This window comes from Argopecten irradians, chromosome 9 (assembly GCF_041381155.1).
Source record: "Argopecten irradians isolate NY chromosome 9, Ai_NY, whole genome shotgun sequence".
Taxonomy (NCBI): domain Eukaryota; kingdom Metazoa; phylum Mollusca; class Bivalvia; order Pectinida; family Pectinidae; genus Argopecten; species Argopecten irradians.
In genome coordinates, this window is record NC_091142.1 from 7,196,220 (window position 1) to 7,340,398 (window position 144,179).

The 144,179-nt window shown below is 36.5% G+C and overlaps 4 protein-coding genes across 11 annotated transcripts; 1 reads left to right on the forward strand and 3 right to left on the reverse strand.

Moving 5' to 3' along the window:
* Positions 1-21,729: 21,729 nt before the first annotated feature.
* On the forward strand, positions 21,730-55,960 carry LOC138331274 (ficolin-2-like). Of its 3 annotated transcripts, none has more exons than XM_069278791.1 (5): positions 21,730-22,005; positions 31,458-32,175; positions 48,702-48,821; positions 49,059-49,196; positions 52,727-55,960. In XM_069278791.1, exons 2-5 carry the CDS (start codon positions 31,605-31,607, stop codon positions 53,164-53,166), a joined length of 1,269 nt encoding a protein of 422 aa, XP_069134892.1. In that variant the 5' UTR covers positions 21,730-22,005; positions 31,458-31,604; the 3' UTR covers positions 53,167-55,960. The 3 variants fall into 3 exon arrangements, with proteins under 3 accessions (XP_069134892.1, XP_069134890.1, XP_069134893.1); XM_069278789.1 differs by lacking the exon at positions 21,730-22,005 and adding an exon at positions 23,127-23,460; XM_069278792.1 differs by lacking the exon at positions 21,730-22,005 and adding an exon at positions 28,524-28,650.
* Positions 49,395-66,212, reverse strand: LOC138331275 (uncharacterized). 5 transcript variants are annotated; one of them, XM_069278797.1, is made up of 3 exons: positions 66,085-66,212; positions 51,152-51,829; positions 49,395-50,772 (listed from the first exon to the last, which is right to left on the reverse strand). In XM_069278797.1, the coding sequence occupies exons 2-3, from the start codon at positions 51,801-51,803 to the stop codon at positions 50,687-50,689; spliced, it is 738 nt and encodes a 245-aa protein (XP_069134898.1). In that variant the 5' UTR covers positions 51,804-51,829; positions 66,085-66,212; the 3' UTR covers positions 49,395-50,686. The 5 variants fall into 5 exon arrangements, with proteins under 5 accessions (XP_069134898.1, XP_069134897.1, XP_069134895.1 ...); XM_069278796.1 differs by lacking the exon at positions 66,085-66,212 and adding an exon at positions 64,747-64,991; XM_069278794.1 differs by lacking the exon at positions 66,085-66,212 and adding an exon at positions 64,751-64,990.
* A 10,486-nt stretch (positions 66,213-76,698) lies between these two features.
* On the reverse strand, positions 76,699-82,951 carry LOC138331276 (C-signal-like). The gene is made up of 5 exons (XM_069278798.1): positions 82,775-82,951; positions 81,775-81,826; positions 80,755-80,942; positions 80,227-80,376; positions 76,699-79,223 (listed from the first exon to the last, which is right to left on the reverse strand). The coding sequence occupies exons 1-5, from the start codon at positions 82,910-82,912 to the stop codon at positions 78,999-79,001; spliced, it is 753 nt and encodes a 250-aa protein (XP_069134899.1). The 5' UTR covers positions 82,913-82,951; the 3' UTR covers positions 76,699-78,998.
* Positions 82,952-85,020: 2,069 nt separating this feature from the next.
* LOC138331277 (C-signal-like) lies at positions 85,021-94,193 on the reverse strand. Of its 2 annotated transcripts, none has more exons than XM_069278799.1 (5): positions 93,991-94,193; positions 93,543-93,594; positions 87,579-87,769; positions 86,112-86,261; positions 85,021-85,734 (listed from the first exon to the last, which is right to left on the reverse strand). In XM_069278799.1, the coding sequence occupies exons 1-5, from the start codon at positions 94,126-94,128 to the stop codon at positions 85,510-85,512; spliced, it is 756 nt and encodes a 251-aa protein (XP_069134900.1). In that variant the 5' UTR covers positions 94,129-94,193; the 3' UTR covers positions 85,021-85,509. The 2 variants fall into 2 exon arrangements, with proteins under 2 accessions (XP_069134900.1, XP_069134901.1); XM_069278800.1 differs by lacking the exon at positions 87,579-87,769 and adding an exon at positions 89,225-89,412.
* Positions 94,194-144,179: the final 49,986 nt, after the last annotated feature.

Genomic DNA, 144,179 nt, shown 5'->3' on the forward strand with positions numbered 1-144,179 from the left:
ACAGACAGACAAACGGAAAGAAACGTCATTGTTCTCTACTGTTCCACTGACAGAGGACTCATGAATATAATTAAGTAACTTTTTTGAAAAGTACATCCTTGATCTTTTATTAGGTTTAATTGAAATGTTCATATCCTCCTGTTAAGCATTGTAATTATATGGGATAAAGTCTTTAATCGATATTGACAAATATTACGTGAAAATGCAAATGAAATTAAATTTTTATCTCATAGTAGTACAGTTCACCAAATTTTCATAACATCTTACCTTTCTCTTATTTTTGGCATTTCTTTTGATGAAAATATCATATTTGCCATTTATTTTCTATATAACATGATTTCATATTTCATTCATATTCTGTGTTAACGTAATAGAACTAATTATCTTTAAGATAGTTAATATAAACATTTCATTTACAAATTAACCAACTTAGAAAAATCCTGATTGTTAAATTACTATAGGGACCCAATATAATTATGAATAATGCATGTAAATAGTTTTCTTCATGAACTTATCCAAAATTCTACTCTGTATTTCAAACTCGAATATCACTGCACTATTACGTGCTAATGAACAACAGATGCAACGCTTTATCTACGTATACACCGTTAACTGCAAGGAAGTTGGTCTGGGCCTATGATAGAGACGTTCTAAACTTTTGATAAAATACTTCAAGCTCTTCCAAACTTTGAATCAAAATCTTTGAAGACGCATTACTCTTTTTGATGATTTCATTGGTAAATAAATGTCGGAATAAATTACATCGCTGAAATTTTCTTTAGTCAGCACTTCTTTAGGAATTTGATTTGACTCGTCTTGAGAACCAACTGGTGCAGCTTCCTGGTATTCTTCACGTATTTTTAGATGTTTGTTTCATTTCGTTTTAAAAGACAAACGGTAAGCGTGGAACCTCATAGTCGTTCAATTTTGTGTATGCGAATTTTCAAGATGTTTTGTTTGGAACTCATTCGCGGAAATTTGGTTTTTGCAAATTATCTTTGTAACCTTTAAAAGTGTCATCCATAGGCATACCGCAATATGTAAAACTTTGATTTTCATGAGGTTTCAAACGCGAATTCGGATGAATCCTCGAATTTAGCGAAATTAAAACCACGCGAATATTAGCAACAATACAGTATTTGGCGAAATCAAATTTTAGTGTAAAATAATTTGAACAGGTCAAGGGGCATTTATGTGTAGTCCACTAACAATAATCAAAATGATGTTATTGACTCATTCATCCCTTAAAACACATTTAGGCTCTTCTAAATCAAAGACTAGACCAGTCCATTTTAATAACTCCATTTTAATAACTCCGGGGTGAATGAGTTGAAACCATACAAAATTTGTAACTTGCGCAGTCGCAGTTTAGATCAAGCTTTCTACAAAGAAAAAATACAATTTCCTTTAAATAATTTACATATGATTAAGTATCTTTTTACAGTTAAATCAAAACAGCTCGAGATTTTGCGCATATTTGAACGTCTCTAAACAAACAGATTAATTATCATTTGTGTCAGTTTTCACATATCGAATGATTGACAATTACTGTACTTTACAACCAACTTTCTTTCGCGACTGCTTAATTCCACGGTTTCTGTTTCAAAACATTTTGGCAGATTTGATTCGATTAGAAATATCTTTGAGTGTAATTGTACAAGAATGGTGGAAGATATCAACTCACTGAGATAAACTTTCGCAAAACTTTGAAAACGGAATTCGCCAAAAAGAAATCACACGCGAAATAAAAGTTATTCACAGTATATAAAAGACATGTCAATCAATGTATTACATGTTGAGAGCAATATCCGATCGGTTTCTCTGTAATAGCGAATGACCTTGACATCTTGGGACCTTGAATGGCCAAATCACGATGTGACTTGAAACTTAGAGTCATTAGTGAAAACTGTCGGACCACAGAGGCTGACACATTAGAATGAAACCTGATTATGGTGTTGAACCCTGTAAATAGCGATGACAACCAGGCCGACTGAATTCACATGTTTTTCTTGTTTATTTCTAAGTATTTCTAATCAGTGAGTGTTTACGACCATGCTGGATCTCAAGAGGTGTTTTGGGCAGTGACCTTATCATTCTCGACCACGTGACTTCCTTCTATTATACCTATAATATGACGATGTATTTTTGGTCCAAACTGCCAGAAATACAACACTGATAATTACCACTTGGTATTTCGGCAATGTTTTCTTACATTTCCTCATCTTAGTGAAATCGAACATCTGTTACTTTAAAAAAAACGTGTTTATATGAATATTTTGCTCTGTCGCTTCATACCTGCATTTAACCGATTTGGTCTGATTTCAGTTGAGAGTCACCATACAATTTGACTTATTTCATTTTTTAAATAACACTTAAAATAACCACTTAATTTTCGCGTTAACAACATTTCGCGTCATCAATTTTTCCAAATATTCGCAAATATTTCAATTCTTTATAGTGTATTAACATTTTTCTATTATCAAAGTCAGCTACCATCTTTCATCCATCAACTTTCCACAACCTCCTGCGTGCTTGACGTGCCTGTGGCCTATAAACCCCAGTTGATTAGGTAATACAATGGTAATTAAGACATGGCAGTGATATGGTAGTCAGCTGGAAACATCACCAAGGCCTACAATAACCAATCCAGGGGCAAGACTATCAGTTCCACCAAATAAACCTTCACCCGACTAAAGTTACAAAATTTATTTCTAAACAAGAAGAAAATTGTAGGTCCAAGTAGAAATTATTGAATCATGAAGGACTTTTTCCGATGACCCCCTACTCAACAGAAAATTAGAGAATCCAGCTGTTTATTCAAAGGTAGATTCCACTGCAGCCCATGAACTATTATGTATATGACAACTTTGTACATTTGAATAAATGCAATATGTGTATTTACAAACTCTATTGACTTGCAAAATCCTTCAAAGATCGATCTGTAAATATGTTCGAACAATATTCAAATGTAGCTTTGAGATATTAAGGTTTCATTTTCGGACAGAAAATCTTCCTAAAATATATACATCTGTAATATGTGTATAACGCACTGTGTTTATAACGAAGTGATTTTATTGGTCTCCAGAGGATCGTTATAATCTTGTGTTTTCGCGAGTTTTGCGATCTAGGTAAATTTGCGAAAGTTTATCTCCGCTAATTGATATCTTCCACAATTCATGCACAATTAAAATCTCAAATGTATTTTCATTTAAATCTCATGAATTTTGATCTCCGCGAAAATGTTTGAAATGGAAATCGCGAAACGTAGTATATTAAAAAATTAAAAAACAATTATGTACAAGTGACAAAAAATAGAATATACATATTGTATTTGCAATATAAGAATTTATTTTCAAAATAAACAGAACAATTGTCACACCCTAACACTCTGTATTACGTGATGCTTATTTTTTTCTTTCAGCCGGAATCAATACTGACATTTCAAGTGCTTCAAACTTTGGCATACCATGTGTCGAGTGTCTAATAGTGCAGCCAGTTCAATCTGTCAGTCAAACATTTCCAGGTAAACAAGTTTTACGGGATTTCCGGATCGATGTTGAATCATAGTGAAAATAGACGTAGCAGAAAATCAGGATTAATTCTTATTTTAACTATGAGTAAAAATCGTTTACTAGTTTTATTCTTACTAAAACTGACACAATTGTTCCAAAGTGAACATAATTCGTGTAATATAAAAAGTCCATATTCCAAATTTTCGTCTACATTGCCTTTGTCATGGAAACACTCTGAAGTTTACTCATTTTAGTTATATGTCATTAACTAGACACAGCTTGATTTCCATAGAATTTGAAAGAGAATTTTTTATTCCGGTATAGCCGGTAATTTTTGCGCAGATAATAATTTCGCAGTTTTTCGTTACACCGCGAAGCAATAAGTACTGGATAAGCTGGATTTGCTTTCGTAACCATATCGCGATATTTTAAGCTAAAACTTTTTTGTCGTTTTGAGTAAAATCGCGATTTTAGTAAAAGGCAAAAGTAAAATTGCATTACGGCAAACATTATTGTCCATTTCTGTTTTCGCGATGGCGTTAGGGGCATCAACATTTAGCACACCAGTACCACAAGGCCTAGTGACCTCATTATTTTTTTTTTTTTTTTTTTTTTTTTTGCTTAAACGAGTCACGCTTACACGCTAGATATGCCGTTAATACCATAAAATGTTATATTCATAACACAAAATAATGTAAAAAGCTCTTTGTAACCATGTTTCATAATCAAAGATTGTGGTAATCTTAGACGCGCATGCTGACGAATTCAGATAGATCATTAATTCATATCAACTATTACGTAAAGAAATTGATGCATCATCACGAATAGTTATGAAGTCATTAAAGTAATCTATTCCTCTTAATATTGATATACAGAACTATCAAAGTGACTTCCTTCGAGCGAATAAGCTATATATAACTACCTTATACGCATTCCAAGATATCAATTTATTGTATACAAAACTTTTTAGATGAAAATTACGACACCAGGGTATAAAAAACAAAGATATATTTCGACAGCAGCAGGTTAAATATTGTGTAGTTTAAAGTTTATTTCTGACAGATATAACATGTTTGTGGCCGACAAATCGCATAAAAAGTAAGCTGAATTTACGTCACTTAAAACATATAGGCTATATTATCCTACGATTGCGATTAGATATATTATAAAACATATTTTGGTTTCCGTGCGATTTTCACAAATGCAGAACGATCCCATAAAAACCGTTACAAAACGAGGTCATATGAAAGTAAAGAGAATCTTGTTTGTATTTTTGGTATTCCATCATGCCAAAAATCATTTTTCTTAATTTGCTTTCTCTTCTAAAACTGTTTTTATTGCATAACATGAAATCAGCATGGGTATATATGAGAAAATTATCTAGAATACTAGATTTATCATTTAATGCTTTTTGCGCTACCGGCAGAACTTATAGAAAGTAGTACGACGACCTTGATGATGGATCACCAATATATCTCTTCTGTATAGGAATATAATGTTTAAACTCATCTAGAACACGTTGTTGTCTATTGAAATAAATGTCTTCTGTAAGTGGTTCTCCATACTCTTTTATTTTATCGCGAATCTGATTACTTAGGACGAATATTGAATTAATGCAGAAACAAATCAACATTTTTCATATCTAAGGACTCCTCCGAAAAGTGTTTTTGTATTTCTGTATAACATGGTCAGGTGGGGTGTGTTGTTCAATCTCTTTGGCGGCATGCTTGACAGCAGTATAAAAGGGAAAGAGTCATGCAATTATAAAGACACACAACACAAATATATACTGTAGCCTCCCGAAACATACAGGAAATCATACATATGTACATGCAGGAAATTCTATACAGAGGAGGCCACCTTTTTGTTTCTTTTTTTAAATTAATTATTTTAGGTTCAAATCAAAATATTTTATTAAAAAAAGTCAAAATATTACATAACATTAAGTGTCCTCACACAGGAAGAGATTCATTCAACAAACAATAACATATATTACTTTTTTCACATTACTTTTTTAATATATCTTTACATATACAATCAATCAATCAATATTCTATTTTAGTGTCACGCATCGTTAAAATATACAGCCAGTAAATTTTGATGCCCAGCCGATATCGGCTTATGAGACACTTATGAAAATGTACATGGAGTTAAAAATCCTCATTGTTATACATATTAAAACCATGTTAAAAATCACATGTGAAGCACAAAAGTAAAATTTCATCATGGTATCATTAAAAATAATTCTTTATATTCTTAAAAATTTAGCCTTCTCCGTTTCATCATTTGATAGATTGTTTTAGATAATAGAAATTGAAACATTGTCAAAGAGTAAATTGAAGTGAGCTCATTGAAATAACTGTAACAGTTCGCTGCCTTTTCGAACAGATAGAGTCTAATATCGCTATAAACAGGGCAGTCACAGAGAAAATACAGATTATTCTTGTATATATCTATAGACACCTACAGGAGGATTCTTGACAAAATATATGGCTGATGGGATGTACCCCACCTAACCTATTGCTTCCGTCCTCCCTTAGAAGAGGTAACCAGATTTCAAGAGAAAAAACAATGATTTCATTACAATACAATTGTATTATATGCCCGATAGTTCTTAATAAATTACCTTCGTTGTTTTAAATAGGTCGTTAAACCTAATAATGCATCCGAAACCTAACCAATCAATTATCCATTATTTTGATCTCCGGGAATAATATTTAACAGGTAGTCGATTGTGAAATCAAATTTGTCGAACATTTCAGTAAACAAACTTGCCAGGTAAGAATCTATATAGCAATATTAGTATACGTTGGTAATGGTGTACTTGTTTAGCAGACGTCATGTCGACAGGTTTCTGGTGATGTGTTTACACAAGCGATCGGTGACGTGTTGGTAAATTTTATTAATTACTGAACTAGGGTTAATGGCAGCACGTGTCACATCTGTGACGTCATACTGGTTGACCGATTGATTAAGTTGTTACGGACCATCTAATGAACAGAATCAAAGCCAAGTAGCTAGGTTTACCTCACAGCTTCACATCAACACATGTTGCAATGACCGATTTTTATTACTTTCGATCTCTCTCGACTAGTTTCTATCACGTGTCTATTACGTATGTGTTTTACTGCTTCATTTGTTTATAGATCATTGAGGCTGAGAATTGGTTCAAGTATCAAGTACAACTGCACTGTAAGTCTGTCATTAGGCTTCATCATTGAACTTCTTTTTATTTTCTGGTGGTAGCAGGAATTTGTGTTTGTTTTGACTGTCTGATCATTTCAAAAATCGAAAGTCAAGACTATTGGAAAGGTTACTAATATTTTTTTAAGATTACTAGCATATTTAACTTTTTTCTTATTGTAATTTTTCAATAAAATTTGAAAAGAACACCTTAACTGTCACATTAGGTTTTTCATTTATTTTAATTGAATATGTTTTGCTCTTGGTGTTTTTCTTATTTAAATTGCATTGTAAGTCGTCATAATGTTGATAGAAACTAAAGTTACTTTGAAAATCGATTAATTTAGAAGTGATCGTTTGCATTGTGAAAATATAATTCATTAGTATGAATTGTGCATTAGAACAATGGAAAATAAGAGGGAAAAAAACACGAACCAACATACTAAGTTTATATTTGATACCTTCATTTTGACACCTACACAGCTGTCCTTGTGAAATAGGAGAACAAAAATAGGTCTAATGTTACCCTTGGAAAAGCACTCATTTTACTCGAAACTCTACCTCGCGGTGTGTCATTTAAGATATTAAGATATTTACATAATGAAATGGACACCCACATATTTTAGGTCAAATTGCATCTTTTGTTACAGACACTACAATAAAACGAGGTCAATTCCTTTCAGTAAGGAAAAGAAAAAAGATGACACTTGGTCCCACTCATCTTCCCAGTTCAACTGGTGCAAAATGAGGAATATTTCTTGAGGAAGTGATGAATTAAAATTTCATAAAATTAACAAGCTTTAAAGCCGTTTTAATTCATTACCAATAACACACTGCTCTTATGTGTGTATGAATGAAACATTTCAATTCATGTTTATGATATCTGACTTCATCTCTTCTTTTCATTTTTAATTAATGCATTCTTAAATATGCCAGTGTAATCATGTTTTCGATCAGAATTTTATCCTAACTAAAGAGTGTCCTATGAAGGGAATGTTGATTTTGTTTATGGCGTTATTAGAAAGTGTCTGATAAAATCGTTTACACATAATATATAGGTGTTTTAATGGAAATTTATGACGATTTTTGAGATAGGAATTCTTCGGCGCAGCACTGCATTTATCGGTACCTTTCATTTCGTGTGCGAGTTATGTGATGTTTGATATTCTGGCACTGCGAAAGCAATCGTTAAAATTTTAAAAATTTAAACTATTTTGTTAATTAATAGTCCACATCATGATCGTATTGGCTTCGCACTGTGTAGTCTAATTAGCATTTTTTTTTCTTTTATCAATTTAAGAATATGTAAAATACTTCCATGCTGAACGTAGCTAAGGGACAATGTTTTGTATGGCTCACTGTGAATACAAAAGTTGAAATTATGATACTGAAATCATATTAATTAATGGTTCGTAGTAGAATGTTTGCATCTTGATTTTGTTGGAAAATATAGGAAGTCAAATTAGCAACATTTCTGTTTTTCTCGCTTATTTATTTACTTATTTATTTATTTATTCTAAGATTTGGTAAAAGGCTTGCATTTTGAAAGTAGCAAAAGGGTTAATGCACCGCATTAAAAAAATGACATCCTGAAATGAAATTCTGAAACTGAAATAAGTGCAGATAGAAAGTTAGTGATATGTGTTGGTGAGAGTGTATCCTTATATTATCAGCAACAAAATCATCACAGATTTTTTTTTTTCATGTCGACATCATGGATGCGAGGTTTTAAACTTATATTTAATGTATAATAGCTTTCGGTTTCTTTTGAGAGTTTACGCTAAATTCATACTTTTTTTGGTTTGTAGTGGACGTTTCTCATTTAGTTTTATTTTGACGCTAAATTGTTTGAAAAATTGCAGCGTCCCTTTTAATTTGAGGTTCGTTATCACTATATATGCAGTTAATTTTGGATTTACAACCACGTGAATCTGCATTGAAGTTTTCATACGTATGTATTCATCAAAGTCAAATTTGGTTTTAAAATTTAATTACATTTTTTAGAAATTACTCCTGGTCTTTGAGTTTAGTGCTCGCCCACCTATGGAATGCTCTGAGTTCTGTATTTTAGTCGAGACCTAACATAGTCTATAAAAGAGGTAGTCTCTGCACCTGCTTCTCGCTCAGTACAATAGGTGTGGGACGACTGGTTTGCCAGTTGCCAGTATAATGTGACCTGGTGGAGTGTGTTTGGTGTCTTTGGCAGCATGATTTAGCACTACAAAAAGGGCAAGAACACCGGTATCACTGCTACCAGAAGACACAACACGAATATACCGCAGTCTCCCAAAACACACCCACAACACGAAACGCATCGCATTCATTTTCATGGTATCCATAAATGACCTTAGCTGTTAATAGCACATGAATGTAACCAATAGCTAAAATTGGAACACATATTATGTCTATGGGAGCATTATTACTTGTCGGCTACAATAGTGACGTCACAGAAATCGTGTAAAATCGGGGTCATTGAGATCACCGGGTCTGAAAACCTTGAATTTGTTGCTGATCATTTGGTAATTACAATGTATCTATAGATACGTTTCTTCCTTTTTCCAACCCCGCCCCGAGGATAAACATGCACCTAGTTTAACCTCCAAAATCTGACACTTGATCATACTAACGCGTTATCAATGATTCTAACTCATAAACTTATACGTAACCAATCCGGGTTAGTTGTATGACACAAATGTGTCGTATTCGTAAGCAATATCGGTAGTCATTCAAATCCATAATGTAACAAATACGGGTAGCCATCCTAACATTGGTGTAACCAATACGCCGGGTAGCCATTCTTGACAATCTAGCATCTCAGTTACGCAAGCATCGACCCGGCGTAGCACCGCCCTGTTGAGATTGTTTTTACCTCAAAGCAGGATTTTTAAGTTTCCGGATCAGTGATTCCGTTTGTCCTACTCTGAATTTAGATTTTTTTCTGCTAATATCTCGTTACTAAAGTACACTGCTTTTATATGGTTCTGGTGTGTTAACACATCGTAAAGAAGTCATTAGCCGAGGTTACACACCATCTTAACTTCTGTACATCATGGATATCACAATCTATTAAATGTAGACCCAGGCTTACCGCAGCTCTTCCAGGTCAGTATAACCCAATAGTAACCGACGTAAAGGACTATGATTCATTAATGAACGCACGCCTCTTTGGGTCATCAAATTTAGATAAAGTGAATATATTTCTACGAAAAAAAATATTTTATTATTCTCCTTGGTAAATCGGTGTTACGTTTTTCTATATAATTTAATACATTTTTTAAGTACAAGTTATCAATTAGATCACATATAATGTTTCCGGTAATGGCATTGTTATGAAGACCTCGACTACGCCCACATGGTCTGCTCGATCATTTTACATTTTTGATATTGATTATGAAATTAAAAACTACCAATACCTAGATACGAATTTAAAGGACTTGAAACAGATACACTGCAGAAATGGGTGCAACGCCAGATATGCATTAACCTCACAACCCAACACGCGTTGGCAACGCTGAAATGGTCGCGTGTCGCGAGAAAAGTGGAGGGTTCGAATGAGGTACTTTTTGGGAGTTGTCATTAACATTCCAAAGAATTGAATGTCAAAATTATTTTTCGTGAAATTCTATCGATTTTCCGCCCGAAACCAACCCGACATCTGTGAACATATAAGTACTTCAGCGACTTTACACGACAAAAATACAAGACAATGGAAAATTAAACACACCCGGGAGTAAACAGGTCAATCTGCAAGACGCATGAATTATTTTCTCGAAACCTTTAATTTGCATGTATACGACGATGTTATTATCAGGTGCAACAAGTAACCCTATCAACTATAGCCCTAGGCCATAGCCTGCGAAGCATAACTAAAATTCACCTCGTAAAAGAGCCAGTCTCGAATGCATAAAGTATCACTTTACTAACCGGCAGCCAGATCTAGAGGGCGCGAGTATCGACAGCGATAATCCCGTCAAGTTAAGCACCATTTGACTGACATTTACGGCCTCAGTTTACTGATCTCTCTTTTCGATTGTACTCAAAAATGTATTTATTGAATAGATATGTCAATCAACGTGTCGAAACTATCTCCAAGAACGAAAGCATAAAATAATTTTAAACAAACCTATTTGCATTTTACGATATGCTCAAGTCTCACTCGCGTGCGCGAGTGTTTGCGGCTTTTGTGTTTTCATTCAGTGTAATTTGCACGCTTTGACTTTTGCCCCGCATGCTAAGCGCTCATTAGACGTTGAAGAGGCGACAGACAGAGCGGAGGTTGGTTGAGGTCCCATTTCAAGGTGTGCTTTTTATTGGCGTCAAGCCTTTGACTGAACACAAATAAGATCAGACAACATTTAAAATAATTGTTTATGAAGTGATATCAAAGCCATTACAAGGGAAGGATTTAATTCCAATTATCAAAGAGATGAGTATGGTCGAGTCACCGTGTCTCAGGGGAAGTAACTCTATCGCCTATGACTGAGTCCCTCCTTGTCGTTATGAATGAGATGACTCTACGACGGACTTCAAACAAAAGGTGGCGCTGCGGTACTATGTCGTGATTACCGAGATTCGTCACACTTGGTGTTCATGCTTTGTGTTGGATTAGGAAGTTGTGGTATAATTCAGAGTGCGAGTCTACATTTAGTCATCAATATAAGTAATTGGAGTCTATCATGGTCACGGTCGATAATATCATCAGTAGATTGAACACTGAATCAGCACATGAATAAAAATCTATTTATATTAAATGTTTAATTATCAGAAAAGTGCTTCCACTACAATCTAATCAAAAGATGAAACGGGGAAAAAACAATGTGTTATTATGACGTCACTATTTACCGGGTGACGTCAGTGACCGCAAAAAGTCCTAGTTGAGAGTAAAATCTAGGTCATCAATACTGTAAGAGAAGTGTGGATGGGGGGTTATATTGTTACGTCTATAGCGTGAAAAGACAGCGATTGGTATTTTTTATGAGTCGTAACATCCTAGTACTTGTCATCCGAAGGTCGAAGAGTGGGCTCCGTAAACTCCAAATTGATCTTGCTTGGTTCGCGTCCTATGGATTATCACAATTGTAAAACTCAATAGCTCAACACTATTAAATATATGTCTTCACATATTTACTTGCCTTCAGCCCTTCACCTTAAACCCTTCCACCCCCCGCCAACCAACCCCTCAACCTTTGTGTGACGTCACAAACTTGGTAATATCTAACAGCGTAAACAAAATTGTCATTATTATTTCATAAAATGTCTATACAACATGCCTGGGAACTTCGAGTTGGAATGCTTTAAAGTACAGCATTGTACTGATTAACTTGGCATTATAACAAGATATCTTTTGTTAGGGGACACTTAATACCTATGTATATATATTTACGTACAGTGTATTAAGGTTTAACTGTATCGGTTATTATCAAGTACAGTTATGCAGTTACACTAATTTTGATATGTCCAGATTAAAATTGTACTCAGTGGCCGAAATTGACCGAACACCTGACCATTCATAAAATTATTCTGGTCACTCAACTGACAATCGCGTCTGCTCTATAGATATTGTATACTTTTCATATAGCTTAATTTTGACAAATGTATTCTTTTTACGGACACGCGCCAAACGAAAATGCGAAAAAGTTAAATTGTTATGTTGAACAGTTTTACTGTTGAGTTTTGAATACATGTTTTGTAAATATAATTTTTACTTTACTCGTATGAATTTTAAATGATGTATTCAAGATGACCCTACTGACTGGTGTACATGTATATATATCTACATATGTGGTCGCATTAATCTTATACATATTATAGTACTTTGTGGTTCGCCGAAGCGCTAGACCACTGTATTAATCATACTTAGGTGCTCTAACGAGGTCTTGACCACATTTTGACCAGTCCCTGTTATTTAGCTGACCACACCGAATTGACCTTTACATCAACAATTATCTTTTCATTAAAAAATACAAACCGCTTTATCATCGAAAGGTGAAGCATGCCGATCCTTCCCAAAACCTATCATACCAAACTATCTTACTCAGGAAATGTCAAATGAACATTGTACCACGAGGATACGAATTCTGAAAAAGAAATCGTGAGATTTATTTTCAGCTTTCTACTTCTAACTCTTTGCAACTGCTGTATAGTCTATCCATTAGAAAGTTGTCAGGTACTGTCAATAGGTCGATGTTTTATCTCCGAGAGCTTTGGCTTCCTCTAAAACAACCGGGGACTTAGTTTCGTCCAGGGGTTCGGTTACACCCCTTGGATATGTCATTGCAAAATTGAACGACAAATTAGCGATAGTGAAAGTAACCCCAAGGAACAATGATAATTAATTGTACCAGTGACTATATATGACATTTAGATAATATGAGAAAATTGCAAAAAATACTAATGTAATCAGAAAATGTCGATGAAAGTATTACGTATTTATAATAATGTTCTTCTGTGTATGAAAATCTTGGCGAAGAAAACTGCCTTCAATTTTCTGGATCAAATGTATCAGATAAAATTGAAAAGCTTATGGCAATAGGTTCATGTTGAAACAGTCAGCCACGAAATTAAAGTGAACGGACGCTTGAAACGATAGAATTTTAAGTGGTATGCACCGTCTGTTGTTTCAACTTCAAAGTTGGATCGCTTAAAGGAATGGATTTGCAATATAAACTTCCGCAATTGTTTGGAACGGTCCTGTTACATAATGATCAGCGCAAAGAGCTTCAGTGACCCTGATGATAGTCTATGTCATCAACACGCTTTAAAATAGCGAGAGATGATTCTTCTGTTTTCTTGCGAAATGGTCTAAACTTTTGGCTGGTTTCTAGACAAAATACCTTTACCTGGAAAGATGTGATTTTCAAATGGATAGAAGAGATTTTGGTAGTTAATGTCAGAATTCTGCCATGCGCACACGACAGGATCAAGACACAATGACCTTTGACTTTTGACGAATATTACTGTTGTTTTGTTTACTTTATCAATTATTGCAGCCGATTTTTCGGGGGTAATAGAGCCACGGCGTTACTTTGTCATGAGTTAATGCGACAATGCACGGAACGACAGTGCGACAATGCAGTGGAGCGACAATGCAACAAAAACACCCCACAAATGTGACAGAGCGACAGAATTGTTTTGTCACATTATCACTTTGGAGCGTTTTTTGACGCTTTGCAAACTATCGTTCCTCGCATTGTCGCTCCTCGCTAATGTGACAATGTCAGTTTTTATCAAGTTCAGATGGATAGATAGATATCAATCGTGTTGATGATATTAGTTCATTTAGATATCTTTTTCTTTTCGAAAAACTTCCGGAACCCAGAGTTATCGTTCTTTGTCAGAGTTGTCTTCCCTCGTGTAACGAACGACAACTCCAGGTAGAAAAAGTTCGAGATATTTTATTGGTATTAACCCTCTGTAATTAAAGCCGCGTGGACTACTTGACAAGTTGTAGCTCCTGATTTTCAAAAGAATTCTAAAAATCACAAAAACGCACATTTTATGTCTGGCTTGCTAAATTGTAAATATACATAAAAATGATAGACCCATTTACTGTATATTGATTTTCTCAAGAGCATTCGTGATGTAATTTTATAACTTATGAAGTATATCTTGGATTCAATGCAGATTTCAAATCGCGAAATGAATGTGCACGCACTTTCACAAGCCTGCACTAAATGCCATGAATACAGTTTTGGGGCGGATGTGTACTTGTATTGAAATGGAAAATCAATGATGGATTTCGGCGAACGCCTGTCACGTTCTATACCAACTCAGCACGAATCCATGACAGGTAGGAATTTACATACAAATATAATGTCGGAAAGTTAGACACGTGAAAAGCAAGACCATAACATCACTCCCAACACGGAACCGTCCAATTTTTAGCCATAGTCAAAGGTTTCGAGCATTTCAATACATGCGAATTGTTAAAGTTGTGTCAGTTTCAATGTTCGGTTTTAATTTTCATTTTTATTCTAATAAACGCCTTGACTATATGAAGGCCTATTTAAGAGCGTGGCAGATTTTTTATGACGGAATGAAAGCTGAAGTCCCCGTAGAAAAATCAACGACCAACGATCTTGTGTGACCAGGAACAATTATGATGACACTTTCTCTGCTTCCTGTTTTAATCAAAATGTTTTTCTGTGACAAGAATTTTGAAAAAAAAATCTTTGATTCTTAAAAGAAAACAAACAATTGCAAATGTTAAACTGAAATAATATTGTGGTATTGGTGTTTTTATGGTGAAGCTTTTGTAGTTGATTTCTGCCATGTCGCCTTTTCGCGTTGTTTCTGACCGCCATTCGGCATTTAGTCGTCTTAAAGTGTCTACTCGAAAACAGGGAAAGGTGCTCGAGAAACAAACCACGAAAAGGTGCCAATTTAGACTGATTAAAATATATATTCTCACGTACCTAATTAAAGGTGGATAGAACGTAAGTGCTAGTAACCCCTGGAACATTGAAGATACGGAAATCGATATATATCTTCTTATGCAATTATCGTTTTAAAGTAACTTTTATTTTTGCTTAGGAAATGTATTGGGTCTTAATGTGTTATTCAATAATTTGTTTCTTATGGAATATAATTAGAAATAGGAAATATGAAAACATAGAATTACAAGAATCTACACGTGCTAGTAATGTTGTTCACACCGCTGTAAACTGTGTCTAACAGTTTTCACATTCACTGAAATGTATCTGAGCCGACAGTCCCATAACAATCGTATGTTGTAAAGAAAACGACACAGGGTGTAGATTTCTGCGATGATTTCCGTGAAACCGGACACGATCGTTTAGTAAACACATTTGTAATAGGTTACCCGTGTAAATAGCGTGTGTACCCATCATCAATTTCCACGTATGACCCGCCATCACAATCGCTAGCCCCTGAAAGGTGATCACTGCCGAACACCCTAAAAGCTCCCAGTAATGACTGGGGTATCGGGTACCAGCCCGGGTGGTCGGGTGGTCCATTCCAGACCCTAGAACGTGAGCACGTGCCATTGTATTTTATTTATGATTTTGTCCCCAAGGGTTTCAGACTTATAAACTGGAACGGTCCACATTTCTATATATATATAAATATATACATGTATATATAAAAAAAAACCCGTCCTCATTCGAAAGTGGGTTTGAATGGGAGAAAGTCCAGTTGCGATGGTAATATTTTGTGACATATAAAGAAAATTCACAATTTAAAAGATTTTAAACTTTATTTGAATATTGATATTATGTATTCAAATATCATTTTCCAGTCGAGTCAAATGTAATTTTCCTTGACAAAGTTTGTCTGTTTGTTGAATTTTCAGAAAACTATTTTACAGTTTCATTGACATCTCGATCAGAAGTGTGAAATACTCAAAAGGTAAAAACTAACTGTAGTGACATGTACAAACAAGATTTGTGTATAACAGAAACATGGCCCTGATCGTAGTGTGAGACAACGTCTTCAGCGTACGGGAGGATTCGACTATTTCATTATTTTACATTGATAAAGAAGATAAAACTGAATTGGGATACCTGTTGATGAAGAGAAAAGGTAAGAAAATTCCTAGGATCAAACGTTAGGCTTCATGACCATCCTAGATATTTAAGGGGTTACTATCACTGACGTTATATCCACCCTTGGGTATTTCATAGCAATACTTAAAGATACTCCACCGCAGACAAATAGTATTTTGTATAGTATTAGTGCTGTACATCAAAAGAATGGAATAACGGTACACTGTAACTTTAACTATAAAGACAATGATAGTAACCCCTGGAACATCGAGGATGATTCCTCGTTTATTAGTGTTTGTTCGTGTTGTTGTTGTTGGTTGTTTTTTTTTTTTTTTTTTTTTTTTTTTTTTTTTTTTTTAGTGTTTTTCTTTAAAAAAAACTTTTCTGGAGTTTTCATCCGGATTAATGAGGGATTTGTGTAAATGTTAGAATACCGGCGTATTCGTATACATTGAAAGTGGCAATTCTTCTTGTGTGCAAATAACTAATTTAAGGAATCATTTGATTTTGAAAACATTCATTTCAAAGTTGACGTTAAGAATTAAAGCTTGCTTGTCTTTTATATATGTTGTCGTAATTTAGTGTTGATTTGTAATAAACACGTTATTAAACCAAAATGGACAAAACATTGTAATTGTATCCTTCTATATTTAAAGCTAACTAGAAAACGCACAACAAATACTGGATTTCGTAACATACAGAATTAGACTTAAATTAAGTGAATTATTTAAATGTTTCGGCAGTCGAATGGAACGAATAGATTCGTATCTTTCTCTCTGGCTGGTTTTCCAGAGTAATGGTGGTCAACATTTCGCGGCTACGGAATATTTGTGGTCAGTTTTGTATAAATTGAGCCAATTTCTTACCTCATCAGCGACGTTTAACTATATTTAGCTCCCTTTTTATCAGATTAATTCATGCAAATTACCGAAGTGCGTTGTTCATATATGCAAGCTTTGAACTATAATTCAAAAGCTGTACAAGAACAATTCAACTTACGATTGGTCATGAGTAAACTCCGCCATTTAACAAGAATATCAAACCAAAATTGTCGTGTTTAGTTTTCTAAATAACTATCTGATTTTAAATAAATTACAAGATGGCGAATATCTTCGCTATAGACACAAAAAGAACATACCGTAGTCTCCCAAAAACACGCACATGCACTAAACCACGCAACAAGTTGCATACCAAATAAGACACAGGGATAGTTTTGTATGAAAAACAATTATGGATTGTTTGAGGATTTTTGTCATTTTAAGAGGCTGTTAACAAAAAAATTATAAGAATTAATGTTGAGGCTTTTAATGATATTTTTAAAAAAGAAAAATGTCGTTCAGAGGGTCAATTAGCTCCAAACGATCCATGAGGATGTGAGACAACCAATCTTTTAAGTATATGATGGCATCCTCGATATCCCAGGGGTTAGTATCACTGTCGTTTTATCCATCCCTGGAATATGTCATAACAACGGAGGACAGCTTCGCCTCGCCCGATACAAGTTTATTTTAGACCCAACATTTTTCTGTATTAGGTCACTAACAAACTGTGTAACTAATAATATTACGGCAGTGATAGCAACCCATGAAGTATCGAAGATGATATGATGGAGAACATTAGGGGAAACTCCTCGGAGAAAATTCTGAATATATTTGATTAATGTCTTTTTATCATCTCATTTTATACACAAAAAATGTCTTTATTTTGAATTTCCCTTGTCACTATTCTCATTTTCCTCTCTCTATAGATATCTGGGGAGTAATTCCTTCCCGTCGTTATACAGTAAAGTGTCCTGCGGTGGTATATTATGACAGGGACAGGTGTTAGTATTTAGTGGTATCTACTCCACAGTAGTTAACAATAGGCCAATCTGACACAGTGAAAAAAATAGCAAATCACGTCAATTTTCCGGTGATTAACTCGGCGAGTGAGTAATTTGTATCTAAATTAAGCCGGCAGTGTACGAGGAGTGTCTGGTTATACCGATTCAGATTAAGTCATCTCAATATAGACGTATAAATACTATTTGTAATTCCGTCTTTGTGTAATCTAGAGTTATCTGCCCTTGATTTTGTACATGATTGTGAAAGGAAATAGCGACGTTTTCATAAAAAATATATAATGGCGTAGCGCTTTTGCTACTTGTAATTCCGTCTTTGTATAATCTAGAGTTATCCGCCCTTGTCGTTAGGTACTTGGTTTTGGATGACAATAGCGAAGTTTTAATGAAAATATTTATGATGTATCACTCTCAAATTCATAACTTTTAAAAGATATTATTACCTATTTACAAGGGCAGATAACTCAGCGAAACCTGCCTTAGAGACCACAACTATATAAAGACCGCCTACTTATTAAAGTCGTATTTTAGGATCCCAAATGGATATTTATAGGCCCTATGGAAATGTGACCTAGATCTGATTTACAGTGCACTTCGATATTTCGTTGTTTTTTCGCCTGATACTCTGGCTTTCCTCCTTCTTAACCGCTTCTGTTCAAGGCCATAATCCAGTATCTACATGCCAATCACACGTGAACAAGCATATAGCTGTCCATACTAAATTTAAAACTGATGTAAGCTTAGTTTGTATGAACTAGTTCCAATTAAAATGTCAGTGTAATCATGATTAGTATTAAGGTGCAAAATACTGACATCGATAAAGTCAATACCATTATATTTGACAGCCCCGTGCGGTAAGTTTAATTGATTCCACAAAAGGCCGTTTGAGATTGGAATGCCGAACACAATGGTCTGTATGAGAATTGTCTAATTTACAATCTTTTGAATTTGACCCAATGCTTTTATATCAGTCGAAGAAAATATGTAGGAATGAAGAAAAAAACAAAATGTTTTGCCATATACTTCGACGTTATCTGTCCGTTATCTTTCTGTCTCGATGAATGCCACCCAATTTTTGTCACCACGGTTTGAAGATTGACAATGGAATGGCGTGCCGTATTCTTTAAAGCGGTTCCCACCGCGGTTTTGTCTTGTCTGTGTTGACATGAGACATCGAAATAGTTTAAGGAATCACACTCGGTTTAATTATTCAGTAACAATGATATAACATGTCGAAACATTTAATCAACTATGACAACCCCAATTTGCATCTTATCTCTTCATCATATCGTCAATAAACTCTCAATATATTACTTTCTTTATTAGATTTGATCCTATCTCGCATATTGCTTTAAAACACCCTTCATCGTAAATGCGTGTTATCGTGGTCTTAGTCCGTATTTATTTCAGGGAATGGTATACATGTAGTAATCATTTATTTTGAACGTGTTAACGCAATGACGAATTTGCGCATACGCTACATTTTTTTAATAATATTTAACGATTTAGAAAACAAACAAAAAATAAATAAACACAATCATATTTTTTAAACCCTTTAAAACATCAGTCCATATAATTCTCCTTTTTTAAATTTCTACCCACAGATATTGCTTAAAAGTCTTCATGAATGCTAAGGTCATTAGTGCATTCTGATATCAGAGTTAAAAATCCCCTTCTTTTCACTCCGTCAGTACTGGCGGTGTGAAACGAAGGGAAATAACTCTGATAGGTCAGAATGGCGATGCGTTTGTGGGGTGGTCTGTGGTATCTTCGTGTTGTGTCTCCTTGTGATAGTGGAACTCTTTCCCATTTTATAGTGCTATCTCGCTGAAACATACTGCCAAAGAACCAAACAGCACACTCCACCTAGTCACAACGAGCTACCAATCATTCTTCTCCATCGATATAAAAATTTCATCTCGCAATTTGTTTGTCCCTTACAATGCTCCTAAGAAAGTCTTGCAATATTTCTCTCTCTATGAAAAACTATAGGCTCATTAAATACTTCTTCATATTCCCTTTCAATGTATATTTCTTTAATTCGAATATCATCTCGCTTTTTCTATTACCATCTATGAAATTCCATCCCGGATATATATCTTAAAATCCCACTCTATATTTCCTATCCTGTTCCTATAAAGTACACCTTTCATAAGATCTGTTGTAATTTTACCCAAAAGTACACATTGCATCGGTGCTGAAATATAATCCTATTACAAAATATAATGCTTTTGCTGTTATCATACAAATAACATGTATAGAGTAACATTTTTCATTTTTGAAATTTTGGACATTAATCCCAGTCCGAGCTTCCTTAATATGACAAAGATCGGTGTAATCGAACACGCCGCTAGATCTTATCTCCCCTGACTGATTACTGCATACCCGTAATTAATATACATTCCTCACATAACGTGCTGTTGTCAAATTAAATGTTCCTCCCCGAGGACAGCTGAAGTCACACAACTTGTAATAAGTATATCTTTGTTTATTCTTTATGAATTAAGTCAATGCTGGTCTTTACCCTTAAAAACTCTCTACGTTTCTGATACAAAAAAAAATAAATAAAAGTTTGTTAAAAAAAATAATTACACGAGAAAATTAATATCGCTAGCGTCAGATGAGGTTACAAAAATGAACAATTGGAAGATTCTCTGCGTAATATATGTTAACAAAGAAGATTCATTTCGCTGTGTTTTTGTCTGTCGCAATGATAGTCAACTAACGCGCGGAGGACGACGGCGGGAAACATAAGACGAATTATTTCTTACTATTCTTTTGCTTTTTAGCACAAAAACTCTGGAGTTTCAGATGCTATTGCCAACGTACCCAGAGAACTGACAGAAACTTGACCCCTGACCCTTACCCCAACTTGTATTTTTGTGAAATTACTCTTTCTCATTCGACACCAGAACTGAAGTTTATGTTGTAATATGTTGGTGTTGCTTTTATAACTACAGTAACCATATTTGGGCGATATATATGAACTACAACGAAAGGCGATACACAAGCTAATTAGAAAATATTCTTATTTAATTACACTTTTATATCTTAATTACGAAAAGATTAATGAGAGTTGCGGCGACACTTATATGGTCACCGATTTACATATTTAATAACTGATAAAAAAATCTCTTTGCCCCAAATTGTTTTAACTATAAACAAATACATTATTATGTAGTACATTTAAACTTCTAATAAAGATGTCTTATTATCAATATCACTCTTATTATCAATATCACTTTATCTAATTATCATAACCGAGGATAATCACTCTATCTAATTATCATTAACGTGAATTATCACTGATATAACACTTATATGACGATAATCCGTACTATTAATCCCTTAGTAATCACCTGACAGGCTACACTCATCGGACTTAACGAGAAATAATTATCTCATGATTATTTTCCCTAATTCCCTAAAGATCTCACGAGATAAACCGGTGTGACAAACATAGTGTTATAAATCGTTTATATATTTCTATACGTTTATAACGGCGACAACGGCCCCTTGGTTGGTTCTAGGGGCCCCGTCAACTCCCTAATAAATCCGGGTGTCAATCACCGCCGAACAATAGAACCGATAACACGAAACGATAAGACCAACGATCTGGCATTTAAACTTGTACCGGGGCGTATATTGGGGGTGGGATGTTCTCGTAAATAAAGCTTGTAGAAATTCTACTAGATCTTAAGTTTACAAACTGGCCGTCGGAGAGTACAAACGCGTTCATTCACAACTCTGTGGTTGTTTTATATAGACTAATTTTACGTAATTGATCCACAAGTGTACAAGTAAATGTGGCAGGTACCCGTATATGTGTTTATATATGTGTAAATATATATGTGTACGATACCCGGCGTGATACAGACACGCGTTGAGGTGTAGACTGCATGGTTTTACTATAAGGTGTGTAGTGTTCTGAGTGGAATTTAATGGACGTCTCTGAAATTTTGATAAGGTGAGTACAAAATTTAATGTTTCTTAATTGATTATTCTTAATTAATTAGATGGTTAATGATCTATTAATAATATTGATGTATCAGAGAAAACATGTTCATAGTCTTATATAAAAGGGATTTTCTGTATGCAGCTATGAATACACAGTTAGAATTTCCCAAAGACAACATGGTATTTTTCATTTAATAAAACAACGTTTAACTACAAATGTATGTGTATTATGTTTATGACTAAATATTTCTAAATATTTCCATTCTTTATAAATGTTTGAACATTCAAAGTACTCGAAGAAATATGAAAGTTTTGAGGCAATATTTGTTCACTTATATTTCCAAAACTTTGACTAACTACCGTAGCTTTTGAAAAGAAATAATCCTTATTATTTTGATATACATCTAAATAAATGCATACAGATGTAGATTTTGCAGCCATTTCCTCAGTCTAATCTAAATGCCGAATAATTTGTAAATAAGGAAAAAACAAGTCACATGTGAAACAAAACAAACTGTATGTAGCATTTTTAGTGATATACCGATACTGTTTAATGGTAAAAGCATGCCATTTCTTTCATTTACAACTGTCGATACCAAATCAGTCTACTGCATGTTTATTTCACATAAAGCAAGTAACATTTGTAATATATTCAATCTTCTATATCTCTAACACTCCATTCAAAACAGTAAATTAGTTCAATTTCGGATAAAAGTACAAATTAAAAACACTGTGATTGCTTGGAAATGATACAAATAATAATTATGATGTTGATTGAAGTTTACATTAATGGAATGCACTTAAATATAGAACCAGTTTAATAGTATATACAAATACAAATGATCGGCCGTGGTTTTTAAAAGAAGAATAATGATTTATGTAGGCGCATTTACTGTTCCGAAATGTTTTCAATTTAAAGCAAAATTTCATAATTGTCATAAAAAATTGCGTTAAAGTCTTCCTCGATTAAAAAAATATGCTGGCTTTGAGACGTATTAGTGTGAAGGGGGAGCTAGAGGAGGGGGTCGTAATCTTAACTCTGACGGAGGGGATAACGGAGGGGGTATATAGGGGGGAGGTAGTAGGTTCTGCCAATGGTCTGTCAGCCCATGATAGACACGGCACAGCTTTGTTCCCCTCACAAGTTACAGTGCACAGCGGTGGGATAGCTACTCCATATCGAACGCGCCTTACTGATACTCGCATACACTAGTAGTTACTTATACTCCTATCAAGTTGTCGGGAACGTTACATCGGGGAAATAACAGGATATTTGCTTGGGAGTCGTTTCCGTGTGATGTTGTGGTCTACTTAAAAGTGGACAAAGTTTCTCCAGGATAAGGGATATTAAGATTTTCTCACATTTGTGCATCAGTTCAAACTTACTTCATAGTTGTACACTAGCTATACTTAATGTTTTGGTTCTTAACTATGGACTATCGATGTGAGCTGTTTCAAGTCATAAGTAAGTACGATCAAAAACAAAGTTTTGATACTTTCCATTATTAATATTTTGTAAGCATGTATAATAATTTACAAGGAAACATATCTTAGCGTGATACATTTCAATGCGAAGATATTTCGTGATGTGTTTCTTTTCAATGAAACAAAAAAGCGTGCTTGGTTTCTTATAAGTTGGTTCAACACGCAATCTTTTCTTTGTGTTACGCATGTAATTGACATGGTTTTAAACCCTGAAATTGATTTTTTATTTGAAGCTACCCAAACGAGATAAGAAGATATGTTTAAGACACTAGATATATTTGTTTTTACTTGCGAACTTTTCTAAATGTTATGCACTAAAATATAATTTTCTTTGCGAAACTTTTAATTAATGCTACGTAAAGTCAAAGAAATGAAATCAATTTGATTAAATTCTGGATTAAGATTCTGGTGCGTCAAGGTGCAACCGTGCGACATAGCGACTCGGGAAGGTGTCGAAGTAGATTATCATAAATATTTCAGTGGATTATCGTAGATTAATCCCCAATGAACATTCCTAGGCCATTGGGGATAATCTCGCAAATGTGTTGTTTGTTTACATCATATTAGCCTGAATGCATTCCTAAGTTGTTAAAGGGGTTTAACTAAGGAATTTTAGCACGTGAACTTTGTACGTTTATATGTATAATAGTACTTATAACAGATTCGTTGTGGCCAACTATAGATCTGATTTATTATAGGAAATTATAGTGTTAATTCCCACTTATGATATACAATAATTGTATTATGTGAACTTATATCGATATATATGGTGTAAAATATGACAAAGGTTAAAACCTCACGAATAAGAATTCTATGAAAAGACGAATTTAGAAAAGAAAAAAAGAACCTCATTAATATAAGTAATGGTTTATTAGATGGTGTTAAAATCCTTCTTTTATATTTGTGTGATAAAAACACATCATGAAACGTAATATTTCTTTTAATAAGATCTTATTTTGGATTTGTAAAAACATTTTTACAATATGAAATAATTTTATTTTTATCTATTAAATTTATGAAAAATACACACTAATTCTTGTAAATTGAAAAGGGGATAGCTAAACTTTCACAAAAGAAATTTTAATATTAGCATTTATGTCGTGAATTTGTTTACCTGATGGTTAATTATGCATATGTACTTACTTACATCCTAATAAAATTTTCTTTTAATTTCAAGTTTTGTTAATTAGGGAACTTAGTACATGTAAGTTAATTATACAGTTCTGCGATTATAGATGTATTTTAATTTTCGTGAACATTCCCAATTAAGTGCTATTGATAAACAATTTTAAATGTAAATCGCGTAAAGTTTAGACTGTAAATAAAATTGTATTCAACTTCACAACAAAAGTCTCAACAAACGTATGTTCCTTTAATGTATACTTGTCACGCAATCTAAACAATTCAGGAGTTTATTGAATAACGATCTGAGATTTCAGTTAGAGGAAAATCGCTCTTTATAAACGATAACTTTACGTTTCAATGTAAATATCTTTTAAAATGAGACTTTCGTGTGCATGTACGAAATTCGATAAAGATATGAGTGTCGAGATTTTCAAATTCAAAATGAGCTTCTTTTATTACTTCACATTGAATGTGAGTCAACAGGTGTTTAATATCTTAAACACAGACTAAATCGTCTGATAAACATCATCTGCAATATAAGTTTCAAACATTTTTTCATTTGACTAATCTCTTAAAAGCATATCGTTATAATTGAAACAGACATGCACTCTAATAATAGAAACACGTGAAGTCATTTTCTGTGTTAAATGTTATACGTTGCCCTATCTGGCTTACGTCACAGTATTGCTAACATCTTTTTGTACGTTCATAATTGTTTGTTTATTGCTTAGAAATACTTTAAGATGTAGATTTATAGGTGATTTTGGTGGCAAAACTAGTTCATAAACAATACTTTTTAAAATTAACAAGTTTCGAGTTTTATAGAAACTAACAGAAACTAATATCGATCGTTAGCACAGGGGTCTGATATAAAACCATGACACATCTAAATATTGCCTATATGGGCACTCTGGTAGGTTCAAATATTGAAATACATGTATATATATTTCTCAGACCCCTGTGATCATGAATACAAATTTTAAAGTGTTTTTTCAGAAATCCCAGAGCGAGCGTCTTAATTCCGGAAAAATACGTCGTTGAAAGTAGTTAACGCGGGAAATGCTCATTATATGTTATGCTAACATTTAATGAGCTATGAACTTGGTTTGGTGGCCGAGTCTAAAAAGTTAGAACGGACCTGATATTTAGAGAGTTCAGAAAAACTAGTACCACCACATTAAATGTGCATGGGTGAGAATTTCTATAATCAAATACACGTTTTATTTTATGAATTGATAACGCAGCGAAAAAGAATGCTGAATAGACTTAGACATGTTAACAGTCATGGAAATATGAAATAATAGTTTTACATGTTACTTTATTAAGACAAATACAGTCATTTTTGAAAAAAAAATATGGAAAGTGCAATGCATGTGCACATAATTACAAATATTATACAGCATCATAATATTTGCTCGAAAGATTATTTTACGTTTCCTCTAGATTTATCGAAATTTATTTCAGTCGCTACGCAGCTGACGTTTCTTAAAATATTGCATTATCTTGCAAATTTCTTTCTGAAGTTCGCTTGAGTTCGAACACGTGCACGTGCAGTCTGTATACTCAACCAGTAATAATCCGCTTCTTGTTTACGTTTCACATCTGACGTAACAGCCCTTTGAACTTACAGAGCCTTAGGGAACTGGAATTATGACACTCTTATCAACTTGGCAACGCACCTCCCGGTCCCTCCGTGCATTCGCTTGCCCGTTATACACTAATACAATGAAACGTAGACGTTCAAGAATTCCGGACCGATAACTATGACCTTCATATGTATGTAAATCTCAGATACGTATCGGCGACGGAACGTGTCATATTTGTGTAATCACGGCGGTGAGGTAAAACAGAGGCCATGATGCAAATCTGAAGTTAGATTTCCCAGATAAATAATTCATAAAACGTTTATACTGGTTTAACTAGACCTAATCATATTAGAGAGTTGTAGACTCTGTCTGTAAGATTCTGAAATTATAAATAAAATTGCGTTTTGCAAATTTGGTATTCACGATACGCACGTGCTTGAATTTTACATACTGTTGTAGAAGGAGGAACCAATCCTAAAATCGAATTTAGTTGAGGAAATTTCTTATCACCGTCTACGGATAATTTGTCGACAGGTGGATATTTTGATAAAGTTTTATTTAAATATGTCCAATTAAATTTTGTTTATTATGTGTAATTTAGTACTAAACCTTGTGAAAATTCATTTGTATTGGTGGACTGTTTTCTGTTACAAATTATTATGATACTCATGAACAACTGACGAAAATATGAATACTCTTTGAAAATTAATCAAAACAACGTGAAATTTTCGTCTCGTATTTATTGATAATGATCAATATTCTGATTTGTCAGAGTTACGTCCCTTCGTGACGGAGTGAAACGAAGGGGAGTAACTCTGTCAGTAAGGGAAATAACTCTGATATATCAATATGGTTTATATAAGATGTTAGATGCAAACTGAAGCGAGTCACCAAGTGCAAGGTTGATGTGACTTTTACTTCTGATTACACCAAGATCCGAAGGCCACATTTAAATATTCAGCGTTTCTATAGCTAGGGTTGCTTTTAATTGTCTATATGTCGGAGAGATCGATGCCGTCGACTCGACAGACTTTAACCTTTTATGTGTCGGGGGATTTCTACTTTGTCTGCTGTCATGCATAATAAATACGACCGTCTGATATTTGATGACAGTTTTTGGAGATTTTGGACGAATTTATCTTGAAAATTTGATACTTAAAAAGCATAAAGTTCAAGAATCAAGCATTCTGTAATACATGTTAAACTACCTGAACCCAAATGTGTTTAAAATCATCCTCTTTTGGTTCATATAACCAGTTTTGAACAATATGCGCTCTGTAATGCATGTACTATAAAGATAATAGAATGCGTCTTGTATTTGCAATATGAAGATGTTCATAAAAGATTTTCTGTCACCAAAATAATAGCCAGAAGAATATCGACGATATTTCCAATAGACATAGATTTATTATATTTCAAATAGACATAGATTTATTAGCGTAAAAATTTCCCAATGATGAAGCAAAACGTACGAAATGTGTAAAACTAACAACAGTGAATAGAGCCTTGTGTTATATATTGCGAAAAGTGCATACCGTAGCGATACGATACTGTGTCAGGTTTTTGGCTTCACGCTAATAATTGCTATATGAGATAATTGAAGTCTACACGACGGTGCCAATACATCACAACAATTTGTGGCGATGTAATAGGTGTTAGTTACGGCGTATGATGGTCTCCCAGACATCAAACAATAGTCATAAATCGCGACCTCCACTCGACACGTCAGGCGTCAGGACGCACTCTTCCTGTGACACGTGTAATGACACGGTAGCGTGTCGGATTCACAGGTCCACCATCCGCCTCCGGAGTTAAGAATATACCCTTGATGGGCGATGTAAGAAAAACATGTATTATTCCTAAATAGAAGATAATTAAACATTAATGCAATTTAAGATGCAAAATATCTAAACGGGTTATGCTTCACTAGGAGACCAATTTTAACTTTTAAACAAGCGCCAAAATAACCGAGACAGTTTCAAACGCTCGCGTCACCCGGAGTGTCAGAGTTCGCGCGGCGGTTTGTAGACTCATTATTGATTAATTTCAAATCAAATCCCAATAGACCTATATATTATCGCTAACGAATTGGGTTTTAATTTTCTCCGATTGGTTTAGTCATCACATTTGTTTATAGGCAGTGTCTGTTTTGATCTACAGCGTGAATCACGCCAAACATATCTACTATACACGATGGTATACTCATTTGTATAGGAGCGAAACACGTTATGGAGACTGAGGGGGAAGGCGGTGGTTCATCATTCAATTGTATGCATGATTCATACACAACACTTTAAATAATATGCACGTTGATGGGATAAACATACGGATAGACGGAACACAAGCAATATCGTTTAAGAATCCCGGTCCGATGGATTGTACCGGCGAAAAGTAGGCACGCTATCGAATCTATTACAAATGGTCCTTGACAGGAGACGGATAGCAATGCCAAATTAAAGGTAGGCAATTTTTTTCACCGAATTTGTAGACGGATTCTGGCGAAATATAATGATTGACAGTTTGGCACCTATGCGATAATTTCTACATGTCTATTTGCCGTATTGCGTCTGAATTTTAATTTTTGTACAAGGTTGTTTCCCTTCTAAAACTTTTTCGACCGACTAAAACTTTTTACTATATCACAACCAAATGTAAGGTTATAAACATATGTAAATGTATGTGTACAAAAATGTTTGTTTTCTTTTGCCACTCTTCGATGAGTGAGAATTATTTTGACGATTGTTTTGAAATGGAACAAAGGTTTAATTGCCATTATAAAGCTCACGAAAGTTTTTGATGTCTACTTGAAGACATACTTTATGTTGCTGTTAATTTATGTATTGCAAATATGTCCTGAGTCATGCATATCGCAATGTTGCCACTATATGTCCGTAAGTCGTAGGCGTTTCTGCGAAATTGCATGCATGTTTCAGTTCCCCATCTCGGCCCCAGGCCCCAGTAATGGCGGACATATAACCTATAATGTCCCTGACGTCTGGACTGCGTGCAGCGCTCGTGATGTCTTGACCAGTTGGTCTGTACATGTCCCAAGTAATGTACATGTGTGTGGTCAGGCGCTAATGAGGTACGGACCATTTGGCACGTGCTGGGCAGTGATGGCTGTCTTGGCACGTGTCGTGCTTCGATGGCCGACCACATTTTGACAAGAACGAGGCCTGGTGAACTTTGACATGTATACACGTACAAAAAAAAACTGATCATGTATCAGAGGCGGGGGGAGGCTGAAGTTGGTTTCGAGTTGCAAGGAACTGGGAACTCGCAACTAACTAACGGAAACTTCAGCCCTCCAGTATCTTAACCGTCAATTCATCAGGCAGCTGTTTTACATAGAAAGTACATACAATAATCATCATCATTTTATTAATACCCCCCCTCCCCAATTACCACCACAAAATGATATAACAAGTGGTTTTATGACATATTCTTGTGCAATATAGAAACGACTGTTGTGGGTTTCTCACCGGTAAATCAAGCTTTGACGGCTAATGACAGAAAGAACCCGAAACGAAACCCAACACTTTTGGTGGCATGCAGGGGTGTTCGATTTGTACAAAGTGCGCCGTATAAGACCCAAGGACTACACGCATAACTTTAGCGTACGGTTTATAATTGATACTATTTCCACTTAGTGTCTAATTAGACAATTAGCTGTAACTCTTAACCCACCGTCTGCGCATCGTGTCTGCTTCTATATGTCACAAGTACATGTCATGGGACCCGAAACCTGCCCTTGTTGGACTCATGTCGCGCGCTTACACAAGTAGTACTAGGGTCGGTTTCGCATGCTGTAAAGCCTTAGGTTGTCATCCTCTATACTCGAGGGGTTACTTTCACTGTTGTGTATATCATTTTGACTGATAGTTTCTACCTGAAATATATGTGTTCACTATTCAGTAACACCTCTTTAGAAAGACCACCCATGAAACAAGGGAAAAATATGCTCTATAACCAAGTGGTCATTATGAGCAGGTCACATTATGTCTATCCACGATACTCCAGGGGTTACTAACACTGACGTTATATCCACACCAGTGATAGTATCCCCTGGAGTATCGAGGATGTATTATGTCATTGATAGTCTTTTGGGATCCTTCGAAAATGGTGTTAATAAGCAGGTGATCTTTATACAGAGGTGTTCGCTTAGCCAGGTTTCACTGTATACTGTATCAACTGCCTTCAGATTCCCACGTGTCAACGTGTGTAGTCTTCTCATTGCTTTAATTAGTCATGTCCCTAGGTGGTGTGTCTAAACCTGCCTCTGATTAAATATGTAGTGCTTGTATGTTGTAGCATTTAAACAGGGTAATTAGCAGGTAGGCAAACTCCAGGTGAGCCGACATTGTTGTTAAATTGCTCACCGAAAATAATGGCAGTCATTCATGTCTTCTGTGCTTTATAGTACATTTCTTTACTCATTCAGAAAAATGATCCGATTCATCAAAAGTCATTGATTTGGAAAGACAACACCATCCCGAACGTTTAAATGTCAAATGTTTCATTTTTGACGAATTAAGTATTAATCATCAAATACTTTTAGGTCACCTCTTGGGCAGGTGTGACGTAACTTCAGTCACCATATACACGTATGAGTATAAATACCGGAACGTACACTCGAAGTCTTTGTGATTTTTAACGCTAACTACGAGAGGTAAATATTCTTTCTAACGGCTGCCACACTTCATAGTGATAATCTCTAGTTACGTCACGCTGTTTTCAACGTGTACCCACGTATACCTACTCGAACTCGCCCTACGTGATCTGTCTGCCCGAAACTATAAACCCCGGAACAAAAGGCGGACATAATGACCGGAACATTCGAAAATCACTCGACGCCACTCATGTTGATTTAGGGCTAAGTAATAACAATAAGGTGTGATGATAACGTCGACTTACTCAGGTATACAAGGATCAACCGTATCCCGGGTCGCTATCAGGGCGGGTGCGTTCGATTGTTACTTTTAATACTCCTCTCCGGTCCCATAACAAGATGATCAGTGTGGTTCCTGACATCAAAGGTCTCTATTACAATGGCGTTCAGTAGGATATGTATAACATATTTAATAGTTTTGTTTACATACATTATACGAACTGGTTCAGTTATTTTCTTGTGACGTCACACTGAGTCACGTCACTCGACCCGGCCTACGGACAGTTCACTGTTTTCCCTTGTGTCTATCTCGCCCACGGGCAGGTGCGTTCGGTTACAACAGCTATCTAATTTCACTAATGTTTATATATTTTTCAGATAAACAGAACTAATCATGAGGTGGGCAATCAGTAGGATCAAGTATTGCGAAGAGGCGAACTGTGTCATATAGTGAGAGGAAAATATACATATAATTCCGAAAAAAGATTTTTAACCAAGAAGAGGATATATACTAGTATATTCACAATGGATTTACGACGAGTGTTACAAGGGATGTTGTGTCTATCCGTCTTTGTGACAATGTATTCCACAGTGCCAGTTTTACGGAACCGAAAGCGGAAAAGTAGGCCGTGTCGGTGGAAAAAGTTATTTAAAGATATTAATGAAGTTATTGATTCCAAATTTAAAACATTAGAGGATAAATTCTTAGAACGTTTACCAAACTCTAATGACTTAAGTGTTAACGGTACCTTTAGTTTACAAGAAATGAACACAAAAATGAACAGATTATTTCGGAATGTTCAGGAGACAGAGGAAGTGTTACGGCGCGAAAGTCTCGCACTGAGACAGGTGAAAGAACATATGCAAACACAAAGTAACTCGATGGGAGACATGAGAGAGGGTCTTAGTGCTGTTGAATCAATTGTAAGAAACTTAACGAAAGTTGTGGAAAATTTGCGAGTTATTTCTTCAAGTTCTATAAGTAACGCCATTGTTGAGCTGACGACAACAACAACAACGGAAGCTCCGACCACGCATGCGCCTCCTCGACCGGAGGTTCCACAAAATGACCCAGCGCCGCTTTCGTATCCAAGACGTAAGTTTTATTTTATCATTTCCATTTATATGTTTGATTGTTGCTTTTCTTCACTAAACGTTTGTAGCTGTTACATATGTGATCGCCCCAGCTGAATGACAACACTGTTAAAAGATTCTCACGGCGATATCGAACGCGGATGCTGGCAGCACGTGCTGAAGTTACATAACTGGTGCATTGATTGACCTGTACGCCACCCACCGAAACACGAGGCTCGTGTTTCCTGTAACCAATTAACCCTCTAATTATTATATATTAGTTTTTCTAATTATTCCTCGTGGATTTCCATCGTTACTGATGAACTGGTGTCAAAGCGATGCCAGCCCCACCAGACTGCCTTCTAATCCCACAGGAACAGTTAATTCGCGCGAGGGATTAGGGTACACGGATAAAAATCGCTTTATTGCGGTCAGTGTTTGGATTACGAGCGCCCTGGGAAGTGTTGGGTTTTGCTGACACCACGGGGGATGCTGATAACAGAGTTCTGGAGTTTGTTCCACTTACCAATATAGAAGATGCTCCCATCTTGATTTGTTCTGATCGGCCTCGTTCAGTGACTCCAATTATATATACATATACACAACTTGATGGTTGTGTAATTATCCCATTGTAAATTTTAGTCGAGCTAGCCAAGGACGTAAAATGAAGCATCAATCTTTGAGCTAACTATAATTTCCTTTTTGGAAAATTTTGTCGCAAATTACTCTGTTTTAGTTAACTTTATGTAAAATGTTTTATACATGTATGTACATCTAAAGAGGTTAATTATATGTACTATCATCTTGATGTACTTCCGTATCAGTTGGTATCGGCACGTGTTCTAGAGTATGTTGGTTAGGTCTAGAGTATGTATGTTTCAAAATATCTACATCAAATATTACATTTCCCGAGCAGTTTATGTTTAACTGTCGAAATCTGCTTACTTCGCCAAAATATATTATCACTGTTGACTATTCGCCTTTGACCGAGATGCGCGTGTTGTGCACTGTAATGCACGTGCGGGTATTTTAAAGTCTACCGAAACTTGTAAACAAAGGATTGTTTGACCGCCGGTCAGCACGCCTCGACACTTTTCATGAACCCCTTTTGTAATTCTATACGCACACTTTCTCTAGCTCCGTTTTTATGGCGAATAACACAGATCGTTTCATTTGCGTCTGTCTTGTCTCTACGTTCTAAAAGCACTAATAGCATTTCTCCGGCAATTACCTAAACAGTCAATGGCACATGCTCTACGTCTGCTGACACGTATGAAACAGTTGTCCGTCCCGCATGACCTTTGCCTTCACGTGCTGCGTAGATCTGTAATTTGATTGGATACAGCCGCCTTTGAAAGTGGTTCTGGTTGGTTTGATAGCATCATAGACCTACATGTCTTTTTTTATAAGGACGGATTATAGCATTGAGCATCACCTGTACTTTAGTGCACAAAATTGTTGATGTGTTCTATCATCGAGTCTGAAAAAAACTGTATGTGAGTAGAATCGAAATGTTTATAATATTTCTACATCCCGAAAATATGATGCTAAATATATCCCTGAGTGTTTATGAGTGTTTGGAACGTTACATAATAGTACATGTATGAATAGCATGGCGGATGAGTCACCCAAACCTGACAACTTCCGGTTTATTTTTTCCCGTGTCAGATATAAAATAGAAAACGACAACGGAAAGAATTCCCGTCATGCTCCTTACTGAATGACTTGGTACCACTGGTCTGAGTAATATATGTAGTTAGTCCGCTATTGGCTAGATAAATGGACTAGATTAAACATATATAAACAATTTCCCATGATTTCTCTTTAGAACTGCTACGGGTTTAGGTACCATTTACGTTTCAACTTTAAACTTACATTTTTTCCCCTCGACAATGTGGCTTTTGCCTCGAATGTTAACGCTGGAAATCAACCATTTATCAATGTGTCGCACTTTTCCTAAAATAAAAACAGATACGGATATATAGGAAATGTTTTAGTGTAAACATTTGAATTTTAAATTGGATCTATATAACAGTGCCAATTCTGGCATTCTCAATGCCGGAAACGGATGATTACTACGGACGGGAGTCAATTATTCCGGAAACATATCTTAAGGGGATCACTATGTGTGCTGTTTTGACTATATGGGTTTCTGCCAGATGAGATAGGGACGGGGCCGAGGTTAGGGCTAAACTTCGGTCTTGTACTGGCTGTCTTATCCTCCTCGATTCAAGCCTATCGTGTTGCCATCAAGGTTTACTGTAATAGTTTTAATTGACATAGTTGAAATACCCAAAGGTGTTAGGAGATAACGCCATAAATGCTCGTGTTTGATCTATGTGGTGACAACTAAGATACAAAGTGGGGCTGGTCCGGAACGATTTAAACTTCTTTATGCATTTTATCTCTTCGCGATTTCCGACATTTTGTTATGAATCAAAATCAGAAATGGCGTACCGAGGCACGCTAACTTATCGAAATGTCAACATATCGCAAAAATTGAATTTATAATCCGGCATAGGTATGGCCTAGTTGATGGCTTATTCGTGACGTTACGAAGTAAAGCCCATGACAATTAGAGGAAACTCAAATCAATCTAAATATATATAGCTATTTCTCAAGGTTTTGTTAAGTATAGATTTTGCTTAATAACCAGTCAAAGGCGTTAGAGATAATGAAATTTAGATCACAAGCTTTGGTCTACAATATTATATGATACAATACCATTCAACTTAATGGTTTTCATAGATATTAGCTCTGAAAACATTTGAGGTGACAAATATAATAGAAAATGCAGTTATGATGTAATATCAACAAAACCTCTAAACGTAGAATGCTATTTCTATTATTTCGTGATATTTCTTACCCGCTATAGTTAACCAATTCACCCCTTGATACACGCTTAGACTCTTCTAAATCAAGTAATAGACCAGTCCATTATGAAATTCCAGGGGTGTATAAGTTGATAGCCATACGTAACTAAAAATTAATTAGCGGGACGTATAAAAGTCACGTTCCCTATATGTAACTCAAATCTCATCTGGTTGTGGTATAATCAGCTGTCGTTAGCCGGTAAACAATTCGATAAACAATCTATATTTTTAGACTGATAAGTTTATAGTGTTTGTCGTGCAACTCCGTTAAAAGAGAAATTAATGTTATCGCTAGCATCTTGTTTAAATATAGATGTATTATTGTTAAACGCACCGAGCTAGGCTTTCGTTTACACAGGCTACCGCGAGATAATGAAACTTTCCTAAATTACAAGATAACAAAACTGATGTTAATTCGAATGTTATCACGACAGATGTTATCAAGTGGCCAAGTTTGGGGGATCAAAAGGATATCTGAACTCCCCTTTCATTTTGCAATTTCTACGCCAACGGAGGGATGAGTGCAACACGTTATTCCTGAATGAAACAAACAAAGCAAATGAAAACATATTGGTTTATGTTTAGATAAAGCCGGTTTTTTATCAACATTTTCAGAGAAGAATAAAGTTTATTACAATAACAGCATATATTTCTGTTACCCCCTTCATTTCTCGCCCCAGTTGCACACAAATTGAAGGCTGATGTTGCTTAAGGCGTATCAATTTGCTTAGCGTGACAAACATGATCGGGACAAATCACCGCTCTGTATAGTCATATCAATCCGCGATCTTATCTAGTACCACATCTTAGCGTGTAATCAGGAGGTTTAATGAAGCTTGCTGATTATTTGACGAGAAGAGTAACTTTTTCTGATCCTCACGAAACTTGCAGTTGTAGATGTGTTTGTTGTCCCTTCATGAAACGACCTATTTTGCAAGCCATCCATTCTCAGTCTCAACATCACCATAGAACATAAACGGCATTCTTGTATTATTGCAAATGTAGATAGCGCTACGTTGAAACTTAAAGGGCCACTACCTTTCCGAAACGGCTTTTAATTTTTAAAATAGGAATGTAAAACAAGATCTATAATATTGTAGAGTCGCAGAAGTTATTAACTATACGTTTACTAGCACACTTATCATCACCTTCAGAACTGTTTAATTAGAATAAATAAAATGTTAATTTTCATAACGCGGGTCGTTTTATGTTTCCCGCCGTCGTCCTAAATGCCGCGCGGTAGTTGACTATCACTGCGCCAGACGGCAAAACAGCGAAATGAATCTCCACTTTTATCGTACATTAGACAGGAAATCTTGCATATGTTTGGTGTTGTAACCTCATCTTAAGCCATCGATATATATTTTCTTTTGTTATTAATGTTTTTAAGAAACCTTTAAATTTTGCTCCGAAAGGTAGTGGGCCTTTAATACATGAACAATTATATAAATTTGATGAGTTAAACTATGTATAAAACCTTTCTTTGCAACACACACAAAAATTGAAACTCTTTATATATATATATATATATATATATATCTTTTCACGTATGTCGTTATTTTGTTGAGTTTCAGTCTATTCAACCTGTTAACCGTTTTAAATGTTTGCTTTGAATTTTACTACGTTATGTAAATGTAAGGAAATCATGAGTCAGATATCAGTTAAAAAAAATCCGTTCGATAAGCTCAAGTTTATGATTTTGATATTCTAGAGAAAATAGACCCCCTACTTTTGCAGCTTAAAAGTGCATTCGACTTTACAAACACCCGGTAAACGACACAATACACGTGTTAACAGTTGTTTGTATAGTTTTGATTTTATAGTTTTTGTAACTTGACACAATAGCCTACAAACGCTAACAGTGCACAACTGATACACTTACATGATGCATGTTCTAATGAATCAGACATATTAGCCTCGGTCTGATTCTGACCTTGATACACTTTAATGTATCCCCCGACAGCGCACAAACGTCAGAACGAGGCTAGGGCATTCACTAAAGCTGTACACCTTCTTTAAAGAGATAAACATTTTTTAATGAATGACAAAATCTCCGATTAGTCTGAGAAGGAGAACTGTTGATAAAATTAAAACTTTTCGTTGATAGACGTTCATATATGTATTTAGTAAAAATAGTTTCACGGAGAAGACCTTGAATTTGATAATATAGTGCAAGATTACGATATATTAACGGAATGAAAATATTTTTCACACTATTTTTAAACATGAACTGATTTTTTTTCACTATTATGTTTAAAAACGCCAAGAAAAAAAATAGAATATAATGATTAATATGCAAAAACCATTGAAATCGAAACCCAATAAAATATATTACCGGCAAATTGCTCAATAAAATACAGCCGAAGTGTGAAAAAATGCATGCATCTATATTATAAACACTTCACTACAAAACGACCTGGGGAGGAGGTGGGACGGGAGGGGGTATCCTGTCGGAACCTGTTGAAAGACTACGTAAATCGCAACACCTGTTCGGGTTAGGTAAGATCCCTGTCGGAATCAAACGCACCGTGATTATGTTTGAGCCGGAATAAAAACTCTATATCAAACGCGCCGCGATCATGTTCCGCATCCGAATAAAAAAAATCGCTGTGCTGTTTTAGGTTTGTTTCATCAATATGTTCCCAAAAATACCGACTTGTATACAGAGTCGAGTGAACATGATACCAACGCGGCAGGTCAATCTTGTGAAATTTGTTTGGATTTCTGCAATCTGATTCCTAAAATACTGCTTGGTTTACATGCGGAAATAAGGTCTGCCGACATTTTGTGAGGTACTGTCTAAGATTTGAAGATCATGTTTGACTGTTGTAAGGAGATTTTTTTAAGTTGTGACTGGGAAAAAAAGAACTGTATTACAAGAGAAGCATCATTGCTGTTCTCCAATGCCTTTCGATGTTTACCATTCTGCAAAACATACACACTACGCAATGTAAATCGTTTTCGCTGCACTTAATTTCGCGGGTTTTTTTCTGCATAACGACATTTTCACGAAAATTAAAAACCAAAATTTTAATTTTCGTGATTCGTGATTTAGATCTACAGGTTAAAAATTTCCACTGAATTTGTAGTTAAATCGTCCTTTTTTGCGATGATTTATTTTGGCGATTCTTTTTGTCCGCGAAATGCGCAAAATTGAATCCCACGCGAAAATAAATTGACTTACAGTATATACATGATACGACGACGCACCTGTGTATCAAAACATGATCATGTGACATGCATTATTCTGATGGAATGGAAACAAAGTAACTCTGATACAACAGTATATCAGAATGTCCATAATGTAAAATGGCCATGATAGTTTGAATCTCTTGTGTTTTGCTTAATTGGATAAAAATCGATATCCAATAAAAATTATTCTGTAGCTTGATTGATGGCTGGGAGCTTATTAGAATTGATGTCCCGATACAAATATTGAATGAACTTTATAATTAATACTAATGTCGCTACTCCCTACATAAATGAATTACATCACTGGATGACAAATTGATAGGTATGAAACATTGACACATCGGATGACTTCATAATCACCAATTAATATCGTAAACGTATCTATGACACATCATAATGCCATCGGTTGACAAATTAATTCAAATTGACATTGCGTGTTTTAAAGTGTCTCAAAGGGGAAAAACTGTTACATGTACAAACATTTGATGACAAATGTTTGTGTAGTTTCATTATTTTCGTACTTTATCAGATAATTTCTGGTTTATGTAGCCTGGTTTTGGCATGGAAATGATTCATAGAATCCATCATGGCGACCTACGTGAGCGATTACCATCTCAATGTGCTTACTCACTCGGTAAAACGGAACGATTTTAAACGGATAAAGGTAACAAAATGGCGATTATTTGAGCTCTTATCTCGAGCTATAATGTTTAAAACATTCGCTAAAACTTATTGTCAGTTTTCCCGTTGTTTAACAGTTTATGCGTTCAGATCGCTACCTATTCATTTATCAATAGCCATAAGCTGTCGGATGCGCTGTACCGGGACCGATTTTTTTTATTAACACCCAGTAACTGTATCCGGTATGATATGCGCAAGGGTAACCGGGGTTTTGTAAATGTTTAAAATCCGGACACGCTTTGCGATTCGGAACAGAAATCGGTTAATACTTAACAGATCTAAGCACAACACCTGCTAAAGTATATACTGTTCTTTGGTTGCTGAAAACAAAAGCATATTTATCCGGCTAAAATCTGTTGAAATACATGGGAAAATCTTTGGGCTTATCGATAGCGTCAAAGTCGTGGTTCGAAACACTATACCCTATTGACAGTGCTTATCATATTGTTTGAACTGTGAACATGAGTTTTTAAATAAAAAAAGGTTTTCTGTGTCCCATTTGAGATTAAAATCAATATCCCTGTCCAGTTTCATTTTTTGCTGTAGATGTGCAATGGCGTCGTTAAACACGAGAACAGGTACATGACTTACTTTTTAATTACTTCGTTGGTTAAGTTTTTTTCCTCTGTGACTCATTCGCTATTTCTTCAAATTTCATTGAAGCCATGTTGAAAGCAGCATAACTGTATGGGGTGTAACTGGCCAATGTTTTTTTTTAGAACAAAAAGCATTTCTGCACATTAGTCGCAGAGAAAAGTATTAGCCAGCCAAAGTTTAGCGATAGATTTTAATATTCTATCTACTAGTGGTGAGTTTATAATTAGCTCCTGAATGGTCTGCGCATCGGATTAGGACGAGTAACTCACTCATTGCTAGTTACTATGGTCTCTTTAAGATTTATAAGTCTGTATTTTGGGGAGAATCTAGCAGTTTCTCAAAACACATATAGGATAGGAATTTCAACCTGAAACTAACTTGAAAAAATCATTTAAATATTAATATAAAATGTGCTACCGTATTGATCTACGTACATTTGTAGTTACTTGTAAATTTAAACGTGATCATTTTGACGATTTTCGCAAGTTCTACTGATATAGCTTAAGCCCCATTGTGGGAAAATTTGACATTTGCTATTTTGTGCAACGGTGGATTAGAGCCTCCTTTCATACTAACTGCAGCAAATACGATACTATTGAATTAGGACCATCAATGTCACGCATGTGCAGATACGAGTATGTCGTGAGTACTTCCGGTTTTGATATCAAAGGAAATCCTACTCGATAATAATCTCTAACTTCCGCTGAAGTCACTTAATTAATTTGAATTGTCCTGTCTAATGATAGGTTACAAGTGGAATCCATGGCCTTTTTTGTTTTCAGAATAGAAAATATAAGAACTAGCTCTCCAATAAAAAATACCTTCTGTAGTCTCTATAACATTCCCAGCAAAGATTATTACATCACTTAAAGAATTCACGAGAAAACTGACAATTAACAGCTTTCCTATCATAATTAGAAGGTAATGACGAACCAGTAAGGCCTTCCCCCTGAATCACACCAACGTTCATACTAATTAAATTAAACAATTTGTCGTACTCTTAAAATTAATTATGTTTCATAGAAACTTGACGAACATCACATAATTCGATAACTACAAAAACATAATCGTATTTTACATCGTTTGCGAACGTTTTGATAGCACTAAAGTATGATTAAATAATTCTCAGTTTTTTTTCTTCTACCGCGCGTTTTATTTCTTTATGTTGTGTTTAAACATGGAATATCATTGGCTTACTTTCACAGATCACGTGCTAGAGCTCGTGCATCGAATATTTTGTTCCAACAGAACTTTCCTTTTCATTATGTCTTTTTTCTATTTAGATGAAATAACGAACTGTTTTCATTATAATGATGTTATCCCATATAACGACGCTACTAAAAAGGGAAACCAACACTTCGTGACTGTGCAATTTATCCGGAATGATTGTAAAAAGTTAGCAAAGGAAGTGCCCCCTACTGAGTTTAGACGGATCTGCTAAATATTTGCGGTTAAATCTACGAGCAATTTTCACGTTTTTATCGAATAATTTCTCTAGTACTGACATATAATTGAGGGTAAAAAATCTTTTCCGCTTCCTACTGCAGTCATGCTCGGTGATAGAACAGCAGCTGGGACCGCAGTTTTACATCACGGGTTAAAAATGCTGCACGCAACGGACGTGCTACAATATTTATAGATAATATATATACATTATATACTCAAGAGCATAACTTTCTCAGGGTGATTGAGTGCCAAACTAACCTATGGTTAATCTTGCAGACAGAACACATTTAAAAGTATTAGAAAAGGAATGATAAATACTTTTAAGTTATTGGGCTATTCTGTTCTTGTATACACGTATTGATTTTGGCGGGAAAAGCAAACGTCCCACGAGACAGATTCCCGCCGACAGTAAACTGATCTTGAAGTATAACTTGACAGTTCTGCTGCTGCGATCGGACATTTTTATTTATTTTCCCTGACAATTAATGGCGGGCTTATGTCATCAATATTGCGTCTGGTGGAATATCGGCGTGAACATTATTGGTTTTGATGTCGATCTTGTCGTATCAATGTCTACCTGTGTATTAATTGTTACAGTTTATTAAGATGCTGTATATCGGATATACACTTGTTCTTTCCGGCAGACGGCAATTCGCGTCTGCAAAAAACTCAAGACTAATGCTTCCTCTGATAGACCTTCTTAAACTATACGGTAACAGTGTGAAATGTTTCTGAGAACGTCCCCTCCATTTCATCTTCCGCACGTGCATCTCCCGCGTGATTTCTCCCCAGCACGCGCTGTCTACCGGCGGGACTTTGTTTACATTCAATCAAAAGGTAGGCCTAGCTCGCTATGGCGGATCCCGGGTTATTTTTCTTATGATTGCTTGCAGAGAGGTTTTCGGCGATTGCTAGACCTTATTTCACGTGCATATCGAGACTGTTATTTGTTATAAGTATTCAGTAAGTATATACACGGCTGTAGTTATCCAGCCGACCGCAATGGACAAAGAGCGAATTAGCCTTAATGCGAGAGAGTTTACGCTACTTACGGCGGGCTGCCAGCTTCGGGTCACGCGGTGCAACCGAGAGAAAACGGCTAGCAATGACGTCAGTAGCGGGGTGAAATCGAAAGTGAAACTATGTTATAATAACATGTACAAAGATAAAAGGTAGATCTTAAGATCTAGATGGTCAGATACCAAGTATTTTTACATGAGTTTGTACACAAGTATGTTGATAAAGAATATACTGTACCAGGCTCCCTTCGTTTTAAGAACGACATAGCTTTGCCCAGTTAGTTTTTTTTTCTTTTTTTTTCAAATGATCCTTAAAGATGCTCCACCGCCGACAAATGTTATTTTTTCACTATCAAAAACAGGAACAGACGATTTAGCATTTTCTTCAGTTACAAAAAAACCCCTTACTTTACACCATTACCACAATTGAAAAGTTTGAGCTTCTAATTTTACTTCAAGTTAAAAATATTTAAAAAAAATAATTAATTGCATCCCGAAAAAAATTCCGTGGCACTATATCCTATATGGAATGAGGTACTGATTGTGCAAGCATCAAAGGCGAAATAAATTATTTTTCTATATTAATTTTTGTGTTAATTAGGCATATATATACACGATTAAACACCAATTATTGTTCAAAGGATTAATGTCATTTACGCTCTGTCGGCGGTGGAGCATCTTTAAGAGATGGCCTAGATACAGATACTACTGCAATATAACACATTTTGGTATTCTGGAGAAACAATATTTCTTAAGAAAAAACAGAACTTTTCTGAAGGGAAATAACTCTAAATTCTTCTAAGGGGAAATAACTCTGCATTGTAAACATATTTTCCAATAGCAGAAAACACACACCCTTCTTTAGTTTCAATGCCCTTTCATTTAGTATTACTCATCGTTAACGCTTTTCTCCGATATCTGACCTTAAACGCTGGGATGGGTGTTAAGTGGACCAGAAAGATAAAACAATGGCGGCGATAAACATGGGAGATAACCCACTCATCAGATCTGGGGCGGAATGGGCCTGTGATACAGGACGCCCAGAGGATGTGTGTTGTAAGACTGTAGATTTGTTAAGATAATGTATTTAACCTTATCTAAATTACATGATCCGCAAAGACCTTGACCTTTCATTGAATGTATGTATTTCGATTTAGATTTGGGTAAGAGCAAGTTTCAAGCGTAAACGGCAGATCGCGTTTTGTAAGCCTTTAAGGACGTCTCGAGATTTAAGGCCGAAGAAATCCGTATTACGAGGAAAAAACCAAGTAACCTACATCTTAGATTGTTTCCGTAGACATACATGTGCCATGTAATCCATATTATTGCTGAAATATTGCAACTATTGAAATTTAATATATAATTTAATAGTACATCTGTATTTTAAAAAAAGTTGTTTTATTTTACCTCTGTTAGCCATTGATGTCATTTTGATGCTCTAAAACCATAGACATGTTTGTATTATGAACGATACTGATATTTTGTAAAATGGCCTGATATGACACATGTTCGCTGACACGTTGGCACGTGTGCACGTACATCGCATGCGTGTACACCAATTAGTAAGGAAACCTGCCCCGCGTGCCAAAGTAACAACTGTAGGATACACATACACAGGGACCTGATATGATGGCTTATATATATGTATTTACCTCATCTGCATGTCAATGTAGTAAGTTAGCAACTGTAGGTTACACACACAGGGACTTGATACGTTGTCTAAACCATGGCTCATACACATTTGTATATTATTTTACTATTGAAATATTTAAAGAACTGTGGAATGTATATTGCGATTTTAACAAGCGCCTGTGGATACATCCAACTTCCAAGTCTACATTATCCGAATACACAGTCACAGTGTAATAAGATTGGGATTTTGTATGTTTGACGTATTTCTACGAATATCCAACTACACCTTCATTGTACACAAGGCGAGGAGTTATCAGATTCTCGAGTCGTTAATTAAGGGGCATACTTGCGGTCGGGTCCTGTTAATTTCAATTCCCCAGTGTATGCTTTATCTACCGCGAACCCGTCGTGACTCAGTCAGCCAGATAAGTTGGACCGTATTTTTTCATTCTCATAATTAACTCATAACAAGAAGAAACCGTGAGATGCAACTAGGAGCAGGTCAGTTCCAGTGCATTGGTGATAAGCAATATTTATCTTGTATATCGGTGACGAGGTTGACAAGGTGACGTAACCTCGATACCAGAGGCTTGATTGCCTAGTGGAATCACTAAGAACTGGTAACGAGGTTGTCAAGGTGACTTAACCTCGATCCAAGAGTTTTGATTGCCCGGTGGTATCACTTACAAGTGGTAACGAGGTTGACAAAGTCACTTAACCTCTATCCAGGAGGTTTGATTACCAATTGTAATCACTTAGAAATGGTAACGAGGATGTTACAACTGATATAACCTCGAACCAAAAAGTTCCACAGCTCAATGAAGGCGCTGAATATCTATTAAGAAATTATTTGTATTGTTAGTAGTGAAATTAAAGGTGATGATGACAGTTATCATGTGCGATGTTACCGCGTGGGGTAGGGTTACATTAGTCAGAGGCAGGTGGGGTAGTTCCAGTCCCCTAAATGGGGCGGAACAGGAATTTCATTATTACACTTTGTACATCAAAAGCAAGCTAATGAGACTTCAAGGTAAATAACGAACGTGCTCAGACCGCAACACATGTGGTAGAACGCAGGCAATTATACAATTAAGCTTTATATTGGACAGGACAACTGTGATTGTATTCTAATAAGTAAAAGTCTGTGTGCAACTCAAAAGTGAACAGGTGCAATAGTGCCCCCGCAACGCGGAAAATATGCATGTACACGAAATTGTGTATTTGGTACAAAGCTGATAGTTCCCCTGGACATCAAATACTATATAGTCTGTATACTGTCGCAGCTACCTAAATTGTATAATAGATCATGAAATTGCAGGTTTCCCGACATCCCTGGTACAGATCATAATGAACGATGAGGTAACCCAGACAGTAATGTATTTACCACTGTATAGGGCGGCGCTCCACTCCATCATAACGCACCGTCGGTCACACCACATAATTCCTCTGTTTGTCCTACTGTACAACACTCTGGAATATTGTTCTTCTTTTATCTTCCGGCCTTGTGGAATAAAACTTTTCTCGGGTTACCAATTCCTCGCGATAACCTACAAAAAGGTCAATAAGTGTTCTATAATTTCAACCTTATTGTCATGTGTTTGATACAAATACCTTTTGCTTGTTGTCAGTTTGGCAATCTCCACAATGACAAAAAACAACTTCATGATACAAAAAATTGTCATTTTTGGTGTCTTAATGCTATTTCTGTTGTATAATGCTTGTTGAACTCCATCATGAACAAGGTTAGTCGGATTTTTCTGTTATATAAGTTAATATTATCGAAAGTTTGCAGTATTATATAAAAACCTTTCTTTGCGCAATCGTTGTTGTACATGTTGCCTATTCAATCTATTAATCTTATTATATAGAGATCCTCTCTTGTCCTGTCTTCGCAGTGTTATTTCTGTCTATGTAAAGTCATTTGTTTGCGGTTTCATCTTTTTTTTCTTTTTTTTTTTAAAGATTTTGGAATTTTGGTTGTTTGATGGCACGTGTGTGGTTTGCTATTGTATTTATGTAGATAACATATTTCCATACATTCTACGGCGTGGCGAATCGTAGAAGAATGTCATGAGAACAAGGCGAAATATTTACGGAACAAACCACCATGTTGTACCAGGATTGTTTCGTCTGAAGGCGTCGTCTGCTGTTCCCATCAGCGGCGGGAAAGATGAGTAAACCTCTCTGTGTCCACTGAACCGTGTCGGGCTGCAGATACTCAGGGTGCTTCAGCGATTCTTCACCGTCATATATCGTTTTCTATCGTTATCAACAGAACAGCAGAACGAGATAAAAAAACGAATAAGCCCGAACCGTCTTCTCAGAAGCATTCTTGATCACCAAGAGCATTGTCAAGCATGCACCGGAAGTAGATCTTCAGATGCTACCGTCTTGATTTTGCAGAGGTCGCTGTGGTGCCTTTATAGAATTCCGATACATTCCGAATGACATTCCATCCGCCAGTTGTTATGTAACACAATGAAACATCAAAAGGGAGAATGAACGTCCAGAGGAGGTTTGAATTACCAACATCTTAGCAAGGCCGCCATTGTGTCGGCGTGGAAGGGCAAACGCCTCTGATTTGATGGGAAACTGACTAACTGGGTGCTGACTAACCATGATAATCAAAATTGAAAATGACCAGAGCATCTGTTGGGTTGAAAAATAACATTTATAGGGCTCTCAGTAAAATGATACAAGGTCTTTGTCATATAATAAGTCTTTTGAAAGAAATTTCATTTTACAAATGTATTTCATAAAACAGAATGTCATCAAACAACAAGCAATGAATATATTAGTTCGCTGTAATTAACAAAGAATATATACATTTAGCAAAATACATGATAATTAAAGTCAAAAAGAATATATATCATTTAGAAAGTATTTATTAAGCATTTTGAAATAAGGACAATTGTTTTAGATTTTTACTTTTCAAAATCGATCTTAAAAGTTTAAAACTTTTTTAATTAAGAAAATTTAGTTCAGAAAAAATTTAGTACCGGTACATTGAAACTTTAACATATGGTTATGAATTTCACGGCGGTATACTTATCGTTAGATACAGTATCAGCAAGTTATTTTATGTAACGTACGTGCAGAAGACCTTTATCACACAGTAGCTTAAAAGTAGACCCGTGACATTATCAACCTTTTAGGGGTTTTTTGAGACCACAAGGTATTCATATTTCATCATTTAATCATTTGAACCTAATTATCTAAACATAAATAACTCAGACGTCTGTTTTGCAGTTTATTGCTATCGGCAAGAGATACACTCGATACATCTACGATCTCTCTAGAGTATTAATGTTTGGTCAGCTTAACGCTTAAATTTAAAACAAAATGGAAGGATATGGGAACTTCAAATGATATAACAATTTGATAATTAAAGACAATTGATCAGTCTATATCTTTGACATATATCGTATCCGAGACTATTTTCCTAGATCTTTTAATGAAAAATATCAAAAGGTCAGGGTTTTTACTTTATTTATTTAGAATAGTCTAGTTGACAGTACTTTCTAAACTTGGTTTACGCTTGGCAGATACGTTTTACAGTGGCTGAGAAGATAACGAGGGCTAAGTTAAAAACGAGGCTAGATTTATGATCCTGTGACAAACTTTGACAAGATATTTCATTCACACATGTATCCGAGTTTTATAAAACGAAAATAATTCATAATTTGGGAATTTTTTTCTCTCATCTTTGAAGAGATCTCAATTTCCCCCTCATTCATATAAACAAACCGACAAAATTAAGTTTTTCTTATTTGAAAGAATCTAATGTTTCAAAGATTTCTGTATATAGCAATATGTCGACAAAGCTTTAGTGTTGAGTGGAATTTGTTAATATTTATGATAGAATTGAATAAAGTCTTTATAAATATAGCTCTGTGGAAGGAAACACTCTTAGCTAGTAGTATATACAAGTTACCAAAATAGCTACTGGAGTGATGAAAAAGAATTGTGGTTAAAACGAGATAGCTCTTCGGTGGCGGGAAATGGCGACAGCCTTATTTCGCCTCGGACGACCAATCGAACATCTTTTTTTCGCATGACATCTTTTTATGAACCACATTTTGTAATTATTGGGGGCTTTCCCGATGAAAACAACTTAAATAATTCAAGGTTTCAAAGGAAAGTGGAAGAAAGATAACTCAATGAGAGGGCTTTTACAGGGTTTACCTGTTGCCCAATTCTTGTTGTCATATCATCGGTTGATAAAACAATCTGAATTAAAAAAAAATAACTCCATTTCTTTTTCATTTCGTATTCTTTTACGAAATTACATGGAATTACTTAATCAACCTTTAACATATGATTTTACGACACCAATAAGTTTCCTGAGAAACTAGCCAGGTACCAAGAGTAACATCTGCTGACTCTATTACCGCCAGTTATAGTCTCTGGCCGAGTTCCAGTAAGCTTCTACTAACTCTCTTACTCCTGAGGTTGCCGGTTTCTCGCCTAGCCAGATCTACAAGTTGTTTATTTCTCTCTGTCTATGAGCATCTAATGTTAGGTGTCATCGATATGGAAAACCCGCTCCGGGTCATCGTAGTGCTTGTTTTCACAATTAAACTGGTCTTGGTTGTTAAAGCGCTTGTTCCGAGAATATTTTATATAAACTTTTTCGTCTGTTTAAAGTTTCTGTCGTTGAATTGTAATCAAAATGGTTTTGTACGGGCGTGTATGGTCTATCAATGCACATGTTTAAAAGCACGTAGTCTGCTCATCCGAGATAGCATGTGTATATGAGGATCTCAAATGACTCGAATAGCCAATGTCCCACAATGCAATCTTTTTCCTCATGCGATTCTATTTTGTCATTTGCTGCAAAACACTTTAAATCTTCAATCTTCATACAATACAATTATGCCTTTAACTGAAATATTATATTGCATATTATTGCAATAATATTCAATTGCCCCTTTCTGCAATACCGAGTTTCCCCTTACGGCAACACTCAATATTGTTGCACCCATTGCCCCTAATTCTAATAAGTTGCCCCTTACTTCAATACCCAATAGCTTCTTAAATATATACCATATAACACACAAAAAATATTAAGGTTGCTATAGTAACCATTTTTGTTTGTTTTATTCCAGATTGCCATGACGTTTACCAAAGTGGCGGTCTCCGATATGAGGGCGAATACCATATCATGATCCAGCCTGAAAGGGCTGCCACCCCTTATATGGTGCTGTGCGAACCCAGGGAAGATGGGGGTAAGTTTTTCTTTTTTTGAACTTGAAATCTTTTTAATCTTCTCTTTAGTAGACATCGCGTTATTAGCCTTTTATGGCGTTTTCAAGAACGATCTGTTTCGAGAGTTGTCTCCCTTGGAATGTTTGGAGTCCGGTGTCAAAATCGCATACATTCCAAATATTCAAACTAAGAAATGTATTTGTACGAGTTGCTACTAACTGATTCCTAGTACATCTTTTACCGATTTGTTCTTACAGGCTGGACAGTGTTACAGCGCCGAATCGACGGGTCGGTGGATTTCTACCGGAACTGGACAGAATATAAAAATGGATTCGGAAGCTTATCCGGGGAATTCTGGATGGGGAACGATAACATTTATCGTCTCTGTAGTCAAAGTGAGTTTATATATATAAAGAAACGAAATAAGAATAGAAATGAAGTGCATTTAACTCATTTACCCCTGAAATTTCATAATGGACTGGTCTAGCCTTTGATTTAGAAGAGTCTAAATGTGTTTTCAGGGGTGAATGAGTTAACTCTTTTCATGTAATATGAAATCCCACGAGTTACATCTCAACATTTCAAAACATACCCACAAATATACGTTGACATTTATTTTTCTTTTGAGTCTACAATATACAACACGTAAACAAAGAAATAACTCACGATCTACGACATGAATATAAATCATATCTCCGAGTTACATTGATCAAAAAACAATATGCAGAATTTCTTAACAGTTAATAGAAAATTGTGTAAGAAATAAGCTTGTAATGACTATCCAAATAAAATGCGGATTGATACAAACCTAATTCGTTTGTAAAATGGCTCACAGTACTACGCGGAGTGATACACCACTAAATTCATTAATAGTAAATAGAAAATTGTCTAGAAAAAAACTGAAGATTGGAGTAACTTAGTCCAAATAAAACGCGGAGTGATACAGACCTAATTCGTTTGTAAAATGGCTCAAAGTACAACGCGGAGTGATACGCCAGTATTGGTAATAGGAAGACCTGCAGCACCATTATATAGAGTGCTGAGTAAAACGTTTTGATCAGGGTTTGTAAGACTACGAGGAACAGTTGTTATCCAAACAAAGATAAGAAACCTTTACCATCCCGTTGTACCATCACTTCATCTGCAAGGTCCCGCAACGTACCAACATCAAATGGCAGATAAAATTTAAATTGTGATAATTTAACTACTTTGAACGTGATTAAGTATGATTCGATAATATTGCAACATTTTTACTCGAAAAAAAACTAATATAAGAGAATTAAAAATAAAGTTCCCTAAATACAAATTCAGGTTATGTAATTCCAAAGTTAAAGCTCTCTTATCTTCTGTGATACCAAACATAATGAAATGAAGCCTAGGTTATTTTGGGGTTTACACAAAGAGATATACATCTATAAAGCTGTGAGAAATTACTCTTTTCCGTGAAACAATTGGCAAGATGAACACATTCTCCCGACGTTCCTACGTAGTTTATCTCCAATTTCTCTAAACGTTCACTCATCTTTCTGGGTATTTGAGATATTGAGCCTTTTAATGTTTTATATATAATCCCAATGTTCAAAATCCTTGATTCTGTGTTGTGTTTTATAATGTTTGAAATTCGTATGATGTTATCTTCTGAATCATTTCCTCTTTGTAAAGAATATAGTCGACATGGGTCTTCGGTGTGATGTTGCAAATTATCTCCCCTTTATTTAGAGATTTATCGGTAGGTGTTCGCATGCTCTCTTGTCCCTTGTATGTCTAATTTTGAGAATGATCTCCCCTTTGGTGAGAATTTCATCGGTAGGTGACTTGGTGGTCGCATGCTCTCGTGTCCCTTTTATGTCCAATATTTAGAGTTATCTCCTCCTTGATGATAATTTTATCGGTAGGTGTTCGCATGCTCTCGTGTCCCTTGTATGTCTCTTTTACCATACTTAACGTCGAATTTGTACACACGACCATCTCCTGAAATTGAAGGTTATTTATAGGTTTAATTAAAACCAGATTTTATACATCAGACATGGTATTGCATTTACTATATGGATCGTCGACGTTCATTGTACACTTAATTAACGTAACAATCTAACAGTAACGTAAAGATATTATTCATACTTAAGGACCGAAAGTATGCGTTCTATTTTATCAAAATGTTTATACACTAAAACAATTGATGAAAACCTGGCTTTATATACTGATTTAAAATTCTGAAATATCAGAGTTATTACCCTTTGTTTACTGGCGGAGTGAAACGAAGGGAAGTAACTCTGATAGATCAAAATATAATGTCATTAGAGTACATGTGTACTCCGTATCAAAACTACATCAATATGTTAAATGTACTTACTTTGATCCATGTAATGACCCTGAAAATGGCGAGGTTTCTCCTGCAAGCCTCGGTCTCGCTTGTCTATAAAAGGAGTAGAGGGTTCCGGACGTTGAACATTATACTTCCGGTTCGCTAAAGGCGTTTGTCGTTTGGCTGAGAAGCCTGTCAAAGATGGCGTCGATCCGAACTGACGAAAATCAGTGGCAATAGTTTGTCTGGCCTGCTGGTTTTTGTCGTCCTTGACAGGGGCAGTATATGGCATTCGCGCACGTGTCGGAGTGTGCACGGCAAATGGAGGGGCAGTGCGCGTGACATTGTTTTCCCAATCGTCCTCCTCCTCTCCAATCACACTTAGACCTGATTCCTGATCAAAGTCATGAGGCGCCCTCTGTCGGCCATTGCCACTACTGGCCGTCCAAGGGTACGTAAATACATACTGTTGCGCCGGTTGAATGTGTCTATGCTCCTCGTGTGGACAGTTTATATGGTCATACAGCATAGAAGGGATAGTCTTCTTACTTGTGCGCGGGAAACACCGGCAAACTCCGGGGTCAAGGTCATCATCATAAATACTGTTTCCATCCGCATCAAGTTTTAAAATGTTCAGCTCCACTCGATTTTGATTGGGATCCCGAAAGGAATCACCATAACGGTAGCGGTTACTGTACATAATGTATTATAACGTCAGCTTCATGTCTGAAATCCACAAAAACATTAAATTACCTAAAACATTTCAACAATTTTCAAAACTAAGCATTTTTGGAGCACACGACAAAGAGAGAAAATCATTCCATACCAAAGTCGTCCTTATCGTCTCGCCGCATGTACTGTAATGAGGGCAGACTTGACGGAAGAGGCAATCAAAAGTAATATTTACACAAATAAGTTACGTAAACAATAAACAACAAAGCGCATACAAATCTACCTTTAACAGTTTGTAAATAACGTCATTGTTGACACCGAGACTAGGTACACGAACATGTATCCTGAACATATTTACAAGTGAACGTTTGTTGTACTGTTAGTGACGGCAGAGTACCCGACTGTAGCTCTCTAACCTTGGTTAATGAGAGCTGACACGCCGGGGTCTGTGTGTATTCAACGAACTATTGACCCCTGGCGATACTTGTGGCGGAAGTTAGGTAAACATCGTACTCTAATGATACAACATAGGGTAGAACTGTTATATGTACTTAAAACACGATCATGTTAGTTTCTACATCAAGAGATTTATGCGGTCGTGTATCAATAAAAAGTTATCTGCCCTTGTAAACAAGTAAAGGGTCATTTATTGGTGAAAGTTGCGTCATTTTGTGAGAACCTACAGTACTATACATAACACAAACTAAAGTTTAAGACGTAATTATTAATTCCTGTTCCACTTTCCTTTGGAAAAGAATGGTCATTTCTTAAGAGAAAAGGGTGGTTAGGTATTTGTTTGATAGGTTAACACACACACAAAATGTGAGAAAATAGCTTTAATCTAGCGTACTTATAGCATATCACCAATACCTTTCTTCTCACAAGGGCAGATAACTCTATAACGAAACAAAAGGAAACATATTACTCATCATAGTTGTTTTTTCATTTTAGGCAAATTCAAACTGCGAATTGAGATGGAGCAATGGAATGGAAGCAAATACTACGCTGTTTACGACTTCTTCGGAATCGAGGACGAATCGGACGACTACAGAATTCACGTGAGTGGTTACCATGGTAACGCCGGTGATTCGATGACGTCACACAGAGAAAACCACGATGGAGTTCAGTTTAGTACATACGACACGGACAACGACCGTCGACCATTTGATAACTGTGCGATGCACTACCGTGGAGGTTGGTGGTATAACGACTGTTTCGATTCCAACCTGAACGGACGATATTATCAGAAGGGATTCCACAACAACTTCTTCAGACAAAATGGAATACACTGGAACAGCCTACACAAATACTCCTCACTTAAAAACGCTAAGATGATGGTGATGCCCGCCTCAGACTTTATTGCTCACAACAAGGTGGTGCCAAGCGCGTGAAAGGAACGTGACGTAGTGTCGAGCGCGTGGAAAACGTGACGTCACCATTTTCTATGCTAGTCATTAGCAACACAGTGATAAGATATATCTTTATCTGAAGTGAATGTGATGAGGAACGGCAACTGACTCGTTAAACAAACAGATATTAAAATACTAACAGGTTGTGAGATAGAGACTGTTGCCTCTTTTTAGGTCACGTGCACTTGAGAAACTGAGCATGCGCAAACTGCTGAGAAATACTCATATTACCGTAATATTTGGCTAAATGTGATACTTTTAAGTGACGTTTTACGATCGGATATGCACATTTCCGGACTTTCAAGTGACTTCTTATAGTTGGATCTTTCATGGATATGCATTCTTCCGGTTGACGTGAATGACTTTCCGTTTCCGCTGGATCACGTTATGTCTGGATTAATCACATTTGATGCATTTAGTCAAAGATTTTGGATTAATTTCTTCCATTGATTTGGACTACCAACATCATTTGTGAGAGGAAATGTCCTAGGTGCTTATTACATACCAATAGTCATTTTGTCCAAGACGTTTTACTACGCAGACCGAATTACGCACTTCCTGTTTCCGGAATGATTTCATATGTGGGTAAAAGTTCGCGGTGCTTATATTACAATGTAAATGGAGATCCAAATGGAGTCACAGTGACCTAATTTAAAATGCGTGGTGACATGTGACACCAATGATAGATGTCATGCCAATGTGTCGTATTCGAACTCGCCCATTGACATGTTGTTATGGAGACTTGATGAAAATTCCGTAAGATGGCGCTAATGCGTCTTACATAATTAAATCTAAGTTGAGATGTTGGAATTGTACAAGTGTGGCACCAATATGAAATGGCAAACAAAAGACAAATTTATGGATCTCTGACTTAACAAGTGATTATCGCGATACAGACGTTAGAATGCTGACAAAGCCATGTGTTAGTTTAAACTGTCTCCCGGGCTCCCCTTTTTTCTTATCAAATGTATATTTTGAACTTAAAATGTAAATATGTGACAAATGATGATATAAGAAGAGAAATGTATACTTCACACGTGTAAAGCGCGTGTGTATACGAGATGTAAGTGTATATACAGTGCAGTTTATGGAACGATATTAATTATATGTATTATTTATTATTATGACATATGTAGGTTTATGTGTTAATGTTTTTCACTGCCCAGTCACCTCTATTGTACTTTTCTAATTGTGTTCTAGCTGGACCAAAAATAAATCACATTATTAAAAATCTTCGTTTCCATTGAGAGTGAAACAAATTATTCCTTATTTTTTTATTTCGTTTTTTTTTTTGAATCCGCAAAAATTACTTACGTGTTTTGTAAATAATAAAAAATTCGTTTAATATCAATATAACTGATAAAATACATTGATATTTGTTCATAGCATATTTCTATTGGCATACCAAATGCTGATCCGATAATTCGATAACAAAAATGGCATCTTGATAATTTCTCATAACATTAATTCAAATACAGTTCCTGTTAAAAGTCATTAAAATAATTATTTCACATTCTATAAACATCCAATGTCGTATAAGGTCATATAAGGTCGAGCTAGGCGAGGAAGCGAAGAAAAGTCTGAATACCCGTTGAAAAACCGCCGACCTCCTCTCAGTACCTGGGTACATTGTTTCCCACGGGTTTCAAATATTTTCGGCCGAGTTGTGGAAGCCGCATGTTAAGAACGTCTTGCCGGCACGGCCCTCGGCGAATCAGAAGTAATATTTTGCTAATGAGAAATGTCTCGTATTAATTGAATGTTGTACTGAGAGTACATGGATGTAGTAGATTTCTCAAGGTTACGACCCACTTGCCGTTGTCCTCGTTCCGGATATTCCGGCTCTTATTTTACTATACACTCTTGACCTCATCCAAATCCTCTTACATATTAAAGAACATCGCGCATGTTCTAGAGAAGGCGATTAATATCATCTGAACTTTGGTCGCGGTGTGGATTTCATCTGAATCCCCATCAAGGGTTTATGTCAGAAGAACTTAGTCCGGCTTTACGCTCTTTACAAACGATGTACTATTTTTGGTAATTTATATTTAGAATAAAGATGAGCTGCTATTGTCAGTGAATAGGTTTTAGGTCAACATGTATATAATTTCGCGGTTCTATTGTGCTCGATTTCTGATAAAGGCGATCAAATATCAATAGAAAACATTAGAGGAGACTTCTTGTTGATCCGATACGTTTTTATGAAATACATACCTGTATATATATGTTCTGTTTTACTATTCCATTCATACTTTCATGTAATGCCATTTTGTCGTTAATTTATTTCCAGCCATTTTGTTTGTTGATCAGTTTTATATATAAGGATAACCTCGTTCATGTGAAAAGCACAGTTTTGAATTTAAAGCAATAACATAAGACTTTATATCCGGAAAACAATCATGTAAAACTATGAATCCTAACTGTGTTCTGCACGTGGGTGAAATTGATTATGTTTCACGACATCAGATGTTTTCTTTGTTTTTCAAATAATATCCATCAATACCAAATGTAAACATCAGAAACGAGATCTCGTGTAGAGGTATTAAACACGAGATTTCGTGACAAGATATCGCGATAGATACGAGATCTCGTAATGTATCTAGCGAGATGTACAAAGTATTTCGACTCTGTGTATATAAATAATATAACTCAGTTTATATGAAAATACATGTAAGCCATTGTACATCTGACTAGTGCTGTTGAATCGAACACAAAATACAAATCTGTTTGTGTTTAAGATAGTTCAAATATGAATAAAGAAAAATGTACTTTACACTGATGTGTATGTTCTTTGTTACAGTAGTTGTGATGATGTATATGTACAGTGTAAAAATGTGAAAATTGGCGCATGGGGGGTGGGTGGGGGGTTGGGGGGGTTAGGGGAAATTTACGCTAATTACGCAAATGCCTTTTTAGCGTGAATATTTGCGCTATCCTGGAGTATCGATGATGCAGCAACATTTACATCGACTCTTAACCATTCTCAGGTCCCTGTGTTTGCATGTTCTACGTTGAAAAGATTTTTGTTTGAGAAACTAAAAGTAACCATTTTATTTAATAAATTAATTATCTACATACTAACTATGTAAACTTAAAATACCGAGCTGGTAATTCATCTGAAATAATTGAAAGATATTCAAAACCATTCAATGAAATATAAACATGAACAGATTGTACATGTACAATGTATGCAATAAGTAGGAGTATCAGGTTCATTTATCTTGTGCACTACGATGTGAACTCTAGTGCACTACAGTGTTAACTCTAGTGCACTACAATGTGAACTCTAGTGCACTACGATGTTAACTCTAGTGCATTACGATGTTAACTCTAGTGCACTAGCTAGTGAACCGGAGTTAACTTTACTTGTGCACTCCAGTGCAATTCACTACCAAGTTTAGATTGCTCCCAACTGTAAGTTACCAAAATGTCATACTTTTCGCGAAAGGTTAACTCGTTCACATCGCGAAACAAAATACTCGCAAATATATCTACGTTTGCAGATTTGTTTGATTAGTCAACGTCCTATTAACAGCCAGGGTTATTTAAGGACGTGCCAGGTTTGTTGGTGGAGGAAAGCCGGAGAACCCGGAGAAAACCACCGACCAGCGGTCAGTACCTGGCAACTGCCCACATGGGATTCGAACTCGCGACCCAGAGGTGGAGGGCATGTGGTAATATATCGGTACATCTTAACCACTCGGCCACCGCGGCCCCTACGCGTTTGCAGAATGACAAAATCTAAATTGGCTGTTTACAGTCCAAGTACCAAAATGTTGTAGCTAAGGAAATACTGGGGTAAAAAAGACACCATTCAACATCGGGTATACTGTAATCCAACTTATTTTCATGGCAATTTAATTTCGCGTTTTATGCCTAACTATTTTTGTCATGGTGATTCATAATCACAAGGCTCGACTTTCTGTCAACGTCGCTTGCCAATGACTCAATGACAAAGTTGGCTGCCCCTGTGTTTGAATAATTTTCGCATCGATTAATTAAATTTAATAAATATGAGAAATTTAATCGTACGCAAAAATGGGTTGATTTGCAGTATCTGGCAAACCGAATTTATGACTCGCAGTTTAGGGGATAAAAAGGATGTCCTTGGTGAAAATGTTGATCATCCAACACCTATTTGATTGACGATAGCCAAGAGGTGGAGGATTTGTGGAACAACAACTTACATCCAACTCGGCCATTGAAGCCCGGAAAGCCTAGCTATGTAGTCTACACTATGGTAGCTGATATGTGCCATTTCGTTATATCGCCTCACAAAAGCGATAATCATCTTTTCCATCGTCTTCTCCCACATCCTCGATACTCCAGGGGTTCCGATCACTTACGATCTCTACACCCCTGGACTATCTCATAGAGAAATCGAAGGCAGCTCAGCGGAAAACATTTGACCAATCACAGGCTAGCAAAGATTTCCTTTGAAAATTACAGAGTGAGCGTTGCCTAACATCAAAGCCACACAGTCAACCACAGTGTACAGTTATACGGCTCTTTTGATGTGCATCAAATGAATAAATTACCTGTTCTATTATGTTGCCTCCAGTTTTTTTGTATATATGTTTGTTTCAAACCGATGAACCGAAAGGCTCAAGGTAATAAAAAAAATTGAATTGAACTATGAGATAGTCCAGGGGTCTAGAGGTCGTAAGTGATCGGAACCTCTGGAATACCGAGGATGCTTCTCGTAGCACCAGAACGAAATAACGAAATTATTTAAGTCGCTTATTCGCGACAATTGATTACACGAAACAATTCAGACGAAACTGAGTCAGTAAGTAGTTAAAGAGTTGAATATTGAGAACTTTGAGATACCGACAAAAAATTAGTTCCTGAGGTCATATTTTAAGAGGCAGCTAGAGAGTAAAATGTTTATTGGTAAAAAAAATCCGTCTAAATTGTACATTTTAAATTAAATTGGTCGTATCAAGTGTAATTTTAAAAGTACAGTGCATTTAGAAAAGAGCTGTATGTCCTGAAAGTGATACGTTCAAACGTGGAAACAAACAGCAACCATCCTCAGTACTCCAGGGTTACTACACATGTATCCGAGTTGTTATAAGCATCCCTGGAATATTCCAAAACGGAAATTCCCCACAATTTTGTGAAATTGTGGGGACCGCAATGCACCCTGGGAGAGATTGATAGTTCCTATGAAGATTACAGAAAGAGCGACGCCCAACTTCAAAGCTGCACAGTCAACCACAGTGTACCGTTATTCAATTCTTTTGATGTCCATCAAAGGACCACACTACCTTCTCGTCTGTGGTCGCACTCGTAGTCTTCAGTTTTGCTATGAAATATTACAGGGGTAGACATACCTACAGTGACAGTAACCCCTGGAGTATCGAGGAAGGTAACATAATGGTGTGTACGTAATACTAATAATACTATGGGTCATGACGAGACAACTTGATGTTTATTATAGTGTATCTATATATCCAATATATGTGGAATTCATGACTTCTCTCGGCTGTATAATTATACCTATCAAAGAAATGCGTCTCCGCGCGCGCGTGTTGCTGCGCGTGAGAAGACTCCCTTGGTGCCGTTAAACAGTCTACGTACAATAGCGTACCACTTAACTAATCACCACTTCATCACGACCACAGTGACTTGGGAATTATAATTATATTTACACAGGCTTGGGTAAATCGCACCCTCTATATTACAGGAGTTACTACCACTGCCGTTATATCCACCGTCTATATTCCAGGGGTTACTATCACTGCCGTTATATCCACCCTCTATATTACAGGAGTTACTATCACTACCGTTATATCACCCTCTATATTACAGGGTTACTATCACTGTCGTTATATCACCCTCTATATTACAGGGTTACTATCACTGCCGTTATATCCACCCTCTACATTACAGGATATATCACTGCCGTTATATTCACCTCTATATTACAGGGGTTACTATCACTGCCGTTATATCCACCCTCTACATTACAGGAGTTACTATCACTGCCGTTATATCCACCCTCTACATTACAGGAGTTACTATCACTGCCGTTATATCCACCCTCTACATTACAGGAGTTACTATCACTGCCGTTATATCCACCCTCTACATTACAGGAGTTACTATCACTGCCGTTATATCCACCCTCTATATTACAGGGTTACTATCACTGCCGTTATATCCACCTCTACATTCGGTATATCACTGCCGTTATATTCACTCTATATTACAGGGTTACTATACTGCCGTATATCCACCTCTATTCAGGGTTATATCACTCCGTTATATCCCCTCTATTCAGATTACAGGATCCAAATACAGGGTTACCATCACTGTTATATCCACCTCTAATTCGTACTATATCCATCCCCTCTACATTACAGGAGTTATATCCCTTTTACTATCACTGCCGTTATATCCACCCTCTACATTACAGGAGTTACTATCACTGCCGTTATATCCACCCTCTATATTACAGGAGTTACTATCACTGCCGTTATATCCACCTCTACATTACAGGAGTTACTATCACTGCCGTTATATCCACCCTCTATATTACAGGAGTTACTATCACTGCCGTTATACACCCTCTACATTAGGATACTATCACTGCCGTTATATCCACCCTCTACATTACAGGGTTACTATCACTGCCGTTATATCCACCCTCTATATTACAGGAGTTACTATCACTGCCGTTATATCCACCCTCTAATTACAGGGTTACTATCGTATCACCTTTATTCATCACTCTTATTACCTCTAATTACAGTTATATCACTGCCGTTATATCCACCCTCTACTTACAAGGTTATATCACTTTATATTCATTTATATCCACCCTCTACATTACAGGGGTTATTATCACTGTCGTTATATCTCCCTCTACATTACTAAGGGTTACTATTCACTGTCGTTATATCTCCCTCTATACACCAAGGGTTACTATCACTGTCCTTATATCCACCGATATAATTTTTGTCATTTTATTTACAACCCGCATATCAAAAAATCGAATAACGGTATTCTGAGTGTGGTTGACTGCATGGCTGTGATTTAGAGCGTCGCACTCTCTTTCATTTTCAAAGGAAATATCTGCAGACTTGTGATTGTTTTTCTCCTGAACTACCTCCAGTTATATCATGGTGTAGTCCAGAGGTGGATATTACGATAGTGACAGTAATCCTTGGAGTATCGATGATACAGCAACATCAACATCGACTCTAAACCATTCTCAGGTCCCTGTGTTTGCATGTACTAAGTTGTGAGAAATAGTGATAATTTCCTGAAATGGGTAATATTTTACCTAATTCACATAACAGTATTTTCCCCGGATGATGCTCCCCATTCTCATTACGTCGCTGGCAGACTATGGCACCTTCAGGACTGTTTTGGCAGAGATCGCGAGACAAGTGGTACCGAGATGTGTTTGTAGCTGTTCTCGATAATTTCATCGTTATGTCGAGGTTAGCAATACGTTAAGTGTCTAATTCATCACTATTATACAACGGTCGACCGCGGCACCCATCTGTTACCGTCAAAACAGGTGACACAGAATAACCAAAATGATTACAACTATGTCCGTTCATGATATATCATCATTTTACAGTCTGGCACGCGATACTACTACGTCAGGTCGTAATGGTGAACTTTAACCTTTAATCAGCACCCTCTTTATCCGGTACCATATTGCGTTTTATATTTTAGCAATTTTTGTTTGCTTATTACACCTTCAATGTCAGAATGTGGTTAGCAATAATTTGTCAAAAGGGGTCAGCTAAATTCGGCCACGCACGGGGAAACTACATCCGATTGAGGAGCACCATATTGTAGTGCTAAAATTAGTTGAAAGACCCTTTATATACAAACATGTTCATGGCACTATGCGCTATATGAATGACGTACTGATTGCGCATCCACCAAAAAGAAAATCAGTTATTTTATATCATTTTTTGTGTTAATTAGACATATATTTACATCAGTAAACACCAATAATGGTTCAAATGATGAGAAATGTTTATGCGCTATCGGCGTTGGAGCATCTTTAAAAAGCAAGAATGCTCTTAATCAAATAGTCAGCAAGAATGCTCTTTAATAAACTCTATCATCATGAGATGAAAGGTCACGTGATTGACACGATAAGACATCCTGACCCCGTGTGACCTCGATTCCCTAAATCTGTCTATTGAAGATTCGTGGGCTTGGTTTCTATTTATAAACATCCTAGACCACTGTCTAAACCGATTAAATCAAGAACATCAGAAATCGTCTCATTTACTGTATAGTTGGTGAACAATCGAGATCGAGGTCACGTATACTGACCGGAGTTAAAACGTACTGCAATCTGATTGGTCATTTAAGATTGGAAAGGGGAGATGAGTACGAAAAAAGTTTCTTATAAATGGTTTGTCGTAGTTAAAGTACATTTATGTAAGTCCTTTCATTGGTCATTGATGATTAGAAAGGGGAGATAAATATAAAAAAAGTTTCTTATAAATGGTTTGTCGTAATTAAAGTACTTCTCTGAAAGTCATTTATTTGAAATATCACCCTTCGTAACCATAGCAACAGGAAGGAACACAGTAAGTTGTACCCCTGAGTCGAAAAAAATATCGTTTGCGCGGTACACGTAGTACCATCATTAAAATCATTTAACAAATTATCAATCCAAACTGTCGTGTTTTGTTTCTCCAAGGTTTTGATATCTGTATAAGATACGTGTGAATTTGTACTTGGCTTCATTCCCGGCAGCTTCATAAACCTTAAAAGCTTCAACATTTCTGACACCTGTACATCGATCTTAATACTCTAATTGGTTAGAATACTTTCTGAAGTGTTAAGATCAAGATATATAAAAGTATTTTCCCGATTATAGTTAATTAAGGTTTGATAACGGGATATAATGATATCATCCCTATGTTTTTCCTCTATTTAAAAGATCAGTTTACCCCCTAGCCGCTTTGGATCAGATGATAAAATACATGGGTACATGCAAAGTGCGAAACGAAAACAAAACGAAACGAAAAGGAATGAAACGAAACGAAATGGATCGAAACGAAATAAAATCAAATAAAGAAAATTAAAACGACTTTGACAATTTTGAAATATATTACACTACACATTGTCTGGGGATGATTCAAGCATTTTACGAATAAGTGTCAAAGCTACACGTTTATAATGAGATGTTGGCTTTTTTCTCAGTTGCTTACAAGATTACAGCAATGCAATTTCATCGTCGTCTAAAGCAAAGATTTAAACAATTTTACTAAAGACTGGAAATTTTGTGGAGCGTATTCAAACAGTTTGTTATCATTAAATTAACATTATATACTTGTACCAACATTATTTTTCAACATTGTTGAATTTTTTTCCTTAGTGATCTGAATGAAACTATATGGAAATGTGTTGAAAGCTACTAGTAATCATGTACCATAAAGGTATCAAGATTCAATATAGTTCTAGTCAAACCAATTTCAATGAAAATCTGTTAGCCTAACCATTGAAATTCTGCTTCTACAAAGCTAAATGAAGAATTTTTCAATGAAAGCGTTAGGTTGGTCAACTTCTCAGTCGAATGTTTTAGTTTAAATCAATTTTATTGTAACAAAAGACAAATGAATTGGACAAAAGTTATATAACTTACTGACGTCCTCTCCGAACAAATATATATATATATAATTACGATGATATTTTGTCACGTGATAGCTTTAATATGTCTATATATGTTTACTTTATATATCAAAACAAAACAATGGTTACAAATTAGGATATAGCTTAAGAGATAAAGGAGGGATTAGCGACACCAACGCATATTTTTGTTTGTTATAGAGGGTTTTGCTCAGAAGAATGTATCCCTAGGTTGTGTCGGGACTTGATAGTGATCGATTGTATAGACAGACAGTTATAACACGTTTCAGAATCGACATTTTCCGTAACACATTAACGTAATAACCACTCACGCGCTGCGTCACGTGCTAACACGTCATATTTCTGTAATAATGATGGCTTACTTGGTACAGCGCCGCAAAGCGTTGACAGAACGAGTGATTGCCCCTGAAATCATTATTATACACCAGAGGGCGCTGAGTGTTTCTCCTATTTTATCTTTATGTGTTGTCTGCTCTGGATTTTTTTCCCAACACCTACTTAATGTTCATAAACAATTTTGTTTTATTTATGTCTTTGGAAAGATGTTTCGTCGATTAGACTTCTCCTATCGACTAAGATCATCATTTAGAGACATAGAGCATCGCAAATCTAACTAGACACGAAATGCGTCAAATTTTCAATAGCTACACTATTTATGTATCAATCTGAAAATGCTCCTAACTCCTTTATCAATACAAACATCACATTATATATCAGCTATATACATATGTATGTAGCATATATCATGTAGGTAATGTGGTTCTTGTTGGGTTTTTAGATACGTTTTTGATACCGTTCCTATTCGTAATATTTTGTGTAGCTGTTCATGAGGCAACTGTTATGTAACGAAATATTTGAGAAGTTTAGAAAATCGCTCTACCTGCTGATCGATACAACAGAAACACAACTGCTTAACCAGAGAGTTACACCCAAGGGGAATAACTAAAACAATAGAACAATCGGGAACCTGCGGCACTTTCCGTAAACAAGAAAATACTTTAGAAGAATGCCCGAGGAGTTCCGATTGACAATATAAGTGCTTAATTATCCCCCTTTGATCATAGATTGTAATCTCACCACACCCATTCACAACAGTTATGTTTTTGTATATCGTAATAGTATAGTAAAGGAAAGAGGCAAAAGAACCGAGAATAAATTCGTGACGTATCTCTTATTACTATATGATGTCAGAAACGGAATGGAAAGCGGTCAATCTGTCAGCGAGTATCTCTCACCTTCAAATTCTCTACGGAGTTATTGTGAAACCGTACCTTTGTAATACTGTGTTTGTTTTCTCCTGGAACTTTGGTTTTTTCTTCTACGTCTTAAACTTGTTGCTGTTAGTGTGTTATTGCTATTTTATACTTGGTATCAGGTGTTGTTGTTGTGTTGTTCAAAGTTTGTGTTTGTTACACATTTTGATGTTGTTGCTTTACAGTTGTTTTTATGTGTTGTTGTTGTTGTTGTTATGTTGTTGTTGTTGTTGTTATGTGTTGTGCTGTTGTCATCTATTGTGTTATTGGCGTTATCAGATTCATATAAATTTGTAACTATAATTAGTTCATCAGAATAAGAGTGAGAAACTTACACTTAACAACATTCGTGTTACCAACGGGATTGGTAATATGTATAAATCGTACCCATCTGAAGTTGTATATATCTAATCCTAGAACATTACATTCATCTACATTTTCATTTATATTCTGGTGTGCCACTTTGAGAATATTACATATAGTACACGTGCTGACTATAAGACTTCACGTATACCGTATTTGAATATCTTACTAGTTACCTTTAATTCTACTTAAAAAGTCAAGAACTTAGATATGTAATAAAAATCAGATGATTGAAAGTCTACGTCCTAGAGCAGAAAATACGATATTAAATATATCTTTCAAAATGCCAATTTACATATTACTTACGTACTTACTTATCAGAATGACCTCCCTCTTAAACTCGTGTCCATCATGTTTATCTTCTAAAATCTCCACTTTACGTTTCAGCCATATTTGATATCTACACTCTCCTGCGTCAATATTTTCTTGTGTATTCCATACCTTAAAAGTTTGAATGTATATATATGTCTGTAAGGTTTGTAAAGGAATATGTGTTTCCGCTTGTAGAGTTCACATAATGGTAACTACCCCTGTATAAGGAATAAACGTTGAAAGCATTATACCGTTTTAAAATTCCTTTGAATAACATTCTTTGACGTTCTTTGTCAGTTTTGAATAACCGATAGACCTGCATACTCGATGAAATGAGACTTTAACAGTTTAGACACGGCGATCGTATGTATACGGATATTGTACATAAGGAGACTTTTAATTTCATACCTGATCGGAGAACGTACAGGTACAAAGGCAGGTGTGAATAAATGACATATTAGATATGATTGATATCCTTTTAAATGTATTATGATAAAGTTGAGTTGATAAAAACGTCTATATACATTACATATTTATTACAGATTTATAAATAGATAACTTTTTACTATATATCACGATGTCTTAAAAAGTAAGGCGCGTGAAATAAGAGAATCAGAACAGAGAAATATTTCAGAAAGTGTCAGTACATACATATGTATATGTTTATTAAAAGGAAAAAGGCATTAGTTCATGGACAGGAGGAAGAATTGAAAAACCAGAGGATGTGAAGAAGGATGGAAGAAATATAAAGAGGGAAGGAAGAAAGGAAGAAATTGAGAAAAAGGAACGGAAGAAATATCGATAGCGGAAAAAAAAGAATAAAGAAATAGAGAACGTGTGGAAGAATGGAATAATTGAATAATGGAAAAAATAGAAATTCAGAAAAACTAATTTCATATATCGAGGAAGAGGAGATAACTGCTTTCATTGTTAGTGGGAGAAATAATTAAGGGGGGTGGGGGGTGGGGGGGGGGGGGGGGGGGGGGGGGGGGGGGTAGGGGGCGAAATAGAAGAAGAAATACATATGTATGTGTGTACGCAGAAACTGAATGAGGGATAGAAATGGCTGACTGCATTATAAGAAAGATATATGAACTTAGAGAAGAAGGAAGGAAAAGGGTAATGCGTTGAATACACGAAGATGTATACAAATGTAGGAGAAACGACAGAGGGGAGGGGGGACGGAGAGAGATAGAGAGGGAAAGAAAGAGGGCTGTAAGACAAAAAGGTGTTGAACAGACACAGGAAAGAAAGAAATAGACTTTATGTAGAATATTAGTTGAACTAGAAATAGGTAAAGAATAGAAAAAGAACGAGAGAAAGAGAAAGTATATACCTGTATTCGTCCGCTACGTCGTCCTTCTTTCTCTGACGTTTTTCTTCCTTCTTGAGTAACTTTCATGTGTCAAAAAAACGCATAGAAAATAGAAGCTAAACGGACCAATGTTTGTTTAGATATAAAGGGGTTAAGGAGGGGTAGAGTTCACAGCGATTTATAAACCTATATGTCACTGTTAGGAAAACCCCGAAGTTTTCAACTTGCATATCAAGTTAAACCGACCCACTTGATGCAAATCGATAAAGTAGAAATTTATCTCCGTCTATTTCATTATTATTGATTTGTTAAACTTCTTCCGCCTTTAAAATGATAACCCCTCAACGGTAGCAAAACCCGGTTGAGTAATTAATTATATCTACATGACAGTTATATGCCTTATTTATGAAGTTACCTGTAAATAGGGTGTTTCGTAAATAGGGTCGCCGAAGGGCCGGTCGTTTAACTTTAATTCAATGAAGCAAAACTAATTTACATTTGATCAAATATCCGACTTCGTACAGTTATAAAGGTGAAGATAATATCTGTACAATTTATGATCTGTAATCATATTGGGTGTCTGTTTAATCATGTAAACAACCAATACTTAACTGTAAACAAGTTTAATTCGAATGAATTTTAAATGAGTAATAAGTACTAATAGACTTTATATCAGATTTTACATCAAGCTTAAATAGAATCGGAATAATCTGTAAATATCTCAGAGTAATGGCGTTTGACTATTGACTTTTAATGCAGTTAGTATGGTCTTATTGACCTTTTAGAATCAGATATCAACCGATAACGGAAATTATAAATGTTATCATATTTCGGAACAATATCACATTAGCGGAATCCTAGCTTTATATAAGATGCCTGCAGTAAATTTGTTTGAACTAGGGTTAAATGTCATTATTAGATATAAAAAGAAACTATGATGGACCAAAAACACTTCCCTGTGGAACTCTGTATGTGATATGATACAGGTTAGGGAGATGACTTCATATAAAGTTTGAAAACGTGTACCCAATCCCAGTGTATATAAAATATTACAATCGAATATGTTAAAAAATATGTTACATGTATTCCATTCCGTTCCAACAGTTTAAAAAACGTTTGCGTAAAACGTTTTGCACTAGTTTTAAGCTTTATTTATGCATAATAATTCTTCTCCATCATTTCCTTAGAGACAAGACAAGCATTTAAATGTTTTGTGGTTAAAACAAAATGTATTTTTTAATATAACACATTTAAATAGAAAGTGAATTGCCTGTTTCATGGGAATTTGTCGAGTGAGTTAAAAACTGCTGAACTAGTAAGATATAGGGAGGTCACGACTAGAGACAACCGAGGCCATGTTTGTTAAAGATTTGGTCAGATAAGTTTTATTAGGTTTAGGAATGTATATCATATATATCCAACTTCCGTGTACATGTATCTCCGACCCAACACTATAGTATAAACCCTCTCTACACATGATTTCTTCTGAAGTCTGAAGAACGGCTCTACATTATGACAAAAGTTAAAATAAAAGCAGCTTTAAAATCAGGTATTAGTATATGTAACAAAATCCTGTGACCACAGGGGTCTGAGAATTAGTTACAGTTTATATCAATCGGACCCACCAGGCCCCAATTTCTCGAAACAAAGTTCAGTAAAAATCGACTTAAGTCAAATATTTTCATAAAAGTTACCTCAGGTGAAAAACTTAAGTTTTGACTGCACTTTCGTTTCGAGATATTTGGGACATAGTGTCTATAGACTTTTTCAGACGTTTTATGTGTGTAGACAAAATAACGATAAAATTCGCATTCTAAAGTTTACTACTCATATTTATATAGTTACAATAAATATATACAGTTATTTTATCGATTTTTGTATCAAGACCGCTAATTGTCCGACCCCTGTGAAGAATATGGAAGACAATGAACTTTTCTGCGAGAAGTTAAATATCGGGCGGGGCTAAAATAATCTCAACATCACGAACTCCAGTTAAAGTTATTGTTTAGGATTGTCTGAGTTTGTGTTCTCTTTAACATTTTAAATGTTCTCTTGTAAACTTTAACTGGCGCCATGTCTGGCTACGAGTTTGGTTTGAGTTTGTCAGTTTCGAAACAAATACGAAAAATTCGTTCTAGTCAGAAAACTGTATTTTGTTGTTTCGTCATCGGTTTATGAGATTTACGTCATAGATCATGGAGTAGTTTTATTAAACGACTAATAAAGCTTATAACTAATATCGTTTTCCAATCACATGTCAAGCACATGGGGCGTTCTCAATAGGGTCGAAAAAAAATAAACTTTGATAATAATTGATTATTCAATCAAGCGTATCCAGGCATCGATTGCTGCGTCATGCGATTGTGTGCAAAATAATGTCGTTTTCTCTATATTTATTCCGAATTTGCATATTACAGAGTTATCTGCACTTGCGAGTGGTATTGATTGTGACGTCATCCGTTTGCGAGCGTAACGTCATACGTTTTGAAGTAAACGACGTGAATTGAGCTCACAAAATAATGACGTAACAATCGATACCTATACTCGCAAGGGAACTAACTCTGTAATATGCAAAGACGGAATATATGACTTTTTGCACTAAAACTAACGACGTTTTATGCAATACAAGGGCAGATAACTCTGTAATAACGCACAAAAAATAAGTCGTACCAGAACGAAGTCGTTATCTGTAAATATTTATATAATTGATACGATTTAAAATTTTGATAGTTTCATCTCACCTGAGTCTGCGGATCTCTCATTTAGACGTCTGAATGAAAAGCTATAATACTCCCCAAATAAATCATTTTTTTAAATATATATACCAACTACCCAAATATATGTTCTAAGTGTCAAAATTCAATTTTATGAACGAGCCGACTGACTCGGTTACCCAAAGCCCTTGATCTATTCTTTAATAAAAACTGAATCAAAACTACGGTGGCATATCCCTACTTATTACAAATCCTGGCGTCAGAACTTCCTTGGAATTTAAAATTTGGTAAACTTCAATTATTTTACAATTATTTTGGCCCCGCTTTAACAACAGGGGCGGTCGTGATATTTGAGAGAGCCACCGTACCATGTCGGTAGATCTAAAGTACGTCCCGAGGAAAATCCCCGACATTTTCCAGTGATGATATCCGAGTCTGTGTTTTTGATGATTGTGTTCGTTTGTTTATTCTATTATGCTTTTTGATGGGGGAGGAGGAGCACGGATCATGAAGTACCATAATTTTCATTTTCAGCCTTGGTAAGGTTTTTATCGCATTTTACCAATTTAAAAATGTTCTTTGTTCGGATGGTCATAATCGAAGTGTTCCAAGGGAAGCAACTCTTAGACTAGAGCAAAATCTTTTAGGCCCACTACCTTTCCGGAGCAAAATTTAAAGGTTTCTTCAAAACATTCAAACATAAAAAATACATATCGATGTCCTAAGATGAGGGTACAACACCAAACATATGCAATATTCCCTGCGTAATATATGATTACTGTGGAGATTCATTTCGTTTTTTGGCCGTCTGATGCAGTGATAGTCAACTACCGCGCGATATTAAGGACGACGGCGGGAAACATATGACGACCCATGTTATGAAAATTAACATTTAATTTATTTTAATCAAATTGTTCAAACAGGGGTGATAAGTGTAGTATTAACGGTAAGTTAATACTTTTTGCGACCCTTTTTTCCACCCCCATTTTAAATATTAAATTCAGAAAGGTAGTGGGCCTTTAAACAACTATAAGTTTTTTCATAAATGGTTAATCTAAAAAAAAATATTGACTTTTAACGAGTTAATTGATTATTGTATTATACACACAGATTTGTTAGAATACTGCATTAACCAAGAGCGGCACTGAAGATAAGTCTCATATTAGATTAAAGTGAACAGTCGGGCAAGGATGGCTAAATTCGGTAAAAATGGTGTGAATGTATCCAGTATAATTTCTTATGAAATGGAAAAATAAAATTTCTCGTCAAAATCTGTCTGCGTACGAAGAAATTAATTTAAAGTATGGAAATTCTAAAACGTCCTCCCGGCTCACTATGTCCGTGGTTACATTTCCACGCAGCCTCGCTTTCAATGCTTTCAACTTTTCTTTACTTTAATGGTCAGAACTGGGAAACTAAGCAGAACTTGGCCGTCGTATTAAAATGCGAGAACTTTTGGAAGGCTAATGAACGCATTTAGACTGGTTTTCTTTGCCCGACTATTCACTTTAAATCATGTCGTATATGTAATGACATAGCACATGAATCTTAGTTTTTGTATATTATGAATTGTGTGTATTGATTTCTCGAATAAAACTCAATACAGTTGCCAATTGTCATTTTGATTGCTTTGATATCGGATATTAATTTGATAAACAATTAGTGTTTTATTAATTCTGTTGAAGAGTTATTGGGTTCAGGTCTACCAGAGTTACTACCCTTCGTTCATACGACAGCGCTATTGACATTCAATCTACATCGCCATGATTATGCTAGCAATACGGAAATAAAGTTTTCAACAAAATCTATTTAGGTTTTCATCAAAATCCACTTCGTTTCTGTTTCTTAGAACATCACTGCCTATTGTAAAACAGGTATTTCGCATTGATGAAAAACCATGAAGGTAGATGCATTTTATTTTAGTGATATGATATGTACATGTATTTCATAAGGATAACGCTAACATTTTAACCCCCACACACAGAAATTTGAATGAAATAACCTATGATTTCTGAATTTGCCTGCTTTCTCAATTGTTAGGCAGTTGAAGTGAACATTTTAACATATTACTAAGTCATTTATTGCATTTCATTAAAATTAAAACTGATAGAAAACGATGAATCCGAATGTTCGTGAAAACTGCCACCCATCCATAAAGAAGCACCCACTGGATGCTAAAATTGCGCCTTTCGCTAATAAAGCGTCATAATGACACCAAAGCAGTGAGTGCTACAATGCTTCCAGATATTTTTTCAATAATCGTCTTCATCCTCATCATCATCGTCATCGTCGTCATCGTCATCATCTTCGTCGTCATCCTCATCATCTTCGTCCTCTTCCTCTGGAATTTTCGTATGTCGACTTTCGAGTTTTACGCTCCGGCGACTCGGTACGGTGCTACGACGACTTCCGGATTGAAGCGATTGGCGACTTCCGGTTGAGGATCCTGTGTCTATGTGAGCATCCCAGGATCCAAGGTTAGCTCTAAAGGACGGCGTAATGTCGTAGGAGACAACCTTTTTGGAAACTGTAATTAATAATTAATTATCATTAATTAGACAGTAATATTAAATTAACACACAAAAAATATTACTAATGCTTCGGTCACAACCCCTTCTGATTAGGCTTAGGGCGTACTCCCGGCATAGTTTTTATTCATTTTGGTCTGGATCCCGGCCGGACACCAGATATGGCCGGCCGGTGGCCGAGGCTTTCATGCATAATCAGGGAGGTGCCCGAAGAATTTTAACTCGAAGTTTAAATCTCTCCGGTGTCCCGTAGATTTTCGTAATCGGCAACATATCCTTCACACATTGTTGAGTATCGTCCGATATTCGGCCGGGAATCGATCGCGAGCGGCAATTACACCGCCCGACATTCGATTCGGGCCTGGTACAACTATCGTTCGTTGTCCGTAAGATATTCGGGCGATATTTGTACGATGTCCGGCGAAAAGGCCGTATATCGCCCGGACATCATATGATAATCGGCCGATTAGCATTATGTGTTCAGTCGATATTTCCTGCCTCACCGGTCCCCAAAAAATTCTCTTTCGAAACAGACGCCGTACGATTACCTCACGGCCTCCTTTTTATGTAAATGATGTGTGACACATTTTTGATCAGTGTTGTCCGATGTCGGAAAATGGCAAAACCGCCGGTATACTCCCAATTACCCTCTATCCCCGGATACCGGCCGATCATTGTGACCCAAGCATTACTGACCTTACGATCTAAAATACAAATACTATTGCATAAGCGCCACTATTCTATAATCATCATCATCATCATCATCATCATCATCATCATCATCATCATCATAATCATCATCATCATGATCATCATGATCATCATCATCATCATCATCATCATCATCATCATCATCATCATCATCATCATCATCATCATCATCATCATCATCATGATCATCATCATCATCATCATCATCATCATCATCATCATCATCATCATCATCATCATCATCATCATCATCATCATCATCATCATCATAATCATCATCATCATCATCATCATCATCATCATCATCATCATCATCATCATCATCATCATCATCATCATCATCATCATCATCATCATCATCATCATCATCATCATCATCATCATCATCATCATCATCATCATCATCATCATCATCATCATCATCATCATCATCATCATCATCATCATCATCAATCATCATCATCATCATCATCATCATCATCATCATCATCATCATGATCATCATCATCATCATCATCATCATCATCATCACATGTTTAAAAACAAATAATGAAATGTGATAATAAAACGAATATGCGGGCCCTTTATGTTTTTTGAAGGTCTGTACAATTGATCACTGTCATTTAATATGTTAAAGTTTTTGAGCAAGTTTATATTTTGTTACATTGTATAAGTCACTGTCATCAAATGAATTTACAATGATTTCATTTTCATATGCAAAATCAAAATAATCCAAAAAATTTAAAAGTACAATTTAGCATTTTGATTTCTGCTTAATTTGTATATTTCCACAGTTTCATAAAAAAATATGAACTCATACTTCTCTGTCAATAGGCGAGCTTTGCTGTTCTCCACCAGTATCGATCATCAAAATTTGTATAATACCTAAAGATATTTGACTAAGGGTAACTGACTGATATTCAAATTTAAACAATAGGAGTGACACACAAATCGTCTATTTTACATAACATTGTTTACACGACAGTATATGCTTGTTGGTTTAATTTTATTTTCAACTTTCATGGCTTTCAATCGTTCGTTTATTTTCTGTATTCTGAAGTTATATTGATCACATTTTGTAGATATAGCTAAATGTTATATTGATCACATTTATCTTTAGAAACACGTTTCGTTTTTTTCCTTTAGAAAAACTTAGGAACTGGATTGTAACAAACATTAAACCCGACAAATTTTCACTACTCAATTTACGTAATATATATTTGTTAAGGATTTATAGATTCAACCTCGAATCAAGCTGGGCCGCTGTCATGTAACATTCTGTACCGAGTAAAGGAGACCTTCCTCGATGAAATGATTAGATTCAAGAAGCTAAGTGCAAGAGTCTAAATAATGTGAAATATACAGAAAATAAGAATTAATAACACATTAAATGACACGTGGCTATATCAATTTCAATAGGATATTAAAATTTTTTTCGTACGGTTTTTGATGATTTTTTATAAATTGATGTATTGTAAAAATGCGTTAACTGAAAATACTGGTCTAATAAAACACGCAAATATTCCTTTATATGGACGCTAGTTCAAATACTTTACTTATGGTAATCTCATTATATTACACTCCTTTGGCCTCGTGCATTATATAACATTTGTTGAACAATTACATCATCAGTTTGGGGTTAAATTATGAACCAGAGCACAGTTACACCATTTGTATATATAAAGGTAAGAACTCGTCTTTAAGACTCATTTATCTTTGCCTTAGAGGTAGAGTCGAAATGACTGTACTTCATTCATCATAAAAGTGCGCATGGAATTTTTTGGGTGCAATAATGGGATATTCCGTGCCCATAAAAGAAGCTTACGCAGTGCTTTGAAGTTATATTTGTTTAAGCTCAACTTTTCAATGGCGGGTAATGGTGTAAATTACAGTAACTTTTGTAACAGAAGAAAAATACTTAATCTTCTGCTCCCAATAGGAAAAAATACCATTGTCAGCGGTGGAGCATCTTTTAAACAAAACGCCCCATGAACTAAATGGATTCTATGCACTCGACTGCATCTTTACGCAATGTGGTTGGTAATTTATTAATGAGCAGTGTCCACATTAGTATAGCGTGTATATGAATTTATATCCATAGCATATGCAAATAAATACATTTAAAAGAACGTTAGTGTCATACTTTATAAAAGGATGAACAAGAATATACTCCTGTATTCGCTTACTAGATAGTAGATATAATTAAACTTCCTAAATGTATTATAAGATAGTGAGGTTTCAGCTTTTAATAGTAACGTTAGGTGGGTTTAATTTTGGCGCTTTCATAGCCGCCACATAAGCCAAAATATGATTATATCTAAAATTTCCCAATTTATAGTAACTTGAGATCTACTGTACCTACCCAATTTCAGCACTTTTATACAAGAATGTGACCTGGCCATTTCCTGTAGAGACTGGAATTTAAAATATTTGGACTGTATAGTTTTATGTTATTTTTCATTAACTTTTGTCAGGATCAGGTTCTAAAAGACTTTTCATACAAATATATTTGTTCATAAAGAGCTTATGAGTATTTCTTTTTCCCGCTCAACCTTCCCAAATCAATTCAGTGTATGTAAATAATTATTAAAACATATTAAGTCGATAAAATAATAAAGAATACCTTTTCACTACATATATGTATAACTATATATTAAGCAACAAATGTTGGATGTGGTTGTGAACAACAAGAGGATGTGGATGTGGCGCAGTGGTAGAAGGCGCAGGTATGTTTGGCTAGGCGATTGGGTGCCGTAGATCGTGAGTTCGAGGCCCGGATAAGGCACGAGTCAATAAATTGTCATGCTTTGTTAAATTGTGTTTCTTTGATATATTATATATTAAACGGGAACATTGTGTCTATAAATCAATAAACATTGTAATCGTTACCGTTGCCGACTCCGGGTTCCGACATGTTGCGAACAGATATTTTGGTGGCGTTGAGAAGCGGACGATCTGTCGCACGAATTCCAGTCCAAGACCTCTGTTAGCACCGGTGATTAGGACAGCACGTGGGGCGATCGACATGGTGTCCATGTGTTTAAGAATATTTTGTTAGAAAGCAATAATAGAGTTACCTCACTTTAACGTATCAAAAAGGTCAAAGGTTACATAGATATCAACGGTTTATCTTAAGTAGTGCGTATTCGACCCATATCAGTACTGCTATTTGCTATACTAAAAGAATAAACTTGAATAGATGTTATGTAGATATAACACAAAATAAGAATGCAGTTTTAATATATAACTTTAAAATCAATTCTACAATGAAAGAAACTGTGAATTTTGAGTTGTAACTCCATAACACAAAACATATTTTTAGCCCACCATCATCAGATGGCAGGCTATTCAAATCGCCTTTCGTCCGTGGTCCGTCTGTAAACAATGCTTGTTAGCGCTATTTCTCAGAAACTACGGAAGGGATCTGTCTCAAACTTCATACGTCCTAGAGCCCTAGGATTGTCAAGCAGATTTTCAGACTGGTCGGAAAAACAATATGGCCGCCATGGATTTGGATTTTGGCAGTTGATGTTTGTTACCGCTATTTCTCAGAAAGTACTGAAGGGATCTGTCTCAAATTTCATATGTAGGTTTCCCTAAGGCTCTAGTTGTGCATATTGCAATTTTGGACATATCGGTAAACAAAATGGCCGCCAGGAAGCCGTCTTGGATTTTGATAGTTTGAAGTTTGAAAAGCAGAGAAAAAAGAAGTTTTATGTTTGAAAAGCAGAAAAAAGAAGTTTAAGTTTGAAAAGCAGAAAAAAAGAAGTGTAAGTTTGAAAAACCAGGAAAAAAAATTAAACTTTGAAAAACAGAGAAAAACTTTCATTTGACAGACATAGATAAATCTTTGGTGGGCGCCAAGATCCCTCTTGGATCTCTTGTCAAATGTACTCCTTATTAGTTGAAATAGCAAAATGTTTAAACAGCTATACGATATTTCCAATTTAATTAAAGATTATGTTGTGAAATACATCAACATACAAGGAATAATCACCTACGGCAACTAACAACGTGTCATTTAATTTTTTTTAAAACACAAAAAAAAAAAATAATAAAAAAAAAAAAAAAAAAAAAAATAATAAAAAAAAAAAAAACATTCAACAAATTAACAAATGATATTCGTCAGTCATTATTACTCTAATGACCTTTAACCTCGTATTTTGCATTCCATATGTGATAATACAAATCAGATAAAGCATCCAGTCCAACAGTTATTTAACATTATGTAATAATCCATAGTCATCCACAAAGACATCTGGAACGTAAATCAACATTTTAATAATTGTATTTTAAAACGTCTAAATATTCAAACTAAAGGAATTTCTAATTGTTCTTGGTCATAGGAAACGCTGTTTGCATTACTAGCGACAAGTCTAGGCCCCAAGATCACAAAACATGTAGAGTTAGCCAATCAAGAATGACGATACAAAATAGTACGTGATATTTGATTGGCTGGGTCTAAGACTATTTCATACGATCGTCGAGAGGGGCCTGCCAATATTTTTTTTTTATAAAATTAAAATGTCATGACACTTTTTAGTCGAAAAGTGTCGGGCAAATATTTTTTTAATCAAAAAACCTGTCATGACACTTTTCAGTCAAAAAGTGACATGACTTTTTTTTACTCAATGAAGGTAAATGGAATTTATAGGAGTATACGAGTATCCTATTTCAGTTATGCTGATAGAACCGTTGTAATTAATTAATCTGGGTTCAGGTTTGCACAGCAGCACATTGCAGTATTCAGTGTTTTGAAGACTATCCATCATGTAAGTATAGAAATCGTTCATTTTAAACAGAAATAAAATAAGTATTAAAGTTTCTATGACATTAAAAAAAATCGTTTATTTTCTAAACTGGGCAATGAGATGTCGAAAGCCCCAATGTCAAATGTATTACAAAAATCCTAAGGTAAGCACTCCCCATTGAATATTACATAAAGTACGTCAAATAGGACGCTTTTTACAATGCATATTGTTATTTCATATGTAATTAAGTTAATTAACCAACATTACACTTGTAATTACTTACCGTAGAGCTTAGAGTTCCAGACAATAAAAACTAACGAGTCATCCATGTGTAATCAATCGTTACAGGAGACTCTGGTGGTGAGGATACTAATTTTCTTTTTTTTTTCTGAATATAATATGTTGAATTATAGGGAACTATGCTACAAATATATTACTTTAATAATGTTACTAGCATCACTCATGTAATAATTAAAGGTACTTTAGATACTGAGTAACATTTCTCCAGATATACATTCAGAAGTAAAACGATAATATAGCATAAAATATTACACCAATACGCTATGAAAGTTCAAAATTCTACTTTTTATTTTGTTAATCATCATTGTATAAATTTTCTCTCGTCTCATTGTTAACCCGTTAGGTATAGCACGATTTAAGACGGGAATTTTCATTTTTCCTATTTCATATTGTGATAAATACTGTTTGTTTGCAGCCTTTCATCAACTTAATCCTGCCGATTAAACATGAGAACAGAACACCTTCCGTGCAGTATCACATCGACATTCCTCTCATTCCTCTTCCTCACAGTACAAAATGTGTCAGACACTTTTTGACTAAAAAGTGTCATAACAGGTTTTTTTGAACAAAAAAATAAATGGCAGGTCGCTCCCGGCCATCGTAGTTTCATGATATTGGAACATGAGCTTGCAGTGGTCTATCTGAATGCTATAACTTGTCGCCTCGCATTTCTGTCCAAAATGATACCGCCGCGCATTCCCTTGGACATCCTCGATACTCCAGGGGTTCTGATCACTTACGATCTCTACACACCTGGACTATCTCATAGTAAAACTGGAGGCAACAGAATAGAACAGGTAATTTAGTCATTTGATATACATCAAAAGAGCCGTATAACAGTACACTGTGGTTGACTGTGAGCTTTGATGTTAGGGGTCGCTCTCTCTGTAGTCTTCAAATGAAATCTTTGCTAGACTGTGATGGGTCAAATGTTTCCCGCTGAGCTGCCTTCAATTTCACTCTGAGATAGTCCAGGGGTGTAGAGATCGTAAGTGATCGAAACCCCTGGAATATCGAGGATGGCCCTTGGCGAAACATACGCCAAGTGATATCACCTACCAATAGCATTTAATCGACAGTCTTTTTTTCCAGAACAATGAACTGTAAATTCGTTCAATAAATAAGACCTCAATGCCCTATGGTTAATCGAAAGATCTTTTAATGAAGTCTTACATTTGCATAAATTCGACGAATATTTGTTTACGCTACTTCCATGTTCTGTATCCTTCTGTGTATAAAATTTCACTTTATTAGTCACTTTAAACCATCAGCGGAAGAAGTATATGTAAGCAAGGCCAGGATCGTCATGTGAAAAATCAAGAGAAACATCAACCCCGTCCTATCAGTTGTGCAAATAAAGAATAAACTGGGATATCTACCAGTGAAGTTAGACAAAATTATAACTGATCGTGTCTTCCACTTAACTTCATTCTCGATACTTCGTGGGTTACTATCACTGTCGTAAACTCCATCCCTTGAATATTAGTATTTTGTGGCAAAACGTCAGGCAGTTCAGGAGAACAGACCAACCATCGGCCTGCGCAGACTTCCTTCAAGATAACAGACAGTGGGTTCCAACTTCAAAGCCACACAGTCAACCACAGTGCACCGTTATTTGATTCTTTTCATGTACATCAAAGGACTAAATTATCTGTTCCGTTTTGTTGCCTCCAGTTTAGTAACCCCTCGATGTTGCGACAAAACTACATGACTCACCTTTGGACGCACACAAAGGCTATTATTTGCAATGGTATATTCCATGGGTGGATATAACGACAGTGATAGTAACCCCTGGAATATCGATTTGATGTCTTTACCAGTTAAAACAGAGTATGTCACTGATTTTGCCTTCCATTGTCTTAAACAATAAGACTGTTCACCATGCAGCAAGATGAAAATTTATCTTTCTCAGTCCATGAGATACATGTAAGTCACCATGGCATCAGTTCGCCCTCGAAGTCGAACAACCTTCCACTGGACTCCTCTGAAAGGTTAGATACAACACTAAGCATTCCTTTGATACTCTCGGTCGGCGTTACAGGAGCGGACTGACCACCCATGTCTGTCTGGACCCAGCCTGGATGTACGGCTACAGTGAGGATGCCATCAGCCTTCAAATCAATACTCTGGGTTTTCGTTACCATATTCAGTGCTGCCTAAATCGAAATAAAAATGATATGCATGTATATTAAGTTCTTTTTAAAAATTACATCACTTGCTGAATTCCATTTTCTGAACTTTTTCTCAATGCCGCTTAAGGCTATTACAAATGGCTGCAAAGGATTAACGACATTATACTAATCTACTCCTTTCTTTTATATTAGAGTTAGTTCACTTCATTTCATCCCATTAGTACTGACAGAGTGAAACAATGGGAAGTGATCCGATATATCACAACTAATCTTCTCATGTCTTCAAAAGTTTTGTCAATACAGGGGAGGTAAAAGTGAAAGTTCCTATACAAGGGAGGTAAAAGTGGAGGTCCGTATACAAGGGAGGTAAAAGTGAAATTCCGTATACATGGGAGGTAAAAGTTGAAAGTCCGTATATAAGGGAGGTAAACAGTGAAGCCATATACAAGGGAGGTAAAAGTGGAAGTCCGTATACAAGGGAGGTAAAAGTGGAAGCTCGATATACAAGGAAGGTAAAAGTGGAAGCCGTATACAAGGGAGGTAAAAGTGGAAGTCCGTATACAAGGGAGGTAAAAGTGGAAGTCCGTATACAAGGGAGATAAAAGTGGAAGTCCGTATACAAGGGAGGTAAAAGTTGAAGTCCGTATACAAGGGAGATAAAAGTGGAAGTCCGTATACAAGGGGGTTAAAAGTGGAAGTCCTTATACAAGGGAGGTAAAAGTGGAAGTCCGCATGCAAAGGAATGGCAATTACAGGGAGAAGTCGCTATCCAGAGATTATTAATATCTTTTTAGGGGACAATTGCGATTCCCAGAAATGGTCGTACAGCGGGTAGTTGAAGAAAGGGGAATCGGATGCGCAAATATAAGGATGATCGTATGATGTAATGATCACATACTTGGTATGGCCATATGAAGGAAATGGTCGCATTCAGGGTTTGACCGCTAAAAAAATATAAAAGTTCAGAGATTCAAAGGGACAAGGCTTAAAGACGATAGAATGACAGGATAACTTAGGCTTCCCCTACCTTAGATGCCCGGTAAGGGTAGCATCCGCCATTGTCGTTCATCCCCACAGAGCCTAAATCTGAAGACATATTGAGAATTGTGGCCTTCCTCCACGATTTGGTTTCCTCTGGTAATTTCTGGGCCGCTAACTTGAGGAGGGGCGCGAAAGTCTTAAATATACCGGTGTAAAGAGATGAAATGAAATAAATAAATAACACAAAATTAATAAATAAACAATAAATGAATAAATAGATAAATAAAAATTAGCGTCACATTGAAACTTGAATTTCAAAGTAGGTTTCATTAAAGTTGACTTCGGATTCTTGATGTGTCTAAAAGATGGCAAAGAAGTCGAACATTTGCAAAAAAAGAAAAAGTCATATTAATTATCAAATGAATAAATTTTCTGAAACCGAAATATACCAAAATAATTAGATATTGCAGTTAGCTGACATAACATGTGAAAAAAAGGAATGGCAATGGAAAAATTTTTGGCTTAAGTATTTTCATATTTGTTCAACATTTCGTATACTGGGTAATGTTGTTACCTGCGCAAGCGTCATCGGTGCTATCACGTTTGTTGTGTACATTGCCGTCATCATTTCTGGTGTAGTATCCTCGAAGCCAATGCGATTAAATATGCCAGCATTACACACCAGTAAATTAAGACCTTCACCTTCAAGCATCGTAGAAATGTTCTCTTTCAAGTTTTTATAACTGCTAAAGTCGCAAACATCTGTGAAGTAAAAATTAGTTTTAATCGATGGGTGTTCTACATAGCTTATTCTGATGAATAACAGGGCCCATTCTTTAGATTTAAGGAATCTCTTAACTTAAATTTCTCCATAGGAAAGCATTACGGATTGTAAGGAAGGTTCCTAAACTTAATATTTCTCCTTAACGTTTGCAATGCTTTTCTATGGGTTGAAAATTTCCTAATGTTAAGGAATGTTCATGAAACTGGGCCCTGAAGACTGAAATGAAACGAAATGAAATATTTGTTCACAAAATACGATGTTTTCTTATCCCATATCTTCAGAAACTGTTTCTATTAATGCATAAATGTAAACCAACTAATTTTAGCGTGCTATAACATTTCGCGCAATAAGCGGGCAATTGAAATCCGCGAAAATATATCGCCACGAAAAAGAATAAACTCAAAGTACAATAGAACGTTTCAGCTATTTTGTTTTTGCATATTACAGAGTTATCTACCCTTGTGGGTAGGTATTTATTAAGATGTAATGTGTTTGCGCGCGTAATGTCATGCTATTTGGAGAAAACGACGTGAATTTCGCTGACGAAATCAAAACCTCACATGAGATTCCTACCCACAAGGGAGATAACTTTGTTATATGTAACTTTGTTATATGAAAAAAAAATATATAAATCTCGAAACTAAATCGCCGTCAAAAGTAAAGGTCCAATAAGCATGAAAACTTGAAATCAAGTCGACGCAAAAAAGATGGTTTGCAGTATAATAAATACGTGGATATATTCGTGAGTGCTTAATCTTGCGGTTTGCGTGTGTAAATACAATATTCATTTAAATAGGTCTGCTTACTTACCTAGTTTTAGCACTTTTACACAGGAATGTGACTTGGCAATTTCATTTAAAATCTGAAATATAAAACAATACATATTTATATAAGAACTTGCATTATACAGTTATTAGCTCAAATATTCGTTATTGCGCCTCAATTTAGACTTTAATGAAAGGTTCGTGAGGAAATCACTAGATCTGGATCATCTGGTACAATACGGAGTCTATAAGAACTCATCCTCGATACCCCAGGGGTTACTACTACTGCCGTTATATCTAAAACGATAGTGACATTCATCAGCCTTCAAAAATTATCTTTGATATTCTAATAAGGGAAGGATATCTACTGGTTGAATAGAGTGAAGCAAATTAAAATTGCAAATTCGTTTTTGGGACTGTTTTTTCTATGAAATCAATATACGAGGTCAAAAGAGCGAGCTAAACACAGTCTAGTGATTTCTTCACATGGCGGAAATCTTCATTAAAAAACTACCTTTTAAATCCTGGTGGTGTTGTCAAAGGAGAAGCATGGGGGAAAGCTTCCTTAAATGTACCAAAAATACGTATTTTCTTATAACGCACAATTTCAGTTTTTGTCTGGCGTACAAATAAATATGAAAATATTGTTACAAAGAAATCAGCCCTAAAGTTATCTTTGACAAACAACTTGGTATACAATGAAGGAATTTGTATATTGTTAAATTATTAACACTAAGTTCCCATTCTCCGTTTATCCACAGGCGTTTGGCTCTATAGTCATTTCTCTCTCTCTCTCTCTATATATATATATATATGTAAATATATAGTGAACATTTCTATAGAGCCAAATGCCTGTGTTCATCCAACTCGACCAATCCGTATACGTGTATGTACATATATATAAGCAACTATTACTGATTATCATCAAGGGAGCCAAATAATGAAATCTTCACATTGTCATGTGTGTCATGTAAGGTCAAGTTATGGGACAAGGTGTCCTACAATGTACTTATGTAGGTTTTCAGCCAAATGAATACAGAAATTACCGTGGCTGACTCCGGGTTCCGACATGTTGCGAACAGATATTTTGGTGGTGTTGAGAAGCAGACGATCTGTCGGACGAATTCCAGTCCAAGACCTCTGTTAGCACCGGTGATTAGGATGGCACGTGGGGCGGTCGACATCGTGATGCTGTTTTATAATATTTTGTTCGAAAAAACTGATAGAGTTATCTCCCTTACACCATATTCATTGGTCAAAAAGTACATTTTCTAGTTGTCATGATTAGTATAAGATACTGACGCGACTTAAAGATATTGTAACATCTTGTAAACATTTTGATATTGTAAACAAGCAAAAAAACGTACGTTGTGGGATTGCTAAGGTGAATATCTATGTTGCACTATCAGATTAAAACTATGCCCATTGCCGATTAAAAGGGCAAATGTCAAGGTGATCGTATCTTTATATTATCAATCCACCACAAATGATCTTCTATCCGCGATGTCCAAATCAAATGCTATTAATGTTAAAACTATACAATACGACAAGCCACATGTTGTCTCCTTGTGAAACACCAGGCCTCATGTTTCATAGCATCCTTGATACTCCAGGGGTTCCGATCACTTACGATCTCTTCACCCCTGGACTAATTCATAGTAAAACTGGAGGCAACAGAACAGAACAGGTAATTTAGTCCTTTGATGTATATCAAAGAGCCGCATAACGATACATTATGGTTGTGTGTGACTTTGAAGTAGGGCGTCGCTCTCTCTGTAGTCTTCAAAGAAAATGTTTGTAGGCCTGTGATTGGTTCAGATTTGTTCCACTGATCATATGCTGCCTCCAATTTTATAATGAGATAGTCCATGATCGGAACCCCTAGTATCGAGGATGGTTTTATTAGCGCTATTCATTAAAGGGCCACTACCTTTCCGAAACGGCTTTTAATTTTTGAAATAGGAATGTAAAACGAGATCAATAATTTTGTAGAGTCGGAGGATTTATTAACTATACGTTTACTAGCACACTTATCATCACCTTCAGAACTGTTTAATTAGAATAAATAAAATGTTAATTTTCATAACGCGGGTCGTTTTATGTTTCCCGCCGTCGTCCTAAATGCCGCGCGGTAGTTGATTATCACTGCGCTAGACGGCAAAACAGCGAAATGAATCTCCACTGTTATCGTACATTAGACAGGGAATCTTGCATATGTTTCGTGTTGTAACCTCATCTTAAGCCATCGATATATATTTTCTTTTGTTATTAATTTTTTTAAGAAACCTTTAAATTTTGCTCCGGAAAGGTAGTGGGCCTTTAATTAGACGACTTTTTTAAGACAGTGGATGTATCAACGGTCGATAGGTCAAGGCGAAAATCAATAAATAAAAAAAAAACACTGGCTGAAATCGGTGATTTTGTCCAGGAACACAGGTTTTTCTAAGACATCAAAGCATCACACATCTTTAAATGACCTTGCCAATTTATAAGGAATTTGTCATCTAATTTGATTCGATGTCATAGATATACCTCAAGTAGGCGACCAGAGATAAATACCACAAAGTCGGTTATTTTCGTGGGGAAGATATTTTCGCGATTTTGCTGGATTCTGTTGTGGTCTCGAAAACATCATCCGCGAAATAATACGAAAAAATAAATCATATGTTTCTTGGTAGCCATCTCGCGAAATGCGCTGAAATTTGATTATCCAGGTTTAAGCTAAAATCGCGATCTTTTTACCCACGAAAATAACCGGGTGTATGGTATGTATAATAAGGAATAAGGCAAGTCAAATTATATATATAATGACATGATTTAATGCTGCATATTAAACTGATATAGATATCAACAACTATTACAATGGTAATCACGAACAATGTACATGTAGTTTTATTACACAGGCATATCACATACAATGTACATGTAGTTTTATTACACAGGTATATCACATACAATGTACATGTACATGTAGTTTTTTATATTACAGAGGTATATCACATACAATGTATGTAGTTTTATTACAGAGGTATAGCAGAATCAAATCACATACAATTTACATGTAGTTTTATTACTGTAAGCATACAGATTTCATCGGAATTGTATTTTAGCGATTTTCTTTTCCTACAGAATACACAAAAATGATTTAAATATAGACTTAATATTCACAACCTTCTTTCTTTAATCTTTTTAAATATTTTTTCTATGACTGTTCTGAAGGGTTTCGCTCATTGGTTCATATTTAATCTTCATACGATCGCTGAAATATAATCTCCGCTAAAATTGCTTTTAATATTCACAGTATAACACTTCTTGTACACATGATTATAAACATCTTACAGGAACCTTGACGACAATTAAAACTACTACATTATAAATTATAAATATGAATTCGTTGTCAGTGTGTTGCTATAAATATGTTTTATTGTATATAATGATACAATAGTACATCAATATTTCGTAAGTATCTAAAACTATATATAAAAAAAGATATACATGTACATGTATACTAAATCAAACATGCGAATCAATCGGTTTTTAATTCTAATTACATAAAGCTACATACCATTAATAATTTAATTGAATAAGAACAGCACGGTGTTACCTCTTTGGAAACCAGGATGGGAATACATGTATAATGGAAAACTCTGATATTTTCTGAGATACGAAACAGACTCTCTCACTATATGAAGGACTGGCCTATTTTTGTGCTACTGACAATGTAAATCACAATTCTGATTATTTAGGTTCGGTATATATGGCCTTCATTGTCATATTAGTACTACCACGGCAGTATTTCGCCATTGAAGTCGAAAAATTTGCCACTCGAGTCCTCCGTCAGTTTAGAAAAGAGACTAAGCATTCCTTTGAGGCTCTCTGTCGGCGTTACAGGAGCGGACTGACCACCCATGTCTGTCTGGACCCAGCCTGGATGGACGGCTACAGTGAGGATGCCATCAGTCCTCAAATCAATACTCTGGGTTTTTGTCACCATGTTCAGCGCAGCCTGTAATAAAATTCGACAATATTGTACATATGTATTCTGTGGTAGTCAGTGGTTGGTCCTATTCGTAGTATATTAATCTAGTTTTAGTGTTACCTTCAGAGGAAGTATCCATGTACATTTGTTAGTTTTAATCACACTTACGTCTCAATTCGCGTTTTCATGTCTGATTTCATTTTCATGGTGATATGATTTTACGATGTAGCCGTAACTATTACTAATGTATCAATTCCACTTGACAAGTTCTGACATCGATATACATGTAAACATATAAATCGCGACATCTCGGAAAAAATTCCGGTAATGTTCGATGTTTCCGATAATTTCCGAAGATTGCCGGAGATGTCTCCGAGATGTTACGATTGGTAGCGATATCTTACCTTGGATGCCCGGTAAGGGTACAAGCCTCCATTTTCATTCTTCTCTATAGAGCCCAATATGGACGATATGTTGACCACTGCAGCTTTTCGCCAAGACATGCTTTCTTCTGGGGATTTCTGTGCCGCTAATTTAAGCAGAGGCATGAACGTCTGCAATTAGGGAAAACCAGTTAAAACGTCTACAAAAGTTCGCCAGTATAAAAAAAACCCATCTAATATATAATATCCAGACATTAATTAAATTACAGTGAACATTTGATAAACCGGGCACTTACGTCCCCAGCCAAAACCGACCGGATTGTGAATTTTCCGTATTACCGAATTTCGTCTACTGTACTTCATCAATATTCATATCTGCAATTTCGTACGGATGGTGAGTTTACCGGACTATCGCGGGTTCACTGTATCTAAGTCTTGGCATGTATAATAGAAACACATTCAAAAATGACATCCGAATGTTTTCTAATCTTTTATAGTTATCAGGAATTTTCATTCTTTTTAAAATTACTATTTTTCACAAAGCGCCTATGGGAATCCCACAATCCGTGTATAAAACTGTGTATCCAAGCCCTCTAAGGTTCAAATCGTTTTATGAATTGATGAAACATGCTGTATATTTCAATCGCCTATTTAAGTCAATATGCTGTGTAAGATCGTAATTTCACAGTGACTTTGTCCACAGACGCTAATTGTGAACAAATGTAGATGTAGTTCTGACACTTCAGTATGCCCGAATTTCGTCTCAGAACGGTACAATTTAGAGGTACATTTTAACTTCAACGAAAGGCAATTATATTTTAGTATGTGTATTACAAATATTTATATGTGTGTACGTCAGGGTGATGCGATGCCACCTTTATTTTTAACTGTTAAATGAATAAAGTTATAAATCAGACGTTATATTAATCATATTGAAATGAGGTTAGATCTATAATGCTTATTGTTATTTAAATTATTAAACCAATTGTTTTATCTTATTATTTTAAATGTCGCGGCAATTGTTATCAAACCTTTCGCGACTTTTTGTAATGACATATTTTTATGACATTAAAAGATATTATTACAATAACAAGCATTGTTACATTAAACAATATTATTACATTAAACGATGTTATTACAGTTAATAATATTATTACATTAAACGATATTATTATTTTAAACGGTATTATTACATTAAACGATATTATTACATTAAACGATATCATTACATTAAACGAAATTATTATATTAAACGAAATTATTATATTAAACGAAATTATTACATTAAACAATATATTTTAATTAAACGATATTATTACATTAAACGGTATTATTATATTAAACGATACTATTACTTTAAACGATGTTAGTACATTTAACAATATTATTACATTAAACGATATTATTACTTTAAACGATATTATTACATTAAACGATATTATTACAAAAACGACACATCACTTCACACATGCATAACTCCCTAATCACCTGTGTTATAAGAAGAGGACTAAAGACATTCACGTCAAACTGTTCTAGTATTTGGCTATGCGTGAGATTCCCAAGATACTGTTTCTTGTACGTGATGCCCGCATTATTAACGATCAAATTTAGACCATCTTCGGCCAGCAGATGTCGTGTGCGATCACATACAGCCTGAATCTCACGATGGTCTGTGACATCTGTTGATAAAAATACTATCAGAGTTACTTCCCTTCATTTCACTCCAGCACTGACAATCGGGAACCATCGGCATTTTCCGGCAGGCTCCAGCCAGAGGAGTTCCGATTTCACTCCAGCACTGACAATCGGGAACCATCGGCATTTTCCGTAAACAAGAATAGTCCAATCAGACATCTTCGAGCCTTTGCGGCAAGCAGAAGATCCGATCGGAAAATATTCCAATCGCAACATCTCGGAAAATTTCCCGATGGTTACAAATCCACTGGATTTTTTTTTGCCTGCCGCAGCTTTCTTCTCTCCGCTTGGTTTACCTCCGAAAATACATTTATTTACATAGTATCTAACGGAGAGAATATGGTACTAAGGCAGGTAATCCAGTCTAGGTTACAAATTGCTGTGAAACTAAGGGAAGCAACTCTGGTTGATCAGAATAACAATCTATGAACTATAGTCAAACCTGTCTGTGAAGACCACTATGAGGGGAAAAAGTTTTAAAGCCAAAAATTGATTTTACACACAGCTAAATCCATGTGAAAAATTACAAAACGGGAAAGTGGTTTTATTAGACAGCTGGTCTTAAGACAGGGATTGTCGCTATGACAGGTTTTACTGTATTATTTTACAAAATATGTGGGTATAGATGAACAAATACAATAAAACGCATGGTTTCTGAAAATTTTAAATAGCATGAATATTTAATATTTTAACTCGAAAATTATTATCGATATTAAGCGCAATTAGAGTATGCAATGATAAATATTTCTCATTTTCTTAACCAACAACTAATTTCCAACTTTAATGAATATGAAACCCATAGCTTTTCTCCTATAAATCAAATATGAATTTTAGAGTTTGTTTTCTAAATTCAAAATAACAAGTTTCAGTCAATTCAGCGTACATTGTATTATGTTTGCTTTGAATATGATTTTAGTTTTCTGATGTTGTTCATCTACTACAACACATCGTATATAACACAGGGGCTTGGTATAATTTCCATATTCCTGGTCTAAAACATTAATGTTTAAGGATGTTAAAGATACATATAAAAGAACCATGTGAGAGAATAATTTGACCGATTCCTGCGCATACAACACGCCGGATTTATTGTGACCGCGAATACATCATGTCGGATTTTCAACAAAGGGAGTTATACTTATAACATTCTGTAATATTTAGACTGTGGTTGGGAAAAATATCTCCAATCCCCTGTGTATAATGAATTCACTGCTTACTATTTGTCCGAGTTTGCTCTGAAACGTACAACAGGAACCTAGACATACTGACAAGTAGATGATTATACATACATGTATGTAATACAGTGATATAATTTTGTATCGTCACGAAGAACTTGACAACAGCACGTGCCTTAAATATCCCTTTTATCTATACTCATTTTTTGTCAGAATGTCTAAATTCGATGTGAAAGTCAGAGGAAACTCGGGCTGTGATGTTACCTGCGCAAGAGTCAAAGGTGCTATGACGTTTGTTGTGTACACTGACGTCATTAGTTCCGGGGTAGTTTCCACAAAACCAGTTCGAAGGTTAACGCCAGCATTACACACAACTGAATTAAGACCTTCACCTTCTAACATCGAGGAAATTTTCTCCTTCAAGTTATTATAGCTACTGAAGTCACATACATCTAAAAATAGAAATCGTGTGGATTCCCTATGGCTAATGTTTTGAAAGTAAATGGGTACTATTAAATGCGCTAAAGCCTCGCTATCACAAGGAGACACAACATGGACATACCACAGTCTCCCAAATACACAAAAGAGACACAACATGGACATACCGCAGTCTCCCAAATACACACAAGGAGACACAGCACGGACATACCGCAGTCTCCCAAATACACACAAGAGACACAACACGAACATACCACAGTCTCCCAAATACACACAAGGAGACACAGCACGGACATACCGCAGTCTCCCAAATACACACATGGGACACAACAAGGACATACTGCAGTTTCCCAATACATACAAGAGACAAAACACGGACATACCGCTGTCTCCAAAATACACACAAGAGACACAACATGAACATACCGCAGTCTCCCAAATACACACAAGGAGTCACAACACGGACATACCACAGTCTCCCAAATACACACAAGAGACACAACAAGGACATACTGCAGTCTCCCAAATACACACAAGAGACACAACAAGGACATACTGCAGTCTCCCAAATACACACAAGAGACACAACAAGGAGACATACCACACTGCAGTTTCCAAAATACACACAAGAGACACAACAAGGACATACTGCAGTTTCCCAAATACACACATGGGACACAACAAGAACATACCGCAGTCTCCCAAATACACACAAGAGACACATCAAGGACATACTGCAGTTTCCCAAATACACACAAGAGACACAACACGGACATACCGCTGTCACCCAAATACACACAAGAGACACAACATGAACATACCGCAGTCTCCTAAATACACACAAGAGACACAACACGGACATACCACAGTCTCCCAAATACACACAAGGAGACACAGCACGGACATACCGCAGTCTCCCAAATACACACAAGAGACACAACACGAACATACCACAGTCTCCCAAATACACACAAGGAGACACAACACGGACATACCACAGTCTCCCAAATACACACAAGGAGACACAACACGGACATACCGCAGTCTCCCAAATACACACAAGAGACACAACACGGACATACCACAGTCTCCCAAATACACACAAGAGACACAACATGAACATACCACAGTCTCCCAAATACACACAAGAGACACAACAAGGACATACCACAGTCTCCCAAATACACACAAGAGACACAACACGGACATACTGCAGTCTCCCAAATACACACAAGAAACACAACATGAACATACCACAGTCTCCCAAATACACACAAGAGATAAAATAAGGACATACTGCAGTCTCACAAATACACACAAGGAGACACAACATGAACATACCACAGTTCTCCAAATGCACACAAGAGACACAACAAGGACATACCGCAGTCTCCCAAATACACACAAGGAGACAATACACGAACATACCGCAGTCTCCAAAATACACACAAGAGACACAGCACGGACATACTGCAGTCTCAAAATACAAACAAGAGACACAACACGAACATACCGCAGTCTCCCAAATACACACAAGAGACACAACACGAACATACCACAGTCTCCCAAATACACACAAGGAGACACAACACGGACATACCGCAGTCTCCCAAATACACACAAGAGACACAACACGGACATACCGCAGTCTCCCAAATACACACAAGAGACACAACACGGACATACCACAGTCTCCCAAATACACACAAGAGACACAACACGAACATACCACAGTCTCCCAAATACACACAAGAGACACAACACGGACATACCACAGTCTCCCAAATACACACAAGAGACACAACATGAACATACCACAGTCTCCCAAATACACACAAGAGACACAACACGGACATACCACAGTCTCCCAAATACACACAAGAGACACAACACGGACATACCACACAGTCTCCCAAATACACACAAGGAGACACAGCACGGACATACCGCAGTCTCCCAAATACACACAAGAGACACAACACGGACATACCACAGTCTCCCAAATACACACAAGGAGACACAGCACGGACATACCGCAGTCTCCCAAATACACACAAGAGACACAACATGAACATACCACAGTCTCCCAAATACACACAAGAGACACAACATGAACATACCACAGTCTCCCCAATACACACAAGAGACACAACACGAACATACCACAGTCTCCCAAATACACACAATGAGACACAACACGGACATACCGCAGTCATCCAAATACACATAAGAGGCGCACAACATGAACATACCGCAGTCTCCCAAACATACCGCAGTCTCCCAAATACGCACAAGAAGACACACAACACGGGCATACCGCTGTCTCCCATACACCCCTAATTACGACTGCGAAGTGATTCACTAGATCATTAATGTCCATCCACTACAACTGCACATAAATAGGTCGACAATTCGAACTTTGTATGAGGCAGGTGGAATTCCTATTGGTCGAAGGTTTTCCTCAAGAGCTCTGGCATCCTTCTTTTATTTTATCACTACATCACCAAATGTCCATAACAGATATTAAGGAGCATGGAATTAGCTATAGTTTATATCAATTTGGACCCATTAAAGTGCCCATAGACTATATTAGACGTCTTCATATTCTACATACATGAAAAAAAATTATTACAATTTACCCCAGGGTATATAATACTATAAGACTCTTTCATATGTGGATATGAAGGATAGGGATATTCTACCCGAGGGTCACAAAATGTAGTAAAACCCGAGGCTTGCCGAGGGTTTTGCAACATTTTGTGATCCCGAGGGTAGAATATCCCTATCCTTCATATCCACTTATGAAAGAGTATTTTTCTTTCATACCACGACGTTTTACTGCAATTTTACAACTATAACATCCCGCCATTTTGAAATAAATTCGAAGAAATCCACGACTGGAAGTCAATTTCCATACATGAAAAATTACGTGATATTTTCAACACAAAATCCGTTGCTTGCATCTTTTTATAGTAAAACCAGTCAATTTTGTGAAAAAAATGTTAAAATTTTACCGAGGAAATAGAGATTTTGTTGACGCAGTGACGTCACAAGGCTTTATTGCATGGGTAGCCATGCAATACAGCCTCAGGCGACATGAGTGTATTGCCCTAGACCAGCCAGTATTACACGCGTAGGTATGAAAGAAAGTGGTCTATGGACTCTCTGGTGGGTCCAAGTTAATATAAAAACTGTTATTAATTCTCAGATCCTTGTGGAATACCCATGTATAGATTGGAAGTAATTCTTGAATAGTATATTAAGCATTGATGTCACTATTTTTTAATTTTATCGGGGTATGAAAAAAAAATTTGTTTGCAAACTGTGTGAATCCGCGTAGCGGATTCTCACAAAAGTTTGCAAACAATTTTTTTTTCATAACCCGATAAAATTAAAAAATAGTGACATCAATACTTATAATTAATTTTTTATACTCTATTTGATAAAAATGAAGTATGTTTAAATGTAACATTATAGTGGTTTTTCAAGGGATTCTTTTTTTCCGAATCAATACGCAACGTCAATGTCTCTATTGTGACGTCACGAAAACGTCGGGGTTTCGCGCCATTCTCGGATTTTTTTTTCATAGTGGTATGCAAAAAAAATATTGACCAATCAGAAAGCCAGATTTGGTATGAAAACAAAGAAAAATTAATTATTTAAGCATTGATGTCACTATTTTTTTAATTTTATCGGGGTATGAAAAAAAAAATTTGTTTGCAAACTGTGTGAATCCGCGTAGCGGATTCTCACAAAAGTTTGCAAACAATTTTTTTTTCATAACCCGATAAAATTAAAAAATAGTGACATCAATACTTATAATTATTTTTATACTCTATTTGATAAAATGAAGTATGTTTAAATGTAACATTATAGTGGTTTTTCAAGGGATTCTTTTTTCCGAATCAATACGCAACGTCAATGTCTCTATTGTGACGTCACGAAAACGTCGGGGTTTCGCGCCATTCTCGGATTTTTTTTTATAAACTGTTATTAATTCTCAGATCCTTGTGGAATACCCATGTATAGATTGGAAGTAATTCTTGAATACATTTGTATATATGTTAATGAAAATATTAAATAGTATTTATCCAAAATGCAAAATCTGCCAAATCCATTAACCGCCAAAGTTCTTTAGACTCACCGAATTTCATCACTTTTATGCAGGAATGTTCCTTTGCCATTTCTTGGAGGGACTGGAATTGTTAGAAAATACATATTACTTTTGATAGAAATGATTAAGATTGTTTTTGTAATAAAATTTGCAGATGTCAAAGCAAAAACATAATTTAGATTTTATTGCTTAAAACAGATGCAAATCGTTATACAACTTATCATAATTATATCCTAAAACTTTCTATTAATTATAAAATTTAAATGTACTGTCAAACAAATAAAAAATAATCGTATTAGTTATAAAGTCGCTTTAAAGAACAGACATGAATACGGAAAAATTACCATAAAAATGAGAAAAACTACTGGTCAGTGCACTGAAGGGGTCATCATGACCTACAATATAGCTCGGGTCAACATGTAGAACTTTGTGTATCTGTACCGTTACATAATCTATCTATAGGAAACACAGAAATTACCGTGGCTGACTCCGGGTTCCGACATGTTGCGAACAGATATTTTGGTGGTGTTGAGAAGCGGACGATCTGTCGGACGAATTCCAGTCCAAGACCTCTGTTAGCACCGGTAATTAGGACAGCACGTGGGGCGATCGACATTGTGGTTCAATAGCTGGAGTGGTCATCTATGTTAGAGTTATTCCCCTTGTACCCCCTGTCTACTTAGGCCAGGTCTATAATCCATTTGGTGTACTAGCTATATAGGCTATGTATGGTTCGATCGGGCTTTTTTTACCTCCAAATCCGTCAAATTTTTAAACCTGTTATTTATTTTTTTATTTTTTTATTTTAAGTATATAGTACCTTTCTGATACAATTAGTATGATAGTTAGTGTCATTCAAGTTGTAGTTGCAATGGTCACCATCCTGAATATGCATAAATTAGTCTAATATGAAGTTTGATCATTTTCGCCTGTTTGTACAAAGTTTTTCATTAAGAAATTACAGAACGCATCAATGAAAAAAACTTTACATTGGATATTTCTCCTGGTCTCTACATATTCTCAGAAAATATCAGGTTTGTTCAAGATTGCGGTCTATTGTCGCTGAGAGAATAATAACCAAAACATAAGCGATAATTTCCAATTTTCAACATTCGCTTCATCTCTTATAAAATGTATATTTCCAAAATATTAAAGGGACAATATGTTAAACAAATGCAATACATAAGTAATAAGGATTTGATGAAATTATTTTTAGACAGTAACATACACTTAATACGGTAAACACACTACTGTAAGAGCGATTTGAGTAGTTATAGACAAAAAATAATCTTTACTACGCTGGCAAGGGTCAGGGTTCGGCATACGACTTAGACGTCCGATCACTATGTGTAATGGCGGACAGTAATATAAGGGAGTTTGAACATTTCACATACATTTCACTACAGTGGGCTTTTCTGGCATATCGAATTAAAACCAACTAATCTAATTTCTCTTAGAACTGGTTTGTTTCCGATATATGTGCAAATTTTAATGTACTCTTAGAATGATTTGTCCCTTTCATATGCATATATCTTCAAACATAATTACACTGTTTTTAGAAACTTCTGATCTTTAAGGCCAACTACCTTTCTGAAACAAAAATTAAAAGTTTTATACACACAATACGAAAATGAAAAAATGTATATTGATAGCCGAAGATGAGGTCATAACACAAAACAAATGCAAAATTTCCTGCGTAATCTTTGTTAGCAGCGAAGATTCGTTTCGCTGTTTTGCCGTCTGGCGCAGTGATATTCAACTAACGCGCGGTAATTAGGACGACGTCAGTAGCATAAGACGACCCGCGCTATAGAAAAAAAACATTTAATTTATTTTAATTTAATTGTTCAGTTTGTTTGTTTGTTTGTTTGTTTGATTCAATTAACGTCCTATTAACAGCTAGGGTCATGTAAGGACGTCCCTCCCATGTATGCGGTGTATTGCGTGTACTGGGTATATTCGTGTTGTGTCTTCTTGTATAGTGTAATGATTTTCCTTTCTATAGTGCTATATCACTGAAGCATGCCGCCGAAGACACCAGGCAACCCAACACACCCCACCCGGTCACATTATACTGACAATGGGCGAACCAGTCGTCCCACTCCCGGTATGCTGAGCGCTAAGCAGGAGCACAAACTACCACTCTTATAGACTTTGGAATGTCTCGACCAGGGGAAAGAACCCAGAGCCTTCCTCACAGAGGCGAGCGCTGAACAAAAGGCCAAAAGTGAGGCGATGTCAAGGGAGACGTTAGGAAGAATAAAGTCAGTTAGGAAGAAGAGAAAATATAAAATCTTAAATTTAGTCACCTTTCACGATCATGCAATAGGGGCAGCAGGTACAATTCTAACGCCTTACCTGCAGGGCAGTAATTGTTCAGAATGTGGTGATTAGTGTAGTGTTAATATTAGGCTAATAACTTTTGCGACAAAATTATTAATCTCCTGTAACCCTATAGAGGTAGGCAGGCTGGTAGCCTTGCTTAAGCCCAAATGATATTATTGGTGATAGACGATTATAACCCTATAGAGATAGACAGGCTAGTAGCCCTGCTTAAGTCCCCATGAATATCATTAATAGATATGATATTTGAATATTCCCGCTAGGTAAACAGGAAGTGGGGTACCTGTTGAACCTTGACAGAAGTTGTTATGTTAGCCGTGTATAATTGTGGATCGTGGGGCTGAGTTAAATTATAGTGTATTTTTATAAGAGTACAAGTATTAGTTATTTAATAACAACCATGTATATATTTATTAGGCTGTGTTTAATTTCATAGTGCATTATTGTGGTGTATATAGTGTTGCTTAGACCTAGTATTGATGTGTAGTATATTTAAAGGTCAGTAACGCGGGATTGTTTACTCATGTTTGCAGCCAGAGTTAGGTTGTTGTTTTAAGGCATGGCCAAACTAGGTGACCGAAATATCAGTAAATTGTTACGGTACCTACTTAGTAGCGACTACGTGGGATGTTCTGGAAAGCATGACAGGACATCGCACGGTCTATGCACGTGTTAAACTAGGTGACCAACTTATTAGTTAATTGTTACCAAATAGGTATGGGTATGGTAGGGACTACGTGGAATGTTCTGGAAGGAATGACAGGACATCGCGTAGTCCACACACCTGTTTAACTGCGCAGTATAGTTTGTTCAAAATGTGCATATTACAGGCGGTTCTGTCCAGCCTCAACCAAGTCCAGTCAGAAAATCAAAACATTTTATATTTTGTTAAGCCTGCATCAGGCGCCGGTAAGGCTGTATTCTGAATTAAAATTAGTAAATTTTGACAGTTTATGATGAGCTGGGTAACCTTTGGGGCAAGCATTGTCCCAACGGCACGTGTACCAGTCACGTACCCAATCATTATAAATAGAGGGCCGCAATAGGCCCCAGTCAGACGGAAACTAGACGGAGACTGAAACTAGACTGAAATTAGACGGACATCAGACGGGAATAAGACTGAGACTGGGTACTTCCGCCTCACATACACCTACGTCACCGCCTCCTCTAGGGCCACCTTTGAGAGAGAGAGAAAGTGAGAACTCTTGTCTACACTTTGAATAAAAGCCGTCAACAAGCTTCTACCCTACTCCTTGTCGTCATTTCGACCAACACAGCCATCCATAGGACGACAAGGTGGGGTAAGGGGTATGTTATTTGGTGCTGTGACCAGGATCTTCAATATAAAGAAGAAAAGAAAGAACCTGAAGACGAAGAAACAGACGGCTAAAGGTAAGCGAAATTTCTCTACTTTGATTAGTACCTCTAGTAGCTGACCATTTTTAATGTTGTTTAGGTATTTAGTGGTATAATTTGTTTAGTTAGAAACCAGGTACTGTCAGTATACATATTTTTGGCAATATTTAAAAAAAAAAAACAATGTCTCTCAATTTAGATGTAGACATGGCCCAATTAACTGAGCGTATGGCAGGTCTAACACAGACAGAACAAAATAAAAATATGCCCACAGATCAGAATATTGCTCAGGACGATAGTGAGGTAGTGTTCAGAAAAACATGGCACAACATTTTAAGAACTTCTCTGCAGCTATGACAGCACAGGGAGTTTTCCAGGTCGTTAGGTCATTTGAGGGTGACCCCACTAAATTCAAGACCTGGATAAAAGAAATAGAAAAATACGCGAAATTAGTAGGGCTAGATGACAAGGAAATCACTAATCCCTAAAATAGCGTATCAAACAAGTGTAGGTTCAGTAGGGGATTTTATCAAACGATATTTAGACGATTTAGAGGGAGATCTGTCTTGGGAGGACCTTAAGAAACTCCTCAAACAAAGATTCGCTGACATAACAGATTCGCATCAAGCTATGGCCTTATTACGTAAAACGATACAGAAACAGGACGAAAGCGTCCAGATATACGCTGAACGACTCCTGCAAGTAGCAGAAGACGCGTATCCTGATGCCCAGGAATGTGAAAAGGGCATTGTTCAAAGACAATTAGTTAACGCCTTTTGTGATGGGTTGCATTTCGACTATGTTAAGATGAAGGTTATGCGCGAGGACCCAGACACATTAGAGAGGGCGGTACATATAGCTATGCGCGAACAGAACCTTAGGAAAAGGTTCAATCTAAGACAAGACATGAATAATGATAATGACATGGTCTTAAGGCCAAGACAGGAACATGTATATGACCCTCAGGTAGCCCCTACGCAAGACACATACTTTAACCTTAGACATAACGAAACTAACACGAGGCGAGAAGTACCAATGGACATTGACCACACCAGACAGAGACAGTGTTATAAATGTAAACAAAACAATATCATAAGACATAGACCACGCCCAGTACAAGACAGAAATAGTTTTAGGGAAACACAGAGACAGACACCCCTTAATAGAGCCCCTAGAAATAGGTATTCAGACAATAGCAGATATCATAACCAAACTCAAAATAGGTCGTATAGTACAGGTAACAGAGTGCAAACTCAGAACCCCCCACAAGTGCAGTCATTAGGTCGAAATAAACAAAGATCACAATTCAGATGTTTTCAATGTAATGGAGAAGGTCACATAAGAAAGAACTGCCCCCAATTAAATAGAAAAGGTAGGCCGTTAAACTAAGGACCTCGCTTCATAAGGAAACCGATGGGGCGAGGTTGAAAAGAAATAAGAAGCATGTGTCTAAGAAAATAGAAATATCGGGTAACCCAAGTACAACTGTGATAAAAATAGGTAAACAAAAATTAAGAGCTCTCTTAGACACAGGTGCTGAGGTTTCCATAATCAGCAATAGGATTTTTAAGATGTTACCGAATAAACCACGACTAAGAAAAGAAAGCATGACTCTCCAATCCGTCAGCAGTACACCGCTCAAGGTAATAGGTTCAGCAGACATTTCATTTCAAATAAGACATTTGACCTTAAGACATAAATTTTATGTTGTTGATGGCATGAACAGAAACTGCATCCTTGGTTTAGATTTTCTTAAACAAAATGGCGTTAGAATGTATTTTGACCTTGCATGTATGCGTATAGGTAAGACCTATGTTCAATTAGAGGAAGACATACATATTGCCTCAATAATAAGGACCACCCACAAGACATTGTTAAGACCGCAAACGGCAACGGTATGTCAGGTAAGACTCCCAAGAACTTTTAAGATACCAGGATCAAAGCTCTTAGAGATATCAGCAAATGACACTTGTATATATGATGAACCTGGTTTGACCTTACAAAACGGTGTAACAAAGGTCACGAACCCTCGCAAGATACCTATCTTGATACTTAACCAAACAAACAGGACGATTAACCTAAAACGAGGAAGTGTAGTAGGCAAAGCACAGGCCTTAGAAGACAAAGACATTTCAAGTATAACTGCGACAAAAGACGATGACAAAGACGAAGAAAACTTTAAGGAGGTAGATGTACCAGACGAGTACAGTGCTGAGACACTAAAGATATTAAGAAGAAACAAGGATCTATTCGCCAAAAAGGATTCTCAGCTTGGACATACAAAGACAGTTAAGATGCATATAGAAACAGGAGATCACAAACCAATTAAGAACCGACCTTACAGGACACCCCTGAAGAAACGTCAAGTAGTGGACGAAGCTATTGACGAGATGTTAAAGGCAAAGGTCATAGATAGGTCTAGAAGTCCCTGGAGTTTTGGCTTAGTGGTAGTTGATAAGAAAGATGGAAGTAAGAGAATGTGTGTAGATTTTAGGAGTTTAAATAAGATCGTTACCCCGATGTCAGTACCTCTTCCTTTGATAGATGACATTTTGACCCTCCTAGGACACTCAAAACATTTTACTACATTAGATTTGAAAAGTGGATATTGGCAAGTAGAACTCGACGAGGAAAGTAAACAAAAGACAGCTTTTGCCTGTCACAAAGGATTATTCCAGTTCAACAGAATGCCTTTCGGACTAAGTAACGCCCCTGCTGTCTTCCAAGAATTGATGAATATTGTATTACAAGGATGTGAACAATTCGCCACGGCTTACCTTGATGATGTCATAATTTACAGTAGGACAGCTGAAGAACACCTGAAACACTTACAGATAGTCTTCAACAAATTAAGACAACATGGACTCAAACTAAAGCTTAAGAAATGCACTTTCTTCAAGAAAGAGACGGAATATCTTGGCTTTATGATTACGGACAAAGGTGTAAAGCCTGACCAAAAGAAAGTTGAAGCTATTAGGGCCTTACCAACCCCTACTTGCGTAAGAGATGTAAGAGCATTCATTGGAATGTGCGGTTACTACAGGAAGCACATCCCCAACTTCTCAAAAATAGCGGAATGTCTTACAGAACTAACCAAGAAGTATGCTAGGTTCAAATGGACTGAAGAATGTCAGAAGTCATTTGACTATCTTAAAGAAAGTCTTACAGTAGTCCCTCTACTAGCATACCCAGACCCAAACCTACCATATGTGCTTTATACAGATGCATCAGACACATGCATAGGAGCTTGTCTTACACAGAAGACAAAGGAAGGTGAAGAAATGCCACTTTATTACTTGTCACATAAGCTTAGCCCAACACAGCGTAGGTGGTCTGTGATAGAGAAGGAAGCTTTTGCTGTGGTATATGCTCTTCAGAAGCTTGATAACTACTTACACAACAGTTCCTTTGTAATAAGAACGGACCATCGCCCACTTTCTTACATATTCTCAGACAAGAAGACATTGAATAAGAAACTCTCCTTATGGTCCCTTACTGTAGCGTCCTATAATTGTAAGGTAGAATATATTGAAGGTAGATTTAATTGTTGCGCGGACTTACTATCGCGACTACCAACAGATACAGCGGAAGAAGCTGAGGATAAGCAAGGAGAAACACAGGAAACTACAGACATTCATGATGTCTTGGACGTAGATGACAGAGCCTTAGAGATTGGAGCTCTCAACTCTAACAAATTTAAGCCAAGAGACTTTGTCAGTAGTACAGTTGATACTCCAGACGATATTGTTAAACCTCATATGGATCTCCCTAAAGACATAGACATAAGAAAAACTCAAGACAATGACGAAGACATATCAAAGCTGAAACTTAGACTTTGTAATGGACAAGCAACCAAGAGTGAGGAGGAGCGCTTCTTGGTTGTAGATAACTTAGTGTATTATTTGTCAAACGCGGAATCAGATGACCCCGTCTTGAGACTTTACATTCCGAAGGAACTTGAAGGAATGGTGATAAGACAGTATCATGATTTCCTAGGTCATATGGCAGTTGACAAAACATATGACGTAATAAGAAAGAAGTATTATTTTCCTTTGTTATACAAGAAGGTTCACCAACACATTGAAAAGTGTGTGACTTGTCAGACAAGAAGTCAGAGTAACCCTCATCCTCCTCTTCAAGACAGCCAGATACCCCCATACCCTTTTGCTAAGGTAGCAATGGATTTGTCAGGCCCTTATCCCCAGACATTATCAGGAAACAAATACATCGTGTCGTTCATAGATGTTTACTCTGGCTTTCCGGAAGCATTTCCAGTCCCTGACAAATCAGCAGCAAACATTGTACATCTTATCTTGGAAGAACTATTCCCAAGATATGGTAGCGTATTAGAACTGGTTACAGATAACGGTTCAGAGAATATCGCTAGATCAGTAAAGGAGACACTAGAAGCATTGAATATCCACCATGTTACCACTTCTTATTATTGCCCCCAGTCAAATGGAAAAGTGGAGAGATTTCATAGAACGATGGTAGACATTTTGGCCAAGAAGATCAAAGAAAACGTTAACACGTGGGATCTTTTCTTGAACCAAGTATTGGCCGCAGTAAGATTTCATACCAGTGAGGTAACAAAGGCTTCGCCTTTCTTCCTGCTTTATAACCGCGATGTAGTACTCCCCTTGGACACAATCTTAAAGCCAAGACGGCGGTATGCCGGTGAAGAGTTACACAAGATCGCCTTAGAGCAGCAACATAAGTCCTTTGTTCTAGTGCATAGACACATGAAGCAAGCGAAGAAGAAACAGAAGAAACTCTGCTGATAGGAACTGTAAAGACGAGAATCTTAAGACAGGAGATCCGGTTTACATAAGAAACCATAAGCGTACCTCAAAACTGGACAATAAATGGACACCTTACTATAGGATTATTGAGCAAACTGGACCAGTAAGTTTTAAGGTAAGAAACCAGCTTACAGGTGAAGTCACGAAGACACACGCGAGGCATTTACGATTAGCAAATGTTGATGAATGGGAGTTGCCCAAAGATAATATAGGTCGACCTTTAAGGAAATCGACATATGTAGTTCCCCCTGAGAGCAGTTCAGAGGAGTCTGAGGAGGAAACATCCTTAAAAAGAGTCATAAGATATAGAAGACAAGAAAGGTCAGATTCGGACTCTGAGGATGATATTCCGTTAATGGAGCTAAGACAAAGGCTCCGGACTCGAGAATTGGACAAAGCTAGTCCTATTGATTCAGATGATGAACTTATACCTTTATCACAATTGAAAGGTAAGTTAAATGAAAACAATAACGCTGACACTCAGACAGATGATGTTGACGATGTTGATGATGCGTCTGAGACAGGTTGTACTGCTGATGACATGGAGATTGATGCGGTAAATAAATTAGCAAATGAAGTTACGCCCCAAATCTCCACTGCAGTAGATAAAACATATCAAGATGACGGGCTCCCCAATAGAAAAGATGTAGATTCTAAGAATCAGACAGAGGAAGTTAAGAGAAACATATCAAAAGACTCTGAGAAAAATTTAGCATTATCAAGAAAATGCCTGAGATATTTTCTTCGTGATCCGGAGCTATTTAAAAAAATGTCTGAAATATTTTCTTCGTGATCAATAACGAGATTCAAGAGTGAATCGTTTTCTTATCATTTCAGGAAAATAGGACTCCGAAAACCCTTATGGCGGACCGAAATAAACCTGAAGAATTATGTAATCTAATACAGATGATACAAATTAGGGCACCCTCTATTGTAGAAAAAATCTTACTATTTTTAAGAATTGAAGAAGCTAAACACCCTGATAGAATAGCAATTAAAAAGGAACTTGGAGAAAGTTAGAGTAGATAGGAAAATTAGGCGAACAGCAATACTCATTTTAAGTGGATTCGAATATGAACGAAACTTAAGACCAAGTCTGATAAAAGTAATGAAAGAATTGAGGAAGGCAATACAAATAACACGCAAAAGGAAATTAGAAGAAGAGTACTAGATAACATGATTTAGAGTTCATTAAATAGTTAAAGTTAAAAAAATGGATAAACGTGGACCCCCTAAGATTTCCCTGAATAGCCAGTTTAATCGGATGAAAGTAAGCGACAGGGAACCCACGGGTAGGAAAGAATCTTCAATAATAACGAGTCTAACGCTCGGGCCAAGATATAGTATACATGCCCCAAGTTGCACAAGACGGCCTAAAGCATTAAATAAGTCGCCCTCTAAGCCACAGCCACGATTGGTAGTTACCCCTAAGGTTAGAGCTTCAAGTAAGCAAAACAAATCTTCAAGACCCAATCGCCAAATTACAAAGTGTAAAACTTGGCCACCTGTCAATGTGTTAAGACATGATGAATCTAATGACCCTTTGTTAAAAGATATAAAGGAGGCAATGGACATATCATATGCTGTTAGACAATTAATAATGAAGTTTAGTAGGATAGCACAGGCTTCCAAGTCAGTTGCTAAAAACGATTTCCATTTAGAGTTAAGACACTATACAAAAATGTATAGACTTTATCAAATCAAAGAAATACAAGAAGGAACAGCCAGCGTTACCATCTTACCGTCAATGATAAAATTCTGGCGAAAATATTCATTCCTTGTTAGATTTACCTTAGATACCCCATTCATACCCTTTCCAGGTCTTAAGAAGGAATTAGCCGAATTGGATGAATTACTCAAGAAACCAGATTTAAACGTATTTTCTTATTGAATTTACAGGTAAAAAAGAAATTGACAAGATGCGCAGTTCATTTCTAACCGTGTTTCTTTTCCTGACCATATTAAGTTTAAGCACTAGTACAGTAATAAGACAAAATGTAATATTTGAGAAAGTTGCTGATGTAACATCAACTAGATCAAAATGGCTTGTAGCTTTTGTTCTTAATCTTAATCCTTACGAGGAAGTTCTTAGAAAGTTAAATACTAGTCTGTCAGAAATAACTAAAAGCATCCTAGCAGAGTCAATAAAACACCATGAAACATCTAGAACGAGATTAGGTCTTAATAACAACCTTATAATACTGAACCATGAAGTTGAAAATTTAAGAAATACACAAGACTTTCTTCAGTCAGAACTTACCGACATTAGGACACTACATCAAGCCAGAACTAAAAGAGCTTTAATTTCTATAATCGGTAAAACATGGAAATTCCTGTTTGGTACTTTAGATGAAGGTGATATCAATACAATCAAAACTAACGTAAACCTCTTAAGACGTAATCAAGTCAAACTTCAGCATGCAGTAAGGGAAAGCTTAACAATAATTCATGCTGCACAAGGTCAAATCACTGATAATAGAAGGAATATAAATGACGTGATTGATACCTTAGAGAATCTAAGAAGCATAGCTCTAAATTTAACAGAAGCAATACAAGATATTGATGAATATTTAAGTACATACACTAAGATCGACAGGGCCCTTAGTGAAGCAAAGGAATTAGTTGGATTAGCTAGAGATTATCTTAATCATTTGAAACTTCAGATCAATATGCTATCTCTAGGACATTTAAGCCCTTCAGTCATTTCACCCCCAGACTTGTACGAACTCCTTATAGAAGTAGAAAGCAAACTTGACCCAGGTGTTAGAGTACCTTTTGACCCGGAAACTGACCTTTGGGAATTTTATAAGACAGTGACCTGTACGACACTTATTAGTACTGATAGCCTTATTGTAGTTATTTCCATTCCATTAATAGACATGATTGGCAAGTTTGCTGTGTACCGAGCACATAACCTTCCTCTTCCGTACCTTGGATCGAATCAAACAAATATTTTGGCGACTTATAAATTAGAAGCAGAAGCTCTTGCAATCAATGAAGCGAAAACACAATTGGTTACAATGACAATTGAGGAGATGAATCAATGTGTAAATAGCGTTAAAAACTACTGCAGGTTTCGTAGTCCAATGTATACTATAATGGGAAATAAGAAATGTATTGTTAATCTTTTTATGAATTGGACCAATAATTTAGTTAAATATTGTACTACAGTAGTACAAAATACAAACACTTCCCCTATGGCCCAGTATTTGACCAATGGCCAATGGATAGTTGTCCACGATAGATCTTTGACCTTTACACTGAAATGCCCCTATAGAACCCAATCTGGTACTGTGGTGACCAGATACCCTATTGACACCTTATCCCTTGCGGAAGGTTGTTCTGCATCAAATGAATATATGACCTTGCCCTCATATTATCATTCAGAGAGTAAATATAACCTAACAGATCATTTTCAACAGGTGATTTCAAATTATTATGTAGGCTCCATTGAACTCTGGAAACCAATGACCCAAAGACTACCAAATGTAAAAAAACATTAAGATACCCCATAAACTTAAGCCTATAAAGGAAATCCCCATTGATGAGTTGATAAATGAACTTGACAATTCATTTGATCTTGAACCCATGGAATCTGATTTGCCCCTCTCGACCTACTTGTCGATAGTAGGTGTGGTAGTAGTTGTTGTTATAGTGATATATTTATGTCGTAGGAGAATTAGGGATAAATGTCAGAAATGTAGGTTAGGTAAATGGTCAGTGAAAAGGGGAAAGTCAGAGTCGAGTGTCTCGCAAGCCTCAAGACCCATGCAAAGACACAAAAGTAACCAATCCACAGAAGACATGACAGCCTTAGAAGAATTGATGACAACATACATCAAGGAACTCATCCACCAGGAACAAGAAAACACAGAAAAACCTACACTGATGTCAGGAAATTACCCTGAGGGCGTTGACTTCGCCGAGGCAGATGTAACTGCCCCATCAGGAAGTGGAGGAATTGAATCGGGTAAACAAGACTGCCTTACAACCCGAGTACGAAGTGTAATATACCCAGACTTGAGAAAAGAGCTCAGTCTTCCATAGACAGATATAAAGTAACGTCTTGGTCGTAACAAGACAATGTCTAAATGTGAAGAAGGAAATGATAATGACCCGGTGAAACATTATGCCTTGATATTTAACGATTAAAGATACTTACGAGACAAAGATATACATATAATGTCTCGGTTATTACAAGACAATACGGAAACGTCTTGGTGTTAACAAGACCAACTCTTGTCTGGATATTAACGTTAATCAATTAAAAAAAAATCACAATGTCTTAATGCGGATAAGACAAAATGTGACCTCTTCAAGAACCGTGGTGGATGACGGACCTAAGAACATAAAGAAGCTCTGGATATAATTAAATAAGCAGCAACTGTGGAGATAAACTGTGGATTTTTATATAGGAGCAGCCATATTATTACGAATTATTTTTAACGATGAAGTTACCATGGAACTCGGTGACTGTTAAATAGGTTCAAACTAAAATGGACGTGACTGTGAAATAATATTACTGATTTTCAACGACGTAGTTACCATGGAACTGTGTGACTGTTAAATACATTGTATGTTCGAACTACAATGGAAGTGAATGTGAAATATGTTTGAACTACAATGGACGAACTGTGAAATATGTTTGAACTACAATGGACGAACTGTGAAATATAATTACTGGCCAATTTTAAGATGTTGTGACCATAGAACTGTGACTGTAAATAAGATTTTATATTGCATGAATATATTAAAGAGATGTTTAAAGTATAACGTCCAAGATAATTACAATATGTGTATGTACATATTGTGCATTAAGGTAAAGAGTTGTAACGTTTAATAGGATAACTTCGCGATAATTAAAAATATACTGCATGACGCATGCGAATGAATGAAGGTTGAAAGGAGAAATGAATGAAATGGCCACTAGTTACTATTTAGGGAATGTTTTTTTTTTTTAAAGGAGGCGGTGGTAAATTGAAATATTAATAATACTTGATACTTTGCGTTAAGAAATATGTAAGCCATTCTGAGAAATGCCTTACATATTGTCTTGTTTGAAGAAAGGGGCGATTGTAACCCTATAGAGGTATGCAGGCTGGTAGCCTTGCTTAAGCCCCAATGATATTATTGGTGATAGATGATTGTAACCCTATAGAGATAGACAGGCTAGTAGCCCTGCTTAAGTCCCCATGAATATCATTAATAGATATGATATTTGAATATTCCCGCTAGGTAAACAGGAAGTGGGGTACCTGTTGAACCTTGACAGAAGTTGTCATGTTAGCCGTGTATAATTGTGGATCGCGGGGCTGAGTTAAATTATAGTGTATTTTTATAAGAGTACAAGTATTAGTTATTTAATAACAACCATGTATATATTTATTAGGCTGTGTTTAATTTCATAGTGCATTATTGTGGTGTATATAGTGTTGCTTAGACCTAGTATTGATGTGTAGTATATTTAAAGGTCAGTAACGCGGGATTGTTTACTCATGTTTGCAGCCAGAGTTAGGTTGTTGTTTTAAGGCATGGCCAAACTAGGTGACCGAAATATCAGTAAATTGTTACGGCACCTACTTTGTAGCGACTACGTGGGATGTTCTGGAAAGCATGGCAGGACATCGCACGGTCTATGCACGTGTTAAACTAGGTGACCAACTTATTAGTTAATTGTTACCGAATAGGTATGGGTATGGTAGGGACTACGTGGAATGTTCTGGAAGGAATGACAGGACATCACGTAGTCCACACACCTGTTTAACTGCGCAGTATAGTTTGTGCAAAATGTGCATATTACAGGCGGTTCTGTCCAGCCTCAACCAAGTCCAGTCAGAAAATCAAAACATTTCTATTTTGTTAAGCCTGCATCAGGCGCCGGTAAGGCTGTATTCTGAATTAAAATTAGTAAATTTTGACAGTTTATGATGAGCTGGGTAACCTTTGGGGCAAGCATTGTCCCAACGGCACGTGTACCAGTCACGTACCCAATCATTATAAATAGAGGGCCGCAATAGGCCCCAGTCAGACGAAACAGACGGAGACTGAAACTAGACTGAAATTAGACGGACATCAGACGGGAATAAGACTGAGACTGGGTACTTCCGCCTCACATACACCTACGTCACCGCCTCCTCTAGGGCCACCTTTGAGAGAGAGAGAGAAAGTGAGAACTCTTGTCTACACTTTGAATAAAAGCCGTCAACAAGCCTTCTACCCTACTCCTTGTCGTCATTTCGACCAACACAGCCATCCATAGGACGAGGTGGGGTACCTACTGTCAGTATACATATTTTTGGCAATATTTAAAAAAAAAATGTCTCTCAATTTAGATGTAGACATGGCCCAATTAACTGAGCGTATGGCAGGTCTAACACAGACAGAACAAAATCAAAATATGCCCCCAGATCAGAATATTGCTCAGGACGATAGTGAGGTAGTGTTTCAGAAAATCAACAAGGGCACAACATTTTATAAGAACTTCTCTGCAGCTATGACAGCACAGGGAGTTTTCCAGGTCGTTAGGTCATATATGAGGGTGACCACCCACTAAATATTCAAGACCTGGTTAAAAGAAATAGAAAAATAACGCGAAATTAATGGTAGGGCTAGATGAACAAGGGAAATCCCCTAAAATTAGCGTATCAAACAAAGTGTAGGTTCAGTAGGGGATTTTATCAAACGATATTTAGACGAATTTAGACAGGGAGAATCTGTCATGGGATGGGACCCTTAATAAACTCCTCAAACAAAGATTCGCTGACCAATAACAGATTCGCATCACACGCTATGGCCTTATTACGTAAAACAATACAGAAACAGGACGAAAGCGTCCAGATAATACGTGAAACGACTCCTGCAAGTAGCAGAAGACGCGTATCCTGATGCCCAAGGGAATGTGAAAAGGGCATTGTTCAAAGACAATTAGTTAAACGCCTTTTGTGATGGGTTGCATTTTTTTCGGGACTATTGTTAAGATGAAGGTTATGCGCGAGGACCCAGACACATTTAGAGAGGGCGGGTACATATAGCTATGCGCGAACAGAACCTTAGGAAAAGGTTCAATCTCAAGACAAGACATGAATAATGACAATGACATGGTCTTAAGGCCAAGACATGGAACATGTATATGACCCTCAGGTAGCCCCTACGCAAGACACATACTTTTAACCTTAGACAATAACGAAACTAACACGAGGCGAGAAGTAACCAATGGACATTGACCACACACCAGACAGAGACAGTGTTAAATAAATGTAAACAAAACATATATCATAAAGACATAGACACGCACGCACAGTACAAGACAGAAATAGTTTTAGGGAAACACAGAGACAGACACCCCTTAATAGAGCCCCTAGAAATAGGTATTTCAGACATTATAGCAGATATCATAACCAAACTCAAAATAGGTCGTATAGTACAGGTAACAGAGTGCAAACTCAGAACCCCCCACAAGTGCAGTCATTAGGTCGAAATAAACAAAGATTCACAATTCAGATGTTTTTCAATGTAATAAGAAGGTCACTATAAGATCGATATAGAACTGTCCCCAATTAAATAGAAAACGGTAGGCCGTTAAACTAAAGCCAACAGCCCTCTACGCATCAAGGAAACCGATGGGGCGAGGTTGAAAAGAAATAAGAAGCATGTGTCTAAGTAAAATAGAAATATCGGGTAACCCAAGTACACAACTGTGATAAAAATCAGATAGGTAAACAAAAATTAAAGAGCTCTCTTAGACACAGGTGCTGATGTTTTCCATAATCAGCAATAGGATTTTTAAGATGTTACCCGAATAAACCACGACTAAGAAAAGAAAGCATGACTCTCCAATCCGTCAGCAGTACAGACCGCTCAAGGTAATAGGAGAGTTCAGCAGCTACATTTCATTTCAAATAAGACACATTTTGACCTTAAGAAGCACATAAATATTTATGTCTGTTGATATGGCATGAACAGAAACTGCACTCCTTGGTTTTAGATTTTCTTAAACACGTAAAATGGCGTTTTTAGACTCGAAATGTATTATTGCATGACCTTGCAATGTATGCGTATAGGGTAAGACCTATGTTCAATTAGAGGAAGACATACATATTGCCTCAAATAATAAAGGACCCACCCACAAGACATTGTTAAAGACCCATGGCAAACTACGGCAACGGTATATGTCAGTACAAATCTCCCACTCCCCAAGAACTTTTTAGAAAGATACCAGGATCAAAGCTCTTAGAGATATCAGCGAGAAATGACACTTGTATATACTGATGAACCTGGTTTGACCTTACAAAACGGTGTAACAATAGTAGTCACGAAACCCGGCTCGACGCAAGATACCTATCTGATGAGATACATTAGAAACCAAAACAAACAGGACGATTAACCTAAATACCGAGGAAGTGTAGTACGGCAAAGCACAGGGCCTTAGAAGACAAAGACATTTCAAGTATATAACTGCGACAAAAGACGATGACAAAGACGAAGAAAACTTTAAGGAGGTAGATGTACACAGACGAGTACAGTGCTGAGACACTAAAGATATTAAGAAGAAACAAGGATCTATTCGCCCAAAAAGGATTCTCAGCTTGGACATACAAAGACAGTTAAGAGTATGCATATAGAAACAGGAGATCACAAACCAATTAAGAAACCGACCTTACAGGACACCCCTGAAGAAACGTCAAGTAGTGGGACGAAGCTATTGACGAAGATGTTTAAAGGCAAAGGTCATAGATAGGTCTAGAAGTCCCTGGAGTTTTTGGCTTAGTGGTAGTTGATAAGAAAAGATGGAAGTAAAGAATGTGTGTAGATTTTAGGAGTTTAAATAAGATCGTTACCTGAGCCCACACCAGCCGATGTCAGTACCTCTCTCTTCCTTTGATAGATGACATTTTGAACCCTCCTAGGACACTTATGAAAAAACATTTCACTACATTAGATTTGAAAAGTGGATATTGGCAAGTAGAACTCGACGAGGAAAGTAAACAAAAGACACAGCTTGTGTATTTGCCTGTCACAAAGGACTATTCCAGTTCAACAGAATGCCCTTTCGGACTAAGTAACAGCCCCTGCTGTCTTCCAAGAAATGATGAATATTGTCTTACAAGGATGTGAACAATTCGCCACCAGGCTTACCTTGATGATGTCATAATTTACAGTAGAGAACAGCTGAAGAACACCTGAAAACACTTACAGATAGTCTTCAACAAATTAAAGACAACATGGTCTCAAAAACTAAAGCTTAAGAAATGCACTTTCTTCAAGAAAGAGACGGAATATTCTTGGCTTTATGGATTACGGACAAAGGTGTAAAGCCTTGACCAAAAGTCAAAAGTTGAAGCTATTAGGGCCTTACCAAACCCCTACTGCCCGTAAGAGATGTAAGAGCATTTCATTAGGAATGTGCGGTTACTACACTACAGGAAGCACATCCCCAACACTCATCTCAAAAATAGCGATAAATGTCTTACAGAACTAACCAAGAAGTATGCTAGTTTTTCAAATGGACTGAGAAGAATGTCAGAAGTCATTTGACTACGCTCTTAAAAGAAAGTCTTACACAGTACAGTACCCTCTAATCTAGCATACCCAGACCCAAAAACCTACCATATGTGCTTTATACAAGATGCAATCAGACACATGCATAGGAGCTTTGTCTTACACAGAAGACAAACGTAGAAGGTGACTAGACAAAAATGCCACTTTAATTACTTGTCACATAAGCTTAGCCCAACACAGCGTAGGTGGGGTCTGTGATAGAGAAGGAAGCTTATTTGCTGTGGTATATGCTCTTCAGAAGCTTGATAACTACTTACACAACAGTTCCTTTGTAATAAGAAGGAAACGGACCAATCGCCCACTTTCTTACATATTCTCAGACAAGAAGACATTGAATAAGAAAACTCTCCTTATGGGTCCCCTTACTGTTAGCGTCCTAGATATAATTGTAAAGGTAGAATATAATTGAAGGTAGATTTAATTGTTTGCGCGGGACTTACTATCGCGACAAAACTACCAACAGATGAATACAGTCTAGGAAGAAGCTGTTAGGATAATCAAGGAGAAACCCAGGAAACTAAGGACATTCATGATGTCTTGGACGTAGATGACAGAGCCTTAGAGATTGGAGCTCTCAACTCTAACAAATTTAAGCCAAGAGACTTTGTCAGTAGTACAGTTTGATACTCCAGACGATATATGTTAAACCTCATATGGATCTCCCTAAAGACATAGACATAAGAAAAAACTCAAAGACAATGACGAAGACATATCCAAAAGCTTGAGACTTAGACTTTGTAATGGACAAGCAACCAAGAGTGAGGAGGAGCGCTTCTTGGTTGTAGATAACTTAGTGTATTATTTTGTCAAAACGCGGAATCAGATGACCCGGTCTTGAGACTTTACATTCCGAAGGAACTTGAAGGAATGGTGAAAAAGACAGTATCATGATTTCCTAGGTCATATGGCAGTTGACAAAACATATGACGTAATAAGAAAGAAGTATTATTTTTCCTTTTTGTTATACAAGAAGGGTTCACCAACTACATTGAAAAGTGTGTGACTTGTCAGACAAGAAGTCAGAGTAACCCTCATCCTCCTCTTCCAAGACAGCCAGATACCCCCATAGCATACCTTTACCCTTTTGCTAAGGTAGTCAGTTGGATATTTGTCAGGGCCCCATATCCCCCATACATTATTATCAGGAAACAAAATACATTCGTGTCGTTCATAGATGTTTACTCTGGCTTTCCGGAAGCATTTCCAGTCCCTGACAAATCAGCAGCAAACATTGTACATCTTATCTTGGAAGAACTATTCCCCAAGATATGGTAGCGTATTAGAAAACTGGTTACAGATAACGGTTCAGAGAATATCGCTAGAATCAGTAAAGGAGACACTAGAAGCATTGAATATCCACCATGTTTACCACCTTCTTATTATTGCCCCCATCTCAAAATGGAAAAGTGGAGAGATTTCATAGAACGATGGTAAGACATTTTGGCCAAGAAGATCAAAAGAAAAACGTTTAACAGACGTGGGATCTTTTCTTGAACCAAGTATTGGCCGCAGTAAGATTTCATAACCAGTGAGGTAACAAAGGCTTCGCCCTTTCTTCCTGCTTTATAACCGCGAATGTAAGTACACTGCCCCTTGGACACAATCTTAAAGCCAAGACGGCGGGTATGCCGGTGAAGAGTAGTTACACAAGATCGCCTTAGAGCAGCAACATAAGTACCTTTTGTTCTATGTGCATAGACACATGAAGCAAGCGAAAGAAGAAAACAGAAAGAAACTCCGCTGAATAGGAACTGTAAAGACGAGGAATCTTAAGACAGGAGATCCGGTTTACATAAGAAACCATAAGCGTACCTCAAAACTGGACAATAAAATGGGACACCGTTTACTATAGGATTATTGAGCAAACTGGACCAGTAAGTTTTTAAAGGGGTAAGAAACCAGCTTACAGGTGAAGTCACGAAGACACACGCGAGGCTATTACGAATTAGCAAATGATTGATGTTTGATGAATGGGAGTTGCCCCAAAAGATAATATAGCGGTCGTGAGCCTTTAAGGAAATCGACATATGTAGTTTCCCCCTGAAGAGCAGTTTCAGAGGGAGTCTGAGGAGGGAAACATCCTTAAAAAAAGAGTCATAAGATATAGAAGACAAAGAAAGGTCAGATTCGGACTCTGAGGATGATATTCCCCGTTAATGGAGCTAAGAACAAAGGCTCCGGACTCGAGAATTGGATAACAAAGCTAGTCCTATTGATTCAGATGATGAACTTATACCTTTATCACAATTGAAAGGTAAAGTTTAAAAGAAAACAATAACGCTGGACACACTCAGACAGATGACGATTGATGATGATGATTTTGTAGATGCGTACTGAGACAGGTTGTGTGTACTTGCTGATGACATGGGAGATTGATGGCGCGTAAATAAATTAGCAAATGAAGTTACGCCCCAAATCTCCACCGCAGTAGGTCTATAAAACATGAATTCAAGATGATAGGCTCAACAATAGAAAAGATGTAGATTCTAAGATAACCAGACAAAGAAAGTTAAAGAGAAATATATCAAGAGACTCTGAGGACAATTCAGAGGAGCTATTTAAAAAATGTCTGAAAATATTTTCTTCGAGATCAATACGAGATTCATTAGTGAATCGTTTTCTTATCGTTTCAGAAAACGAAATATAAGCTTTTGTTCTTAATCTAAGATATTGATGAATATTTAGGTACATACACTAAGATCGACAGGGCCCTTAGTAGTGAGGCAAAGGAATTAGTTGGATTAGCTAGAGATTATCTTAATCATTTGAAACTTCAGATCAATATGCTATCTCTAGGACATTTTAAGCCCTTCAGTCATTTCAACCCCCAGACCTTGTACGAACTCCTTTATAGAAGTAGAAAGCAAACTTGACCCCAGGTGTTAGAGTACCTTTTGACCCGGAAACGCATGACCTTTGGGAATTTTTATAAGACAGTGGACCTGTACGAAACACTTATTAGTACTGATAGCCTTATTGTAGTGTTATTTCCATTCCATTAATAGACATGATTGGCAAGTTTGGCTGTGTACCGAGCACATAACCTTCCTCTTCCGATACCTTGGTATCGAATCAAACAAATATTTTGGCGACTTATAAAATTAGAAGCAGAAGCTCTTGCAATCAATGAAGCGAAAACACAATTGGTTACAATGACAATTGAGGGAGAATGAATCAATGTGTGATAAATAGCGTTAAAAACTACTGCAGGTTTTTCGTAGTCCAATGTATACTATAATGGGAAATAAGAAATGTATTGTTAATGCTTTTATGAATTGGACCAATAATTTAGTTAAAAATTGTACTACAGTAGTACAAAAAAAACAAACACTTCCCCTATGGCCCAGTATTTGACCAATGGCCAATGGATAGTTGTCCACGATAGATCCTTGACCTTTACACTGAAATGCCCCTATAGAACCCAATCCTGGTACTGTGGCTGACCAGATACCCGCTATTGACACCTTATCCCTTACGGAAGGTTGTTCTGCATCGCAAATGATATATATTGACCTTGCCCTCATATTTATCATTCAGAGAGTAAATATAACCTAACAGATCATTTTTCAACAGGTGATTTTCAAATTATTATGTAGGCTCCATTGAACTCTGGAAACCAATGACCCAAAGACTACCAAATGTAAAAAAAACCATTAAGATACCCCATAAACTTAAGCCTATAAAGGAAAAATCCCCATTGATGAGTTGATAAATGAACTTGACAATTCATTTGATCTTGAACCTATGGAATCTGATTTGCCCCTCTCGAGCACCTACTTGTCGATAGTAGGTGTGGTAGTAGTTGTTGTTATAGTGATATATTTATGTCGTAGGAGAATTAGTGGGATAAATGATCAGAAATGTAGGTTAGGTAAATGGTCAGTTGAAAAGGGGAAAGTCAGAGTACGAGAGCTGTCTCGCAAAGCCTCAGAACCCATGCAAAGACACAAAAGTAACCAATCCACAGAAGACATGACAGCCTTAGAAGAATTGATGACAACATACATCAAGGAACTCATCACCCCAGTGAACAAGAAAACACAGAAAAACCTACACCTGATGTCAGGAAATTAAACCCTGAGGGGCGTTGACCTCGGCACCTCGCCGAGGCAGATGTAACTGCCGCCCATCAGGAAGTCAGGAGGATATTGAATCGGGGACAATAAACAAGTACTAATGCCTTACTATACAACCCGAGTACGAAGTGTAATATTACCCAGACACTTGAGAAAAGAGCTCAGTCTTCCATATGACAGATATACAGTAACGTCTTGGTCGTAACAAGACACTATGTCTAAAATGAAAAGGAAAAGGAAATGATAATGACCCGGTGAAACATTATAATCCGTGATATTTTAACCGTCTATATGATTAAAGATACATACGAGACAAAGATCATACCCATAATGTCTCGGTTATTACAAGACAATACGGAAAACGTCTTGAGTGTATAACAAGACCAACTCCGTGTCGTGGATATTAACGTGAATTCAATTAAAAAAAAATTCTCACAACAAATGTCTTTCAATGCGGATAAAGCAAACAAAATGAGAACCTCTTCAAGAACACGTGGTGGATGTGACGTACCTCCACCCTAAGAACAACAAAAGAAAGTCTCTGGATATAACTAAATAAGCAGCAACTGTGGAGATAAACTGTGTAGATTTATTATATATGAGACATCCCATATTATATAACACGAAATGAGATCTTTTTAAAACGATGAAGAGTCATACCACATAGAACTCGTGTGACTGTTTAAATAGGTTTCAGATACTAAAATGGACATGTGACTCGTGAGAAATAAATATATATGACGATTTTCAACGAATGTTAGTTACCATGGAAACTGTGTGACTGTTAAATACAATTGTATGTTGAACTACAATGGAAGTGATGTGAAATATGTTCGAACTAACAATAGGAATGAATGTGAACATATGTTTCAGTAACTACAATGGACGAACTGTGAAATATGGTTTAAGAACTACAATGGACGAACTGTGTGAAAATATAATTACTGCGCCAACTTTATGATGTTTACTGTGACCATAGACACACTGTGACTGTAAATAAAAAACTTTACGTATTGCTCCTCAGTATCATTTAAATAGATGTTTTATAGTATAACGTCGCAAGATAATATACAATATGTGTATGTACATGTACATATTGTGCATTAAGGTAAAAAGAGTTTTAATAGGTTTAAACGGTTTAATAGGATAACTTCGCGATAATTAAAATATACTGCATGACGCATGCGAATGAAAGAAGGTTGAAAGGAGAAATGAATGGAATGGCCACTAGTTACTATTTAGGGAATTTTTTTTAAAAGGAGGCAGTGGTAAATTGAAATATTAATAATAATACTTGATACTTTGCGTTAAGAAATATGTAAGCCATTCTGAGAAATGCCTTACATATTGTCTTGTTTGAAGAAAGGGGCGATTGTAACCCTATAGAGGTAGGCAGGCTGGTAGCCTTGCTTAAGACCCCCAATGATATTATTGGTGATAGATGATTGTAACCCTATAGAGATAGACAGGCTAGTAGCCCTGCTTAAGTCCCAATGAATATCATTAATAGATATGATATGAATTGAATATTCCCGCTAGGTAAACAGGAAGTGGGGTACTGTTGAACCTTGACAGAAGTTGTCATGTTAGCCGTGTATAATTGTGGATCGCGGGGCTGAGTTAAATTATAGTGTATTTTATAAGAGTACAAGTATTAGTTTATTTAATAACAACCATGTATATATTTATTAGGCTGTGTTTAATTTCAGAGTGTTTATTGTGGTGTATATAGTGTTGCTTAGACCTAGTATTGATGTGTATGTACATATATATTTGAAGAAAGGTCAGTAACGCGGGATTGTTTACTCATGTTTGCAGCCAGAGTTAGGTTGTTGTTTTAAGGCATGGCCAATGAAAAAACTAGGTGACCGAAATATCAGTAAATTGTTAACCTACCACAAGTTACTATTTAGCTGGAAAGCTTGGTTTGTTGGTCAATGCACGTGTTAAACTGGTACCAATTTATTAAAAATTGTTACCAATAGGTATGATAAAATGCGTTACAGGAATGTTCTATGACGTGTTGACAGGCCATGAGTAGTCCACAATGCCTGTTTTATTGCGACATATAGTTTGTTTGAAGAAAGGTGGCGATTGTAACCCTATAGAATAATGGTGCAGGCTAGGCGGTTCTGTGCCTTAAACCAAGTCCAGTCAGAAAATCAAATACATTTCTATTTGTTAAAGCCAGCATCAGCGCCTGGTAAGGCTGTATATTCTGATATTAAAATTAGTAAATATTGACAGTTTATGATGAGTAAACAGGTAACCTTTGGGGCAAGCATTTGTCCCAACGGCACGTGTATAGTCACGTAAACCCAATCATTAGTAGAGGGCCGCAATTAAGTTTAAGAAAGTATATTATAAGATGAAACAAGACAGTTATTTAATTATGGTAACAACCATATCAGACGGGAAAAAGACAAAGACTTTTATTTTCATAGTGATTACATAGTATTGATTGTGTAAATTAATGTTAGTGGAAGGTGCAGCACTCTTGTGTGGAGTATACCTAGTACTGACGTGTATAAATTACTTAAAGGTCAGTAAGCGGAGATTACACAGCTTGTTTACTCATGTTTGCATCCATTAGAGTTTATCAGTTAGTGTTGTTTTAAAGGCATGGCACAAACTAGGTGACCGAAATATCAGTAAATTTGATTTACGGCACCTACGAATTAGTAGCTACTATGGTGGACTATGTTCAAATATTGGAAAGCATGACAGGATGGCATCGGCCTGTAAAATGCACGTGTTAAACATAGAGGTGAGTAAATTTGAAATAAATTTAGATACTGTGAAACTTTTATCAAAATTACCACAAGTCAACGAACATACACTATGGTAAAATCTGACTACGTGGAAATGTTCTGGAAGGAAGTGACAATACATCACTATTGGTGGTCCACATAGGTCGCCACCTGTTTAGCCTAACTGACGCTAGTAGTGAAATTAATATTTGTGCAAAATGTGAACATATTTACAGCGGAGGTTCTGTATCCAGCCTCAGCCCTGCAGGTAAACTCGGTAGTGCAGGTCTTCCGTTTAGAATTGTACCTATGCCTTGTCCTATTGGTTGATCGAAAAAGGCGACTAAATTTAGGATCTATTTACATTTCTTCCTAACTGACTCAGATTAAATTTCCTAATGCCTTCGAAATAGCACCGCCACAACTTTTGGCCTTGCGATCGATGGTATTTTGCCCCTGTAGGAAGGCTGGGTTCTGTACCCCAAGGAATTGAACAAATAGTAAAATGATTCTATAAGTAAGTTGGTATATGAAAGTTCTGCTCCTGCTTTAGCATTGAGTACAGCGAAACAAAGGGAGTGGGACGTATTTTGTGACTGGTTACGCCCGTTGTCAGTTTATAGTGACCGGGTGGGGTGTGTTGCTTCCAATTGAAATTCGGCGGCATGCTTCATGTGATACATAAACATAAAAAAGGGCAACAGTTCCACATATATACCAGATGAACACAACACTTGAACATACCGCAGTCTCCCAGTACACTCACCTCGCAAATTACACGCAAACACCGCATACATTGTAGGCCGTCCTCGATGACCATACACGTTAATGGGACGTTCACGTTAAATGTTCAATAAACAAAAAAAAAAGCCTCATAAATCTTGCGTTACCAAGTAGAAGTCGTTACCAAAAATCATAAACATTTCTATTTTGTTAAGCCTGCATCAGACGCCGGTAAGGCTGTGGTTCTGAATTAAAAATTACAGTAAATAATGGACAGTTTATGATGAGCTGGGTATACCTTTGGGGCAAGCATTGTAGTCCCAACGGCATTAGTGTACCAGTCAGGTGAATTTACCCAATCATTATAAATAGTTCGGGAGCCTTATAGGCCCCAAGAATGTTGACGGAGACGGAAACTAGACTGAAATTAGACAGGCATCATCAGACGGGAATAAGATGAGCTTTACTGGGTACTTCCGCCTCACATACACGTACACCCTCAAGGTCCACCGCCTCCTCTAAAATGCAACACTTTGAGAGAGAGAGAAAGTGATAGAACTTGGGGTCTACACTTTTGAATAAAAGCCGACCAACAAGCTTCTACCCTACTCCTTGTCGAGATACATTCGATTTCGACCAACAGTTAAAGCCGTATGGAAATTTTCCTAATAGGACGACATTCCTTGTATTGTTTTATTTATATCGTAATATACCAATTACTTTATATATGTGATTTGTTTTTGTTTTGTACTTTGAGTGAAGCATCTTGCATTATACCGTTTTAAGTGTTGCCCATGGGCCTCTTGTTTCGCTATAGGATTATTCTTCTCTCTAAAACCTTTGTATTGGATAGCCTATTTGTTATGGTAAATAGCGTCATTTGTAGTTCAAAATTTTAAACATGGGAAATATTGGAGTGAATTTTGAGTCCTAATGCTATTTCATTTACAAATGTTCGTACGAATCAATTGATGATTACTAAAAAAAAACTATCTGTACAGCGATACAGGCCCTTTGTCATTTGTTAGACTTAACCAGATTTTATATACAGTAAACTTTTTGAATATGAAATATGCAAGTATACAATTTGAGCGAATTAAACTACTTATTTAGAATAGATCTAGACGTTATTTTTTAATTATAAATACTGACTCCAATGTTAAAACTAAAAAAGTCAATAGCACCATAAAAACTATGACGTTATAATTACGAGGTTTTTAAGTAATGAATCGAAGCTAGGATGATGTGTCAAGTGCTCCAATCCGATATTAAACATATTTAAGTCAAGTCACAATTAATCAGGTACAAGTGACAATGTTTATGATTTAAACAGTATCAATATTGTACCATGTCGAAACTATCTGTAAAATGACTAACAATGTGAAATATTTGATAATTTTCCACCGCCATACAAATGTATTGATACAGATTACAAAGACCTGCGCAATGTAACAAAATTTAAAAATAAATCAAAAACATTGTGCCCTCAAATAGTTAGAGGTAATATATTTGTCAACAAAAAATCAGTGAAAATAAATTAATTATAGAAGTTTACTAAAAGGTAGGTTTCGCCACATTTAAGACTATAAAAGTAAAAAATTGAAATAAACTCATGATTTAAATTGAAATTTTCCTGTACATAGATATAATCGTCATTCAGTATCATTTTCAATGCATTACAGCGAACAATATTTATGTGGTCAGTTGCAATAGCTTGAAATTTGAAAATAATCCTCTAAAAAATGAGCAATTCCTTCAAGCTTTTACATAGAATATGACACAGTATTTTTTTCCAAAAGGTGGGATTATTTATAGCAACAACTGGAGGTGGATTTGCAAAAAATGTCCTAAAACAGTGCAGTGACAGTTTCAGCATCCCACGATCTTTACAAACCGGTCTATATGGTAAAAAAACCTAAGAACAAATCGTTAACGATGGACTGTTTATATACAATCAAATATGCTAAAAACACTTCAATGTTACTTCCAACAATATACCTATAGCATTGCAATAGATAATCAAACATACATGTAGAATTGTCTGCGGCTAAGGTGCCGCTGTGTGGGTCAACGCAGGCATATGTGTTGAAACAATTAACTCGCATAAACCCACGTGCAATGCCGTTACACGAGTCCCAACAGATCCGGGCAAGTTCCGCTTATAGTTCCTCTTTGACATTTCTTCTATCGCTACATGCAACATCTCTAATTTAATTCCCTATAAATATCCTAGGGTGCTACCGATTTTCATTATATCATTTATAATTCCTGACACTCTGTTGCCGGGAATAACCATGATATATTTTTATCACTTACGTGCAGCCCGTTCTGTTTACTTTTAGTGCTATAACCAATGGTTTATGCAGGTAACGGAAACTCAATCATTTGATACAACAATCCATACGCAGCATGACAATTTGCCATACTACATGTCTGACATCATGTAATAATAATATTCAAGGATTTCTTTTCAAATTTGTATTCATTAGACAATACATTTGTTCATGATCTTCCAAACGTATAAAGCAATTATATATGGAGGATTTTTTGAAATTTTCATTTTACTTCCCGTTTATCGGATTTTACTAAAAAAAATATTTATTTGTTTGGTGAAACACAAATACCTTAAACTAGCCTTCGACACATTACGATCTTGCATTGTATTACACCTTTGTTTATACCATTAAAAAATATATATTTATTTATATATATATGCCCACTATTAAAGAATTGTGCATGATAGTACTGATGATGTAATAGTACACCTTAGACAAGTTCACAATACATTACTTTTATTTCAAAGAAACACCAACGTATACACTAAACAAAGCAATGATCCAACTTAGCATTCAAGCAACATTGACTCGTGTCTTAGTCAATAAAATATGTTCATCAATACTTTGTTAAATTGTTATTGGGAGACTTTGATATTCAGTGTACATTATAGATAGGCTATCTTTGAAATAGGATAACATCCAATCATAACATAATTGAGCACCTTGTGACCTTTCAATTGATCGTCATTGTCGTACAATCAGAAATTTTTGACTCGTTCTTTTTCCTGTTCCAATGAGCCCATCGGTAATGTTATTTTAATGGAATTCAGTGAGTTTTAGGGCTAAGTATCGGATATCTGTCAGGTACAGGTGTAAAGCCGTGATATTTTGTCCAAGTATATTTATTTATCAACATATTCACCTTTGTTTCTGCCTGTGCAAGCGAACTCGATTGTAGCTCTGTTTATGCTCATGTCGGCTAAAGGAGTCGGGAATCATACAGTTCTTTTACAATCTGATTAAAATAACATATCCCTCATTATCACACGATTTTTTAGAGGATATGACAACATCATCACATTAGGGTCAAGTCAAGTCAAGGTGACCTTAGGAATTAACCAATCAAATTTGGCATTGCCAAAATCTTGACTAGGGACAAAATAGTTTGTAAAAGCTGTCCGAATTATTTTCGGTGTTAATAGGACGTTTAATTAATCAAACAAACTAATTCAAACCGGGATTGGGGATATAAACTGATATACGAAAGGAGGATTTTCACATGGAAAATACACCGGACATTTCCTCGCGCTCAAAGCGCAATGACACCAAAAACAACATCACACCCATAGCAAAAAAACATCACCGTAAACAACATTTAGGTTAATTGAGTTCACCATATATGTATTACTATTACGTGGTTTGTCAATGGTCTTTTATTGCGCAACATACCGCATACATGTTATAATGGATGCCGTCCTTGCATGACCATAGCTGTTAATAGGACGTTAATTTAATCAAACACACTTTTATTCTGGATTAGGTAGAAACCAAACGGATTTACACACCATTTAGATTTAACATGGGCTTTGTATTTTCCTCATCTCAATTTTGAACCACTCTGTTTAACAAGAGGCCCATGGGCCTTAACGGTCATCCTGACTCATGGCACAAAAACAACAAAGTCACAGTATAAAGTATTGGTTAAACGATTAATATGAAAACAATACAAGGAACTCCTTAGTTGAATATGTAAGTTTCTGAAAAAGGTTAAATGTCATTTGTTGAACAAACTTGGTAGCCCTTCATCCAAATATGGTCGAAACCCATTCAAGGATTAATATAAGGAGGAGTCAAGTTTTTAAAGCCAAATTTCAGCAAAGCTCCCGTTTTGGACCTCGGTCATCCCCATAACCCTAGTCATACCTAAAATATGGGTCTTATTTTCTAAGTCGAGTGAACACTTTATTTTTATACAATATGATTGTCCCCTTACTTAAAGTTCCCCTTCTGAATCAATTAAAACCACTATAGACCAATTTTCATTAAGATCGGAGACTGAAACCTTAAAACACAGGAAGTGGTGGGCAGCGGCCATCTGTGGAATACCAAAATCTTTAAGAAATTTTTTTTGCATGCTGTTCGGCATCAATTAAAAACCCCTATAGGACAATTTTTCATTGAGATCGGAACTGAAACCCTTAAAACAGGAAGTGCGGACTCCAGGCGGCCATCTTGGAATACCAAAATCTTTACGAAAATTGTTTGCAATGTTGTTTCGGCATCAATTAAAACCCCTATAGACCAATGTTGTTCATTGAGATCGGAGACTGAAACTGAAACACCTCTAGAAAAGAGGAAGTGAGCCAGCTAAAATTAAGAGAAATAAATTTGCCCTTTTGGGGCCCCACCCATTTCACCTCTCAGTTCCTAGGGTTCAGACCAGACTCATTTATATAAAATATAATTGTGTTCCCCAATGATGCTTCACACCAAATATGATGGATAAAATTCATCCAGGATGAGATGGAGGAGGAGTAGGATTTTAAAGCTAAAATTAAGAAAATTTCCCCATTTGGGGCCCAACCCCTCAGCCCCTAGGGGTCGGACCAAGCTCATTTGTAATATGATTGTCCTTCCCCAATGATGTTTCACACCAAATATGGATAAAATTCATCCAAGGATGAAGGAGGAATGACTAGGATTTTAAAGCTAAAATTAAGAAAATTTCCCCATTTGGGGCCCCACCTCTCAGCCCCTAGGGGTCGGACCTGGCTCATTTATATCAAATATGATTGTCCGTCCCCAATGATGTTTCACATCCAAATATGGATGAAATCCAATCCAAGGATGAAGGAATAGAAGTAGATTAGGATTTTAAAGCTAAAATTAAGAAAATTTGCCCATTTGGGGCCCCCACCCCTCAGCCCCTAGCCCCTAGGGTCGGACCAAGCTCATTTATATAAAATATTATTGTCCTTCATCCAATAATTGTTTCACAACCAAATATGGATAAAAATCCATCCAAGAATAAAGGAGGAGTTAGGATTTTAAAGCTAAAATAAGAAAAATTCGCCCTTTTGCTTTTAGGGCCCCACCCCTCAGCACCCTAGGAGGTCGGACCAGGCTCATTTATATAAAATATGATTGTCCTTCCCAATGATTGTTTCAAACCAAATATGGATGAAATCAATCCAAGGATGAAGGAGGATAGGATTTTAAAGCTTAAAATTAAGAAAAATTTGCCCTTTTGAGGCCCTGCCCCTCTGACCCTAGGGGGTACGGACCAAGCTCATTTATATAAAATATTATTGTCCTTCCCTAATGAAAGTTTCACACCAAATATGGATATGAAATCCATCAAAGGATTGAAGGAGGAGTAGGATTTTAAAGCTTAAAATAAGAAAATTTGCCCTTTTGGTGCCCCACCCCTCAGCCCCTAGGGGTCGGACCAGGCTCATTTATATAAAATATGATTGTCCTTCCCTAATGATGCTTCAAACCAAATATGGATGAAATCCATCAAAGGATGAAGGAGGAGTAGGCTTTTGTATAAATAGTCTTACGCACGACGCACGGCGGACGGCGCACGGCGCACGACGACGGACGAAACACGATGACAATAGGTCATCCTGACCTTCGGTCAGATGACCTAAAAATGGATCTGACAACTTCCCACAACAAGGGGTCTAAAATGTATGAGTAAATTTGAGATAATTCGCCAATCTCTACTCGACAACCATCAAACAGACTCTGATCAACTGTATACATTTTGTATATCCTTTCTCTACGTTATATGTGCCGTAAGGAATCCAGAATATCTTTAAACATTTGATTCACTACTAAAGGTTTTGAGAATGGAAAAAAGGAGGCCGTCTCAAACACCAGTGTGTTGAATGTGTTGTCAAAACATCGAAATATATTTATTGACAACTCAGAGATGAAGTTTATTGAAAATTCGGAGAGGTATGCGCTCAATAATCACATGCATTGTAGAGCAGATACAGTTGTGCTTATGGAAATAAGTACATGTACTTAATAAATACCACCATTGAAAGGATGTATTCTTCTGAGGTTTCAGTCCCGTTGAAGTCTTGTTTCGACAAAGATCAAAGAAGTTATGAGATTTTCAAATACAATCTATCAATATCTGTAGCAAGTTGCCAGTTGCATATTTTGTCTAACAATGTCATTACTATTGGCGGCCATATATAGAAATTGTGTCTTGGGTGTTGCGTGTATGTCTAACTGCGTATTTGAATCATATTACTTTCCCTACATGTATGTAACTGAGATGAAACAACTCAAAAAATAAATCCTTTTCATCAGCGATCATTTTAATTGACATGAATTGACTTCATGTTTTTAGACATTATAAAAATCATTTGCTAGATATCCTTTTCTTGTGTATATTGGTTCTTGAGTAATTTATACTCCTTTGGACGGCGTAAACGTCTTATTATGCGTACTTATGCATTTCCCCCCATTTTCATGCACCCTTCTGGAGCCCCAATGAGAACCGTTATGAAACTAAAAAAATACTAGTTTTTTTGATAAAGAAAGATGTTCATCATTTATATAGCATGTCAATATCGGATTCGGTCATTGCATTAGTGACGTCACAAATCACACCTTTGATAACATGCCCAAATAAGTCAAAAATTGAGGTCTGAAACCCGGATTTTAGTGTGTGCCCCCGGAAACACAAAACAGGCTGTCGATTGTGAGCATAATTATCAAGATACAGACATGCAGCATGGTCCTTAAACGATATGAAGAGATAATCAAAGTAAGAAAAATAGAGAGAAAGGGGAAAGGAAGGGGAAAAATAGCACCGATTAGGGAAAAAAAAAAAAAAAAAAAAAACAAGTCCCAACGCGCAGGTTTCTGCCTTCCATGACCCGTGCGTGGTGACCTTTAGGAGACTTCCGGTGACTGTTTTTTACTTGTTAGTAGTGTGTGCTGTTTGTTATCATCGTGAAAAATGGCATCAAACCGTAATCTAGATGCAAACTGCTTTCATAGATGGCATTTGTAATAACCTACTATCAAAATTGAGTCAAGTTCGAATCCTGCCGGCCGTCGAAAGGATATCTTGAATCGTGTTGATAAAGGTATTGTTTGACCAGGTGTGACTATAGTGTATAACGCACATGAAGGTGTCCAGTACCTTTATAACCTTATTTAACATTAACAGGTAGTGTTAACTATTTAAGAGATAGCTTCTTGGGACTACATGGATTAAAATTACAATAAGTATCACGTTACCGTCAGGAATGTTTCGTACTTCCGTACTAATCTGGTTTTATTAGTTCAACGTCCTAACAGCTAGGGTCATGTAAGGGCGTGCCAGTTTTGTTTGCGTGTTTGTGTGATTATCTTAACATCATATAAAAATCCCATTATGCTTTGTGAGGTAAAGTTATATCGTCATTAAGTACGAAACTTTGCTGAATGATAGAGCATCATTATGAAAATATCCACTAATAAAAAATGCCCAACAATTCCATGTTTTCCAAAAACAACAGAAAACCCCTCGTATAAGAAGCAATCTGATTCAAAATACAGATCCTTATAACTTTTTCCGTTGAAAAGTTTGTTTGTTTGTTTGTTTGATTAATTAACGTCCTATTAACAGCTATGGTCATGTAAGGACGGCCTCCCATGTATGCGGTGTATTGTGTGTATGTTGTGCGGGGTGCAAGCTTTGGGAGACTGCGATATATTCATGTTGTGTCTTCTTGTATAATGGAACTGTTGCCTCTTTATAGTGCTATATCACTGAAGCATGCCGCCGAAGGCACCAACTAACACACGACACCCGGTCACATTATACTCACTCCCTGTATGCTGAGCGCTAAGCAGGGGCAGAAACTACCATTTTTATAGACTTTGGTGTGTCTCGGCCAGGGGACAGAACCCAGAGCCTTCCTCACAAGGGCGAACGCTCAACTCAAGGCCAAAAGTGAGGCGGTGCCAAGGGAGGCATTAGGAAGGATAAAGTCAGTTAGGAAGAATAGAAAAGATAAGATCCTAAATTTAGTCGCCTTTTACGATCATGCAATAGGGGCAGCAGGTACAATTCTAACGCCCTACCTGCAGGGCCTAGTATTACGTACCTGCAGGGCCGTCCTTACATGACCATGGCTGTAAATAGGACGTTAATTAATCAAACAAACAAACAAACAAAATCTTACAAATAACATTAGCTCTTGTGAGCTATTATCGCCACAAACAATAGTATACAGTGGCGTCGCTAGCAGTTGAATAATGTGCACGCCAATATTGATCTAGAAAAAAAATTGGGGGGTCCGGCCCCGCCCCCCCGGGAAACGTGGTAATGAGAACGGATTACACATTGCAAATCGAACGTTATTTACGTTTTGAAATTATGATTGCAAATGTCGTCACATAATTATATTTTTTTTTCATGCTGAATCCAACTCTCTGATTGGCAGATTCTTTTTCATTATATACTATGTAGAAAATTCCTAGAATGGCACGAATATCTGAGGTATTCATGACGTCACAATAGAGACGTAGACGTTGCGTATTTAGAAAAAAAATAATCCATTATCTATTGCAAACAAATTTCTTTCATACCAAATCCGAGAATGGCGCTGAAATCCCGACGTTATCGTGACGTCTGTCACAATATGGACAAATACTATTTTATTTTTTTTCTGGAATCTTTTCTTGGGTAGCTATGCTTTAACCGAGCTGAGTGAAAACAGAGGCCTTGGTATACATTCAAACAATTTAATAAATACAAAACATATGTAATACTACAACATAGGTGTGTGGGGCACCGATACACTTACGGTTCAGCGCGTACCGCGTCAAATGTCCCATCTCGAACACGAAGCAGTCACTTTTTTACACACATGTGGAGACGTCCAGTTCGGAAGATGTCCGAGCACTCTCAAATGTCAACTGCTCCATTACATTACTCCGCGTCCTTCTCTCCCGCGTCGTGCACACACCCGCCCACTATACTCTTTCTGGTTTCCTTTCAGTTATTCCACAAAGGGCAGTAAACTCTCCCCAACTATGCTTTGTAGGGAGCACTACACAAAGCTCTTTACCGCGATCACAAGTATATAAAAGGAAATGTCCTTTACTAATATGATGCCCACACACAAATACATCACTTTAAATCGTCTCTATAATAGCGGTGCCCCACACAAATATTATCTACAATTCTAATCAAAATTATCTATTTTGACAACGTCACAATAGAAACATTGACGTTGCGTATTGATTTTGAAAAAAATAATCCCCTGGAAAAAAATAATGGAATCTTACGTGTAAACGTATTTCATTTATAAAGTAGCCTGGAAAATTAATTATTCAGAATTGAAGTCACTATTTTATTAATTTCAATTTTCAACTTAAAATAAAGTTTGAAAAATAGTAACATCAATGCTTAAATGGGAACATGTTAATGTTAATTTCTTTATGCTTGTATAAGTGCTGACACCCTTTCAATTTTGATTATCTGTACGAATGAAAAAAACGCATTGCAGTAAGTTCAAGGAACTAATGAAGATTGAACACCTATTTTACTGTGATAGCGGACGACATACATATTTATCATAGTTCAATGTAATAGCATCCTCCTGTTTTTCTGCACATCAGAAATGATTAATAACAGTATCCACATCTACGGCTATGTCGCGGTGGATATGTAAGAGTGCCAAGGCCGAAAGGTGTTCTTATCTCCCATTGTCGCACAGAGGTATGTTTTGAGGCGTTTTAGGACACTGAAAACTTCTCTCTGCTGTTGCCGTTGTTGGTGGCATGGTTGCCAAGATCTGAAGGATCTTGTGTATGTTTGGAATACAGTCCATGAAGCACAACCATCATCACTTCTTACTCTCTTCTTTCGCCTTAAAAAACCCGTCAATTTTTCCTACATGTGCTCGCGGCCCTTTTCATTTTTTATGTGTTAACAACTTTTTTCAATCGGAACTCCTCGGATGTACCTGTAAATCATAATGTACGAAAGTTATATCCGAAGCATTCCGAGTGGAAACGGAACCCGAAACATAATTTTCCGGAAAAAGCAAACCTTGAAATACAAGAGGCCCAGAGGGCCTGTATCGCTCACCTGTTTGTAATGCCAAGTAATATTCTGGATACAGGTTCATTGTTTATTTTCTGAAGAAAATTTGAATATTTACCTCTAATTCCCCTATTGGGCCCCACCATTCCTGCCCCCTGGGGTCAGAGCAAAAATTTATACAAGCTCGCTTTCCCCTTCCCCCAAGGATGTTTGTGGCCAAATTTGGTTATAATCCATGCAGAACTCTATGACTAGTAGCGATTTTATAGGATTTACCTTTATTTCCCCTATTGGGGCCCCGCCCCTCCTGCCCCCAAAGGGGTCAGAGCCAAAATTTATACAAGTTCTGTGTTCCCCTTCCTCCCAAGGATGTTTTGTGGCCCATATTGGTCACAAATCCCATGCAGAACTCTAGGACAAGTAGCGATTTATAGATTTTAACCTTTATTTCCCCTATTGGGCCCCGCCCCTCCTGCCCCCAAGGGGTCAGAGTCAAAATTTATACACAGATTCTGTTCCCCTTCCCCAAAGAATGTTTGTGGTCAAATTTGGTTACAATCCATGCAGAACTCTATGACTAGTAGTGATTTATAGGATTTACCTTTATTTCCCCTATTGAGCTCCCGCCCCTCCTGCCCCCAGGGGCTCAGAGCTAAAATTTATACAAGTTCTGTTCACCTTCTCCTAAGGATGTTTGTGGCCAAATTTGGTCACAATCCATGCAGAACTCTAGGACAAGTAGTGATTTATAGGATTTACCTTTATTTCTCCTATTGGGCCCCGCCCCTCCTGCCCCCGGGGGCTCAGAGCCAAAATTTATACAAGTTCTGTTTCCCTTCCCCAAGGATGCTTGTGGCCAAATTTGGTTACAATCCATGCAGAACTCTATGACTAGTAGCGATTTATAGGATTTACCTTTATTTCCCCTATTGGGCCCCGCCCCTCCTGCCCCCGGGGGGTCAGAGCCAAATTTTATACAAGTTCTGTTCCCCTTCCCCAAAGAATGTTTGTGGCCAAATTTGGTTACAATCCATGAAGAAACTCTATGACTAGTAGCGATTTATAGGATTTACCTTTATTTCCTATATTGGGCCCCGCCCCTCCTGCCCCCAGGGGGTCAGAGCCAAAATTTATACAAGTTCTGTTCCCCTTCTCCTAAGGATGTTTGTGGCCAAATTTGGTCACAATCCATGCAGAACTCTAGGACAAGTAGCGATTTATAGGATTAACCTTTATTTCCCCTATTGGGCCCCGCCCCTCCTGCCCCCGGGGGCTCAGAGCCAAAATTTATACAAGTTCTGTTCCCCTTCCCCCAAGGATGCTTGTGGCCAAATTTGGTTACAATCCATGCAGAACTCTATGACTAGTAGCGATTTATAGGATTTACCTTTATTTCCCCTATTGGGCCCCGCCCCTCCTGCCCCCAGGGGCTCAGAGCCAAAATTTATACAAGTTCTGTTCCCCTTCCCCCAAGGATGTTTGTGGCCAAATTTGGTCACAATCCATGCAGAACTCTATGACTAGTAGCGATTTAAAGGAAATGTTGACGGACAGACAGACGGACGGACGGACGGACGACGGACGCCGCGCCATGGCATAAGCTCACCGGCCCTTCGGGCCAGGTGAGCTAAAAATGCAATGCAGATAACAAATGTTTAGTCTCTTTTTCTAGGTGTAATTTAGTATTTTAGGTCTATGAATTAGAAAAAAAAACACAAGCATGATTTTTTTTTAGAATTGATTGATGTGCACGCAGTTGCGTTTTTTGCGTCAATGGTAGTGACGCCACTAGTATATATGCATTGTTAACAACATAAAGATTATATAAAAATATGGAAAATCACAAGAATAGGTTTGTATATATATCACAGAAATTAAAGGTAAAAACAAAGCGTTAGTTAAACATGAACAACTCGAATTTGTACAAACACTGTGTTACAAAAGGTAGGGATTAAATTGTGTTTGTTTGATTTATTAACGTCCTATTAACAGCTTATGGTCATGTTAGGACGGCCTCCCATGTATGCGGTGTGCTGCGTGTATGTTGTGCGAGGTGCGTGTCTTGGGAGACTGTGGTATATTCATGTTGTGTTTTCTTGTATAGTGGAACTATTGCCTTTTTATAGTGCTATATCACTGAAGTATGCCGCCAAAGACACCAAGCAACACACCCCAAACAGGTCACATTATACTGACAACGGGCGAACCAGTCGTCCCACTCCCTGTATGCTGAACGCTAAGCAGGAGCAGAAACTACCACTTATACAGACTTTGGTGTGTCCCGGCCAGGGGACAGAACCCAGAGCCTTCCTCACAGGGGCGAACGCTCAACTCAAGGCCAAAAGTGAGTCGGTGCCAAGGAAGGCATTAGGAAAGATAAAGTCAGTTAGGAAGAAGAGAAAAGATAAGGTCCTAAATTTAGTCGCATTTTACGATCATGCAATAGGGGCAGCAGGTACAATTCTAACGCCCTACCTGCAGGGCTGACAATACGTCATAATCCCTACAGGTAACAACCACTGATAAGTTATAACACGCACTTAATACAAACACATTTAAACATACATACGTTAGCGCTCATTACATTACCCACGCCTCAAAAATATTGGTCATAACGACCAAGAAAAATAAAAAAAAAAAATAATAATAAGATAAATTCTGGCAAAAACTTGCATACCTGTACCCTTCCTACTCAACCATATTTTCCCTACTCCCTCTCCTTGCATAACTATACACGCTCCTTAAAATCACACACAAACTTACGCAATTGACATCCACGCATTCTCTATATATAATATATATAATATATCTATATACATGAAACAATACTTACACAAATCAAATAACAGTTACATCAAATAGCATCAAATATTAACATATATACATAAAATATTACAAAACAACTTCACTAAGGAATACCCCCTCCTTAAGAAGTATGTCCCTGTCCTTAATTAAAATAAGTACGACACAAAAATTCAATGTCCATTGAATCAATCCCGCGTATTGTGCATCCCGCATGTTGCGCGTCCCGCGTATGGTGTGTTCTTCCAGAAGAATACTCCCGTCAGACGTACTCCTCCCACTCCACAACATGGGAGGACCTGGTTACGAGGTCAGACGCTGGTCAGGTACCAAGATAGAAAGAGAACCAGAGCACTCACCTGTAACGGCTTAAATACACCCGAGTGAGCTTACACAATACACCATAATCCCTACAGGTAACGACACTGATAACACAGATTATACACTAATATAGTGCGAGTGATAGACTAGTGATAAATAAACGAAAACGCGTACACATGACACAAAGCTTTAGCGGATACATACGTGTATACACAAGCATGCATAATACATAATAATGCAGAATACAGGAAAAAAAAAGAAATATAACTATACACAGGAAAATTACAAGACAGCAAAGCATGGCAAACGACAGTTCCACTATCTGTAAAAGACAGAAAAATACCGCAGTCTCCCAGACACATGACAAATCTGGCTGTTGATAGACTTAATCATCAAACAAACAAAGCAAACAAACAACCCAGCGGTTATTCTGTAAAAGACAGAAAAATGTACACTGATCTGGCCGTCTATGTGAATCAGGTCTTTTAAACTCCGAAAAGTTTTCAAACTCTTCGGAAATTTCATTTGGAAGACTGTTCCACACCCGAGCGGCCTCAAAGAAAATGATTTATTACCATACTTTAACCGTGTTTAGTTTTCTTTTGATGTCCTGCTTTTCTGTCTTGTCTGAAATTATAAAAAGATGATTGTTTGATTGTTAACAAGTCCTGGCATATTCAGGAGAGATCTTGTTAACTATCTTAAAAACCTCGCATGCCATAATCTCGAAGTCTCATTAACATGTAAAAAATCAGTTTCCAGATATTTCTAAAACATGTTTTTAAATGTTGACTCCTTCGTCCAGTGACAAACGCAACCAGCTCGATAGTAACACGCCCAGGGCCGCAGGCTTTTTATGCAACCAAATCACAAGACACAAATTATCGCTGAAAGTGCAGCCCCCGTCCGTTAGCACCCACACCTGGTTGATTGCCCTTAACTCCTCTTCTCAAAGAATCCATCAACACTGTAGTCCGCAAAGCTTTGGACGAAATGTGTAACTCCCCAGCGCAAGACTATAGACACACCAAATAGTTAAATAAACGAGTTGATTTGTTTATTTGTTTGATTAATTAACGTCCTATCAACAGCTAATGATCATGTAAAGGACGGCCTCCCATGTATGCGGTGTGTTTGCGTGTATGTTGTGCGAGGCGCATGTTTTGAGAGTGAGACTGCGGTATATTCATGTTGTGTCTTCTTGTATTGTGGCACTGATGCCCTTTTTATAGTGCTATATCACTGCGAAGCAGGCCGCCGAAGAACACCAAGCAACAAACCCCCATCTTGGTAACATTACACTGACAACGACAAACCATCCCTCCCACTCCCCAATCTGATTAAAATACAGATCCTTATTAATCACTACATTGGATTGAACGGAGTGGTTATAAGGATATATGTTTTAATCAGATTGCCCGACCTCCCAGTACTGCTCCCTGTATGCTGAGCGCAAAGCCCCAGGAAGCAGAAACTTACAAACATTTTTTTATAGACGTTTGGTATGTGTCTCGACCAGGGGACATAACCCAGAGCCTTCCTCACAGGGGCTATTAACGCTACAACTCATAAGGCCAAAAGTGAGGACCTGCATATTGGGACCTCGTGGCCATTCCTGTGGATCAAGTGGCTACCAAGATTGTTAAAAAGAATGAACTTGACCATTTATTCAAGGTCGCAGAAGGTCAAATAAGCTAAAATCTTTAAACGTACCTACTCGTTAAAATGAACATAGAGGCAAAAGGTGAGCCTCTAATGTGCCTTAGGGATGATAAAAATTCTTATTTACTCTATTTTGTTAAGTAATTAACCATAGCATAGATTAACCAAGATTGCAGGTGAAGCGATTACGGGCCCATTTGGGACCATGTTCATCAGATGTGAATAACTGAAATCTCGATACAAGAATTTCCCTTTCCGATAAAACGTCCAATAATCATTTTCGGTGTACAAGATTTGCATATTAAAAAATCGCAATGCAACAGCACGTTACATCCGTGATAGAGAAGAGAACTGAGGACGGCTGCTTTGTCAGTTATAAATTATGCATTGGAGGCAGAAGACATCAGAGACCAGAGCCACCAAGAATGTTAATTGTCGAACCATAATAAAATACTTTAACAAGGGTATACAAGAAGATGCAAAAGAGCCTGTCAGGAACTGAACTAGACTAATGGACTTAAAGGTTTTGTGACACAAAAACCTTTTTATAGATATATCAGATAGTTAATTGACCCTAACAAAGTTTGGCTGACACATACCCCGGAATTCAACGTTTCACATCTCTCCGCAAAGCTTGTTTATCTAATTTAAGGTACATGTAATGGCTTTAAATAACCATGATATTTTGCAGAGCAAAATAAAAACGCCATATACTGTGCTGCAAATGAACAGAACTAATTTCAATAAATGGTTGGTATATTCCCTGGGCTAACCTGTCAGACTTATTACTTTAGTAATGGTATTAGTGGAGCTGCGTGTATAATTACAGTAGAAAAAAGTGATAAAAAATGGTATATTTCTGGAGAATACATAGAACCTTCGTTGTGCATTGCATTGATAGGAACCAAGATAATTCATGGCAACGTGTTCATATGTGAATTATGCCAGTTAACTCCCAACAGTTTGTTTGGCAAAATCGTACCAGTCAAATAGAGCAAGGAAAAAAAAAAAAGCGCCTAGTGTAAGTAAAATGCCAAAGGCAGACTATACATAGTGCGGATCGAAAAAAATCGGCATATAAGAAAGCCATCCTCAATAGAATACAAAAGTTAACATTAATAGACACCAAAAGGTACTCTGCAACATAACAAGAAAAGACTCTTCACGAACAAATATAGATCAAACAATCTGTTTGGGGCGACAAAATTCAAATTTCCGGAAAGACCCTACAAAGTCCCACATTTTAATTATTTTTTCGTAATAATCTTCTTGTCATGTTTCAGAAGTACCTTATAGTAGTATATAAGATCACTTGTATCGATTAAAATGTCCTTTTTATATGCTATATTTGTGATCTGCCCATTTAAAGTGCAGCCATTTGCATTTTACAACAATAGGCTCCTGCGCTATTCGCTGGTCCGATTTTGCCAAAACAAACTGTTGGAGTACCTGGCATAGTCCACTACTGAACACGAAAGCATGTTTTAATTTAGGTGCCATCCAACTTCAATTCACACGAGTTTCTAGTGTCATCTCCAAATATTCCATTTTTTCTCCTTTGATTTTAACGAAATTTACAAGGCAGCTTTCACAAAATTAAACATTATCAACAGTAAAACTGGACAGTTTTAGCCAGGGGTATAAACCCACACTTGGCCCAGCAGGTAGGGCGTTAGAATTTGTAACCTGCTTGTCTCCCCTATTGCATGATCGTTAAAAGGCGACTAAATTTAGGTATATCATAAACTTTTCTCTCTTCCTAAATAACTTAACATTCCGTAAAGCCTCGCTTGGCAACCATCCCTCACTTTTGGCCATAGAGTTTGAGAGCGGTTTCGCCCGTTCCTGTGAGGAAGGCTCTGGGTTCATGTCCCCCTGTGCCGAGACACTCCGTGCCCAAATCTATAAAGTGGTTAGTTTTCTGCTCCTGCTTAGCGTTTCAGCAATACAGAGGTAGTGGGACGACTTGTTCGCCCGTTGTCATTATAAGATGTGACCGGTTGGTTGTGATAGCTTAGGTGTACATCGGGGCAGGGGGCAGAGTGCGTATAGCACTGGTGTTGACGGTAGTACTGCATCGCTCTCACTTCAAGAAGGCTGAAGGTGGATCGAGGGAGCACAATAGTCGCAGGGCGAGCGAGAACGGGTGTCAAGGGAAGGTTACACGAGGGAGAGAGACAGAGGGCAGCGCTTGGGGATAGTGCTTGTGATAGGGTACAGTTCGGTTATACGAGAGTGTCCATCGCCAAGATCACGCGACATGAGCTGCCCACTAGGTATCGCGCTGTGATGGTGCAGTAGGTGTCCCGGGTGGGGGGGACACACCTCGCACAACATACACTACATCACACCGCATACATGGGAGGCGTCCTACTTGACCAAGCTGTTAATAGGACGTTAATTAATCAAACAAACAAACAAAACTATAAACCAACAATTAATGAAATTAGTTTTCTGTTCAATGCAGCAAGCGCCAGTTAATGCGTTTTTAGGCTTGGCAAAATATCACAGGTTAAAGCCATTTACATGAACCTTAAGGGCAGTAAGGGTAAATTTTTATTTGGGGCATACGCGACTCGAGAAAACTACTTTAATGAGCTAGCCGGTCACGTGCTACCAACGCGTCATCCGTTTTCACCATGCTTCTGCTGACTGCAGTGTAGTATACTGTATATTTATAAGAGAAAAACTACAGAGTTTTTCTACTATTTTTTAGTAAACTAACTGCAGTGAGAAAACAATGACAGTGGTATACCCCCTGCTTTTGGTTTTGTTCCGGACATTATCCCATACCCAGTTTTAACCTTTGATACACACCGATAATTCTATTTTATTCTACGGAAATGGTAACATCCCCAGATGTTCAAATGATGATCAAGAGAAACCAAGAAGGTAATCAAGAGTATCGGTTTGACAAATTAAACACAGCATGATTTTGTAATTCACAGCCTATAATTATCTTAAATATATTTGCATTAAATATAGATGTGGATGCCTTCATGGTATTCAACAGATAATTTTCTTTTTAATACGTGAATGTAATCTGTAACAAATCTTATATCATTTATTTTTTATATCAAAATCATCCATTGATAACAATTAAATTTCTCCTTTTATTACATTATAAATGCATTTGTATGCTACAACCAATTTTACATACCTACATATACACCATGAACAAACATACATGTATCTCAATAAAATGTCCTTTTATTAATTTAACATCAATGACAAACAAATGTGTGATATACTTTTAAATACGTAAATAAGGATTATATTCTTAAGCAACAGAGGAATGTATAATAATGACATTGACTATTACTGTGAGACAAAGATAATTACATGGTTCAATTACCAAAAGTCAATTTTTCCATTTTTATGCTTTGGATACATAATTGAGTTGTCTTTTTTGTTTAATTTTTCAACAGTGCTCATGTGGTTTTCTGTGATCCTATGGTTACGGAATTGGAATCTGAGTCTGCCTGTCGTGAGATAAATGCTGTCAATTCATAGTTTCCAATAAAAACATCTGTAATATGGTTTATATTGTTTATTAATTTTACTTATTGCTGTGTTTATTATTTACTGAATGTTAATTTTGTTAGCAATAATTTATATACATTTCATCAATTCTCTTTTTCGATATTATGTATTTTACATGACTACATAGCCAGATAACATTAGCTGGATAATTATGCAATTATTTACCTAATAATGTGTACTGGTAGCATTAGTATGAGTAATTAATAGCAGCAATGGTGATGATAAAATTTTCCTTAAATTGATAAAAAAACAAATACACGTTTAAAAACACGTACATCCATGTATAATTGTTTTACTAACAAACAAGCTGAGTAAATGTACAATAAATACCATTATCAGGTCATACATAAACAGGTCAACTTTTCAAACAAGAATTAAAATTGACCCCTGAAGTAATTTAATTTCTCCATATAAAACACCCAGTTCACACAAAACGATGATTTTCTGTCAACCAAACAGGAACTTTTATGTAAATGCAACCATGCAATTTTGAATACTCTTCTTCTTTGGAAGCCAAAAAACTTGTTTTAAATCTTCTTTTTATTTCTAAGATTGTTATAGTCAGCCATAAGCAGCACATTGCACCACACTGGATTTATAATGACAGTCCGTAATTATTTCATGTGACACACAGATAACTGTAAGTTTAGGTGTGTAGCACCTATGCTCAGCGCGTCAGCGGTGAAGCCAGTCGGTGAACCAGTGACGCATGCTGGCTTACAGCCTCGTTATCGCAATAAATTTTTTGCATATCGGTCAGCTGCCCAGATGGTCCTATGTCTAATTAGCCTGGTATTCTCGGTGAGGGAGTATTTGCCATCCCCATGAAGTGGGCTATTTTCGGAGAACTTTAAAGGGGGCCCAATCTATAGACAACTTATAATCACTTTTTGTGTCACAAACCCTTTAAAGGAATGAAAGATTTTCCAAGGGTATGTCGCAAAAGGTAAATCACAAAAATAGCTTAGTCACTGTATTACCAACTACAAATCTGAATTGGTTTATTTCCAATTTCAAACCTACACCTAATTTTTTGTAATTTAAAACACAACGTCGTCAACTTAAATTCTGATTGATATGATATGTCAATTAGAACTAATATTCACATACATTCATGAACTGCTTACCACATAGGATGACGTTGTAATGTACATTACATATTTTTAAATTATGAACAAATCTAACCCCCCTCTCGTTTTGCTTGCATACATTTTTAAGTGGAATCGGAAACGAAATTGAAACAAGGTAGATGCAAATTCATTTACTTAGAGTTGCCATTTGAAACTCATTTTTTTTCAAAATTCTTAATCAAATGTTGAGACTTAAATCAACTTCAAAAGTTGTCACTTCTATCAAAAGATGAGAATGGGGAAGAAGAGAAAGTTAAGTGGCTTCAATATGATTTAATATGTTCTAATATAAGTCATTATTTCAAACTTAATTTAGAGAACAACAGTAAAAGAGAAATATTGAGGAAGTCGATGTTGACACTTCTAGCCAGGAGAGAAGTGCACGTTTACAGGTAATCATAACTACAAACTTTATAGTTATGGTTAATTGAAATTTGGTTCATCGAAAATATCAGAACCGGATAGAACAAATGAATATTTTAGAGGTTTTTCAGGGACACAAATTCTCAAATTTGAAATTGCAATCTATTCAAAATCATACACATTTCGAAAATAGTTGCAAACTTGTGTTTGTTTGATTAATTAACGTCCTATTAACAGCTATGGTCATGTAAGGACGGCCTCCCATGTATGCGGTGTGTTGCGTGTATGTTGTGCGAGGTGCGTGTTTTGGGAGACTGCGGTAAATTCATGTTGTGTCTTCTTGTATAGTGGAACTTTTGCCCTTTATATAGTGCTATATCACTGAAGCATGCCGCCGAAGACACCAAGCAACACACCCCACCCGGTCACATTATACTGACAACGGGCGAACCAGTCGTCCCACTCCCTTTTTGCTGAGCGCTAAGCAGGAGCAGAAACTACCACTTTTACAGACTTTGATGTGTCTCGGCCAGGGGACAGAACCCAGAGCCTTCCTCACAGGGGCGAACGCTCAACTCAAGGCCAAAAGTGAGGCGGTGCCAAGGGAGGCATTAGGAAGGATAAAGTCAGGTAGGAAGAATAGAAAAGATAAGATCCTAAATTTAGTCGCCTTTTACGATCATGCAATAGGGGCAGCAGGTACAATTCTAACGCCCTACCTGCAGGGCCAAGGTTGCAAACTTGTAAAAATGCTGTTAATATTGGTGTGGAACTAAGTAAATTTATCATTGCGTTTATTACTATGTTTTTCTCGTCTAGAGTCTTAAGCTATAAACTATTTTCCCATAACATCTATGGTCTACATAGATGCCCAAATCTTGCAAACAATCCTTCATGTATCCTCGCTACGCATCTACATACCCCATAGTTGCCACAGTGGAAGATAGTTTAACAATATATTTATTAATACAACTACTATAAACATTAAAATAACTTATTATTGAAAGGTGTGTCTGCATTTACATAGCTCCAAATCAAATCGATAACAAAATATAAAATCATAGTGCTTTAGTTTAAAAAAGTAATCGTTCATTCTACAAAACGAATAAGCACAATGTCATCAATCCATTACAATGAAGGAACACTAAAGATCTTAATAAATTTAAATTTAAACATATGTGGAAAAGTAAATAACGGCCAAGGCAAATTTACAAATCTGGCCTCCTTTTGGTTTCCGTGTCTTTCTATCCTCCAGTTCTTTAAATAAAATTTTTTATTTAATTATTTAATTATTATAAGAACATTATGGAAGTATACCTGAAAAGGCCATGCGAAGCAAAACTATTGATGTATTATGATCATAGACGAACAATATATTTAAGCAAACAACCACGACAACTAACTAAATTAAGGATCACTTGGTATATAAATAATAGCACACCAGCGCGCACAATATTTTATATCTGTTTTTCTTTTTTTTTTTTTTCTTTGCAGCATTTAACAGACATAGAAAGTGAACAGTTAAAGGCAGAAATACACATTGGGGCCTTACAATAGCTCAAATTAATATCGTGTAAAATATATAAAATCAAATTACAGGTAAAACACCCACTTTTCGCCTTTTCCTTTTTCTTTTCCCTTTTTGCAGCAAAAACATTTCAACAAAACGATTTATCCATTTTCCAAAACAGAGGATATCAGTGAACAAATTGTGAATGAAAATATCCCAAATCTAATACATATAGATATTTTTTAGAAATTAAATATTGTCCGGGAGATAAACTTCACATTTATCATATTTTTTAATTGAGAAATAGTCTAAATGGATTAGGAAACGCGAAATATTTGGTGTTTTGCGAAACAGAAAATCGCCGACGAGAATGAAAAAGATGGCAATTTTTGCAGCACTCTGAAACAGAGCAATTGAAGTATGTTTCCTGTGTAGAACCTATGTGTGGACAAGCAGATGTTATTCATATTTTAACAGTAATTGGAAAAGAATTATAACCAGTTTTCCAATAACCTAAACCGAGCAATTCGACTATGACTAAAAAACCAATTTGGAGGTAAAATCTATTGAAAACTATAAAATAAAGCCAAAGCTTTCCCTGTCCACGATTTAGGCTCTATTAAATTAAGATGTGCATAATGCTTATGCCCTTTTATTTGATTTAAATATATTTGACGAAAATGGGATTATGTATGTCCCCCCAAACTTACCTCCAAAGGATGGACTGTGATACACATCGTTATATTCCAAGACAACAAATAAAAATGCAAACCGTGTAAACAGTAGTGACGCGAAGGGAGAACCTACATTATGAAACATATTCTGAGGATAGAAATGCTTCATATGAAAATAGTCCTCCCCTATCCTGTGAGTGGAGTATGCCCCACACCTTTGTCTCACCCGAAACTTTCACTACTTTCTGAAATATTGTGGAAATAAACATCAATTTTTAAAACAAATCGGTCCTAGAAATGCAATATACCACAGGTAGTGTCCTCAGGAAAACCCTATTAAATACTTCTAAAAAAATAACAGTAACAAATATAAAATGCAAGATGGCTGTTTGTCGGCCATCTTGTTGTCTATCGGTCTCAAAATGCGAAATTCACAATCATGGACAACAAGAATATTGGACGACAAAACATAAACACTACATTTATTGGTAAATATAAAAACAATGTTGATGCTTTAAAAGTGTATAAACAGCTATTTTTTTTCCTGGATCAGGAGCAGATGAGCAAGCATATGAAACAAATAGTTGATTAAGAGCGGGACGTTGCTATGTCAACTCAGACATCAACTAAGGCAAGGCAGGTAGATTGTATTAATTTTTATATTAATAAAATGTATAAGTGTAAATTAATTCTGTGACATACATTAACAAATCTTTGTAAATTAATGCTCATCTGGAGTAGTGAAAATATGGTTATTCCAAAATTAACTGTGTATTGGTTGGGTAAGGAAGACCTTTTTATTTGAACCCCTTTATCGTCACAATAAGGAATTTAGTATACCACTATCCATTTTTTTGTGTTTCAAAGAAAAAACATATTGCATGCATATCTTTTTTTATTTTCAACCATCAACACAATCCTTGGAAACTATTCTCAATAAAATGTGTATTGATAATACTGAGGGTCACAATTGCCGTAATATTGTGTTTTCGTAAGGCATAATATTTTTGTTTCATTTTCTATTAGTTGGTTCATATCATCAATTTCATATCGATTACATTTCAATTTTTCTATAAACTATATAATTATTATTCATAGAATTTATTTTATCAAGTTCTTTTAATTTTCTTTTACTTAGATAGGTCAGCGAATTAAATGATAATTGATTATTAACGTGTATCATTAAAATCCATTGTTAACAATTACATCACTAAATTTACTTTCTCATTTGATAAAATCAACAGAAAAAAGAACAAAAAGGACATATGCGAAAAAAAGGCCGAGGAAGATTGTGCACAACGGTACCATTTCATAAATACAATACTAATGATATTAGTATAAAGATTTTATCATCAATAATGTTTGTTATACGGCTGTGGATAGATCAAACACTCTTTCATATGTTCACGTGTAATTGACTACCACAACAGTTACCTATGCAAATTGGTTTTTGAAATAGTTGTAATAGCCGAAAAATAAATTTGTGTATAGTTTGATTAAAAAAAAACCTCAAATATAACATTAAAAAATATTTCAAGAAAGGAGGGGTTTCACTTAGGGTCGTTGCACGGTTCAAGCAGAATGTTTTCCTAAATTCTTGGGCTTTATTTTTACAACAAAAACCAAATAGCACTTATTATATAAAATAATTTTATATTGTATATTATTAAATCAAAATATTTGATTCTTTCTTAACACATGGTAATTACAGAAGTCATAGGTCAAAGGGTGAAAATTCACATTTTCATTGTTAGAGTTTTAATTAATTAGATATTAGAATAGTGATGATTTTGCAGTTCTCACTGTAAATATTGGGCTTGTGAAGGTAAGTTCTGAAAACTGATGAAAAATCCAAAAAAAGGTCACAGTGACTTGAATGTGAATTTTCATCTTCGATCTTAGACCTCTAAACCGACTGGTTCGCCCGTTGTCAGTATAATGTGACCGGGTGGGGTGTGTTGCTTGGTGTCCTTCGCGGCATGCTCAGTGATATAGCACTATAAGAAGACACAACATGAATTTACCGCAGTCTCATTTCCCAAAACACGCACCTCGCACAACATACACGCAAAACACCACTCCACCATACATGGGAGGCCGTCCTTACATGACCATAGCTGTTAATAGGACGTTAATTAATCAAACAAACAAACAATCTGAAATTACCATGAACCCATAAATTTAAACAGCATACACTATGCAGCTGAGCCTATCTTCATGGAAACTAATTTGCTTAACAAAAGTGACGGCTCAAAGTTATACCTCTCCTTAACTTAATTAAAGCGAATAGTCGGACAAAGAAGGGCTAAAATCGGTAAAATGGTGTTAATATATCCAGTATAATTTCTTATGAAATAGAAAAATAAAATCTCCCATCAAAATCGCTCTGTATGCGAAGAAATTAATATTTATTATGGGAATCCTAATGCGTCCTCCCGACCGGCTATCAGTGCAGTTCAATCTTAACGCATGCGCAACATCCACCACTCTCCGTAGTAAACAAAACATGGCTACCGTAGTTTTGAACCAAAAGGTTTCCGCCAAAACAACCAACTGACTCACCTAAAATGCGAAAGGAAAGGCAATGGAGCAGCGACAATCCCAACAAATGACTCGGTAAACATTACGACGCATGGAGAGTGTTCAGTTCAAACGAGCACGCGGCTCCGGACCGCTACGTATACTGTACGTACCTAGGCCTACTACCCGGTACTCC

Bases quoted from the DNA above. Each gene is read 5' to 3' on its own strand.
- LOC138331274 (XM_069278791.1), top strand. From the start codon at position 31,605: ATGGATTTACGACGAGTGTTACAAGGGATGTTGTGTCTATCCGTCTTT. The intron at 32,176-48,701 runs GTAAGTTTTATT...GTTTTATTCCAG, and splicing joins GCCGCTTTCGTATCCAAGAC to ATTGCCATGACGTTTACCAA. The intron at 49,197-52,726 runs GTGAGTTTATAT...TTTTCATTTTAG, and splicing joins TTATCGTCTCTGTAGTCAAA to GCAAATTCAAACTGCGAATT.
- LOC138331275 (XM_069278797.1), bottom strand. From the start codon at position 51,803: ATGTACAGTAACCGCTACCGTTATGGTGATTCCTTTCGGGATCCCAAT. The intron at 50,773-51,151 runs GTAAGTACATTT...CTTCAATTTCAG, and splicing joins GGGTCATTACATGGATCAAA to GAGATGGTCGTGTGTACAAA.
- LOC138331276 (XM_069278798.1), bottom strand. From the start codon at position 82,912: ATGTCGACCGCCCCACGTGCCATCCTAATCACCGGTGCTAACAGAGGT. The intron at 81,827-82,774 runs GTAATTTCTGTA...TTTATATTTCAG, and splicing joins GGAACCCGGAGTCAGCCACG to ATTTTAAATGAAATTGCCAA. The intron at 79,224-80,226 runs GTAGGGGAAGCC...ATTTCGATTTAG, and splicing joins ACCCTTACCGGGCATCTAAG to GCAGCACTGAATATGGTAAC.
- LOC138331277 (XM_069278799.1), bottom strand. From the start codon at position 94,128: ATGTCGATCGCCCCACGTGCTGTCCTAATTACCGGTGCTAACAGAGGT. The intron at 93,595-93,990 runs GTAATTTCTGTG...TAACAATTCCAG, and splicing joins GGAACCCGGAGTCAGCCACG to TCCCTCCAAGAAATGGCAAA. The intron at 85,735-86,111 runs GTAAGATATCGC...ATTTTATTACAG, and splicing joins ACCCTTACCGGGCATCCAAG to GCTGCGCTGAACATGGTGAC.